This window comes from Strix uralensis, chromosome 7 (genome assembly GCF_047716275.1).
Source record: "Strix uralensis isolate ZFMK-TIS-50842 chromosome 7, bStrUra1, whole genome shotgun sequence".
In the NCBI taxonomy this organism is placed as follows: Eukaryota; Metazoa; Chordata; class Aves; order Strigiformes; family Strigidae; genus Strix; species Strix uralensis.
This window is the reverse complement of record NC_133978.1, coordinates 23,218,755-23,361,156: the sequence shown is the minus strand read 5'-3', so window position 1 is coordinate 23,361,156 and position 142,402 is coordinate 23,218,755. Positions and strand designations below refer to the sequence as shown.

Below are 142,402 nucleotides of genomic sequence, written 5' to 3'. Positions count from 1 at the left end.
AGGAGGTGGGTCCCATCTCTGGATGGCATATGGGTTAGTCCAGTCACAATACAAGGAAGGACAATGACATGAGGGAATAAAATAAGGCAGTTATTTCCTCCTTTCCTGTGCTGGAGACCAGTTCACCAGAGCAATGACATGAGCACACTTGAGGCAGTCCCAAGGGTGATTCCCCTTACCTGCCATTTCTGAGTGGCTAGTACATAGGGAGGGATGGATTCTCTCCCTGCAGCTGGGGGATCCAGTTTCATTTAACCTTCTGAGTCTGAACCTGATTTCACAGTTGGAAATTTTTTACTGATCAGTAGACCCGGAGTGTATAATTTTTGCTTAATGATGATGAAGTAGTCCTATTTAGTGCAAAGCACATAACAAATATTGAATTTTGATCGGATCAGATTTTTGATAGGGTTCAGTTCCCATGCAGAACAATGCACAGAAATACAAAGCTACAAAATTAAAAATGTAAATGAGAAGCAGCTCACAATGGTAAAGGCTAACATTAAAGTATAAAAAAATCAAAGTACATGTTTAGACATATTTAGACATGTTTAACGCTGATACCTGAATGATTCATACAAAGGTTGTAGGTAAAGCCATTTGCTATAGAGATTGGCAAATTCTCAAGTAGAGACTCTAACCTTTATCAGCTCAGCAACCACAAGGATCAATGAAACTTTGCATTACCTGTTTTTATTATAAGTTAAATGGGAGAAATTACAGAGCCAAATTATCAGTATAATTTTTTTTCAGTTTGACTTTAGGGTGAGCTTGACTATAAAGTACTCTGTCTGGTTTGTTTCCTCTGATGACAGTGTAGCTTCTTTTACAGTGAAAGGAGAAAATACCTTTTAAAGGAAAATATGAGCATAAACCCATGAAACCTGTTGTGGGAACTTTGGCAGGTATAGCACATAAAACATCTAAGCCGTTTCTTCTCTTTTGGTTTTACCCTGACTAGAGTACTTACTGACTGTGCTGCTTTTATGTTACATTTCCTGCTATGGTTTTCAGTGTACAAGCTGTAGGAGGTTTTTTCACAAAAATTTCCCAGTAGTAAATTTGTGTCAAAAAATTCTTCTGACTTACCCTTGTGGATTCTAGAGTATGTGGTACGAAACAGCAAGAAATGGCTATTTCATGAGTGGGATTTCACAGCCTGGTGCCCCTCTGTGGTAAGCACAGCTCTGTGTTTTTTGTGTTTGCGTTTTGGCATCAGAGCACCTTGGGCAGCATAGTGTATGAAATGAGCTGCCTTGGCAATGTAAATGTTCTCTGCTTCCTTGTCCTGCATTGTGAAAGGTATGTTTTGTAACCAAGTTCATTTTTTTCCCCTTTATTTTAGTGTTATTTTTTAGTGTTAATAGGTTCTGGGTTTATTGTTTAACGTTAGTACAGTGTTAATAGGTTCTGGGAGGGGAGGTCAGAATTGTCTTTGCCATGAGGACAGTGCTGTGGTGAGATCTGTGACCATTTTTAGTGTGGAGTGAACTTTCCAATCTGAGGCAAGCAGCCAAAAAAGGCCTTAGCTCCTATGTACACAGTAATGTAGACAGCTCTTGCAGAGTTCCTGGTAGCTCAGGGAACCTGAGATCACGAGATCAGTGCAGTTCTTCAGAACGTGAGTTTGAATGTATCACCCGCAAAGGGCCTGAACTTTAACCTGGATTTATGTATACTTTAATCCTGATGTGTATACTGTTAAGTATCCTTTTTGCCTTTCATTGTCCAAAATTGCCATCCACTTGTCTCAAAGTAAAGGCTTCGCTTATGGAAGACAGGACTATATCTTGGAGAAGTGACCAGTACTTGGTATACCTCAATGCCTTTCTGGTCTTAGGCCACTGGCATGCAGTGGATCATTAATAAGATGAGTCAAGTAGAGCATTACATATAGGTAGTTATCCCTAGGGATTACAAGTCAAAACTGTCCTCTGTTCCTCCCTTGTCCCAGTTTGCTCCAGCTCACCCTATGCTTGCTTGATCCAGGCAACATCCCCTTCCTTTTGCAGGACCACTGGCCATAGGCTATATGCAGTTTATTGCAGGTTATCTGCATTGGTCATGATGGGGGAGCACCCAGCCCCTTCCCAGCTTCCCCTCACTGATGGCAACAGAGGGGCAAGGGGCCATGAACAGGGGGCCCTTGGCAGTCCAAAAATTGAAAATGCCAGACCCCACTTCTCATATCAAAAGCTGATTCTTTCAAGGGAAGGTGATTTAACATCGCAGGGGTGAGCTTTGAAGTTAACAAAGGCATTTGAATGCTGTCAGAAAGCTCAGTATATAGTCTTTTAGCTTGATTAATGTATTTTGTATGCTTTTATTATATGAAAATCCTGTGTCAGTGAAGAATCTAATAAAAATTGTTGGTCTGCAGTCTGTAGTTTTTAACAGCATTCACAGCCAAAAACTAGGTCAAACTGGCAGGAAAAGTGACCTGCACAGGCATAGCTACAGACTTCCTTGACTGAATGAAGCATTCCATGGTAACAAGTTTATTCTGACTTTCCCTTTCATTTAATCAAACTTCTTCCTGCTATTATTTGTACCCTTTCATGCATGCAAATAGGGATAGGTGGAGGATGCTTGTGTTTCTGTTTGTATGAAAATAAAGTGTATACTTCAGTTACCCATTGATAGCGAGATGCCCAGGGTGAAGTCAGACCCAAGCAGGCCAAAAGAGAAAGGACGCAGGAAGCCAAGCCCTGCTAGAAGAGGGAAGTGCAGGATTTTGCATTAGTGTAAGCAGTGAGAAAAGCCTGAGGAGAATCTCAGAGGGGACACCACAGAGTCATAAGAAGGGAGCTTTAAAAGTCATCTAGTCCAACCCCCCTGTAAGGAGCAGGGACATCTTCAACTAGATCAGGTTGGTCAGAGCCCCATCCAACCTGGCCTTGAATGTTTCCAAGGATGGGGCATCTACAACCTCTCTGGCCAACCTGTTCCAGTTCCAGTGTTTCACCCCCCTCATTGTAAAAAATTTCTTCCTTATATCTAGTCTGAATATACCCTCTTTCAGTTTAAAACCATTGGCCCTTGTCCTGTTATTACAGGCCCTACTAAAAAGTTTGTCCCCATCTTTCTTATAAGTCCCATTTGAGTATTGAAAGGCTGCAATAAGATCTCCCTGGAGCCTTCCTTTCTCCAGGCTGAACAATCCCAGCTCTCTCAGCCTGTCCTCATAGGGGAGGTGCTCCAGACCCTGATCATCTTGTGGCTTCCTCTGGACTCGCTCCAACAGGTCCATGTCCTTCTTATGTTGGGGGCCCCAGAGCTGGACACAGTACTCCAGGTGGGGTCTCACAAGAGCAGAGCAGAGGGGGAGAATCACCTCCCTCGACCTGCTGGCCACACTTGATGCAGCCCAGGATATGGTTGGCTTTCTGGGCTGTGAGTGCACATTGCTGGCTCCTGTCCAGCTTTTCATCCACCACTTAATTACCACTGGGCAATTAGGTCTGAGAAGAGCAGCTTGGGAAATGGAAGTGAAGCCTGAGGGGAGGAAATTTGGAAGAATTCCTGTGGCAAACAGTGCTTATGTATCTCATGGCTGCGACCCTAATCTATCTCCTAAGGTTTATAACCTTCTATCTTGTAGGAGAACGCCACAGGCAAACTGTTGCACCCAGAAGCAGATGTGACTGGCGAAATTGAACCAGTTTCCAACCCCAAAGGGGTGTCACCAATTCCAGAGAATTTCCTTGTTTTTCAGTCTTTGTTACATATAGCATATGAAAATGTAACCAAAGCTGCCTTTTCCCCTTTCCATTCTGTTTTTCCTGTTTTGACCTGATGCATATCAGATGATTCTAGCTTTTGGAAACACATTTATTTAAAAAAAGAAATTCACATTTTTCTTTCAAGAATACAAATAGTTCTGCTTAGTAATCCTTTTTTCCCAAATTAAGCATTCATTTCCAAAATCTACAGGGGGCAAAAAGCAAGCTTTATTTGCTATTTGGTGCAATATTTAGCTACTATAGAATCCAAATTCATGATACAGTAAATAATTCTATTTTTTTGTCAGGTATGTTTTTTCTACTTTATTATGTTGTCTTCCTTCAGTCTTGCATTAGTATTTAAGATATACCATAACGCTTCTTAATACTAAAATTTTTGCAAGTGTGCCTTTCATATACACTCATTTCCTATCTTGAAATTATTGTTTTGGAAAACTTCCCCTTAGTGTATGAACTAAGATCTTCATTATCTCTCATATCTTCAGAGCTTTTGGGAAAAATAATATTATTGCAGAAATAACCCTTTCAGACTAAAGATTTTAAAATTTCCAGAACAGATTAGCAATAATGTAGTTGCCAAAACCACAATGTCTCACAAGTAAGGTCACAGCTAAAAAATGTAAACCAAACAAGTCCTACTCCCCAAAGACTGTTTGCATTTAAGAGAAAATTCTCCTCACTTGCATATCAGATTTCAGATATGTATAAAATAAAGGATAGTACACTCTACAACTAAGATAGAGCTCCTGAGTGTAGGGCAGTAATAATCACCAAGAGGGAGTATGGTTATTGTATGACAATTCTTTTCAAGATTCTGTAAGTATCACAACAAGGGAAGGTTTTTAAGCAGGTACTAGAAAGAGAATAGTAATTATCATTTAGCAAATATCAACAGAGAGATCCTCCAAGTTTCGAGTGTGAGGTGGATATAAGCACAAAGGCAGAAGTTTAAAAATGTGAAATGTAATGGTTAGGCAACAAGCATCACTGGCAGTGAAAGTTTAAATCTGACCTTGATATTATATGAGAGATGGTGAATACAAATGGATTGTGTAATGAAAAATCTTGAAGGTGAAGACAAAGTCTATGTTTGATGTCCTACAGCAAAGGAAAGATGCAAAGAGGACTGAGAAGTTCAAACAGAGGAAAGAAATTAACTTTGAAATAGCATATAAGCTATGTATGAAAAGGTCAAGAATGTTCTTCTTAAGGAGAAAGACATTACAGTGACTACCTGAAGAGCAAGTCTTAGATATGTAAAAGGTTAAGGGAGAATATATCTTGGCGATGTTGTACGAAAAGAATTGGCAAGACTTAGGCATAGTCTCAATATAAGGACTTACGGACAAGCCAATGTCAGAAATAGTGTCATGAATGTTTTAGTGATGGCAAAGCATCTTATCCATTGTGCCTGAGAAAAAGGATGACAGATACTTGAAAGGGAATTATGAGCCCTTTTTAGATCCTGCTGGGCTTGAGATGTCATCTTAACAACTATAAGATGCTTGACACATGGAAGAAAGTTTTTTGTTGGGATAAAAGTACCTGGTGTTCAGTGGTAGATCTGTAAACTGTCAGGCTAGAGATGGGAGCTGAGTTTGTAAATATTACAATTTACTAGACATAAGGTATAAATAGAGAAGTGGGAAGGATTGTATATTTATGAGCTTGCAAAACGGCTGACACTCAAGAGGGTAAGGATTAAATATCGGTTCTCGGGTTGCTTACAGCCTGGGAGGAGCTTCTTTTGAGTGCCAGGATTGGAGAAGCGGTAGGATGGTGGGGGAAGAAGCTGCTTCCAGGTGGTGGTTGCATAGAATGCGCTCGATGAATTTGGAGGTGAAAGGCATCAATGGATTTGGAGGTGAAAGGTAGAAGGAAGCCAGGGATGTTCTTGGACATTGTTGATACTGTAGAAGTGAAGGCTTGTTGGAGTCTTTAGATGAAATATCTAGAAATAATTAGGAGGAAATGGAAGTGACATGACTACACATTAAACAGATCAGTGGACATGCTTAGAAGGGAATGATGGGGAACAAGTGAAGTAAGTAGAGGGAGAGATCAAATGAGAGACTTTGGTGGCTCTTTCTTTTGCATGTAAATTAGATGGCTTTATGTCCTAAGATATTAATTTCATTTTTTATTTTAAACTTTGTATTTGTGAATGTAAGTACATGTAACTAGGCTTCGTGTGGGTTAATTCACCGGGGTTCAGCAGCTAAAACTTCCTGCCTGCAATTGTTTTGATGCAACATGGACATCTTAAATCTGTTTCTGGATCTGAAAAAAAGTCTTGCCTGTTACTTTCACAGAAATATGGCTGTAAGGAGTTAGTTGCAAAGACCAGTTTCTACACATTGGAGTTTGGTTCCCAACCCTCCTGTTATAGGCAAGGAGATACTTCAGATTACCTGCAAGGCTCCTGCTCTGAATGAACCTCTTTAGAGGAAACTATGAAGGCAACCTTGTGAGGTTGCTCATCAGACTTCAAAAATACTTTCCAAAATTCCCTCTTGTATACTCAGGAAAAAAAAATACACTCCATGATTTAAACTGTGTCTGAATATAGCAGCACCAACACATAGTTTGCTGAGAGAGGTTTGTGTTATATTTGAAACTTCTTGAACAGTGACCCAATCCTGAACTCAAACAGAATGAAAAAATAGTCTTAAAAGAAAAATGAAAGAGAAGAATTAAAATCCAAACTTGCTTTCACTGTTGGGTTCAGGAAGGATGGAGGTGACAGACTGAGGCATGAACAACTAATTTTAGCAAGAAGGGAAGGAAGCCAAGCAGACTACAAATTAATGTTACTTATAAAAATGAGTAACAGAGTTTTTAGGAAGTTGTATTATCTTTTGCTATGTTGTTGGAAAATAACACACCTACAATCTTTTTTTTCAGCAATATTGAGTTGCCTAATATAATACCTGACATAATGGCTTTTTCAATCTCATAGCATGTTCAAAACCCAAATATGTAATGTGGTGTTGAGATGAAATAAAGCTTTTTTCCTTCAAGCATAGAAATAAACATTGCTTCAGAGTAACTTTTTAATAGCTTTGGGACTCTTAACAGCTTTTTTTGACCTCCAAAAAGCATTCTTGCTGATTGTCTACTTTGGTTGAAACTATTCGTGTTTTTAGTTAAATTGACTGCTGGTTTCAGTTGTCACAAAAATGCTCTTTGGGGGGGCTTTATTTTTAGGTCTGGAACTATAGAGAAGAGTTAATATTCCAAAATATAAGAAACAAAGGCACCTTTGTGACATTCCTAGATCAGGCATAGGATGGATTTCATAGTCAGATTTAATATTTAAATTAAAATTATTTATAATTTTTACTATATTATTTTAAATAAAATCAAATTTATATAGTATATAAATTAATAATTATTATAGTAATTATACTAATACAAACATAGTTATGTTATAGTAATATTATAGATTAATATTGTACTTTATAATATTAACTTCATATTTAAATTTATTTTAATGTAATTGTTAACATACTGAGAATTAACTTACTGGCAGCTAAACTTAGTGAGAGCAGAAAACATCAAAGGGATGTTTTACAGCTTAACTCCTGAAAAACATCAGGAGAGATTTATAAAATTCTTGTTGCTGCCCCAGCTATGACAGGTAAAGAAACAAAAAGTAGTGCAAATACCCTTAAAAAAAAAAAAGATTCTCAGAAATTACCTTTTTTTTTTTTTTCATTAATGACTTGACAGGAAGTTTCCTAGCATGCATATTCTTTCATTCAATCATTTTCTTTCAAGTGCAGTACAAAAGCTTGGCTCAGCAAAAATAATGGGAAAACGTAATCAGCAATGTGAACCTTAATGAGGAAGTGGAATTATAGTCACACAATTTCTGAATAGTATTTCTTTCTCCATCTTTCCATGAACAGAAGGACACTGTGCTTATATCATTTGACTAACGTTAACATTGACATCATCATATGAGCTAGCCCCTTTCCTGTCCCATCTCTTATCTCTCAAAGTGCACCCTTGAAAGTTGGATCTGCTGCCGTTACATATATGTTCCTAGAAGACCCTGCCCAATTCATACTGGTGTAGCTTTCTCCCCTTCTAGTCTGTCTTGCTTGCATGAGGAGGAAGCCTGTACTGCCTGTAAAGAAAAGCTTTGTACCTTGAACCAGTGATAAAGAATGGTTTCTGCTAAATTCAATGGCCAGCTGGGATACCTATGTGTCGTGGCTCTACCCCAGCCAAAACCAGCACACTGTGTTAGAACTAGAGGTGGTGTGTTGTTTGGAATTAGGCTTAGTGTTTGAGGCAGCTGGAGATGGTGAGGAAGGTTTACTGGTGGAAACTATAGAAACAAAGAGCTGACTAACTGCTTCAGAAAGTAGTTTATTTAGGTCTGGTAATGACTGAAGTGCTTAACCTCTGGTTATGGAAATAGTCAAATTAGGTTTGTGGTTAGAGAGAGGGTTAAAGAAACCCAGACCCAGAGAGGATGGGTTTGCTAGATATACTGCTAGATATTGTCAGGTAGAGTGGGATCCTAAGCACCTGGGAACAAATACTTTATGCTTGTTTCTTGGACATGTTGAAATATCTGCAGTGTATATATAAAGCTGAGTTCAGGCACAATATTTGAGAAAGTAGAGTTGGGAGAGAAAAGTTTGTTATTGGATCCTGTAACATCTAAGATAAAAGGAAAACTGGGATCTCTGAAAGCAAATGGCTCTCATTGCTCTCTCAAACACTAAGTCCGGTCCCAAAACTCAAGGTAGCATTAGCACCATATGGTACCTCAATCAGCTGCAGAAAACAAAGTCTAGAAAGGGGGCTTGTTGTTTCATCGTGAAATATTTATGGTAATGCAGCAAGAGAGAGCTTCTATGGCCAGTAAAGATTATGTTCAATTCAGGGTCTGTTGAGGAAGCGTTAGGGTGGGGTTTTATCTTAGAAATAGGCTTCAAGCAAGCAGAACCTAGAAAATGATATTAACTGTTAGAAACTGTAGTGTCTATGGAGATTAAATGAGAGCCAGTGTTCTCTGCCTTATTTGAGGTACTGTGGAGATTGCTGTAGCAGGCATAAGGGTAGGGTTTTGGAGGGATCTGTTAACCTGGTGGATTTGGTTGGGATGATAGATGGTCATTCTTTTTTAATTACATGCACCCGATGTGACTCTTTTCATGTGAGCTTTCAATGTCCTTAGATCTCCAGGAGTTTCTGGAGGATCCAGATAACATGTGAGAGAACCATGACATGTTTAAATGCAGATCAGACCATTCTGCTTCATACATGAAGGTCAACCTTACTGCCTTAGTTAATTCTGGAGTATTGAGTTGCCTTACCTTATACAGCTGAACTGAGTTTTCTTGGTGTCTATAACTCACTTCTGTGGATTTTTAAAGTGCAGCTTTTTTTTCCACAAGGACATTTTAAGCTCTAGCTTCTTCTTACTATGAAGTTTGTTTTTTATCAGCCTTGGACTTCACAATTTCACCAACACAAAGAGTGTCCATATATTTGTGTGATATGGGTAGTAGGAATATTTTTTCACTTGTAGGAGTATGCAGGTGGCACTCATCCAATGAGTATATGCCTATGTGGGAGAGAAGGAAGAGATGGTCAGTGTATGGGAACTGACCTAATTCCTTCATCACAAGGGTAGTTTCCTAATTTGTGCAAGTCATCAGGGATGACATTTATCATTGTAATCTCTATAACCAAGACTCTTTGATGAACATCTAATAGATGTTTTTACTTCCACATTGGAGGAAGAGCATTTCTGATGTTGAAGTGGGGCTCCAAGGGATTTTTCAGTACTTTTGAGGATTTTCACAAATAATTTGAAATAATTTGAATAAAGATCAGAACCAGCCTGGCTAGATATAATATGGTAGAATCTATCTCTAATTCCAAATTCATTCTCGCCATATGTAATTTGTTACTTTGATAAATAAATATATATGAGAAGGCATGAGTTAGGTTACAAACGTATTTGCAAAATACATTTTTTCCAGTTCATACAATAAAGCACAGATTCATTTCTGCACAGTTTAGAGGATCCTCCTTCTGTCAATAGATTTCCTTCTGTTGGAGAGTTTGTACTAGCTTTGCCTGTGGTCAGGTTCAGTCTTTGCTGATGTGAACAGGGAATAGGCTGAGCAGCAATGTCTCTTCTTCCTGCATTCCAGAAAATGCTAATTTTCAATATAAAACTGACTTGATATTACTATGTAAAAATTATTTTCATGCCATATTCCCATTAAAAGAATTGATGCTTGCAATTTTCAGAAAGCATAAGCATCTTGCTTAAAACTGCAGTTTTAGTCCTACCAAGTGAATGCTCCAACAAACAATTTTATTATTCTGATTATACCCTCTCTGCATGAGGCTTAGCTATAGTTATGGGAAATTAGGTAATGCTTCTACTGTGGAAGCATAATAATAATTCTGTTAGTATTTTTAGATCTGTTTTGAAAATGTAGGTATGAATGATACTTGACTTTCAGATCTCTCATTAAGCAGGTCTTTATATGCTGAGAAACTCCTGGTTGACAGAGGCAGCCAAAATCTATTTAGTCAAGTAGGCCAATTTGAATGTTCCTACACAGAGAAAGCTGGAGCCTTCCAAATTTATTTTTTTAGTGGTAGCAAAAAGAGGGTCAGCAGAAGAGGAAAAATGGAAGAAAGGCTGGGAGCAGGGAAGTGGTGTTTGGGGTGAAATAAAAGGAAGCTCAGAGGGAAATGACATTGCAAGGGGTCTCTGAGAATGAGATAAAGAATTAATAGTAGAGTCAATTTTGGATGAAGACAATGTTATCTTCTATTTTTTCTCTCTTACTTTTCCCTCCTTTTATGCAGTTTCCCCTGTGCCTTAAGATCCCCCTGCTGCTACCAGCAGCTGCAAACCTGTCTAGTCCCTGTTGTTCTCTGCACCTATTTAAGGGTTGTCTTAGAGGGCTGACATTCTTGGTCAGCACCAATCTGAGCGAAATGTATGAACTGTAATATATAGGAGGTCAGATTATGTGGCCTAATGATCTCAATGGCTCTAATGAGAACAAACATCTCAAGTGGTCAGGGATCAAAATGATTGAATGTTGGATGCAAGTCCTGGATCCCTTCCCTTACAGAGAAGGGCAGAGGATGACATGAATATGAATCATCTTCTTTCTTGAGATTCATAAGTAAAAAGTTCATGACCTTTTGTTTGTCTAGGACAAAAGAAAACAAGCAGAGGAAAGCTTTTAGCTTTGAAGGAAACAGGATAGCTCCAACTCTGACTCAGGCTTCAGATCTTGTCTACTGACAAGTTTCTGATAAAGCTGACCTTCCACATTGCTGGTCATACTGAAACCAACTCTAATTCAGAGAAACCCAGGTTATATATCCCTTTCTGTACAGATACTTTAAATCCCTTATTTAACATAGTGTCTTTGAATTACATGGGCCTCTTCCCTAAGCAGAGACAGAGTTATCACAAAAGTGTGTTCAGGTGAGTGCAGTGACAGCAGAGCTGGAAAAAAACTTCACAAAAGGTGAAGAGGGTGTGTTTTGAGAATACATCCTCACAGCAGTCTTCACCCAAATGATGAGCACACAGTTAACTGGATGCGTCAGCTGGGCTGCTTGATACATGCTCTATGTAAAGTACTTCTTTTCTCTCTTGTTAAAGATCTCAGTCTCTACATCCATCTAAGCCATTCTCTGACAGTTTAGAAGGCTAGCAAGAAACTGAAGAGGAACAAGTTTCTTTCAATCTATTAGAGACTAAATATGTGCCTTTTGGAAGAAGGATGAGAACTTTACTGTGTGTTGCCTGAAACCTGACCTGTTCATGCCTTCAGCAGAGGTCTGTACAACTTATGTCTGAGCATGTCCTTGCTAGGAAGGTGACCATCTCACTATGCATCTGTCTGACTTGTTTTCCAGAGAGAATTGGAAATTATTTCATTGTGTCAAAACTTGTGCCACTAGTAGTAGGTGAACACTTCCTTCATGGAAGACAGTATTTCTTGAACTAAACAGATTTTTGTGGAGAGGTCTACTTCCAAGGAATCCATGAACAGCACGGAATGTGTGTATCTTGGAAACATTTCAGTTGCCTGCACGGAGAACTCAGGGCTTTCTTCAGAAAATACAGAAGCACCCAGCCTCCAAACTCCTTCTGAGGGTGAAATGAGTGAATTACGTTGCTGGCTCTTGTAGCAGGGCCACAGCTAGCCCAAGCAAATAATTTCAAGCATTTCTTGAGACGTCTGAAATTTAGTTAATCATTAGTTATGCCACACAAATGGCCCTTAAAATAGTGTTGATAAGGACACTTTCAAAAAGCTCTTTGGGCAATGCTCTGTTCCAGCTGGACTCATGTGGTAAAATTCTCATTGACTTTAATGGGAGCTTGTTTTTCAGCTTCACCTCTCTGTAGAATATGCAGCAACTATTCCACAGAAAATAATTGGGTAAGTCAAGTGTTGGGACTTTTTTTTCTTGATTGTTTTTGTTGGGGTTTTTTTTTAACCATTACAGAGACTCATCAGGCCAGAGTGTCTGAGCTGCATTGTGGATCATTCAAGCAGTTAATCTTTCTGGTCCATCTCTTGGAACCTCCTTTGGCCTCATGTTTCCACTCTGGAAGCCAACTAGGAGCAACATGTGAGAGGACAAGTACTGGTTCAGGGTATGTTAAGCCCCTTCCAACACAGGCAATGGAAACTACAGCAATTAACATCCAGTACAGCAATCTGACTGTTTAAGTGCTCTTCTCTGTTCCCATGCAGGAGCAAGCACATTTGTTCAAACCAGGCATGGATTAAGTTTCCCAGTGTCACTTATCCCTAAGATAATGGAGAAGAACTGCTTCAGCTGGGTACCAGTTTTACCTTGGCCTCTTGGTGGATGTGGTGTCTGCTGCCTTTCAACTAGGACTCACAGGCTGACTCTCTCCTCATTTGGACATAACAGTAATGGACCAAACAGCTTTGGGACCTCACCATGGCCTTTAGCTTGTGTCAAATGTGCAGTGGAAACTGGGTGGTTTGGAACATGAAAGTTACTTGTGCTTCTGGGGGGAAAAATCATGAGTTCAATTACATGGTAGACCTTTCTGTTTTCCATGAACATTGAAGTAACCCACATGAGCTTGATTTAGAGGTATGTTAGGCTGGGGATAAAAGACAGGACAATACTATTGATTTATATTATGACTACATTTGGCACTATGTCATACAGATTAGTTCCTGCATGTTTAGTGTTTTTATTCTTGGCTTTGAGAGAAATGTAACAGGTGTTCTCAACACCCTACTGCCATAAAAGTTTTCTACCTTGGGAGCTATTCAAAAGGCTATTCAAATTGTGTGTTTTTATGAAATGAAGTGTGAACATTGTTTTGTTAATATGTTCCTTTGAAAGGAAAGGCAAGGTGTAGTGAGGGCAGCAAGCTTTTCCCCATCTTGTTTCTGGAGTAGGAATTTACTTCAAAATAATCATCTGTGCAGAGAACAGTTTATTAGAAAATCATCCTGGATGGTAAACTGTTCTGTAGTTTTGCGATTTCCTAGTGATGAATGTGTCACTACTATTGCTATCACTATTTTATTAGCAATCACTTTCTGAAGACATTGTATTCATATGCTTAATCTCAGTTAAAATATTATTGATGTGTATTTGCTTCCTATAGAATCTCCTCTACCCTTAAACAAAATTGTCTCATGGACATAAGGAGTCTGCAGACTGCATCAGCAGCCATCAGAGGGAACAAGAATAAGTCTTGAGGAAACTAAAAGCATAAGTACTGATAGCACACATTTATTCTTAAATTTTTAGCATGTCCCATTTTGTAAAAGCTTTTGGCATTGATAGTATTCCATTTAAGAGTCCCACAGTTGCAGATAACACAGCTGATGTATTTATCTGACCTCCAGGTGACATTCTAGATATGATCACACAAGCATGCTTTGTCAGAATTCTATTTCCCTATTCTGTTTCTTAAAAAAATGCCAGGGCTGCAGACATTTAGGTTATATACAAGACCTATAGTTTTGGATCCAGGCTCATGGTCTCAGGTGTGTTTTAGTAGCATCCTTTCTTCTATTTGTTTTCCTCTTGACAAAACATTGAGGCATCATGCATCTTTTTCAGGAATGTGTACTGCCAGTCTATAATGTTGTCTGATTAACAAAGTCACCTACAATGTTACTTAATTTTATTTGATGATGCAAAATCTTGTATTCATTTTCTTGTGGTCCTTGCAGACCCATTTTGGAAGCTCATTTTCTTTATGTTAACTCCCTGGCAATAATGTTGTTGCAAGAATGATGAGTATATTCAAGACTAATACATGATTTCTAAGTAGGAGAAGATTTATGCTATTAGTGGTTTCAGGCAAGCCAATAACAGCAATAAGTCTCAGTGGACAGACTGTTATGTAAATACAGGAAAAGCTAAACTTTACTGCATTTTCCTATAAAGGCAATGTTTACTGACAAATTAGATGCCTTTATTTAAATTATAAAGTATATAGATTGTAAACGAACATAATATTTAAGCAAGTCCCACGTGAAACAGTGGCCTATATTGTAACTAAACATTTTAACTTATTAAATACCATATAAGTTTCTAATTCTATGATGAATCTTTCCCCATAGCACAGCAAGTGCTTGGGAAAGTTGTAGCCAACTCCACGTATGAACTTCAACTGTGCATTTCAAAGTTATTTTTTCAGACATGTTGTTCTTTTACTATACAATCCAATAACCCAGAGTTTCCAACTCATTAGAACAGTTGCTTCATTTCCAAACTTTCTCCTACTCATTTGAATGTATGCCTCTCAACTGTACACAGTAGAGATGACCGGTTTCAAGTCTAAAATGGTGTTTTGAGTGGTGATGCTCCCTCTCAAAGGAATTTACAGGGTAAAGTCAGAGGTGAGAATGGAGAGCCAGAGAGGAATTTTAAGAGTCTACATTGGTCTAATGGTCTACACTGGTATCAGCTTGGAGGAACATCTGAGAATTGTCAGGTGTTCATTAGAGTGTGCTGAAATGGTGCCATTTATGAAGCAAGTTGAAAGTAAGAATAAAGGGTTTTTTTCATATGGTGATACTCATCGATATGACCAGAAAGATAGTGCGTGTGCTCTCCTGATGTGTCAGCCATTTCCACGCTGACAGCAGTGGACATCTCCTGGTGCTCCATGTCAGCAGGGACAACGAAAGTATCAGGGTTCTTCTGTGAGAAAGAGCAAAATAAGCGGGATCTAATCACAGAAAATACTTGCAGAGTGGTCAGCCTAGTATAAACAACATTTGGGGACAGCTGTAAGTCAGGGCTGAATTAAATTTCTTTTGAGAAGTGAACACTATGAAGTCAGTGAAATTTGTGTACATTTCCTTCATTTGTAGTCTTCAAAGATTCAGCATGCTCTCAGCTGTTTTTTCCACCACTTATTAAATGTTACCAGGTCTGAGCTGAGACAGAGCAATTTGGCAAGCAAGTCTTGAGATTTAGAAAATTAAATTAATTTTGTTTCAGTTTTCACTATACAAAACCCAATACCCTTTGCTTTTAAGATTAAGTAATTCTGATAATGAAGAAAAATAAAGACATTTCCCTGGCATATGCTTATCTCTGACAGATTCTCTGTATCACTCACATATTTTAATATGTATATTTATTTTCTTCATCAAATATAACTAAGCCAATACTTCTTGGGAAAATTAGTCTTCCACTAAGAAGGCTTTTGTCTACTTACGGGAAGAAGCTAGGCTTGAAGCTAGGTTTTCCAGAACCAAACAAGGTAAAAAGCCCTTGATCTGTCCAGATGTTTCCTCTAGGAACATGCCCTTCTCTTTGGGATCTCAACATGTTTGGTGAGTCATTAAGTTGTCTTTTTCAGTGTTCATGCCTTTGTTAAACTATTAGTGGTTTCCTTCTTGGTGAGAGCTGTGACTGGAATGTACGGAGGAGAGTTATCTTTCGTAGTCAGGATAAGTGCTTATTCTCATAAGGTTATTAATGAGGTGTTTCCTCATGTGAAGTATTAGCAATCTAGCATTTCCTTAGTTGGAGTAGTCACTATCTGTGCATCTGAAACCTACTTTCATGAACTCAAACCACTTCCCAGATGTCAGATTTTGTGTCTAGCATTAAGCCTTTAGGTCTTTATTCCTCTTCTCTCAACTTCTACCGTAAAATGCATATAATCCTTGCAAGTTTTATCCAAGAACCTAGTACTACATTTTTTTTCCCCTAATCTGTTTTAACTCCTCATCTACCCTTTCCTTCAGAGCAGTTTCCCGGAGAAACAGGATTTTTTCATTCCTTAGGTGGTCCCTACAGACATCTTCCTTCAACTGGGTAGGTCCAAATGGTCGAAGACTTTCTGCCCATGTCTGTGTTCTACTGAGCTGGCCAGGCCCAGAGCAGCCAAAAACTTTTTGTGGTCTTGAGACTGATGCTTCATTTCCATATTGCTCCTTTAGGTAGCTTGCACTAAGCCTATTATTCGTGTTGCAAAACATGTATCTGTATGGCAGGCAATGCTGGGGCATTTCTAGGAAATTTGTAGGAATGATCCTGAACTCTCTTCTTTGATGTCAGTCACATAACATCACTTTAATAGTAGATGAGATAAACGGGGGCCAAACAAGACCACCTGATGTAATTATACAAAATCTTTCTGGGAAAATTGAATTGCTCTAGAGATAGCCTCAAGTCATATAACATAAGCATAACTGTCACCTTGAGCTAGTCTTTGGTAGTTCTTGTATCTGTGTATGATTGCCTGCAGCATTCACTGTGAATCAGTGTCTGGCAAAAAAATGTGAGTTCATTATGCGATAATTTTGGGGATGGAATGTCCACCTACCATCTCAAAATAACACTTTGATATTACAGAAAATGCTAGTGTTTCTGTTTCAGGAAGGTAATCTTTGGTATGTGATGGCAGTGAAAACGTGGCACTAGGACAGTACCACTCTCCCACTGAGCTTTAATGGCAATCCCTTCTAAATGGAAAGCAATCCTCTCATATTCTTCCCCATGTTCTATGGTATGGAGGGAGCCATATGGCTGAAAGCCTCCATAGAGCCTGTCTCTGCAAGTACAAACTGAGGAGTAATATGATTGCAACACTGGTAAGGATTACGCTATGAATGTGGAAAGGAGGGATATTTTGTCAGCAAGAAAGCACTGGCAAAAAGGGAGATAACTGAGTTCAAGGGTTCCAGCATATGTCCATCTAACTGGGCTTCTGGGAATAGCGAGAGCAAAAAGCAAACATGGACAGCTGGAAGAAGGATCAGTGGGTTCATTTTACTCTTTAGAGGAAGCTAGGCCATGGTAAGCCTATCTGGCTGCTTCATTGCATTGCATAGATATATTTTTGGTTTCAGTAACAGCAGGGATGTTCAGTGGTAAGAACATATGATTTTTGGATACAAAAAGAAAAATTAGCATGGCTGCAAGTGGGGATTGCACTAGCTGAACCAGGCTGTAACTCTTCTTTTTCTCCCAGGAAACACTTTCATCAGGTTATTTACTTTGTGGTATATCACATGTTTTATTTTCAGCGTGTTTGTTTTTAAACATGTAAAGTGGTAACAGAATCAAACGGGGATGAAATATTTTAAGAATAAGATTGTTTCTCAAAGAAGTCTAAATTAATGAATGTTGAAATTAGTTCTGCAATTTTCTTTTTTTTTTTTGTTTTAAATTTTATTTGAAGGCACTCTTTTTTGTGATAAATCTGTGGTGAATAAAACAAGTTAGCTGAAAATAGAGGTAAGATTAGATGAAGTGTGTTTCAATTCGTAATTTTTTTTTTAAGAAACATGTACCTAAAAGCTATAAGTTTTCCTCATGTGTCAGGTTCTCCCTCCTGCACAGGGATCAACAGAGAAGAGATAATTTAAATAAACTAAATCCAAGAGCTCTGAGCCTTAAGCCAACCTGCATGCCCTAACACACAGGAAAGAATGTGGGAGAATTCCTCTTGATTTATAAGGGATTCCCATTTCTTGAAGCTGAATAGGTGAATGGAAATTTTGCTACTGAGAGTAGTTATCTACCCACACTTCCCTCCAGCGATACCATGACCGGAAGACCCATCTGTATTAGACTTGTTTCTACTAGCTGACGTCAGGTGGTGGAAACTGAAGTAGGCCTGTGAACTTTCACTACATGAAATATATTTGGTTTTCACTCCTACGTGTACTTTTGTCAACATTCAGAGGCATTCATACTTTCCATTCCACCAGTGAGGTGTTCCAGAACATATCCATGCCCCCCGGGGGCACTTTGCATAACTCCATGCAGCATCATTATTTGTTAGACAAATTCTCCTTTCTCATTATGAAAAATTGTGAAGCTTTTCAAATAGCTTGCTGATACCAAACCCTGCCTTCCTTGTTCTATATTAGTCCCCAAAAGGTTTCTTTCTTCACTGAAGAAATATGTGTGGAAGCTGTAGTTCTAATACCATTTGGAAGGTTTTTATAGGTGATTCTGTAAACACAAAGATATTATGTGAAAAGAAACTCCTCATATTAATTGGTTGGTACTTAACCGTTTCGGTTCATGTTATATATGCTGGCAGCACTTTTAGGAGTGCCTATTTGAATAAAATATAAAAAGTATGTGGTAAATAGAGTGCTGATCCTGCAGTCATTGACTTTGGCTGCATCTAGTGTGAGAGGACCAAGGCTGTACCACATGCAGTATGCATGTTAAAGCCAACTGACATGGCAAATTGCAACAGCATTCCTCAAGAAAGGCTTTCATGGTGGATAACTAATGGAATAATAATATTAACCAGAGATTTTCAGAACTTGACTGGACAAGGCCCTGAGCAACTTGATCTGACTTCAAAGCTGGCCCTTCCCTGAGCAGGGGGTTGGAGTAGATGACCTCCAGAGGTCCCCTCCAACCTCACTGATTCTATCCATACATTAACTGATCTTTTAACTGATTCACTTCTTCAATGATTTAATGAAATCTAATGGATGAAAATGGAAATATTCCATTATCATAATGGTAGGAAGCTACAGTAGATTTGTTGGTGTGAAAAAACACCCTGTCATCAGCATACATAACTGTAATGACTGAAACATTTTATAGGTAGCTGAAAGAACTCCTATTGAACCCATTAAAATAACTTTTCAGAACAGGCATAATTAGCCAGCAAATTTATTGTTTAAGAAGGCACTTGCTCCTTTTTGTTTTTAGAGTATCCACTCAGAATTTTCAGGTCTGCAATTGTTAAACTCACTTCTAGACTTCAGTTTAGAAACATTTTTCACATTGTCCTAACAATTTTCATACATTTTGATGATGCTTTCTACTATTTCCTTTGGAACACTAGCTATTTACTACTTACCTGTGAAGTCTCTGAGCTTCCAGTAGGTCTTGCTTTGCTGCAGTAAACTGATCATAGTGCTATGTTTAATTCTTTTTTTTCCCCGGTATCTTCTTGTATACTGCTGACTTCAGTGACTTCATCTGCAAAATTCTTCTGAGCTGAGCTGAATACACACTTGTATCCACTGCTCAGACTCTCTTTTTGTATTTTCTCCACATCAGTGAGAAGAAAAGTAGGAAAGAAGAACTGAAGATTCAGGCTCATCAGCTTAGTTTTAATTCAGGTCATAATAAACTATGAAACTATTTCTAAGCAGATTGGTCTATTTCTCTACTAAGACTTCGTGTAACTGGCCTTGTGAGCATAGAGAAAGGAGTAGGTTTCAGATGTTTGTGATTTTACTGAGGCATTTGATGTTGTTCAGATAAGCAAATCAGCAAGACATGATGTAAGTTAATTTAGTGTAGATTGGATAGGATGGAAGAAGCAGATGCTTCATGAACATGTCTTGTGTTCGATAATATTTTCAGTAAATTGAAGGACAGTAGAATTCAAATGATCTTGACAAATTGAAGAAATGGTCTGATTAAAATAGGATGTGATTTTAAAACAAATCAAGCAGTCTGTTGCAGTGAACAAGTGGTTAAGTGGCAGAAAAAGGATTGAGTGGGTGAAAACATGAAAATGCGTCAACAGTGTCACTACTCTGTAAATGACAAATCCTGGATCATATAAACAAAGAGCTTAGCTTGCAGGATATGTCGAGGTTTTCCACTTGACACTAGTGTAATGTTAGCTGCAGCACTAAGTCTAGTTGAAGCAGTATGGCTTTAGAAGGATGTAGACAGATTGGAGATAATTCAGTGATGAGTAACAACGGATACATGATCTCTGAGGAAAGATGGGAAAAAACTGGCACTCTAGAGTTGCTTAATCAAAAAGGAATACTAAGGGGAGACATACTGGTCTTCAAATGCTTAAAGGGCTTCTTCAAAGGTAGAAACAATAGCTTTTTCCTTCTCTATACCTACTGTAAGTAGGATAGAAATAGTGAGTTTCAACTGCAATAAAGGAAGATTTGGTTAGATATTAGGAAAATATAATGTATTAGGAAAATATATGAGGTTACAGATCATGAAAGGCTGAAAGATGTTACTCAGAAGGGTTTTCAGTCAAGATCATCAGAAAGAGCATTTCAGAGACATCCATTAGGTTCCATATGGATTTGTGATTCTGCCCTAAAACAGGGAGTGTTAACAGATATATGTTAACAGGGTTCTCCTGTTGCTCAATTCTGTGCACTCCTGGGAAAAACCAGAAGCTTGTGGCTGGTTGGGGCAACAGCACAGATCTGTTATATGTTGTATGGAGCATCTTTCTGCCCTGTTAGCAGCTCACTGTTAACCTCCACTGTTATCCTGTGCTTGAACTCCCACTCCACATGTTTAACGCCCTCCTTTTATCCTCTGAGCACTTTCAGTTCAGTTCAGCTCCTGGTTAACTGTTCATTCTATGCCTCTGTGTAAAAGGAAAACACATGTAAACTATAAATAGAATTACAAGTAAACCAGGAAATTTAGTAGTTCCATTTCAGGTAAGGAAAGCCCAAGTGGGCTGGAAGAGAGCCCAACTGTGTTACATGAGTGCTAATGTGATCTAGGCAAACAGATTTGATACAACGTGGAAACACTGAAACAATGGTCTCTTGTGAATTTAAGTTACCTTCTCTAGTGGCTGGATTTTGCAGATTTCTTGTGCTATTTCTCTGCATTTATAATCTCTTACTCAGTTGCTAGAAATGTGCTGCTGGCTAATGCTATATATCATAACTCTCTCCCTCCTGTTACATAATGTGTATTTGCTTTTAAGTATCAACAGAGACACAGATGGACAACGAGTCCTAAAATCTTGGGAAATTCCCTGTTCTCTTTTGTGACTGTTTCTGAAACCTCATTTTATTACCAATGTAGTAAAGAAATGGGAATCTTTCAGCTGCTTTTTTAAGCGACCTTTTTTGTTTTTTCTCAAAAACATCTGTCAGTTCCCAGCAGTGTCAAGTGTCATCTGTCTGACCTTCCTCTTATTTAAATACTGTAAGCTGTCTCTGCTGAAAGCTGGAAATGTCTTCAGAGTTCTTTTGAGAAAATTATTAGGGGTTCTACACTTTGATGTCAAAAAGGACTGTGTAGTTGACCATTTACTGTTATAGTTGCTGTGTGACATGAAGCTTTTACAGCTTGCACTGAGGCCAAACTTTGACAGTTCATATCTGCAGACCACACACCAAAAGCAATTCTACTCCAGCAAGAATATATACATAGAATATACACATATTTGTGCAAACATTCATGACATACTATTAACTAAGGACATCAAGAGCCTGGTCAGAAATGACATCCAAAATCCTGTACGCTTTGCACACAGCTTTACATGGGATACATGATCTCTTGCTGAACTATGCAATATTGCAAAAAAGACAGCTTTGCTTTTAGTATAAACCTTAAAAAGTAAAAATCTTGAGCCAGTCCCTCATGAAAGTCATTGTACAAAATCTGCTCCAAATACTTTAATGTCAATTGTTCCTTAAGATTAGGAGGATAAAAGTGAGAATAGTTAAAGACAGTGGCTTAAGTCCCATAATAAGCAAACAAAAGGGATAATTTACATTAGGGATTGAGAATGAGTTTGTTTGCAATGCTAAAACTATTCCGATTACACCTTCTTTCAGGTGGTCTCTTGCCCTTGTGCATCAGACCAGGGCCGCAAATATCAGCAGAGGGTAACCTCTGAATCTGTAACAAGCATGTTACTTTTCTAATGAAAAATATCTCACATTTGGGCCACTGACAAGTAACTCAGCACTGGCTTCTTAAAATTGAAGATCAAAATTTTCTGAAGGTCTCTCACGGCTGAGCATGCTCTGTCCTTTCTGACTCATAAGGGTAAGGGACTGTGAGCTGGTTCCCCGTGCTTGATTTGAATGCTGAGGAGTCAAGATCCAGACCAGATTGTGGGGAGGAAAAAGACACAGGAGTGAGATGAAGAGAGTTTAAGGCAGTGGTTGGTGGGAAGAGAAAACATGCCTTTCTTTTTCACTTTTTTAACCCTCTCTGGCACTGAAATCTGCCTCAGTCTGTCCTGAGAGAGTCTGGGTGTTTTCCACCAGTCTGTGAAATGTACAGTGTGGAACTTACGTCATGAAACACACTCAGAGTATGGTACAGCATGTTTTAAAGATTGTGGGGAACAGGGACCCCAAACCAACAATTATCCTGAACTGGCTGGTCGCATCTGGTCTTGGTCAAGGGCAATATACTTTAATCACATTTAAAACCCAAGTAATTTGGATATTAGAACAAGAATTTTCTGATTCCCTCAGTAATTGCTGTAAAATCTACAGATTTCTGTCTTGTGTGTGACAAACAAATGCTCTTTTATCTGCATCTTATCTTTAGTCTGACCTGAGTTCAGTATTAGTTTAAAGTGACTTGGGGTTTAAGGTTTATCCACCAGTGAGACTTTCCTCATCTATCTGTTTAGGGAACTGATGAGCTGGGACATGGCCTTGTCACAACTACCTGCTTTCTCTAATGCATTCTCCAGCCTACTCAAAGGGTAAGTGGTGCACCCTTGTTAACCTTGTGGATAACTAGTGGCCTGAGATATCCTGGAAATTCCCCCTCATGCAGTTCAGTGCTGGTGTGTGTGCCTGAACAGCAAGGACTGCAGAGCCCTTTCCACTGTCCACATGCAGATGGACCAGATCGACAATTTCTGAAATTTTAAGTTCTTGACTTAACAATCCCAATATTTCTTTTAGATCTATGTGTCATGTTCTAAGTCATCTTTCTTTGATAAGAATAGTTAGTTATAAGTTTTTACCCTCTTTCTGCTCTCATTGTCTTTCCTTCTTGTTCTCCCCTGTCATATAATTTTATAGCCTTATTCTTCTACTTTTGGTAAAATACTAAGTTTGGTGTGTCTCAAAAAGCTTAACTGAGACACACAGAGGAACTTAGGCACGTGGACCTTTACTGAAATCACTTAGATGTTTGATAGCTAAATAGTAATTTGATGTTTATTTAAATGTCTTTGTGGACTTTGTACTTGAATGCCAAAGTGAAGCATAATAGGTGGAATAAATTTTCATTATCTCTGCTCCCTACCTAGATCCTCTCATTGCCCCAAAATTATATAAGAATATAAAAGATTAATTTTGGGACAACTACCACAAGTCACGATTCTCTGTATCACAAAATAGGGCTATGGCAGAGCATTGATGAAGATGCTGTGGTAATGCTCCAGTAACAACCCTAGGAGATATATTGACCAATTAGTTAATTAAATACCATGTGTTTGGTCATCGATCTGCTTTTTTGTGTTGTATCAGAGAATTGAAACAGTACAAATACCTTTTCAAAACTGTCTGTGGTAGAAGAACAAGTGCTGCTTCTTGACCAAGAGAGGACATCAATCAGGAACATCCTGTTTGTGAGACTTCATGGCTTTGAGAGGTACGTGTGAAGGGCAGAAATGTGATAGTAGAAGGACAGTGGCTGTTCTGATGCCTGTGGCAGCATTCCTGGCAAACCCAGGCATTCCCTTTTGGAATTCCTGCCTGTTAATGCAGGTTGAATCAGCATAAAATACCTAAGATCTAAACTGCAACTCAATTCCTGGAGGGATAAACAGCACACTCAGTGAATGGTTGATTGGCTTGCCAAAGTTGAGAAAGGGTAGATGGAAGAAGATGTGTCAGGATCTGCAAACCATGTGGAACTCCAGAGATCAGTGAAGTTGTGCTCTTACGAGCACTTATAATATGTGTGCATGGCAGATCTCACAGTTGAGAAGTTTTGAGACAGTTTAAGGTGTGGTTGTAGTTGGATCTGACCCCCTTTGGCCCAGTAAGTAAGATCATATGACAGTGATGATTTTGTGCTGACATGAGTCAGGGCTGTGTTGTATCACATATTTCATGGTGTATAGTCTGTTCCCTTGTGAGGATTTTGGGCAGTTTTATTGGTGGTTCAGCCTCCTGTTTTTCAGATCAGTTACTGTCTCAGGAAGTAGCTTTTTAAGCAATGTCAGAGCTAGTCATTATTTGCATCTTGTCATTGTGAAAGTAGTGTTCCCCTTTAGCCTCCTACCAAGAACTACCAAGGAATGCTGCAGGAACCGTTGCAGCATGGATCTTGGCTTGGCTAAGCTTCTGCCAGCCTCTGTGCAGAGCGAAATATGTTGCTGGCCATTGGCTTCCTTCAGTGTTAGGCTGCATGCAATATAGAGAGATTGCAGAGATACAGCACTGAATTAAATCACAGGTGGAGTCTTGCTGATGCTCAGACACAAGGTATATCTTGCAGCCTGCTGCAGATACCACCAGATCATGGATCCTGTTGTGTTAGAGTGTGTGCTGGAGGGGTTGGGCCAATGGAGCAGAGATAAGTACAGATCTTGAGACGTGAAGAGGTGACTGCTCCAGGGGTCATCTTATCACTGCACTACATCTCACATAGCCTTCAACATTGCCTTGCCTCATGCTGATCCCACTCATGCTTGTGTGAAAGACCTCAGGGCACTTGTCATTTGATTCTGATTCATGGCAGCTGTCATAGTTCAAGCCCAGAGGGCAACTGAGCACCACGAAGCTGCTCTGGTGCACCTCCCTCACTTCCTCCTCTTTTCTTCCATTGACTTCAGTGTTTGCATAGGTGTCTCCCTCACAGCTCTTACTCCTCATCTCTAGTCCCCCTTTTAAAATATATTATCATAGAGGTGCAGCCACTGTTGCTAATTGGCTTAGCCTTGGCCAGAGGCGGGTCTGACTTGGAGCCAGGGGACCTTCTAGAAGCTTCTCACAGGAGCCACCTCTGTAGCCCCCTGCCACACTAGCAAAAACCCCACCACACACAAACCCAACACAGCAACACAGAATGATTCAATCCATATCATGGTCTGAGAGGGTGGTTTCCAGCCTGTGAGTCTTCTCCGTGCCTGGGCTCTGTGGCTGTAGATTAGCCACTAGTGGTCATCTAGCTTTGCCTGAGGATGTCAGTACTCCTGAAGTGAGAAAATAAAACTTGTCATTTTCTTCCCATCAGCTCTTCATTCTACTAATTTGCTCAAAGTGCTGTAGTTCTCTGCTTGGGCCATCTTTTCAGGTGGTTGGCACTTACTGAACAGTTGTGAGCAGTGCTGATCCTGTGCAGAGTATGTCTGGGGGAAAGTGAATGCTGCTTTTCTGGAACATGCATGGTTTCATTGTAGCTTTAGCAGTGCTGTCATCCTTGGCCTGGACCTCTTGTGTGAGCACGGTGGACTGATAAGATGGGATCCAAGGAGTAGGGGAATCAGATGCAATGAAGAAAGAAGGTTCTGTAAGTATCTTTTTGCAGGCTAGCTTAAGACAGCACCCATCCATGTAAGGACTTGGCCAAGACAAGAGCAGATGGGCCTAGGCCATGTGATCAGGGAAAAGTGTCCCCAGAGGGTTAACGAGGAAGCCTGCTGTCCTGGTATATACTGCACCCTTGTCATAAACTACTGCTCAGTAAGCTATTGATGGGGTTGTGCCTGTGTTGTGTCTGCATCTCTTCCCAAAAAAGGTAAAGGTAATCCAACTGGCAGTGGAAGCCAATATCATGCAACTGGAGGAGTATGTGCGGCAGGGAGGAAGGATGCTGGGAAGGCATGGTGAGAGGTATAACTCTGGGACCTGCTCCAGAGGTGGGGCAGAAATGAAATCTGGGACCAGAGAGTGTTGTGAGGTCATTCTGGGAGTTGTCACGAGGATGTGGCACTGCTCCAGAGGCTGAGCAGGCACAGAGGCAAAGGGGTTCAGGCCAAAGCAGGCTAGGAGAGGGGAGTAGCAGCACTCTCTGCGTGAGCTGTTTCTAGCTGTAAAGCTGGAAAGTAATGAGAAACATAAACAGGTGGGAAGAATGAGCTTTTTACTAGCCAGGTAGCAGCTTATATTGTCCTTCAGCTATCTTCTGTAGTTACTGGGGAACTGAGGTTATTCTGACTCCCAAAATCCCTGTCTTTATGAGGGATTTCTCCCTCCCAGTTCTCCCCCATAAATCCTTCCCCCTCCTCCTAAGTAGACAAACTAACTATAGCTGTGTGCAGAAAAGCCCTAGGATTCTCCCATGAAGTTCAGGACATACGGTCCCACTCAGGATGTGCATAAGCTCCCAGAAGTACAGGCAAGACATCTTCCCCCATGTGCAGCCATCCCTGGCATCCCACATTGTCCTGCACACCAACCTGACCTTGGGCTCTGCTCTCTGCCAGCCCCTTTGGAGCATACGCTGAGCCACCTGTGTGACTCTGGATCTTTCTGAGGCCCCAGAAACCCAGAAGTGTCCTGCCACAGTTCTAACAGCTCTGTCAGCTCCACTGGGTTCCCATGTGGGTCTCACGGTGTGGGATGTGATCCAGCAGAAGGATAAGTCTCTGCAGTGCGGAGGGAGAGGTTCTGGCTTCATGCGGATATTATGCAGTCACGCAGCATGCTGGACATAAAACCAGGGGCTGGAGAGGGACTGAAGCAAGTAACTCATAAGGTCACAGTCGAAGAAGAAATCTGATGTCAAGTATTGAGTGTAAATGACTAGAAATGGGGTGAAAAATGGAAATGGACAACACAGGGCATAAACCTGTGTTTAAAGAAGAGCAGAAGGCACCAGAGGGAAAGAATGGGTTGGTGGAAATACATGCAGGGTAGCCCCTGGTCACACGGGAAGCACCTGCTACCATAAATCCTGGTGGCACAGCTGCAAACCAGCAAAACTTTTTGGAGATGTTGGGATGTTTCTAGAAAGTATCAATGCTTTTGTTGGATCTGCCGGTGGCATGCCTGATCTGGCCATAGAAGGCCACAGCTGGCTTTTGCATAGAGTTGAGCTGGAGCTGAGGCTGTGGTTTTACATCAGGAAGTCCTGAATGTTGTGTCAGCAAAGATGTTCTTGCTCCAGCTCCAGACCCCAGGCACCTGCGGGGTTGCTGCTCTTTCAGGAGCACTGGTCCAAGTGTTTGCCCAGTTATCCTGCGAGATGCCTCAGGAAGTTGATCTGCCCTGGAAAAACAAGTCTGGGTAAAAAGAAAAACAGTCATCTTATTTTTTCTAAAGTCAAATCTGTTCCTTGATATGGTCTGGCATGGTGGTGGGGACCAGTGTGCCGGGAGTAAGAGGCTGACAGACCTGAGCAGGACTACTTGAAGGCATTATTGCTACCAAAGCCTTGTGTTACAAAACCATTATATGAATTTTCCTACAGATGCTGGAACGATCATGATGTGGTGGATAATCATACTGCTGCTCTGTTTTCACTAAATCATTATAATCTTTCCCCTTCACATAGACTTCCTTATAGGCACAAAAGAGCTGATTATATGTTTGATTAGTTACTGAATGGAAGAGCAGAAAATGTAGCCTGATAAACAGAAAGAAGTTTTCTACAGAGTGCAATCCAAGATTTCTCATACAATGTATGACTTTTCCCTAATGCTGTCATGTTTAAAACAGAGAACTCTTGAACAATCTTCCGCTTGTATAAGAAGCTTGTACTGCCCTGAAAATGTTATGATCTTTATTATATTCAACTTCTGAGAAAACTGTGTTTACAGAAGCTGCTTCATAAGTAAATACTTCTAGAAGTAGCTTCACTTTTTACCAGTTACTTTTGTTATATTTTGGTAATCTTTGTCCAAACAGAATTATGTTAGTGACTAATACAGCTGTCTGCTATCTACTCGCTCCCTCAGCTTCCTACACAGCCTTTGGCCACTTTCAAGCAAATCTGATGGTGGCATAAAAATCTTAAAGACAGTAAGTTTCTCTAGGTTAAAACCTGTGCCCTTGATAACTGATTTTGACTTCCTGTACTGATGATGTACCCACTTTCCCCAGATAAATAACCAAAGGACTGAAAGCTCCTGCGGACATGACTGTCAAAGTGTTGCACAAGCAGCAGAGTTAATGGCATGCCAGTCTTGCAGAGTCATGGCTTGTGCCTGGATTCCCCAGTGTCTCATGTAAGTGGCATCCACACTGTAGATCCTTTATTATAAAATCTCCTTTCTCCTTGTCTATTTTTCTGCAACCTGGAGGATGTCTTGTCTTTTCATATTGTATCATTGGTATCATATTGTCAGATTTGCTTGAAATTGGTCAGAGAGTGTAAAGTCACTGGGAAAAGGAGGCAACAGCATGAAAGACAGACAAACTGCCATACGTCAGCACAGTGATCATATAAACCTTTGTGTTGAAGGTGACAGTTTTACTGCCCCATGATGGGAGGAAAGGGAGGCAGAGCAGAGGAAGTGATGCAGGGGAATTCTTTAGTCTGTGCAAAGCCTGCTTTGGATAGCTTTCTCCACTGAAGGAGACAGTGGCATTTGTGAGCTGCCTACCTGTGACTTGCCATAAACTTCTTGGGTATGTTGCAGCTATGGACTTCAGGAGCAGCTGCCCTGGCCATGCAAGTGACACAGGATATTCTGCCTTTCTGCTTCTGGGGAGGCCTCCAAGTACTGAGGAACTCTCATCTGCAGGAAAGCAGGAACCCTTAAATCTTTGTTGCTATAAAGAGGAGGGAACGTTAGTGTCGGAAGTCTGCTGACTTTTCCCTCTATCTCTCTTTCCAGGAATTAAGAAGCTAAAGGTCACTCCATGGAATTTTGACACCCCCAGAAGCTCTTGCTTTGGGAATGCAGCCACAGGATCAATCTCTTCGTGAGTAGTGTAAGCACAGTCATTCTGAATGTCTGTTCTCTCTTATCTCTTGATGTTTCCCTTCGAGATTAAAGAGCCTGTTGCTGGTGTTTGGCTGGATTTAATTTGGGTAGAATGGAAGAAGCCAGACTTTGTCCTTTTATATAACTCTAGCCTAGCCCTGGGGACAACTCTGAATCCACAGGGACTCTGCTGGCTTCTCTTCATAATTGGTTTCAATCCTCTCTGTTGCTTATTGTGCATGTGTGAGATTTAAAATTTTTCTGATGGCAGTAACTGAAAAGGCAATGTGATATGTAGAAATTATTTCCTATTCCACAAATTTTTTTGAGTAATTTTTCTTAGTATCTGTTTGCTTCTCTGCCATATGATCTATAGCTTTTTGTCTTATAAATGTGCATTTATATGCACAGCAGATCCATGGAGATCTCCATGGACCAGGAACAGCACACAGAACACCTGCCAAGGCCACAGACACATTCCCTTTGGAAAGGCTGAATAGAAATTGAGGAGAAGTTTCACCATTTGGTGTCAGAACAATAGCTAATGCCTAATTAACTTTCTGTTTGCAAATAGGCAGCTGTATCACCATTACATAAGATTATTGATATCGTTGCCAGCTAAGTTAGACAGCATTAAGGGCACCTTTGAAGAAAAATACTTGTGGCTTTTTTTATAATTTGAATGGTGTGTTCAGAGTGACTTGCTGAGACAAAATTTTGAAAAGAAAAGTACACAAGATCAAAAATCAAGGGTCCTGCCAACTATGGGCACCCTGTTACCTGCACTAGCATTTGCATACTCTTAAATTATCCTGGCTGCACAATAGCTTCAGGAAGGTCTAAAGGTAAAGTTCTGGGCTGTGCCTCTCAGGTATATAATACAAAGCTTTAGGCTCAATGAGCTGTGGGCTGTGTAAACCCCATTCATGTTCTTCTGGGAGATAGAGGAGACTTGGGTTTAATTTAGTAGAATTGGGTGTTTATGTAAGCGGTGACTGATTTATGGTTAAGAGTAAAACCTGGGCATGTCATTGTATTGTCTGCTGTGCAAATGGACTTCCCTACCCTATGGCTATGCTCCAAGGAGCCAGCACTGAGGGATGGGATTTTTATTTGCCTTTTGGCAAGGTAGGGGAGATGAAAATTTCTTCTCCACAGGCTTTGGAATGTTTTGTGAAAATGAGTAAGATTTAAGGCATTCTATTAAAACAATGATTCTTCACTAAAAAGGTTTTATTATTGTTTATAATTAGTAAGGGTAGATTTGATCTATTTCTACTTCCAGGGGACCTACTGGAATTAATCCCATTGAATTCAGTGTATACAAGATCAGACTTGCCTGGTTGTTTGTTTCAGAGTGTAGAATACTTTTGTTTCTGATGAGACTTCCTGGTCAAGTGATTTTATTTGAGATAAAAAACGTATTTTCCAGTCACATTTCTATTTGAATCTCTTAATTTGCTATGGCGAGGTTCCTAAGTAGACCTTCTTGCTTCCTGACCTTTGACCAAATGTTCTAATAGTTTCCTTATTAACAGTAAGCAGACGCAGAATTTCGGATGGTACTAACTTTGCAACAAGGATTATGTTTGGGTTTTTTGTTCTTTAGTTGGTTTATATTTTTCCCTTCAGGGACTGTTCTCACTCTATATAAGTTTCATATGAGAGAAAAAATATTACAGAAGATGAATTACTACATTAATCAACAAAGAAAATTCATGATGATTATGTGCCACTAAAAATTGTTCTTAAGAGAATCTCTGAGATAGGAAAACATCTTTACAACATGAAGGCCCAAGGCCCCATGACTGCTCATTGCAGATTTTGTTGGGATCACTGGGTTCATTGTGGTGTTAAGAACTAGAATGTTCTCAGTGGTGACTGGACAGAAAATTTACATTTAGATTCTGATGATTTAGATAGGTGCCAGCCCACAGGTTTAAGCAATATGGGCAGCAAGTTTTCTCGTATGCCAGTGTGGATACATTGAATTCAGCAGACCTTCTCCCATTTAACCAGCTGGGAATTTAGATTCTTTTAAATTCTGAAAACTTTGAATTGGTTTTGGGCTTCTTGATGGCTGGGAAAGTCTTAGTGATTTCACTGTGAGCTCAAACTACAAATGAGAGTAAAATTTGCATAAAAGTAATTACTTTTATAATCGCAAAGTTGTTTTTTTTTTTTTTTTTCAGTGATGTCTACATAGTTTTGTTCTTCCACATCCTATACATACAGATGCAGGTCCACCTCCCCATTGGCAGCCACAGGCCCTTTGGATCAGTGAGGGGGAAAGCTGTGCTTTGAGGCACGTAGTGGCTGTCTGTGATCCTTGTGGAGGTGTTGGTACCCCTGTCCTGGTGGGAGGACAACTCCAGCCTGAAGTGCAAGGAAAGCTAGAGGGACTTGGTGGAAATGGGGTCTATGACGTGGGGTTTTGTTGGCAGGTCCTTGCCAAGTCACTAACCAGAGCTGTGTGGGTGCAGCAGTTCCAGGCCACTGCCCAGCACCTTCACAATGAGCAGCCTTGTGCAGGGCTTGCCATGACAGGGGATCCGGCAGCATCTCTGGGTGCATGGCATCCAGGGGCAGGGAACTGGCACACCCTGCAAGAAGATGAAAGAAGAAATCTTACTTAGCATATGGTGGGAGGAAATAAAGCAACTGTTCCCTGATTTTGAATGGCCTTATGCAAGGTCAGTTTAAAAAAAAACCCAAACAAAACAAAAAAAACTTCCTGTAGATGATACTCTGCTGCAGGGTGTTAATGTTCATATTTGCATTTGGCTTTAAGAGACCTCAGACTAGGGAGGAAAGGGATGCAGCCTGTGCATGGTTTCATAGTGGTCAGAAAAAGATCTGCACACCACTGCAATAAAATTTTTGCTTAGGATGAGAATTTAGAGTGGAGAAAACAGACAAACAGAGCAAGCAAATGACAAGCAAGCAGCCAGACAAAACCAAACCACTTCCATGTAAACACTCCCGGAAACTGCGGCCAAGTACGTCATGCCAAGTTCAGAGGAAAAGGCAGCACATGAGACACACTGATTCCATGCGCGACATCTTACTTCTCTTTCCTTTTGGCCACATCAAGTGGAATATCTGGGGGAGGAAGAGCCTGTACCACCAGCGCTGTGGAACACAGAGACAATTATAAAACCCTGCTCCAGAGGGGAAGTGAGAAGTGGTGGAGTGGGAAGATGGGGGGACTTAGCTATCTCTGGTTAGAGTGACCAGATGTTTGGTTTTTAAGGGGCAGAAGGGGAAAATGCTTCTTGCATCTTTTTAAGGAAGAGGAAGATGTGCTGCTGGGTCAGATGAGCAGCAGAGGAGCTTGGGCTGAGATCCATATCTTCCCCTGTCATGAAATAATGATGGAAGCAGGATAAACATGCCTGGTGCTGCTGCTTAATGTGTGAACACTCTGCATCTTGTTGACAACATGGGAACACACAGCATCCTGGAGCTTTTTGTCAGGACGACAGAGTAGTCTATATACTCTAGAACTGCCCCAGTCAAGGGATATAGCTGATCCTCCTTTTTGCAGTGGCCTATCCACTTCTACAGCATCTCTGTTAGCTAATGCCACAGAAATGTGACACAATCAGTTTTCTTTTGCTGTTTACTCAACTCATTTTCTCCCTATCTCTGTTTCCAGCATGGTTGCTCTGTCCCTATTTCTCTGTTTCCAGCATGGTTGCTCTGTCCCTATTTCAGCTGATGCCATCAACTTCAGCTGTTTCGCAGACATATCTTGTCTTTTATTTCATCTCACTGGCATTAGCCTTGTTGCTCCCACTTAGTGCAGACCTCTTAAGACTGCTTTACTGAGAAGGAAGGAAACAAAGTAGTTATGACACTGTGGAAACAGCCTATTTTTTCTTTTCCAGCAAACTCCCTCTGGACAACAGTGCTGGGAATGAGCTGTTTTTGTGGAATGTTTTTTGGGACATGCATTGGTGGTGTATGTCATGGTAAATTTGCCAGGCATAGAGAGTCACTGTCTTTCCCTGAGGGGAGAGAGCAAAGAGGCACACTAGGCTGTCACAGTGGAAAAGCAAACATCTATAAATGCTCCACAAATGTGCTTCAAATCTGGGCTATTTCCCTCGGTAAGGGTGGATGCTATGGGAGGAACGAAACACTGGAAGCAATGTGTCCTGAAAGGCAGGACTTCTGATCCCTTCTGCTAAGTAGGACAGAAAAGCTGTGGCTTGTTAGAAATTACACTTCTACCAAGCCCTCCTAGTTACTGTCCTAGAATATTCCTATGATAGAGGAGAGAAAATGAAGAACCTCAAGGAAGGACTGATAAAATTCCTCTTCTTCCAGGGGCAGTCTTGCAGGATCAGTGGAAAGTTTCTGTGCAGAGCAGGATTCTTGGCAAGAATGCACCACTGCCGAGTGAGAAGTAGATGCCCTCAAGACCAGGCAAAGCATCCAACATTCTTCTTCCTGTTTGCCCCAGGTATATATTAGCAGGTTGTGGGAACAAAGCTGGGAACTGTCTCCTTGTCTGTCATCCTGAACTGCATATGGTGGTTTCCAAGATAGAAAAAGATGGGCCTATATTGGATAGGAAGGGCTGAGGAGCTCAAGGTGGCCAGGTTCAAGCTATTTGTTACCAGAAAAATTCTTTGGCGCAGTCCCTGTGTGTTCTCAGGTTACTCCCGAGGAAGAAGGTGACAGGCAGTAGCTTGCACCAATTATTCTGGCAGTGACAGCCTGTTCCTTGCTGGTGTCCTCCCTGAGCACACATACGCTTCAATGGGTGGCTGCACCATGCCTGAACAGTAGCTCAACTCCTTTCAAAGAGCATCATGTTGACTATGTGTGCATTGCACACGCAGTTTGTGTGTGTGTGTGTGTGTGTGTGTGTGTGTGTACAACAAATTCAGTTTTCTGCAACAGCAGCAGACCTGCTGTTCTTGCAGAAATAGGCTGTGTTGTTCCAAGTGCAGCTGATGCAGTAGTGTGACAAAGGAGAGCTGCGTACGTGGCTTACCAGAGGAACTGGCTGGGCGATCCTGTGCTACGCAGTGTGTCGGGGTCACCATTAGCCGGGGTCCTTATTTCTCCATGCGGGAAAAGAAACGACGCAACACCGATGTGATGATCAGGTCGTCCATCTTTTTTATTATATATTATTGTTCTTCTCCTCTATTCCTTTTCTGGTTACATTTATACTCTACTAAGTTCCGTACACGCACTCATCTATCTTCTAATAGGCTACAGGTCATCTACACGTGCTGTTCACGCGCCTCTACAAGCATTTGCATTGGTTAATTGCAATTAGCATGTAAAGCCCAAAACTTGCTAAAACTCCCTTATCTCATACCCTGTTTTGCTCAGACTTGTGTGCTTTTGCTGACCACAGGTGTTTCTCACTTATCTGCTGTCTTATGTGTTTTTGCCAGCCTTATTTTGCTGGCCTTGTCTCCATCCTTGCATTCTTCTGTCTGCACTAACTTTCTCCCAGCGCGGCCCAGACTCCTACAGCAGTGATGTACAAGGCCATTGATCCCACTCCCGCAAGACATGTGTGGCAAAGAAACTGATGACTAGACAGCTGCATCTTAGGGAAAAGGCACAAGGCTAGCATGGGACTTTGTGGGCTTTAAAGTACAACTGAATTGATAACCCCTAAGTAACATTGACCAAAAAGCTTAGATGTTCTGCTGTATTTCTGTCCTCAACACTGGGGATGCTAGAGGCCATGACAGACATTTAAGTACAACCCAAGAAAAGAGATAGCTTGAGGTTTAAGAATAGGTAGGTGAAGGATAAAGAGAAAGATATGTGGCCATATATATGCAGTTTGGCTATTACTTTTTGACACCTTTAGTGAAGGTGAAAAACCAAATTTTTGCAGCTGTAGCCTATGTGAAACCACTATCACACTGTTTGTCATGAAAAATTTTATCTTCTGCTTGAAGTGGTACAGCTGCAGCTGTTTCAACAGTAGCTTTCTGAAAGACAGTTAAATCTTTATGCTGTTTAATTTTTTTTAGAACTTAAAAATGGGAAAACAGGATTGACATCCAATTAATAAAAGCAAACCCCAAATATACCTTTCTATTTAAACTTAGCCCCTGGAATTATTTCAGGTCAACATCTCATTAAGTATCAAACTTGTATGTATTGTATTTCCTTTTCCTTTCTCCTTCTATATTGAGTAATAGGAAGTTCTTTTACTGTGATTTACCATGATGCAACACATTGTAGCCCTTGCTTTGGGCTTTTCCCTATTCATCTCAAAACCAGAGTCTTCTTCAGTTCTCTATTTTTAGTCTTTCCACACACAGATGGAACTGAAAGTTTCTGCAGCCATTGCATAATGCTGAGGGCAGCCATTAGGTGCAATCAGCTGTCTGGAAGAACAGACAGAGTCCTGTAGTAAGGAGACATCATCCTATTACAATTCCACTCTAACTTACACTGGTAGAAATTAAAAGTAATTCTATTGAAATGAATGAGTTATGCCAGCCATCTAAATGTGAGGAAAATTCAATCTATTAATTTCCAAGGGACTCTTCCTTTTAATAAGTTTAGGTTTGATTTAGTGCCTATTGTAAACAAGAAAGCATTTTCTTTGACTGTCCAAATAGTCAAAGAATATCAAGAATCCACAAGTAGCTGCATTTAGCTGCATTGCCTAAAGCAATGGCATGGGAAACACCTTATACTGACACTGGTCATGCCAAGGCAGAAAAAATGTCAAACAAACATACAGGCATCCATAAGACCTGTTTTGTTTTGTGCTTCAGTATCATTCCTTACTTTCTTCCTTTAATTTACAGTTATTTTTTATTTTTTGTTATAATTTACCTACTTACCTATGCTTTTCTTCTCACACAGCCTCCATATTCCCATGGATCAGATATCAGCACATGGAGCCTCCAGTAATATCTGCAATTTTCTGCCACATCTCAAAGCTGCCAGGCTCTGATCCCGGACCTGCTTCACTATCCAGATGACCCGCTTGTCTCTAACACCTCCTGAAAGGGTAACTGCTTCTCTTCACCCCCTTGGCACTCTACATGGAGCCTCCCTAGGACATACTAAAGTGTAATGAGGCTGGTGTGTGTAGTGCTGCCATGACTAGGATACTGAAAGGTCCACCTTATTGCAGAGTAAGCCTGGTGGTGTCTGCAGTTACAGTAGCACTCTGGGTATTTGTCCAGTGCATTGATGAACAAGGCCTTGAGATCCTGAAATCTGTCACTTAGCTGTAAGGAAGCAAACAACATGATGCTCAAGGCAATCCTTATACTTGCCTTGGGGAAGGTAGTAGTGTAGATATACAGGAGACTTTCCCAGAGGAGGTCAAATTGCTGTTGTCTGGCTCTGATGTTAAGGTAAAGTTGGGTAATGTCCATCAGTGAATTTGCAGTGCTGGACTGGAGTGGGGTTGTAGTGTGATGCCTGCACAAACTCCTGGTTCCATTTAGTCAGCACTTCCAATCTGCAAGTGATAGCAGTTTGTGTTCCCATGAAAATACAGGCCTGTTTTGGGAATCTCTTGGGACTCCCCTCTCTTGTATCTGTCTCCTTCTCAGCCTGGTTTCTGGCCAGGTCCTTTACTGCTTCATCTTATGTTCCTGCTTGCATCCCATATGTAATCAGCTGTGATTTCTAGCTGGATCCCTACCATGTGTTTACAGTTCTTCCTAATTATTAGGACTGTCTCCCCACAGTCTATCCTATATCTGCTCTATGATAATACAATCTTGAACACCAAGAGAGAAACCTGCTGTTCTGTCTGCCTGGCTGTCACCAGTGCAGCTAATCCCAGGGGGACACAGGAAGGCATTTAGGTTGGTGGTGTGGTACCAGTGGAGGTGTCTGCATCTGTGATGTACCATCATCTTTGTTGCTTCCATTCTGGAGGTGCCCCTAGCTTTTTGTTATCTGGCACAACTAAAAGTAACAGATGTGCAGATAGAAAAAGAAAAACAGATCTCTAGAAGCAGAAAGTGAATCTTGACATGTGTTTCTTATGTTCTGGACATCTGTACCACTGTGGCCACATAAAACGATTGCATGTAAAGGATAAAATATGACATATCTATGTTTGCAGTTACAGTGCATTTATAGTAGTGGTCCACGTATTTTAACATGGATGTTTAAATGCTGCTACAAATGTAGAGCTTTGGCAGGTTAGTGAGTGTGCAGAGAGGCTGCTGAGATGAACTTCTGTCAAATGCTACCATATCTAAAACTGCAACACACCTGTAAGTACTCAGAATGACTTTTTAGGTGTTGGTCATGTTCAGTGCTCGACTGTTTTGCTGAATCGGGCTGTGTTTTGGCTTATGATAAACATTGTGACTGAGGTGCCAGATCCTGGAAATGTTTTAGCTATGTGACCACTGGCAGCCCTTTAGTGCTGTGTTTTTCCAAACATTTTTCTGTTGCTGTGGCACATGCTGTTTGCTTTATTTACATTCAAATGGGCTTTCTGTTAAACATTTTCCAGATTTCTTTTTCTTTTCCTCCTCACTTCATCAGAATACAACAAGACTGTCTGCTGGTGTCGGGAAAGGTGCCAAAGGAGCCAGTGCCCAGCTTGTATCACAGAGCTTCCCTCCAAGCTGGTGAGTTATGTAGATTCTCTAGGGATGTAGATTCAAATGGCAGATTAGAACCCTGCCTAGGTTCGAGCTCCAAAAATTGTTTGGAATCCAAAGTTATACTGGAAACAAACTGGTTCACCAGTGTCATCTGACAACTGGTCTTCTTCAGAGCAGAGATAGACCACAGAATTCTTACATCTGTAGGGTCTTTTAGTTGTGTGATCAATACACCAACAATGTTGACAAACCCCTAACATGAAAGGAATCCCATAATGGATGACATGCAGGATGCATGGATGTGTGAGATTTACATGATGCCTGTTTCCCAGTAGCTGCCGCCTTTAGTTTGTTCATCAAGATTATCGCATGTGCTCTTACAACCCGTTTAGATATAATTATATATAAAGTAATGTCTTTGGGTTAGGAATAGAAGTACTTATTTACCTTGTTTAGTTTAATGTGTTTAGTATTATTGATTATCCAATTATTCAATTTAGATTAAGGTTTTTATTTTAGCAATAAGGTATTTTAAAAAAAGTTTCCTCTGGCACTGAGCAGTATTCTCACTGGAGTTCCTATCTATACACCTCCTGAAACCTGCTTTGAATTTGGGTGTTTAGGGAAGGGTTTGTTTCCTAGGAGGTTGACCAATTGCTACTGATATTCAAGAGAAAACTTTAATTTTGAATCTAAAGATATTATTTCATTTGTTCTTCTGCCTCATTTATTATTATTGTCTAGAATTACTGCCTCTGTGCTGTTGCCAGCAGAGTAATGATATATGGTGGAGCATGGTGTGTTGGCTACCCTGTGCAGACAGCAGCTAAGGTAAGGCACGCCAGGAGTTTTGTCTTAAAAGAACGAGTTGGCAACTTTTTTGACTGCCTGCAATGTCCCAACAGCGGAGAAGGAGTTGATGAATTATAATGATTCAGAAAGTCATTACAATGATTCAGAAAGAGCTGCAGTCACAAAGAACATAAGAGTTATGCTGAAATTAAATTTTAAAGACTAATTCCAGGAAAGAACTGATTTTAGGCAAGTCACAATTACATTACTTTTTCTGGTAATGGTCTGGCTGTATCTTGTAATTAAATACTGAGAAAATGGGTAAAGCACCAAAGCTGTCACAGCAAAGGGCAGGGGTTAAACAACTTTGGTTAGCACATATCTTAATATCTTGTTCTTGTAATCATCATAACTCCTAACATTTCCAGGGATTTAATGATCCCATAAAAGTAAGAAATGCATTTAGGACCTGACACAATAACAGAAAAGGCACCCATTTAAATAAATAAACTGCATATTTGTGGCCTTGCTACAATAAGGACAAGGCAGGAAAGAGAGAATTCCTCAGCAGACCCTTAGCATAACAGCAGAATAAAGGAAACAGATGCACAGAGCTCTTTTAGATCATATATCTACACTAGGTGAATACAGACTTCGTCATGATGAAAGCAACATTTCCCCTGGAAATGAAATCCAAAGCATAGTAATACCCAACAATTTTGTACAGAGCCTAACTCCATGGGGCTTCTCACAGAGCAACATTTAGAGGATATGTGAAAAAGAGCCAGAATAGGCCAAGGTCTGATTAGACAGAAAACTTGGTCATGTGTAAAATACCTTCACACTTGCAAAAGGTGCCTGGTTAGTGGCCAAGGAAATTCATTTTAGCCATTATATTTTTGCCAACTATTTGTGGAACTAAAGCACTAACTGTATAAGTTCTGCTTCCTTTGCTGAGGGGGTAATGAGTACAGGAGATTTAGCAGAATTAGACTGACATTTTCTGAGCATAAAATTTTCAAAAAGAGTCTGGGATTAGACATTATATACCCCTAAACATACATACTGCCACGTGAGGGAGAGTCAGAAGTCCCTACTTGTTTAATTCTGGATTGCAATGTACACAGAAATATATGCGTCTAAAAATACGCTCCTACTTTGGGGACTAATTAGCAAGTTTCAAAGACAGATAACCAAAGGGAAATTCAAGGGTAACTGCATTAGCTTAATCATGTTAATGTGATCCTGCAGAAAAGCAGAAAAATATGTCTTTTTCATTTTTGTGTGCTTGTCATTGTGCAGATGTGCCCTTCAACGAAAGACTGACCGAACTGGTGCTGTGTAGCCTAAAGGAGCAAAAAAGATGAGGTGGGAAGCATTATAATGATGCTCAAATATGTAAAAGGCTGTTGTAAAAAGGAAGGGAATAATCTCTTCTCCATGTCATAGTGTGTATGACAAGATGTAGAGGACCAAAAATACACCAAGGGTTCATTTTGATATTTAGACAAACTTTTTCAGAGTAGAGATTGTGAAATATCAGTATGAATTACCTAGAGAGTTTTGGAGTCTCCATCTCTGAGATAGGTCAAAAACATTTCAGTTAATCCTGCCTCAGGGCAAAGGACTGGAGTAAATGACCTTTCAAAGTCCCTTCTAGTCTTATGAGTCTCAGAAAGTAACAAGTAGCTTTTAAAGCAGAAGGACTGTGCACATCTATTTTAAGGTGGCTGGAATTTCCAGCTCTTTTTTTTTTAAATAGGAACTCTTTCTGGACTCCATTGTTAAACAGGAAAAATTCTTGGGTTTCACCTGATCTAGAAGACTTAATTTCCTGTTTAATCATAAACGGTACAGTATTCTCAAAGAATAAAGTCCCAGATACCTTATTAGGAAAAAAGAACAAAAGCAAAAAAAATACCAAAGGACAATGTAGTGTGACAAAGTAAAATTTATAGTGTAACGCTGCCTTCACAGCATGTTATTTGCTCCTGCTACCTCCTGCAGTCTAACCCAGATAAGTCCCACAGAAGAATTTAGGTACCTAATATCTCAGTAGATGCCAGTGTCTACAAGTGAGTTCTCAGTGCTGAGCTGCTGAGCCCCTGTGAATCCTAGTTGGGTTCACAAACTGGACAATTCCTTGACTGCCTTTCCTGTGGCATGCAGTCCACTAGATAACTAAGGTGAATAACCTAATAATTTTGGCATCCCCTGGAACAGAGAGAATCAATTTCAAACTTACATTGCAATGAATATTTAATTACACATAGTGGAACAGCTTCAACAAGCGTGATCAGGAAACAGTTTTCCTCAAATAGCCCAGATTCATGCTTTTGGGAAGTGGGATACTTGTATGCAATTTTCTGCTCCAGAGCAGAGAAGGGGATTCCAGCCAGGTTCTGACACATCTCATGTGAATGTTAACATCTATTGTGCCAATTAGTGTGGGGTTAGAGTGGAAGGAAGAAGAACATGTGACTTGCATTTCTGTGTTTGATAGTGTGGGAAGACACCAAACAGATAGGCATCATCCCATTTTAAGTCAGTCATGCCTTTAGCTCCAAGAAGGCAGTTCTAGTATTTTTAGATTTAAAAAGTCTGCTTTGCTATTTGGCTCTGTCATGGACTTCCCTATAGACTTATCTATGCTAAGGTTTTCTGTAAGTATGTCCAGATTTGTTAAGTAGTGAGTATAAGCTGATGACTGATTAGATCCTCAGGTGAAATGCTGCCTAGAAAAGAAAAATTATTGCTTTCTAGTGATAATAGTTTGCCTCTTTGATCCCAATTGCTAACTTGATTTCAAGTAGGGCAGGATTTCACTCGAAGTCCTATTTTGAACTACTTACAAATTCTAACACTTTCTTTCCTGAAATTTTCTGGACATGGTTGCTGTCCAAACATAATGTATTGATTTATTTTGACCAACAATATTTTCAGTCACATTTGGAAGAACCATTTCCTCCATTTAAGTAAAAAATGAATACATGACTATCTTTCTTTGGAATTGATCCATAGCTGAGAGAAGAAAGTAAGAAAACAGTATTTCTTTCTGAGAAATGCTTTTGCATGTTCTGTTGGTAGTTGCTTTGGACTTGGATGAGTATGGGGATGTTGAAAACTGCATTTCCTGAAGGATCTGTGTATTTTTATTGTTATGCATGTAGAAATGCCTTTGGAGAAGGGAGGAGGAACATGGTCTCTGAAAGACTGTTTGACTCCAGCCCTTGCACAGAAACAAGACTTTTTTCTTGTGTACAGCCTCCAAATTCCAGCTTATGAATTTACTCATCTGTTTTCATTTACAAATAAAAAGAGAGCCTAAGAAGTTTCACTGACAGCAGGTTAATAGTCTTACAGTTGTAAAGGCAAGCAATAATGAGAGGACAAATAACCCCACCAATTTTCTATGCATCTACTTGGCTCTCCCATACAGTGTATATTCCCTGGGTCACCAGGTAAACGTAACTGTCCTGCAGTCCATAGGCATTGAGCCTCAAGTACCTTGCAGTGAGGCCACAGCTCAGGAATCCTTGGAGGCAGCTGTTCAACAAACCACTTAATCCAGGCTCCCTAAAGGGTGCCTAAAGAGTACCTGCCCATGTATCCTATTATTATTTAAATTGCACTGAGTAACATTGCTTATTACTTTCCTTATAGCATCTTTATGGGGTGTTCTTTGAAGTTCCTTACATCAGCATACCTGACATCATGGAAAGGCTTTTGAGTGCTGTTAGGGAGATCTGACTAAAGCTCCTACAATAAGATGCTTTCTCAGGAAAGACATCTCAGTAAAGGAGCTGTGTACGCTGCACACCTAATTGTTGATCTGCTGTTTGTTAAAGATATATAAATACAGTTAACAAAAAGTATAATACATGGAGTACTTTGCAAGCTCTGATGTCCATGGTACAGGATTATATGTTTTCAAGCCCTCACAGTCATTCCAGTTCTTCTGATGGAAGCAACAGCCATAGAATTTGTAAGATTAAAAAAAAATCTTGGCAGCAAGCTTCCTGAGGTGGTTATTCCCAACATTTCTATAGCTAGAACAGAAGTCTAAACTGCATTTAATGTATAGTTATTTAAAATGATAGGCTAATTTACAAGCCTGGAAAAGAAAGAAGACAAGACCATTCACAATAGCATGTTGTAGCAATTAAGGGTACTATTCATAAGCCAGTTCCTCCAGAAAGCCTCTAAGCTGTCACCACCCACCCTTTCTCCTCCCCCATCTTCACCCGTTGCTTTTTCACTTGATTGTGGTGACACAAAGACTACCCTTCAGAGGGCCAAATTTCAGGACAAACATCCTGTCTTTCCTAGACTTTCTCAGCCATTGCTAATGCCTACCTTTGATTAGTATCTTGGCAGTTCCATAAGTAACGATCAAGTGAATGTCTGACTCTCATTTTGTATGTGAACATTTATTAAGACTTTACTGCAATGCACATTCATGTTGGCACAGGTAATGTTACACGTACTTCAGTAACAGTGCCAATTCCAGATTTCAGAGCATTTACTTTGTAGCCTGAACATTTTGTTATGACACAGTTTTTTCCATGTGGTAGTAAACTTAAAACTGGTGATGCCAAGTCATCGGCTGTGCTGCAGCAGTTTGGCGTTGCAGCGTGGGACTTTCTTGAGCTGCTTAATCCTAGGACTAGTTGAAGGGAGTCAGGCTGTGATCATCCTCAAACTGAGGAGCATTACAAAAGCTGTCACGCAACATTTTATTACATTGTAGGTGTCATTTTCAGTCTTGTGGAACATGACTTGAGGGATTGCAGGTAAAATTGGGAGTTGGAACTGGCTCAGCAGCTGGCTGAGATGCTCGCAGATGGCAGGCTCAGCTCTACCAGGGCAAGGCTTCGTGCCCTTGTCACAGCCAGTCTGCTGCTTGCTTCGTGTGCGAGCTCATTTATAAAATGTCCTTTCCCCATGAGACTAATTCATCCCCCAGAGAGCGAGCCGGCTGGAGAGCCTGGGAAGGAGCAGGAGGAGCCAGCGGGGAGGGAGCTCTTGCAGGCTGTCCATCCTTGCCAAGCCAGCCCGGGGGTGTGCACGGGGACCGGGAGGAGGGGACACGCGTGGGACTGCGCGGACACAGGCTGCCACCTGCTGAGCAGGGGCAGGGAAAGACAGTCTGCAGTGCTTGGTGCGTGCTTTCTGTGAACAGTGAGGCAGGCTCTGGCTGTTACCTCCCTTCTCCCAAAACAACCCTCAGCACCACCCAGGGTGGTTGTTTAAAGCTTAAACAAGTTTAAAGGAGTTTAAATCTGAAGAGATTTGATTGAGAGGTTCAAAAACACTCAATTATTTAGTGACCACTATCCATTCTTGGAAAAATGAGGGGACACTGTCTGGTATAAACTTAATTGCTGCCCTGTCCCCCAAAGTACAGGAATAGGTGTTGTCCTCATGTTTTAGAGAGAGAACGTGAACCTCAAGACCCTTTGAGATCAGCCCAGATCACGCCGTCTTTCCCCACGAACTGCAGTGACACCTGTGGTCCCCACCCAGAAGAGTGGAGGTGCCAGGGCACAGCCAGCCCCAGCAGGAATGGAGACTGTCTTGCCCGAGGCCTGACTACGCATTAGAGCAATTTGAGGAGTGTTGTAAAATGTTCCCTCCAGGTTCAGCAATCCCAGAGATATGTCTGGAGAAGGATCTTCATATAATATGAAGGAAGGACCAGGAAAAGAGAATGTAAATCTTCAGATATTGATAATCTGGAAAATGTATCAATCCTATTAATGACTGTAGGATAAATAAGCAGGAAATGAAACTGGGTACTTCTGCCTCATAATTTCTTGTTCATATCCCAATGACACACATACAGGTACATTTATCCTCTCCTGTGGACAGCCAGTCGTATGGACACCACTGCAGGAAGATGTATGGGAGGCAGGGTCAGTGACCTCTGAGTGCTGCAGGAGGCTGAGTGCTGCCTCTCCAAGGACTGCACCTTTGGCTCTCTCCTGCCATTGCTTTCCATCACTAACTCCTCCCCTGAGTTTGTTCAGGACCCTGTTTTCAGCATCCCTGTGATCACAGACATTTTTTGCTGATTCCCTGCTAGGTTGCCTGCTATGAAAATAGCACTTTGTCACAGTTGCTGGTTTATTGGGGGAGCAAGAGACCCCTGTGTAAAGCTATGGGAAAGTGGTCTCTAGCACCCTGTCTGCCTTAAAAGTCTTGCTTGCAGTTTCAAAAGGAACTTGAACTAAAACCACCAAAAAACTATCCAGAAAACACTGACTGTACATTAAGTTTTGTGATTGTTCCCACATCCCTTGTAATTCTCAGCCGCAGCTCTGTACTAGAGGCTAGATACACATGGTGGGCGTTTTTCTTCTTGCTAGCAGTGGGATAGCAGGAATGCAAGCTTCCCTTTCAAGTCCAAAATCAAAGTATTGACAGTAAGAGAGGAATGTGTTTTGAGGTTGTATCTTCCCTCAAAACAAGAAAACTGTCTAACTCCAAGGCTTTTCCCAATACCGTTTTATTCTTGTCATGAATTTATTTGTACTGTTTTCCTTTTCTCCATACAGGAAATAAGCCTACGCCTCTCTCACACTTTAATATGCTTGTCACACTATCTGTGCAGAAACATTTCAGACTCTTTGTACTCAGCACTTCATTTCTCAGCCATGTCTTTTCAAGAACTGGCAGCCTGCATGATAACTTTAAAAATAATTTATTTCATATTGCAACAATCCTGTATACTTGAGCTGTCTTGAACCTCTCCTTGCTTCTTCTGGTGTCACACTGTAATAGTGATCTTGTTTCTGTCTTCTCGCAGGTATTTGTTTACTTGCAGGGCAGCAGGTACTATTCTATAGTTTGCAGTGTGGGTGAGCAGATGGGGTGGGTGTGCACAGATCGTGGAATTTCTGAACAGACCCCTCACTCGTGTGGTCACTTTCGATTTGCAGGGGACTGAAGATCACACTTTTGGCTTTTTATTTCTATGTTCTTGTTCTTCTATGGTTGTTATTTTTAAATAACAATTGTTCTGGTTTTACTATTTAAATAACAAATGCAAGTGTTCTGCAAAGTTTTGGCTTCCTGGAGAGGGAGCTTCCCCTTTGTAATATGCTTTTCAAAATGTGCCAACTCATTCCCTGGGCAAGCTTGTTTCACTTTCCATTTGCTTTTCTGATGCTGGGTTTTCATAAAACGGGAGTTTCAGTTTTCCAAGTAATTTCTATCGCTTTCATTTTTAATTTTTTTTTCCCTACCTAAAGCTGAGAAAGAGTTATTTTACGCTGCTCATGACACAGCCTTGTTGTTTGGGAGAAAGAGGCTGGACATGGCAAGTGCACAAAGTGCGCAGCATAAAGATACCAGAACCATATTTCAGCGAGCAGCTAAGGTGGTGACAGTCACGTTGCTTATCAGCATGAGACTCTGTATGGACTTTCCTTCTGAGAATAAAAGGTGAGAGTAAAAGGTGAAACAGTGCTAATATAACCTGCTTAGCATGATTTTCCTGTGCAGCCCTAGTTTGAAAATGGGGCCAGAAGCAGGAGGCAATGGAAAGCTGGGTGTGTTACCGTGGGTCAGCAAAAATCACTTTCAGTCCCTGGTCCAGGTACTTTTATCTTGCTCAGATAGTTCTATGCAGCACTGCTGACTGCAATGTAGACATATATGCACTCTTTTGAAAAACCAACTGCACAGTATAATTAATCCTCTTATTTGATGCACAATGTTACAGTTAAGAAGAAAAATTATGATGTATGCTAACCACTAGAGTTAATGGCAGTCTGGGTTTAGCCTTGCAGACATCTCCAAAGGAGAGTATGACTCATTGCTCAGGGACTTTTTTTTTTTTTTTAACCATCCTCGTTATACTGAGGTTGGGGAATTCCAGTGTGATGAGAGAAAAATTTCTATTTCACTGCCACAAATTTATGAGGTTTGATGCCTCCATTTTAAGATCTGCCTAGTTCAGATCAGTTATACTAGCTGACCCACTGAAGCCCTGGGAGGTGGACAACCTCTATTTCTGGTGGCCAGATGCCTCACTTTGAGAGATAAGGCCAGAAGGCAAGAAAAGCCAAAGTTCAAGCCAAGCACCTGCCAACGTACCTTTAAGCTATATTTATGCCTTCCTGGGTGGGACATGGTACAGGGAGCAGCCTGTCTACCAGGGCTTGTGAGAGCATGGAGTTTTCCTTCCTTCTGGTCTTGGCTGTGCTTCTGCATAACTGCAACCTAGGAAAGATGGCACAGCCCACACCCCTGTCGTGCTGCTTTTCTGAAAGGCAGGCATTTAATTCTTTTATATATGTGGAGCCTGGCCAAAACATGGCAATGAGCAACACACTGTTGCAGCATGTCAGATCTGTACACAGATAGCACAGACACAAGTCATTTATACAATGTTATGCCTTAATCAGTCCATAGGTGTACAAATTTGGTGCATGGCTACTAAAGCAGCCTGAAGGTTTGCCTTTGAAAACCAGCACAGCGAGGGGATTTTGGCAGTATAGTAGTGGCAAGCTTATTGATTAGACACTTAGAAAGTGCTGAAAAGTTATGAGGCAAGAGGCTCCAAAGTGGGGTGGAAGGTTGTTACAAGTACTTAGCATCTATGTGGTGCTTGAGACCTGGGGAAGAGCTGTACACCCTAAACTCGGTCTGGGCTTGGCAACAAAACATGCTCTGTCCTTCAGATCTCTGACAGGTCAAGTCTATGAAAGGCTTTAAGTTTTTGAAGCTAATCTAAGTCCTGCCTTTCCTTTCAGGGTCCTGCTTTCTAGCTGTTTTCAAGGGTCACGTGTTGCCCTCCCAGGCACCTTGCTTCCAGCAACATGACCTTTTGGAGCAACCCTACACAGCTGTGTGCACCCAGCCTTGACCAAGTGTTGATTGCCAGTGCCTGACACCCTGCTGCCAGATCTGCCCTGCCCTTTCTACACCCCTGGGGCCAGGTGGCAGCAATTGGACCCTACCCCACACACCAGCACACCCTGGCTGGCTGGTGGGAGTGAGCCTAGGCAGGCCTCCTCTGTTCTGGCAAACTCTTAACACTGGCTGGAGATTCCCTGTAGGGAACTGATTGCGGATCGAAAGAAGAAAGTCATTCTGCTTATTGCGTGACCTGGAAAAATCAAACCTTTCCAGCGAGGACTCCTTGTCTGTTGAAAGATTTTGTGAAACTGCATAAATGGATGTGTGGGTGGGAAAAGCCTCACTGCAAAGCAGCCAGCACTACTAGTTCTTTGAATGTATGAGCCAAGCCCTCTGTGCTCTGTGATCGAAGAAAGGTAAGGTGTCTTTTTTCAGGAGTGTGCTCTCCCTTTTAGTGATTTATTAACCTGAGTAAAAGAAAACCTAAAAAGGTTGCGCAATAAGAAGGAAAAAGTCGTACGCTATGTGGGGTTTTTATGTTTTTTAATGACAATGATGTTTTCATTGTATCAATTCCTGCATTAGAAAAGCTAGCATTGCACACTTGCTTATGGAGACTTCACAGCTTCTGCAGGTTGCCTTCCAAAAATCATGGTTCTGCTGTGCTGCTTCAGCTCCTGCTTATTTGAAGGTTTTTAACATTAGAAAAGGCTTGCAATCATTGCAGGGAACAAGGGAAATAATAATTTTTACTTAGCACTGAGAGCTTTTTCGTAGAAAACTGGCACATATATACACACACATGGGTACTTTTATACAAGGGAGAAATCCCATTTACAACAGAGTAGAATTTAATTCCACAGCAACACCTATATTCCAAACTAATCAGGTGTATATTATATAATAATTTGTTCAAGTATTCTTCCTAGTACACTTCATAGACTCTTAACACCAGAGTTTTGACTTTGACAAATGCAACATCCCACAATTTTAATGTAAGCAAAACATGACATCAATTAAGTAATACAGGACCATACATTTAGACTAAACCCTTTCTTCAAATAATGACTACTTTTTTCTTCTGGTAGTGAATCTTATAGCTGGACTCTTATATTGTAGCTTTTAGTTAAATAAGCCATAAAACTGCTCCCAGTTCTTAACAACCAAAAAAATGCTAAAACTTTTTTTAAAGGAAAGATATTGCTACAAAAATCATAATTATTTCTTGTTCATATTATAACTTCCTTGAATCAATCAGAACTGCCAATGAAAATGGCATTTAAAAGCTTTGTTATTTATATTGTTAGAAAAATACTAATTCAGTCAGAAATAATTGTCAAATGATTCTGTCCTATGTCTCTTCCAAACTACCAGAATAGGTTTTACTTCGCTCAGCACTATCATTGTAACAGTTTCCACCCTCCTGAGTGCAGGTTTGGCTTTGCTCAGTGTCATCATTATAAGACTGTCCCCCATCCTGACACCTGGAAACAGCTGCCTTCAGTTTTTCCTCAATTTTATCAGCTGCAGTGCACATTTTAAACTCTCTCAGGCTGCTTATTAGGGTTCCATAGGCTCCTTTTATCCCATGTCTTTGATACCAGACTTGAAACAGCTTAATCTTCTGTTCAGATGTATCACTAAAATAATCCCGAAGAGTTTGATCTATGACAGGTTCTGGTACTTTGTGATTACGAACAAATGTCTTGACTTCTTGGAGTGTCATCTCCTCCACAATACCAGCAACATGGCTGCTCAGGTCAACATCTAGAAGCATAAAATGAAATTAATGCTCTTGGCACTTACATCTTACTGCTTTTTATCACATGTGGTCAGAGTTGATACTTTTCCTATCCAAAACAGATTAAGTTTCAGGTATTCATGACTATCTTTTACATGTGATTTTTTACAATATATAGAGAGTCTGCTTTTACATATTCCTACCAAATGCTAGGTAATTCAGATATTTAGGGTTGCATCCATATTGCTTTCTACCACTTGAAATAGAATCTCAGTTCCCAACGTAACCTATTCTGTCCTCCTCTATCAGTAAAGGCTGGTCATCCCTCATGTACCTGTTTTGCTGAAAATAGCTTTGGGAAAGGTCCTGGAACAGGACAGGTCTTTTGTTGTCATACAGCCTTGGAGCTTATGTTCTTTTCCTATTGTGTGTTACTACTGTGGATTTGCCCTTGAACATAAGGTAGGTTTCTGTGATCCCATTGCTGTATGTGGGACTACGCCACTATTGTAATTATCCATGATCATAGAAATCCAGTTTGCTGCCTCCTAGTGTCTGTACCACATGCAGAATAGAAATTCACCTATTGTCAATTAGTAATTGTTTTCTATACAACAGAAGTTCCTCCTAAGGCAAAACTTTCATAATACCATTAAATGCCTTAATAAGCATAATATGAACTGTCATTTCTTTAATAAGTGTTGTGCTAGAATGACAGCTCTAGGCAGTGGCAAAGTCTACATAAAAAATACCCTTTTTTAGTGTAGGATTTACATGTCTGTATTTTTTTTTTCTTCTATAGAATTTTGAGAAATTATTTGTCTCCTACCTGTGTATATGAGAGGTACATTCTCCTGAAAAGAGAAGCAAGAAAGAAATGAGTAGAAACAAGTTTTGTAAAACACCAACCTTGTAGAAGAGGATAAACACATTTTATGACACTTGACTTCCGTAATTTTCTTTTAGTTTTCTCCACGATTCCCCTGTTTTATAAGCGAGGGAATCAGATCAGACAGACAGGTCTCTTTTGACTTGGGTAAGCTTGGGGAATTGCCTCACAACTGCTATTGCCTAAAAGTACTCATGGGGATAGGTACCCTGGGTCAGCGGATGCCTGATGATATATGGAATTTTGATCTTGGTCATGTAACGTAGGAAGCATGTCAACAAATCCTGAAGAAATAATACAGGGTTTCTCTTACTTCTCCCAAAAGAGTCCTTGTGGTGAAACTTACTTCATTAATGTCATAGAAGAGAGGCATGCTTGGGGAGTCCAGTATAATTTAAATGGAACAAAGTTCCTTGCATGAAGGTGAGGTTTTTGTGATCTAAGCAACAATACTTACATAAGAAACCTCTGTTTTGGGGATTACTTCACCTAGGTTCTCCTTGATAGTAAGACCCCTCTGTTTTCTCTTGTCTGAAACAAAAAAGCATTTTTAAAATCCAGGACAGAGTAGATCAAGAATATAAAATTATATCTGAAAAAGCAACTGAGTATCTTATTCAGAGTATGATAGGAATAAGGAATAGGGAATCACTTACAGCAGATTATTGCTCCAGCTATTAGTGGTAGTAGTACTACTAACACAATTATCACAGCAATGGCCTGCCCTGTCACTCCTGTTTCTGTTGGAACATTAGAAACATTACATGGAAGTTAAGTCAAGAAATGCAACACAGCAACACACTAAATTTTAAACAAGATTGCGTCAGATTATAAAAACCATTCCGTTGTCTCCTAATAGCAGAAGCTACCTCTTTGTTAAAGTCTTACCTATCATGAGTCACCCCTAAAAAGGAGCAATAGCTCCTACATCTACACAGTCAGTACAGGGCTGAGTAAATATGATGCTCTGAACTGTCAGGAATCACTATGGGCCATTGTGTAGAACAGTACAATTGCAATAGCCTCTCAAAATACAGCAGATGCTAGACCATGCTAGGTTTTAAAATGGTACCTTTCATTCCACACACAGTGTCTGAAGTTGAAGTACATTGTTTTTCAACTACGCCGCTTTCACATCTGCAGAAAACATGAACAAAAATTATGGAGTTTGTTTCTCTCTTTTTAACTCTGTCAAGAGAGAAAATAAAAGTCTTCTAACACTTTTTATCAGCTAAATATTTCATATATCAAGATGCTGAAGTTTGGAATTTAACAGGTATGAAAATGGCACGGAAAGGTATGGGAGTGGAAAAAAGTGTGGAAATTATTTTCTAGATGTAACAATAGATCACACAAAGACAACAGGAAAGCTCAGATACTTCACTACATTTTTTTGAAAAGTATATACAGACTTGGTGGATGTATACAAGTTTTTCTACGTGCCTTTGGAAAGCCTGCATGGATGGAAGTTAAGTTGACTGAGCTAAGTCACCTCAACAAGCTAAGTGCAAAGGAAAACTAGTATGTTTTCCCTCAGGTTGTACATTACCTTAGCCTCTGTCTTGAAACTGGCTGGAAAAAAGGTGTGATAATATAAGATATTAATAATTTCCTATTTAACAATGAAGGCATAAACTTACATGGTACATGGATTGCAATGGCTACACGGTACAGAAGAATTGCAGAAATGGTTCTTTGCACAGGTGCATTCTGTGTTCTGTGCTGGGGTACAGTTCTTTGCAACCTCCAAACCTAAAATAAATTTCTTAAAGGTTGTTAGTTTGAAAAAAGTAGGCTATAAAAGCAGACCTCTGCTCACAAGCTCTTGTCCTCAGACTTACGGGCTTTTAGCTCTACCACTGCTGGCGTTGGTGAGGCTTAATTCTAAAAACATAGCCTTTATAAGGAGTGCTGCTGCCAGAGTACTGGAAATAAGGAGCTGGCAATGAGACCTCTGCTGGCCAAGAGCTCAAAAACCTGACCACACAGCAAAGTACTTGCTCGAACCAGACTCATGTGGCTTCTCCAAATGTCAGCTTCCTTCTCATATTCGGAAGTATAAAGCCAGAAGGAAACTCAGATCACATAGCCCATCTCCCTGCTTGATGTCAGAGCCAGGTTCTTTACCCTCCCTGACAGACAAGAAGTTTTATCTCTTCTTAAGGCCCTCCAATGGAGAGGAATTCCACTCCACCTTTTAGCTAACACATTCCCTGCTTAAGTATCAACACAAGTGAATTAATTTTCTCCTGTCCTCAGTGTATATGATGAAGCTATCTTCATCTATGAAAAATTATTTCTGCATTAAAAATTACTATGAAAGCTATTTTCATAGGCATATAGGAGTAGAAGCAAACTTTTGAGTGATCACATTCAGTGCCCTGCTGTAATGGGAAACCATGATAACTTTCAAAATTTGATGAAGCTCTACTGTGAAACCAGTGCTGAAGCCATTCATGGAAATCTCAAACATGAATGATCCTAAGAATGGTTCTCATGGAACTTCAGTGGTAATTTTCCTCCCGCCTAATTTCTTCTACTGACTTCTCTTCAACTACATTATAGTCTGTGTGACAATGTGGCTAGTCATCCCATTACCCATTTTTACCACTTCAGTTTAACTAACAGTTTGCTTTGTGGCCCTGTACAAAATACTGAATTGTTTTGCTGTACTTAACTTCATTACCCATCCAAAAATGTTTATTATAGTAGCTAATGAGAGGAAAATATTCTATACATGTGGAGGTGTTACAGGAAGGGGAAAGCACTAAAGACTGATATTTCAGCAGGTGATCAGAGTACAACCATACTGGAGTTAAGAGCTGTCTCTCTGCCCACTAAACTCGATTTTTGGATATGAGGAATGCAGAACTATCATTCCCTAAATCCAACTATACTAGAACTACAGGACACCTCTTGGAACTGGTAGGATATCAGTTTAATGGATTTAAAAAAAAAAAAAAATCTGTGATGGGTATTTATGCAAAAGGTAGTGAATTTCTGGAACCTGGTGTCCCCCAGCAGGTTCATGCACAAAGGGCTCCCAAATAGATACTTAAATTACTAGGTAGGGATGGACCTTCTTATGTCCTCTCCTACAGCTATGGATGCTGGTAGACTTTGCAGGGAACAGACCACAGAAAGTAAAGAGGTTTGTTTGTGTTTTCTCTAAATAGCATCTCTTGCCTCCACTGCTGAATGCAGAATACTGGGGTAGGTGGACCATTGGTCTGACCCCATCGGGCATGCCCCACAGTCTCATAATTGACCCTATATCCCACACACCATCTTGAATGCATGAAAGATATCACTCTATCTGCTCCATCAATTTTAAATAATATTATTAATTACATGAAAGACTACAGAAGAAACCATCGGGAATTCTCCCATTCCTGCTTCTTACAACACCCCTCTTTTAAATAGAGGGCAAAGAAGAGACAGCACTTTTCTTCCTTGACTCTAACCAGTTTGTATAGGGTCTGCTTTGCAAGGACTGCTTTGGTTGAGCAACAGCAGATATAGGGAGAAATAATGGACCAACATAGCTTGTTCTTCTTCCTACTTTGTGCTTGATGAAAGGGAACTGGATGATAAACTGTCATAAATTCCTTCACGTACTACCACTGAAACATTTTAATCTGCATGCTACCCACTATTCAGGGACTGTGAAGATTTTTCAGTCAAATCCTGTATCAAAAAAGAGTCACTGCTAGAGTTGCTATTTCTATAGACGCACCGAATACGCTGTCACATGAATGGCATCTCAAACACTTGTTCAAATCGTTGACATGATCTGTGTACTCCTTTCCATTTTCACATGCAACACAATGTTTGTTAGTATTTGTTGGGCAGGTGATATTTTTAACAAAACCTGTAGAGACAGAAAGACAAGAATTAAGATTCGCAATACATCTGAACAGAAGCCATCAGCTCTAAGACCTATGTCTGACTTTCTTTGTAATCCCTAATACTTTTTGATTTACAAATATGGACAGAATCTATACTGTTTATGCATACATATATGTTCTTCAGGAATGTAGTATATGTAAGATCTGATTTCCCTCCTCTTCCTCCAATTTAGGACTGAAGAACACACCAAACAAAACTGTATGTGCAAAATTGGAAAACCCACGAATATATGGAGTCTGGTAGGCAAAAAAGCCTGTGCTTGCACTTTTTTAACCTCTCTCAAAGATGCGTGTGTGATTCTTGGTTCTTTTGTGACAAGCATGTTATGTGAGAACTACTATCTGTAGTGAAAAGTTCTTGGTGCACTGAGCTCAATAAATACTTTTCAAGTGTCTGATGTCCTGTAATAGAGAAAGATACAGCTACAATGAAGCACTGCATCCAGGAAACTGCAGCATGCTGCTTAGCTATCCCAGCAGAAAGCAATTGTGCATGTTGTGGTTTCCATTCTTAATGACTTTTCAACACTGTCTTAATGATACTCACCACGTTCACATTTCTTGCAACACTGATCACCTAAATTGTATTCATCCAGCTTACACTTAATTTCCCTCTTAGCAATGATCCTTCTTGTAATTAATTTATTGTATGCTATGTGTACTAGAGCTTCAGTATCATTTTTGCACTGAGTTTCAATAATTAAGACAACCACCTAGGAGAGAAGAACAGCGAGTTATACAAAAAACCTGTCAAGGACTGTAGGTGTGTTTTACTGCTAGCACAGAGCTACATCAGTACTGTTACTTCATTGCTAAACATTGATAATCACCCCCTTATTAAAGTTGTTGATTACTTCAGAAGAGTTAATGGACATTGAGGACACAGATTTAATGCTATCAACCCTACCACAACATTTGAACATTAATGCTTGAGAACAGGCCGATATATCTGAGTTGTAGCAGATGACCTCATATGCCTAATTATAGTGCAAAGGAGCTCCCATTATTTTCTTAAAGAGCTTTCTCTGCCTCAGATCACTGTGCCTAAATCTGCCCTTTCTTAGCCAGTAATAATAATCTTCCACACAGAACTTCCTTAATTCAAATGATACCTTTCTTAATTTCTTGCCACCCTACTGTTGCTTGCAAACTGAACAGTATTAATGCATCTTTGAAGAAAAAAAAAAAAAAAAAAAAAAGAAATGTTTTAATCTCGGCCAGAAATACCCTATTTCTAAAATTATCTTGTTCTCACTTTGGTTTCCAACTCAATTATTTTTCTCCTTAGTAGATGATGCCTACGTATTCCTGAAACTATCACTCTCCTTTCAAATTCATTTATACCCTGACCTATTTCTTTGAACGCACCGTCAAGTTGAATTGCGTAGTGCTTGTTTTTTAAATTTTTTTCCTGTTACTAGTCAGTAGTAACTTTTACTAGCCATCACTGTCCTGCCTATTTTCATGATAATAAGAAAGCACTGTGGATCAAAAGCCAAACCATTCTTTTTTTCTCTTTTGGAATAAGGTGGGAAAATGAGAAGGATAGATACTTTGCCTCCTTCTTGGCAATGCCTTGTGGGGAATTCTGTATATACTTTGCATGCACTAAGTCTGATGAGACTGTCTGTATAGTGGAGCTATGTAATGCTTGTTGGCAGGAGAACCAGATTCCCTCCTAAAAATATTATCATGTAGGACACTGTGAAGACAGCCAGCCTCTGTTTACTTAATCCAGTTTCTGCTGATAGTTTGGACTGATTTTAACATTTTCACGATTTATTTTACTTGTGTATTACTAACTATCTGTGTGGACCTGTAACAGAAAAATTAAGACAGTCCTTGTCTTGAAGAGTTTGAAGTCTTAACATCTAAACTGAGCTCTACAGTCACTGTTCTTGCTCCTCTTTAATTAAAAAAATATTGTTTCGTATGTTACAAAAGACTCAGATACACACTGTGAGGGATACTGAGGAAGGGGGGGAAAATTATGCCTGTGAAGAAATGGAACAATCCTATTATCCTTGGCAAAAATGAAAGAATAGGCCAAGTTGTGAAGGAGAGGGGGAGCAGGGTACCTTTTTTGGAAAGGAGATTAGTGGGGAATGAGGTGCAGTACAAAGGAACTGCCAAATCCTCATACCAGTGGTGCACTGCATGGACTAAAAGTCCTACAGATCACAGATTCGCTCAAATTTTACATCAACATGCAAAACACCTTGACTAGAATCACTTACTTTTAATTTCATCTTGGGTATTTGAAGGAGGTTAATTCTGAATGGTTGATTATCTTTGAACACTTTTGAATTGCAGATTAATAGAAATTTGACTGTATTAATGCTAACAACAAGGGACATATATATTTAAGGAATTCTCTAAAAATTTGAGGACTGGTTATTTTTATTGTTACACTTCTTTTTTTTTTTTTTTTTTCCTGCCAGAGGGTGATATTTAATGGCTGATTAATTCAATCTTTGTGATTTTGTGTGAAACTGCTTGGATGCTGACTGTAACTTTGGTTACATGCAGAAAACTCTTTGATTATCTTGAATATTAACTTACTGAAAAATGGGTTTGGATTTCAAACTAGGCTCTCAAGTAAAGAAAGTGTTATCTGTGGCTAATTAAAGTAACCAATGACCACTGACTTCTAAAAGCAGCCACTTCTTTTGATCCTCTAGTCTATTCGGAGGTGGGAAGGTGAAAAGCATTTTCTTTCCTTAGCAGCCCTGTTTTAAAATTCATATAATATTAGTTACTAGACCTGAAGGAGAAGCTTCAGCTGCTAAAAAAGCAGTTTAGTACTTGAGAAACTGTGGGTACAGATGCTTGGCCGGTCACTTCCCCCATTGAGCGCGCTCTCTTCCTTTGCTGCCAAAGCCTTGAGGGTGCTCTTCTCTGAATCCCAGTATAATGTTGTCAAAAGGCTAGAAGTTAATATAAGGCCTTAACAGAAGCCGTCAAATGGATGTGCCAAATTAGCGTGATTTGTTTTTATTTTGCCCGGGAGAACCATCTTACTAAAAACTGAGATAGAAAGTCCAATTAAAAAGTAGCTACTAAAACATAGTCAGGGACATATGTCCAGTCTGATTTGGGTTTCCCTGAAGCAGGGTGAAGCCCTGCACCTCCATCGCTCCTCTGCCACGTGTCAGATTAGGTTGAGGGAGGGGATGGTCACAGGAAAACACCGGGGGGACATGCGTTGCCCTGGCTCTCAGAGCTGGATGATCGTGACACCCTGACCAGCCTGCCTGCCACAAGGCCTCAGCCAACAGAAGAGTCTGGAAGAGAGGTGGCTGCTGGGGCAGGGAGGCCCTAAGGCAGCATGATGGATCTTTGGCTACTCCGGGAAAGCCGATGGTGCCAGAAGGCTTCCAGCCCTGAACGCAGGTGGCATGGCCGGGGCACGTGGCAGGCCAATGCAAACACCGCTTGTGGCGTGAGGAAGTTGGTGGGGAAATGACTTCTCCATCTCCCCATGCTGACGGAGGAACTGTGACTCAGCAGGGTGAGTCAGGAGTGTGGCACCGGCCCCGCCGCCTGCTCCCTGCTGCGCTCGAACGCCACAGCCAATGCTCTGATGAACCTGCCCTGGCTCAGCGGCGCTTGCCCTGCTGCGAGGGCCCAGCTCCCTCCTCCTCACCTGCCCTCACAGCCACACCTGCGAAGCTCTGCACCCACAGGGACACCCTGCATCCTGCTTTCAGCACTTTAATCTCCCCCTTTTTTAGAATAGAGAAGTCAAGCCATTTTGGGGGGGAAAGGAGGAACGACCCTGGGCAACAGCAAAGAAAAGAGGGAGAATGAAGATTACCACAGCCCTAACACGCCTACAAACAGTACCTGGGCACAGCAGAGAAACTGAATGGCACCAGCGAAGCACAGAGCATGCACAAAGAAAGAAAATGTCCAGAGTTGTGCAGAAAATGGAATATAATGAAAGAAGAAAACATTTTTCCGAATTACTACTATCAGTAAAACTGCTGACTTTTTTTTTGTGTGTGTTTACTGAACGTCTGCAACCACCATGCGTGCACAGACACAGCCTTTCCTCATGCAAACTCTCTGCCTCTTGCTTATGCTTTTATACAAACGAGCTATGCTGAAACAGTGAAGGGGGACAGAAATATAACACTTTTTTGATGGAAGCCCTCTGCTGCCACTCATGGAGATGAACTTCCTGGTACACTTACAAGAAGTGGGGATCACTTCTCAGAATTTGACATTTAAGCAGCACCAAACACCTACATCAGTTCTGCTTGCAGGGATGTCTTACACTGCCTTCCTGTACAAGAAATAATGAGAAAACTGTGGAGATTTTTCAAAGCAACACTCTAATTTTTTCAAACTTTTCTCCTCCTGCTTAAAAGCAGTCCATTTCCTATATAAAAATTTTGGTGTGGCTTATAGGAAAAAAAGTCAATAGTTATTTAGTTTCCTGTGCATACCTTAATTACTTTCCTTATTGTCACTGAGCAGTGAGTGCTAATAGCAGAAAGGAAGCACTTTAGGGGCTTTTACATAAGCAGGGGTGATAGGTGCTTTTTTCATGAGGTGTACATTCAAACGGCAGCTGTATGTTTTCAGCCTAAAATGACTCACAGAGGCTCTCTTCTACCTTTCTCATCTTAACCTAAAAAACAGTTGTCATATCTAAACTGAAGACTTAGACTGAATTAAGCAGTCAATGGGAATAAAATCAATCAATCAAGGGTATCTGACCTTAGCAGAATCCATAAAAATTATCACATGAGCTCAAATTTTTTGGTTTCTCTCCTTTTGCATTGCCCAGGCATTTAAGAGAGCTTTCTACCTCCTCCCCCTTCTTCACTCCTACAGAGTCCTCCAAAAGGCTTTCACCAACAGGCATCTGCTAAGGAGACTTATAAAACCTGTTTTCATTGTGTTTCCAGGGCAGAGTGACAAGAACTTTAGTTTCTTTGAAAACTCGTTTCATTTTGGGATTCTCAGGCCTCCAATTCTTCCTGTATCAGAGTATTCTTCATAGTGGGTCAACTTCCTTCAACTGAGAAGTTTCAGCAGACCTACCTTACGGGGATGTAATCTCAGCTTTGGAAGCGGGTGAACATGTTATTTGCATACAGGACTTTTTAAAGAAACTTCAAACCCTGAGAAAAAAAATGTTTCTGCTTTCTCCTGTTACCTTTATAATACATTTTATTTTTAGCAAACCAGTTCTCCCATTTCTAATCCATAGATGCCTATGGATGTGAAGGCTGATGCCTTCAGAACCTGGTGGGCCTTTTTTTTTCCACTCCACATTTATTACATGGGGCAACGTGCATGAGCTCATCAGGGGCTTTCTAAGTGTTAAAAAAAGGGGGAGGGAGGGATTTTTCTTCGTTTTTTGGCTAGTGGGAGCTGAGAAAAACTTTAACTCATTTTCTGAGTTTTGATTTGCTTCTGGTACTTTTGACACATGGTTGCTAGAATTAGCTCCATTTTAATAGTTTTCTATGTAATTAATCTCTCTTGTGTTAACCCTGTCAGGATGGCTATTTCAAAGAGTAAGTAATTTCATACTGTTTGTTAAGAGACTTCTCTGTTGCAGTTCTTTTACTATGGTAAGCGATTTCTGCTTCAAATATCTCCAGTATCTTTTTTCCCATCTTTTTGTCCCATCAAGGCAGAAGTTGATAGTTCGCACCAAAATAACCACTAAAAATAGTATTTCGTGTTCTAAATTCTTTTATGAGAGGGACAAAAAGAATCCATTTCCATCTTCTGAAACCCAGCAATGGGACTTGGGATTTCCCCGCAATTAGAAGCATCCTGAGCTTCTTAAGTTTCAGGTGAGATGCATGTGTTTGGTGCCTGTGAGAGTAAAAAGTCTCAGTTACTGTCCAGTGTCTTAAAATAGTCACTGTCCAAATTCAGTCCATTACTATTTCACATCTCAGTTGACTCACATGCAAATTATGGCAATATATTGGGGGATGGGGCTTGTATGGTTGGTCATTTTGTTTGTGTTTTTAATTTCCGTTTTTAGGAGTACTGTACTAGTGAACATCTAATTAATACTATACAATTTGAGAGAGTTGGAGCAATATTAACAGCTCCCACCTCACTTTGATGATGTTGTGGCTAAGGATGAATAATTGCTGGACAGCGCAGAAATTCAACAACTCTTTTCCCTTTTCCTTTTGTAACACAATACAGTTTTCTTGTTGGCACTTCCTCTTTGTTCAGTGAGTTGCCTCAAAGTAAAGGCAGTTAACTGTGGAAAAGTGAGCAGACAAATGTTTCCAGAATTGGGGCCCTTATACTTTTCGCTTGAGTTTTGGGTCATCCCATGACTTTATGACTATTTATATGTATACATTTAAATGTGTGCATTAGTTGTCTGGGAAATGAGAAAGAAGGGTCAGTGCAGTAATGCAGTAGTCCTGTTTTCAAAGGTATGTCTTCTAGAGTTCCAGAAAGCTGCCTGCTCTGTAGTCATATCAGGTAATTACAAAATATTTAGGTAACACTTCACTCTCTTAAGACGGCCTATTCCTTTAAAGTGTGTCTCTGAGTGGTATGTGGTTTTGAGGCTTGTTTTACAGGATAAAGTTAGGTGTTTTCTAACTACGTAGGCCATTGCTATTTTGCATGACTATTCCTGCAACTGCTTATACTTTAGTGCAACATGGAATTCCTTGTAAAATTGAGGTCTCAATTCAACAAACTGCATTCATGTTCTGGTTTAATCAAATTAGTATGTCAAATGCTGCCCATGTTTACTGATTTATAAGTAGTGTAACAACATGTTAATAAAAATAAAACCATAATTTCTTAAAAACAGAAAGTATGTGGGAGTGCTACAGTCTTTCTGAGGGGTACTGAAATTTGAAAACAAGTGGAAAATAAGAAATTATATTTGTTCTCTGGGAGCAGTGTAATAAAATTAAGTATTTTTTGATCTTATTTTATATTCTGAATAGTTCCAGGATACTGACCTAGACTGACATTTCTGCCAGTTTTTTGCTGCTCCTGTACAGGAATAGATAATACACACTTCTGTCAGCAGATGAAAATCCTTCTTTATATTTAACTATGCTCTGGTGCTTTGTGGAGGGGCATGGATATAACCCTCTCAAACACTTTAAGTAGTTTACTACCTGTTATATGGTAAATCAGGTCAGAATTTGAGTAGTTTTTACCTAAACACCTGATTTTAACCTGCCAAACCCCAAAGCAAACTGCATTCATTAGCAATGTAACCCCACCATGAAGAGATTTTTGAATGTGAGCTCCAGGCAGTTCTCTCTGAAATAGGTGAGAATTGGGGTTGGGGAAGCATTGTATATCGCGTCTACACTTCCAGGCAGGTCACAGCTCTGCTGTGCAGCAGGGCTCACTGCGACCTGCCTGATCCCCACTACCCTATGTCTGGGTTCTCGGGGCAGGGCTGCCAGAGCATAGGCAGAACCAGGGCATCTGCACTGGCAGGGTCTGGGTCTCCTGCCCAGGAGCCTGCTGCCACTACAGCTCTTAGGCCTAATGCACCTGTACCAGTGGAGATCCCGGTGCTGCAGACACTGAAACACTTCCTTACCTTTCTTGTTGACAGTAGCTCTTCAAAATGAGTGTTTGCGAAGGTAACTTTACTGATGGTGGTTAGGTACGTGACCTCAGCTCTGAAGCTGCAGAGACTCATACTGTGCGCCGGGATGATTAAGGCAAGAAAGGAAGGCCCTGCCCCACTACTGGACTTGGGCTATTTCTCTAGTTTTTCCGAGGTCACTGTCGGTAGTGATTCAAAACTCCTCCACCACGGGTATTCGCTGTTATGTTGCTTTACCAGATCACTTTGTCACAGATCCCTGAGGCGTAGGGCAAGTCAGCTTTCGCTAACGCAGTCTTTGCCCGGGCAGATACCCAGCCACAGACTGAACCGTGCTGGCTGCGCTGGGATGTGGAACCCACCCTGCCAGCGTCTCCGGCCGGGTCCCCGTGGCTGCGGACGCAGCGGTCCCTGGGTGCCCAGCAGCGATGGCACATGACCCGCTGTCCCTGGCAGCCACCTGCATCCATCCCTCTTTTCTTTCCCTCCGCTTTTCTGCAACACCCACTTCCCCTCATCTGGCACCCTAAGAAGTGACTATAGAGTCATAAAGTGCCTGAACTTGAAGTTGGGTTTTTTAAAGGGGGGGAAAAAAACCCCTCCTAAATGAACTGGCCGAAATCGCGGAAAACAGTTTGTTGCGGCCAGTGGCGATCAGAGACCTGGCAGCACCCCGTATCCCCCCACCGGCTACTGCTGGCCTCGCCGCCCTGCTGCGAGGCGCCGGCCCGCTCGCTCGCCCGGCCGGCCGGCCCGCTCGCCCGCCCGGCCCGCTCGGCCGCCCGCGCAGACACTTACGAGGAGCGGGGGAAGGAGTCTCCGGGCCATACCGCCGCTGCCCAGCGCTCTCTCACAACCTCGGCAAAACGAAAGTGGCCCCTCCCCACACGGAGCCGGCTCCTCCCATGTTGGTAAACACGAGGCGGGCCCGCCCCCGGCCCGGCGCAGCGCTGGGGGGCGCGGAGGTGCCGGCTGCGGGCAGGCGGCAGCGCTGCCCTGTGCCCGCCCTGGCCCTTGCCCGCCCTGCCCGCAGGTGTCGTCGTCGGCGCCCCCGGGTGACCCCGCAGGCATGGGACGGGCAGTTCTGCCCGCGGGCAGCCCCCGGCTCTCTGCGAAAGGGAGACAAGGGCAGGCCGGTCGGTCCCTTTGGGTGCCGCGGGCACCGCGCCTTCCACGGGGATCTTAAGTGTTTGGGCTGTATGGGGTCGAGTGCACCCACTTGTGAATGCCAGGCACGGCCCTGAGGTCACAAAGCGAAATGCCAGCAGACTTCGGGCTGGGCATGAGGCATTTGCTTCATGTGCTTCAACTGGTGAGTTGAGCAATTGTCTCCCCACCGAGGGCAAAAACTCCAGTTTTGGACTGTTGGTAAGGTCGGGCTTGGGGCAGGGAGTCCTGAATCCATAGGAGTGGAGCAGTCATCCAGAATAGGCTAAACTCACCGCAGCAGAAGCTACTGCATTTTGCTGTTCTATTGAAAGGATTGCTCAAACCTGTGGTTCTATTTTCTAGCTATTTCCAGTCACTCCTTGTGTATTTCCTGCAAGCTTTCAGTGGTTGAAATGCTGGTAGTCTGGCCTCCTTCATAGTGTTAGAAATAACATGATGGTGTTGGTTATTGATATGTGTTTTAATCTTTCAGGTTTTGACATGATGCCTTGGGAAGACCATGGTTGCAACTGAGCTGGCATTTTCATTTTAAACACCATTTTTCAGTGTTTATGACTCAGATTTTCAGAAACCCTTTAGATTTTCTGCTGGTATTGCTCTTGGCTGCCATACAGCTAAGCTGGGTTCGTAACATCAAAAAATAGCTGCTGTTTTAAATATTTCAGGCTTTTTAACCACTTCCGGATAAAGCGAAATGTACTGCTGACGCATTTGTAGAGATGCTGCCTTTGGAGTATCCTTTAACAATCAACTTTTTGCCTTCCCAATGGCAGTATGGAGTATGGTGAACAAGAAGCACTGAACTTGGGTGCAGTGTCTGTGTTACATGTCTGTAGTTCCTACTGGGCAAACCCAAATCAGTGTGTACCCCGAGGCTCTTAATTTTAGCGGAAATTTGTGTGTGAGTAGGGGTGGAGTAGGGACTGCGAGTAACGTCCGGATCTGGATGGCTGCTATTGTTTCCAAAGCTGAGTTGTTTCCAAATTTATCACTTGGGGGATTGTTGTTTGTCCTAAAAACGGAACCTGATGCGACTGGGCCCTCGGCAGGCATCGCTTAGCATTCAGTAACTCCTCAGTGTACTTCTTGCCCTACTTGTCCGACATCTTCCGCTAATGTAGCTAACCTCTGTTACGCGCATGTGGTTTACTCTCTTCTCCCCCCCCCCCCCCCCCCCCCCGAGGGTGTGATGACTGCATGCATATGTCTGTTTTGCGGTGGAGTGTTTTTGTCTTAGTAGGGAGCTTTGAGAGACATTTGAGAGGTCATCAGATTCTTGTCAAAACAATAGTGTCTGCATAAGACATGGAGTGACACCTCATGTAGTTAATAACTGCAGCTGTTTGGGGTTTTTAAAAATATATATAATGGATACAAACCAAGAGACAGCAATGTGTTTGGAGGAATTTTTGTCTGTTGTTTGAGTATCCTGAGTTGGTATCGGTGAGCACTGTAAGGCCAGTGTTTTCATCTTTGCACGGTTCCTTGGGTTGCAGCAGCTTTTTTTAGCTGGTAAAAGTGGCAGCCTTGACTATTTTCTTTACTGACCTTTCATCTAAAGCTTAATTCAGGTGTCAGCTGAGGAGTGCTAAACAGAAATACAAGACGCTACACTATTTTTCTTATCAGCAGATGGCCTTGCACCTTTCTTAACATGCGAAGAGGGATCAGGCTCTGGCGGGATCAAACTCCAGAACAGTTAACACACTGGAGACTGACTTTTTAGTTCCTTTGCAACTCCACCCTTAAAAATGTAAGGTTTTGGAATTAAAGTGAAATTTTTGATTTATTTACTATGCTGGTTTGATTTTTGTGTTTGTTTTTTTCTTGTTATTTTTGTTGTAAGTCCACGTATGTGCACTGGTCATAGGAAATTCTGTTCAAGATCGCTGCAAAAACACCCAACACAGTGTTCTTCTGGCTTTGAGAGTCGCTGAGTTGGAATCTGTATTCATGCCTTAACTGGCATCAAACCTTTTCTTTCCTCTTCAGAAGCCTACTTGCACCTAGAGAAACTGACTCCATCAGGGTATTATGACCTTACGAATTGCTGAGTTTCTGTCTCTCCAGGTGAAGAAAAATATGTCAAGGTGAAATAGAACATGATTGAGGGCCCAGAGGCCTGTGCACTGTATTCGTCTTATCTTAGAATGTTGAATCCATATTTATATTCCAGAGGGACAATAACGGGGTGAAAAAGCATGAGATCCAACTTGCTTTCTACTACTTCTTTCTTTGTTAAATCATTACAGATTTTAAAAATTTAAATATACTGTGGGTTTTTTTAAATACTTGATTTAGATTTGTTTTGGCATACTGGTAATTATTTAGCAGTTCTTTTGTACTAAGATTAGGCAATTAGATTAATGTAGTGTAACTTAACCAAAGTAGTTCGATCAAGCTTAATTCTCCTTTGACCTACAATATGCATTAGAAGATTATTGTTGCGCAGAAGACTTACACTGGTATACCTTAATATAATAAATGTAAGAGCTGTTGAATTTGAGAAGAATTATGAACTCCTCACTATAATTGTCTTCCTGTTAGCGTTGCATTTCCTTGTCTTGTATATGTCAACTTATTCCTCTGACTTTTAGGAGATAGTAAATTTGCCTTAAAATGTGGATTAGGGGACACAGCCGTTGTATTTGGACAACTTGATTTGGCTTAAAAGGGAGGAAAATAGGAGATAATCAGAATATATGTTTTGGAGGTACTTAAAATGAAACATTTTGTTATGTAGTTCATGTTTTGTAATAACCTGAAGTTTAAAGGGAAGGGAGATAAAGCTCAAACACTTAATAATCAGGCCCAAAATAAAGTCACTTTTTTTCACTTTCTGTCTGCATTTTGTTTTGTTTTGCTTTTCTGTTTTGCCTTTTCCCTTCCTCATGTATGTTCCAAACAACCTAATTTTGACTTTTGGTTCAAGTACTAGACTGACAAATCCATTACTCACGCAGCCCTATCGCATCTCCTTCATCCTTGGTTCAAACCTGTTTCGTTCTGTGGCTCTTGTCACAAGCATCACATAACCCTAACTGGTAAATGATTGGAGTGGCATCAGTCTTTAAAACATCAGATCTTAGACAGTACAGTTTTATGGTGGAATGCTTTACCTTTTGTTTTCCAAATCTTCTGTGAAACATTAAAATGGTGACCTTGCTCCACCCACCAGCTGCACCCTTTGTTCTATGGTCTTGTGGACCAGAAATGATCTCTAACCACTGTAACTATTGGCTATTTTGTTGCAGTGTGAAAGGGCCAGATTCTGACAATTTGAGGTTACCCTTCTCCCTTTCTAAGATAATACTTCTAATCACCTGGGTTAGTGGTATAGTGAAAGGTCAAATGACATGGTAGCAAAGCACTGTATTGGCCCAAACACCTCATTCTGTGGGTGGAGATGCTGATATGAGAGCACAGAAGTGAGAAAGCCATGTGTGATCGGAGAAGTTGATCTGGTTTTGTTTGTTTGGTTTTGTTTGTAAGAGAGATGCATAATGTTACATCAAATCCCATCAGGGAGTTCTGGCATACAGCACTTTCCTATTAGAAGTGATAGTGATCTGATACACAGGCCTATGGAGCCATAGGTGCTAGTGTTTACCTAAAAAACCCCCACACTAACAACAAAACAGAGTGGAACAAAACAGAGTGGAAAATGAATCTTGTAGCAAGTCACTTGTCCCCACTAGCAGTTCTCCTCTGGAGAAGGTGATAAAGGAGAATTGGGAATAGTCCGTGTCACTCTAAAAGAAAGCTGAAACAGATGTGTGTCCTTTCTCTTGTAATTCAACTTCTTGACACAGCCCTGGATCCATGCTTTTGTTCAGCAGGCCCAGTTTGATGACGTCAATGCATTCTTCACAGCAGGAAAAAAACCTCATTTTTCAAACAAACTGAGCATTTCCTTAGACTGGAAAAGCAAATTGGCTGGATGCCTGATGGCTCCTACAGCCAATCACTATAACCTTACCATAAATGTAGATGTGTTTCTATCTTAGGGTTGATTATTGACTTTATTTTAGCCATGGGACCATCCTGTCCCAGTCCTCTGTGTGTGCACTCTACCAGTGAGTGCTGAGATCCTGAATGTTGCATTATTTAGCAAATATTTTGCACATGACACAGGCTTACTTAAAATTTAACTTTGTGACTTGATATGTTGTAAATGCATCTCTTTTAAATGTTTTGCAAAGCTCTGTCTCCATCCAGAACTTGTAGCAGGCATCTTTGCTTCAGAGATTGGCTGGCGCTCTTTTCTCTTTTTTTCAGGCTAATTGCTCTTAGGGTTTTTTCTGAGGATGGTATTACTAATACTAAGATTATGCTTTATACTTGCAAAGCTTGGTGTACAGCAAATGCTAACTGTCAAATGCGTAACAGATGAGCTGTAAAAGCTCTTGAGATAATGTGCTAGGGAGGCTAGATATTCTCCAGAGCTGAGTGAGGAACTGTTCAAACCTTTTCCCTTCAGGCATTGCCTGGACAGAATGTGGCTGGTAATACTACTGACAGTCTGTGAGTAGTATTAGATTCCTGCATTTGTGAGTTAAATCCATGTACTGAGGATGAGAGTGGAAAGATCTGTAGAGAAACGTCTGTGGTTAAAAGGTAAATGTGAGTAAAAGGAGGTCTTTAGTTCTGCTTTTAACCTTTGATTTGAAGATGGCAGTAACAGGCACACCAGATGGCTTTATTTCCCATGTTAAGTAATTGACACCCAAACAGCCACTCTTCAAGGAAAAAAGTTTCCATAATAATTTTAAAGTTAACTAAGACAAATTTTATTCAAGGTAGTGGTGGGGATGAGAAGCTAAAGGAGCATACTGTAGTTGATCAGAATTTTTTTAAAGTGTAAGAAATACTATGTCTTTTGTGATTTAGTTCCACTGATTCACTTTGCTCTGTCATGCTCCTCTTTCTGGGATATCATCTAACAAGTGAGACTAGCACACTTAGATAAAGCAATGCCTTGTGGCTGAGACTCCAAACTCTCTCAGGTTTTTTTGGATATCCTTAAACCCTTTTTGGATATCCTTAACCTTTGAAATTCTTGAGGGGGTGTGGGGACAGTGATGTGAAAAGTTTTATCCCTCCCGCTAACGTTTCAGATGCAGTTTGGCATCCTCTGTGACATCAAAGGTTTTTCAGAGCGAGAACAGGATGCAGTGATCTTGCTCTGAATGTTTGTCTCCTGGGCACTGCTGTGTGCTTTTAACCAGGGCTTGTGCTTCAGGTAGACAATCAAGAGCTAAATTCTGGTAGAGAGGGGCTGTTGTGGTAGAAGCAAGGTTTGGAGGTGGTGGGGCTGGCACTGTTCGCTGCCTTCACCTACTCACCCACTTCTACCACACATCTGCACAAACAGACAAGAGGCCTGGGTAGCTCATTCAGCTACAGGAGTGAGTCATATCTTCTCTGTTTGGCTGCACAGCCTGCTGCATAGTCAGGCTTTTATGAGCATGAAGCAAATGACATGAGTATGTAGTACAGAGTAATTTATATTTCTGTCAAAATGCAGCTGATTGTTTTCTGTCGTTAGTTCTAATCAACAATTAAATGATGGGCTTAGAAGCTGTGCATCTCCCAGGGTGGTCATAACAAGAAGGGATACACTGATGTTTGCTGTCTGAAGCAGTCTGTTAAGTTCCCAGATAAGATGTTAGTGACATTTTTCAGCTGAATCATTTCCCAAATACTTCTTGGAAGACAAGTATTTCGGAAGAGGCATCCTTTCTGCACTGCATAGTAGCTGCCTCTCCTTCTATCAGCCAGCTCGCATGCAGGAACGGAAGATGGGATGGAGGACCACCGAGGGAGGAACAGCAGAACATCCATTTCTGGGGGTTCCTGGGATGGGCAGAAGAGTCTGGTGCCAGCACAGGCCACAGCTTTAACAGCCACAGGTTTCTGATGTGTTTCTCCCAGCTTGGGGGTGCTCAGAAACTGCTCTGTCTGAAGGTAGCCTGCAGTTCCTCAATTTTGTGTGAGAAATGAAGAGGGACTTTCATCTCTTTTCTGTAATAGTGTAAGGAATTGTCTTACCTTCTTGAAGTAGAGGTTTTGGACTGGATTCTCAGCTCTCATCGAATCACTTCAGTGAGCCATGATTTTACTTGGGATCAACGGTGATTTTGATGTGGTCTTGGGTGAAGCTAAGATTTCATTACATGTGCATAAAGCGGATGTAAAGATATATCAGTAGCTGGGAACTTCCCTCCCTCTGGGAGGCAGGGGTGGGCGCCAGCCCCTTCTCCATCAGCCTTCCAGAGGGGCAGCCTGGTCTGTCCTGTTCTTGCCGCATAGCAGAGCCTGGAGCATCTCAGCGTGATGCGGTGATGGGCTGTTACTATGTGGAACTTGTTCCTTGCCCTCACAGCTACTGTTCCACTATTCCTGAGTGACCTGGTACAAAACCTACATGTTTTCTTTTCAGGGGCCCTACCTGAAAAACAGGATCTGACAAAAAGTAGTCTACAGAAGAATAACTATGAATTATTAAAATCAAGGTAACAGGGAAGGTTTAACCCTCATGAAAACAGTAGCTTGTATTGTGTAAGCAGAAAAAAAGAAAACAGATGTTAGCCCTTTTTCCCAAGTGTGGTTGTCCCCTGTTCCCCCCAGCACATTCTTCCGAGAAGGCCTGGCCATTTGCAGTGCAAGTGGTGCTGAGTTTTTTATGCTATAAAATACTATAGCAACACTGTTTTATTTAAATACGATTCAGAAAGGGGGACATATTTATGCTGAAGACCTGCTAATTGCATAATTTTCTCCTTTTATTAAACAATGTGTTCATGCTGTATAATGCAGACTAATCAGAGTGCAGAAGAATGATTTATATTATGTTGAAGAGGTCTGAGCATTTGACCTTGTAAATGAATTCCCAGAGACAGCTAAATACAATGCCGTAAGTAACAGGCTCTAATTAGGGAGCTGAAAGAGTTGTATGTAGTTCTGGTATCCTGATGTGGAAACTATCCAGGCGTTTTCAAGATCCTCGGGCAACAGTGTTTTACAGCAGTGAAAGGTGTTACTACATCTATTCAAGAAGTTACTAGCAAATAATTGAAAGAGAAACCTGGGAAGTTATTTACATGCCTGACAACATGGTAGCAACCGTAGTTCTGAGACAGAGATATACAAAACCTTGTCTTTTATTTAGTGCTGTTACTGACTTGCAAGAAGAACAGAACATGAATCAGAAGGCTTTAGTATTTTTGGCCTGTAGGTGTTTGGGATATTTTTGAAGTCCTGAAAACCACAGTGAAACCAGGCAGATGTTAGTCTTCTGTCTATGAAATGAAGAGCTGTGTCCAGTGAGTGCTGTATCTGTACTGGTTCCTATGGGCACATTATATGTGTTTGTGCAATACAGAACAGTATCTGTGGTCTTATCAGCGTTAGGAAATGAATCAAAAAGCAGTTGAGGTTGGAGAAATCTCCAGATGGGCTATAGGTGGATTAGACCTGAGTCCTGACGGTTTTCATCCTCTGTGAGGCCAGTGGTACAACAGTTGATCTTGAAATGGGCTGCAATGAGCAAAAGCTTTGCACAATTCTGTGTTTTTCCTTATTTCTGAAGAATGGTCATGTTCGTTTCAGAAATGTGTGTCTAAGTCTCTCTTACTGTCATAAAAGGAAAAGAACAAAACATTGTTCTTTGATCTGATAGAGAATTTGAGCAAACAGTTAAAGGTGGGCATGTAAAACACATTTAGTGGAAGAGGAAAAAAACCCCTATATTTGGCTGGAAAATGTTGGCATGCTTTCAGAAAACCAACCAAATTATTAAGCAAAAATAGCATGTTATCTGTACTTTTCCATAGTTCTTATGACTGTAAGAAAGAGGAAGAAGGAACTACCTAACGTAACTAAGATGCATCTGCAAAGCAAAGGCGAAAAACCTGCTTGCTTCAGTCATGTGAGACTTGAGCATTGTTGGGGAGAGGTTTATAAACTGAATGTGCTGGAGCATGAGTAATAGCTGTGTGCTAAGTTCCTCTTGGCTCGGTGATCAACCATCATCAGCTGTCAGTCTCCTGGAGCACCACAGTAGGTATCAGGAGGGTCTTCCAGGCCCAAGCAGCAGCCAGGATGTGTGCAGGAAGATGTGACAGGGGCAGGTTGACACTGCACACAGGGCAGAGGAGAGCACCAGTGAAGTCCTGTCCTTCCTGCAACCTGTGGTGAGCTAGGCACGACTTTGCCAAGTGTGTTTGTCTGCACCTTGTTTTCATCAACCAAAATGACAGTCAGCAAAAATGTGATGGATGGGGGTAGGGATACTTTTGCACAGGTCAGAGATGCAAAGAGTTTTCTTAAGGCTTCATATTATAAACAGGATTCTGCTGGGGAGGACTCTGTTTTATCCTAGATCTATAATGTAGATTGTAGCAAGTTATAACCCCCACACACACTCACACTCACACACACTCTCTCTCTCTCTCACTATCTCTCTCTGTGACATTTACCTGTAACTTATTGTTCAGATCGCTGATAAAGGCATTAAGGTGCATAGCCAATGATGGGTAGGGAAGGCCCCACAGAATCACACCCACTCAGCAGTGATTTCCGTGCACTGCTGTGTTGTGAGACTTCAGCTAGACAGTTCTCATGCTACTCCACATAGGTCAATTCTGCATTTGCCTTATTTTTAATTATTTCATGGTTTAGAAATTAAAAGGCCTTAGAGGACTTTTTACAGCTATGTTTGTAATATTTCTCAGAAAAGTTTGACAATAAGTCATTTTTATAAAGCCTTATTCATCAGCATTTATTATATTATATCCATTTATTTTTTATTATTTGGATTCTGTATTGTCAGCTGTGATAGTTTGACTTAGAGTGGTATGTTCATCTGGCAAGTTTATAATTAGCTACTTGCCATTATGTGCTTGAAATTTTTGTTAAGCCGCCTTTCTTCCTGTTTTGGGAAAACCCCTTAAGCTTTTTTAAGGACTAATGAGAATAAGTGTTAATTGTTGTGGAGGCACTTTGGCCTGTTCTCTGGAACACCTGTACGGGTGCAGGCTATCCAGACCTGCTGCACTGTCCATGCCCAACTTTAGTGCTGGTTCTTGTAGTACCCTCCTGCAATGGAGTTGAAACAGAAAACCCCAAAGGATTGTTTTGCAGTCCTTTGAATTGACATCTGACTTTTTCCTGGTTCAGAAAATGCACATGTATTAAATATGTTTGCATTTGCCAGATTATTTTTGACAATTCCGTATAACAGCATATATTTCCATATAACAGCATGCCAATTCCAAAAGTACGTTTCCTTTTTATCCTAAGTTATTTTTACATGTGTTCACTTTAGTCACACAGGTTGTAGATTTCCCCTTGTATTTGTTCGTATGTTCTTCAGTTTATTGCCACATAATGCTCATTCCTTCACTGTGATACAGTTGTTCTTATGTAGGTTTAAAGAAAAGAGTTCAACTGTGCTCTCAGGAGTTGTTTGTTTATAGGTTGTGCTGAGTGACTCATACAGAAGACGAGAAAGTCTCAGCAGGGCCGTGTCTCCTCGTCCTGCCCAGCAGTGACACCTAACTGCTCCGAGAGCCCAGGTGCCAGTAGGAAGGGGCTGGAGACCAGGGCTGGGCCATCTGGAGAGGCAGGTACCTGCTTGCTGACATTTGTGGTGAGAGGGACTCCACAGTTTGTCATCATCCAGAGCCCATGGGCAAACAAACTGTGCGGTCACAAAAAGTGAAACTCTGGCACTACAGAAAATTGCTAAAGAAATTCCCCCATAGAGGTCCTTTTCCTCACTGTTTGCTGGAGGGTCAGCCAAACTGACTGATACAGGCACCTGAGCTTGTGAAGCTGTGTGATATAACTAGGCATGAAGAGTCCACAGGTTTAATCTGTAAGTAATAGCCTTATGAAACCTGCTTTCAGCAAATTTCTCCAATGGAAATGGTCTAATTTCTCATAATGTGCAAGCTCACCTTGAAACCTTTCTTTTAGTGAGATAATAACAGGGCAACCACTTCCAAAAATGGAGTGGGAATTTGCTGTCCTTGTTGCTGTCAGTCTGGGAATACATTGGTTGGGGAGCTCAGAAGTTATTACGGAGGAAGGACCCCTGTGCTCTGCCTGCCCCACACACATGCTGCATAGGTCTCACTTCCTTAGGAGTACAGGGCTTGTTTTTCATGGTGATGTGGTGGGAAGATTTCATTTACATTTTGACAAATTTAGATAGCATGTCACTGGAGAGGTTCTGATTATAGTCTGAGGGAATCTGTTCTCTTTTAGCTCTTAGGAGATGTGCCAATGTAACATTATCATGAAGCTTTGTCTACAATGTCATTTAGGACAGATGTGTCTGCATGAACTGTGAACAAGCCACTGAGGTGCTGCTAAGAGTTTACACACAGCCGGGCAGAGCTCAGCTTTGGCCAGTGGCCTGAGGGCTTATCCAGGATCTCTGGTGGATTTGCAGGTCTTGGTATAAAGACAGTGTTCCGTTGACTATGCTTCTGATATATTTGATGTTTTCTTTCTAACATTAGGCATGTCTACACCAGCTGGAGTGTGAACTATAAATGTTGCCTTGCAGATAAAACGTACAGTTTATTTCCACAAAAGATCATGGAAGGCACTCTCCAAAAATCTCCAAAAATCTCCAAAAATCTCCAAAACTATGTGTTTAAATTAGGCAAATTTATGGAGGAAAAATCTGTCCATGCCTATTATGCATGAAGATATAGGTACAAACTCCTGTCTCAAGAAATCCTTATGCTTCATAATCCTTATGAAGCAGAAAGAATATAGGAAGAAAATTATCACTGTAGGCGTCCCATTCCTTTCCTAAGCATCTGCTATCACGAAGTCTCAGAGACAGGATACTGACCTAGATGGATATATCAGCCTAGCCCAGCAGGGCTCATTCTTATGTTCTATTTATTTATCTAAGAAGGATGGGGAGGGAGCCATTAGCTCATTTTTACTTTGAATAAGTTTCTTTGATTTTGAATGGGGGATAACTTTACCACATTACTGTGGAGGAAGATACCTTGTCAAGAAGATGAAGGAAGGTTGTGAATTAACATGCTTCACCACCCTGCTCCAGAGGTCCAGGAGGCAAACACTGCATCCTCTAGCTCTTTAACAGCACCAGCAAAACTATTTTCCAAACTTTGTAGGTTGAAAACTGTTGTATTTGAGAATGATTAGAGCCATTTTTTCTTAGTTGTTGGAGAGAGACCAGTGCAAGAATCTGACAATCATAGAGAAAGCTAGTCTATCAGTCTGACAGCTTATGGTTGATCCGACACTTTACAGATGCATACTGTGTGACAGCTGCAATGAATTGGGTTATGAGAGGGACTTTCTGCTCCCTAAAGCTTATTTATTCCTGTCTTTCTCAAAACAGGGGGTGGGGAAGTGTAAAGCCTATCAATGAGATAGAGGAGAGGGCCTGAAGCCAGACAAACCAAAACATTTAGAGATTCTGCTAATGCTATGAAGATGAAAGGAATCCCCAAATAAAAGGGAGCCAGAGACATATTTAGCAGAGCCTCATTCCTAAGCAGCCAATTGGATGTAGGCAGGAAGGTCTCCACACACGTCTCAGAAGTTGTTTTCCCTTATAAAGTAATGGCTTTTAATGTTATGAGCAAAGGAGTTACTTTATTCCCAGTTTTCTGTAGCAGTTGGGATAAGACTGCAGCTTCTGCCCTCTTTACCAAAAAAGTATGGCATCTGCAAACTGGTGTGTGGCCTCTGAGCTGGCATTTTTCAGGCCAGCTGAAACCCATTTCCTAGGCATGGTGTCTATACAGCTCCTGCTGCTGTGGAGTCCCAAGCATGTTTTGTGTCCATATGACAATCTGCACAAGGTACTGAAAAGCGAAAAACTTAAGGAACATGTAGCTAAGAGTTTCCACTGATGTCTTGAAAGATGCTTGAAGTCAAGAGGGAAGTTCCGAACGTGCATGGGAGTTTTGCTAGTATCACTATAAAGAGATCAGGGAAAAGGATATGAAAGAAAGGGGCAAAATTAATTTTTCCACTTATTTTCCTTTCCCTGATCATACTCCGGACATGCTCTTGTGATGGAGACTGCAAAAGGGTTTAGCATGGACAAACAGAGAAGTTCTCAGGGAAAGCCAAATAAAAAACATAGATTTGGGCTATGGATACAATGAAAGAACTAGAACCTTGGGGTATAGATGCACCAGGCAAATTGCACTGTGACAGTTTCTATACAAATGAGTGGGATAAATACTGAAAGATAGGCAGCAGAAAGTGGTGATGCAAGTGGCCTCCAGAGAGGAAGCTAAATGACTTTCAGGAATGGTGATGTGTTCTTTTTCTTGCAAAAAGTAATATATACATTTGGGCTGAGCTGGTATGTGTCTGTAGCTACAGAGAAAGATTCAGAGAAAGATTCCGCAGCATTTAGGCCTGGTTTTCAGATGACATGTTCCGTTCAGTTCTCCTTAGGTTCTTATTCCTGTCTCATGCCAAGCACATTCTCCCCTCCCCCCCTACCCCTCTGTCAATGACCTATGTTTCTGAGAAGGGTGTAAACTACTAATGTAATTTTTTTTCCCATGTCTTTTTATCTGTAGTAATATCTGTGTGATCATAACTTCAGCATGGAATCACTAAAAATAAAAGAAATACCTATATTCTGTAGTGTCCCTTGAGCTAGACTGACCTAATTTCCTTGTATAGTTCACCTGTTTGCCTTCCTTCCTTCCTGCTCCAGGACCTTCCATAACGTAACACCCCAGAGACGATCTGCCTGCTGAGCACTGGCTCTCCATTGTGTGCTGGAGGCACCGTTGTGCAGCATCTCTACATTTTTCCCATGCTGTTCCTGTGTATCCATCACTACTGCTCAGTCAGCCTCTGGGCTTGCTTCTCCCTTCTACTCTACATAGCCCTGTCTCTAACAAATATCCTTCATATGGTAGGTCCCTCCAAACAACTGGTGTTTCCTCTTTATTGCTGTATCAACAACTGCCTGCTCTGAATGAGACTCTGTGTCAGCCGTATCTTTTTCATGAGCACCCTGAAAGCTAGGATTCCCACATCTTTGGTGCCCATGACAGGCAAGGTGATATGTGATCCCCACCCAAATAACCATTCCTCGTAGCAGCCAAGGGGCTGCTGCTGCCATCATGGCCACCACTGGTAATTGTGGTATGCGCCAGGCTAAATTTACAGGAATTGTGATGAAGCTTAACAGAGATACAAAGGTGGCTGTGGTATCTGCATGGTCACTACCTCCTATAATATCCACAGAGGCCTCTTGTAGAAAGCTGTTGCCTTGTATTTCTAGCTATGCTGAGGTGCAGTGTGAATGGTGTACCAGTTATACTGAAGGGCTGTTTACTTCACTCTGCAATCTCGTGTGCTGTATGCACTATAGCATCATCACCAGTAAGTTTTTTGAGAGTGTGAACCTCTTCTCAATAAGGTGAAGAGTTCTTTTGGATCTTTATTTCCAAGGAGTACTAATAGATGATGTTCCTGAAAACCTTGGATTATGTTTCCTCCAATCTCGGAGGTAATCGATGTTTGGATCAAAATCCAACATGATACAGCAGTGAAGGATTCTGCTGTGTGAAATTCTCCTTCTCCTTGATCTGAGTTCCATGATCTAATACCATACATTCTATATGAGGTATGTAATTTTTCTCAGCTGTTTTTAAATGTTGTTTGAAAACAAAAAATTTGGTTTTGGCTGTCCTTTGAGTGTCAGTTAGGGATATGCAAAAAAAGATCTGTTTATATCCTCTGTTTTAGGTTGCTTACCTTGGTGGTGTTTTTTCCCTTTTTTTTTTTTTTTTTTTTTTTTTTTTAAAAATCTCTTATCTTCTGTGCTGATGCTGGAAGTGAATTATAAATAGCTTTTGCATGGCTCATGTTCCAACAGTTGTTAGCTTCTGTTTCTGACCCTCAAAGGCAGTTACATTCCTTAAAATTTCCTTTCCTTAAAAGTTAAATTCCTTTTGGGCTTCAATACATAATTTTGCCTGTCTGCCATCTCTACTAGCAGCCTAATCCTTAAATCTCCACATCAGTGGTTTTATGGGAGATTTTCTTGCATTAAGACTACTCAGTTAGGCAGCAAACACATGATGCCCCTCCCCATTGCAACAAGACTGACAAAGCAAGGATCTCACTTGGATTCTCACATCTTTCTTGAGTTGTGTGCGTAGAGCAGTTCTGAATTTGTAATGGTTTAGTATTGGAGTTTAGAGATGCTGGTATCTGGTCTTTAGTACAAACTCAATGACAAAATAATGTTGACTATGAAAGGGCTGCTTTGCTAGAATCAGCCTGTCCAGAGAACAGCTGGCTACAGCTGTAAAAAATCCAGTCCTGTGCTGAAAATAAGTGTACAGTGAGAACCCTTGCTTTATTTGCTAAAAATATGTTCAAAGAAAAAGCTAGCTGGAGGTTATAAAATTCAACAGCTTTTATTATGAACAATTTGAGATGTCAGTTTACGACAGTCCAGACTTGCAGTCATCGGTGGAGTAGCACTAGGTGAAGTTGGCCTGCAGGTCCTAGGGTCTTGAAAATAAATTGACAGAGAAACAGAATGGATTCTAGCCCATTGCAGTCCAGAAGGGATCATAGCAATCTTTCAACAGAACATTTTCACAACTTTCAAAGACTTCACTGTGAACCCTATACAACAGCAGGTACTTTTTTCGCTATCATTAAGCCTGCAGTATTTAACATACAAGCAAAGTGCCAAGCTTTTAAATAGACTTTGTAGCAAAACTCAGCAGCTGCTTAGGTTGCCAGAAATATTTTCACTGTTTTTGTCAAAATCTTTAATGAAAGCAAAGTGTTTCTTTAAAAACACCTTCCCTATTATAAATCACTGCTCTTCCAATTTCTCATTCTGCCTCTTGGATGTTACTGTGGAGGCCTGGACCTCTCTTGTTTGAACACATGCCCCTCCTGCCAGAAGGTGTCTATTGTGGGCACATTCTGTCTCTCTGCATTTTAGCAACTCTCCCGAAGTTTTAAAGTGTTTATCTTACACAGCTGAAAGTCTCCTCCTGTTTCATGAGCTCTACACTGGAATGCAGTGGAAGAGACCCAGGGCCTGTGGCCACCCAGATTAGAGGTTTTTGTAGTAAGGTCCCTATATGGTTTTGTTAGAGACTTCAGCTCTGTCTGTGTCTGTCTCTGCTCCTTGTTTGGGAGGCTAGTGGGAGGAGAAGAGCTGAGGGGGCTATATAACCTCAGAGCTTTCAGATACAGAGTGCACCATCCCAGAGCAGCTATCCTCAGCCAAGCACTGTCAGGGTAAGTGGAACTGAACCAATCACATGATTTACAGATTGCTGGAGGACTTCAATTAAATAATGTCAAATGGAAGCTATTCAGAAGGATGTACTGCTGTGCTGTAGTTTGCTTAAGCAAACTTACTTGTTAGAATTGAATTGATAAAATGCTTGTGATATCTATACTGAGTTGTCTTTATTTTATAGCACTTCTGAAAGGGGAAAAACAGTTCTACCTGATGATTTTGCTCCTTCCACTAGCACTCCAGCAATTGTATAAAGACATGGTCTGTGTAATGCCACAGCTGGCATGTACGGGTTTAAATGAACCCGTGTGACCTTGGGGTGTTAGTTTGGGACAGAACAGAGTTACTGAAGGGATATATAGTAGCGTTTCTCAGCAGGTTTGCATCAGTGCGGTTAACTCAGTGTAAAGTGACCTGAGTGTTTTGGGGAATGTGCCTGTAAGAAGAGCTGGAAGTCTGCAAATTAGTGGTGTCTGAAAGGATACAATGAGGATGCATGTGTATTCATCCTTGTCTCTATGCATATGATATGAAACTACTGTTCTGTAAAATGCCAAACATTTCATTATGGAACAGGCTACACGCAGTATTTCTTGTGGGGCTGGAGTTCTCTTAATAGCTTGTTGTGGTGATTGGTGAGATGATTGGTTATCTTTACATGTAAAGCAGATAGAAGAAAGAAGCTAAATACTGTATTAACTACTTGGGAGAAAAAATTCTTTTCTTCCACAGTACCAAGTAACATTTGCTGCTGTAAGATGTTGCTACTGCATGCCATGTCAGTCCTGAGCTGTAACTCACTGGCTGGCAGCAGAGCGCCCTGTCTGAAATCATTCAGCTTGGATTTTTCAACTTTTTGTGCTTTATTACTAAATATGGTTTTCATTTAGAGTCCACTAAGCTCAGAAATGTAGCCTTTCCTGCCCCCTTCTTTCCCCTCCCCCAAGTGATTTTTGGCATTGCATTAGCTGCATGGGTTTGAGCAAACCCCCTGACCTCGAACTCTGTTCCAAAAACAGATGGTTGAAAAGCCTGTTTCCTAATTAGGAAATGGTTTGTCCAAACCAGTTTGTTCATTCATGTTAGATAACAATTGTACTCCATTCAATAAATGTTTGAATATAAAGAGCCTGTTTTCCCAGGAGTTTAATGAATGCAAAAATTGCAACCTACTTTCCTTTCCCAATAATAATGATAAAATATCTGGAGTACATCAGGTTAGGATTTCCCCATCCTTGTCTTCTCCTGGGAGCTATGCCCACATAGCCTGCAGGAGCAGGGCTGCAGCCATGTCTCGTGGCCACCTGGCTGGGAAGAGACAAATGAGGGTCTCAAATGAAGGATTTGGGAGAACTGTCCGTGCTTGTTCCATTCGTTGTAGAGGCTAAACAGATAGTGGGCTCCCTTGCTCATCAGCCATGGCTCTCACTGACCCCATTCCCACTTCATCCTGCGCTTCCAGTGTTCCCATGGCAGCAGGTTTTGGAGGCTGAATGTGGAGCCAGCTGGTCTGTGGATGACAGCTGTCTCCTTTAGCTGTTAACACATTGCAATTTGTTGAACTCTGCATGGAAGCCCGGGCTCAGAGCTAGCCAAGTGATTCCCTACCACGCTATAAATTGCAAGCAAATAGTTCTTCTTGAGTCCTGGTATTCAGTGCTTGTTTCTGTAATTTACTTTAATACAAAGCCTTCAAAGCATTTTTATTACCCATATTATCTTCCTGTTGCCAGAGGAGGAAAACAGTTTCTTTTTACTGAGACAAGGAGCCAACATAAATTACTCTGCCACTCTACAAATACAGTTTATTAGCTGCTTTGAAACGATGATAGAACATATGCTATGGCCTGTTTTTAAAACACATACTGTCCCTGACTTAATTTTAAAGGCGGGTTATTTTTTCTGAGTGAGTAGGGGAGGGTTGGAAAGGCTTTTTTTTTTTTTCCTTTTTAATTGGGAACATTTCTTCTCTTTTAAAAGGTTAAATGTAAACTTAATTGGCTTTCACCCAGTGGGTTAATATCTGCATCAGGAAAACACCCCTGGTACATGCATAGCATTTAATTAGTTTTTGGGAAGCCCAAGACTGAATGGGGAAGACTGAAGTGCTCTTACCTTTGACAGCTTTCCACATGTGTCAGGATTTTGTCAGGGTGATAGAAAAGCAGGGGGAAGTTGTGCTGAATCTGATGCAAAGGAATCTTTGTTTTTGCAGCTGTCAGTCCAGCATTCTCTTTTATCTCCCACCCACCTACAGCCGTGGATTTCTGTGACCAAATTTAGATAAACATTTGCTGCTCCCTGATCTGTCTGCCCATGCAGCAGGACTGGAAGTCTCCTCTGGAATCCCCTAGATAATCTCTAGTGCATACAGCCCTCTGGCAGATGTGGTTGAAACCTCCCACACTTTCAAAAGGATGCCTGTTCCCTCGTATGGCCCTGCAGATCTTGTGATTGCCAAACCGGTGCCATACCTCTCTTTGCTGGGGTTGGTTGCTTTCATACAGCCATCTCTGTCTTCAAGGGTGGGTCTGCTACCTGAGTATGTTTTTTGTTTTTTTTAAATTCTTTCCTGCTGTTTTCGTAGGGCTGGTTTCTGTCTGGAGGGCCTGAGGACGTTGACCTAGAAGATGTGCGAGGAAGAGGACAGCACTGCCCTTGTTTGTGACAATGGGTCAGGGCTCTGTAAAGCTGGCTTCGCTGGGGACGATGCTCCAAGAGCAGTTTTCCCTTCCATTGTGGGTCGTCCCAGGCACCAGGTGATGAACTGCTTTGGTTATTCCCCACTGGGCTTATAGAAGGCTTTGCTGCCCTGTCCCTAGCTCTCCAACCCAGGGCCACCTTTTTCTGTGTCTGGGACTAGCCCAGTCCTGGGTGACCTATGTAACACAGTATTTCCAGGCAAAATGAGTCCAGCAGTGCACTCTCACCTGAGTCAAAGCAGGTCTCTTGCCTTGTGAGAGGAATCCTTCTGAAATTTTTCACTCTCTTCTATGTCCTCTTTTCCCTGACTCTTACTTTCGGATCACCCAGAGAACTTGGTAAGTAAAGCTAGTTTAAAAAAACAGAGCAAAAAAGCCCAGCACAGAAGTATCTGGAAATTCTGACAGCCCTAAAAGCCCATGATGGTGATGTGTGGAAAACTAAAGGAGGAAGAAGTTTCCACTCAGCTTCCTATTAACCTTCCTGACTTTATTCATTTAGCTGTATCACAAATAGGCACCTGTCTAGGATTGAGTTTCTTTAGCTTCAGGGTTTACATTTGAGTCTATGATGCATTCCCCTCAATTTTAATAGCTTGCAAATCACATTTATTATCTGAGCTGCTTAATATAGAGAGTTTCTCAGCCAGATCATCATTAGCATGAACTAGAGCAGCTTAGCTAGGCCACAACAAACTAATCCACCTAACTAGCAGATTCATCTAATTGCTTCTATGCCATCTGAGGCCCTGGTGAAGTGGAAAGAGGTAAACTGATTGTAAGATGTGGCACTTTATGTACCCAGCAAATGCATTTTAAGTTCTTCAGGGATGGAGAAATGTCTGCCTTTTAGTGTAGCAGCTAGGGCTGGAGGTCTAATTGAGGTCTCTGGGCATTACCATAATTTAAAAAATATATTCAAATGCCAGCTTCTGTACATAGTGTCAACAGTATTAATTGCTCAAAAACAAGCCATACAGTCACAGTGGAAACAAATATTGATTTCTAGATCCTTTCTTTCCTGTTCACATATCATAGATAATATTAGCCCCCTGAAGGAAAGGATCATCCCATCAAAAATTGCAAATTCCAGTTGCCTGTTTTTAAGACAGAGAGTTAGAGATGCCAAGGTTTGGAGTCTGTAATGACTAAATTCAGATAAGCGTATTATGCACTCAAAGCATGCTACTATATACTGTTTTTTTCCAGTATTTCTGACTTTTAACATAGAGACTAGTGTATATCCAGCATAGTTTCCAGCTTCTGGTCCATGAACCATTTCTACAGGATCCATGAAGCCTGTACCAGTAGATTTAAATTATCTGCCTCTAATGACAATATTATAGTGTTTAAAAAGAAGATTAAAAAATGTTGAAATTTAAGCTTTGGGAAATGTAAAGTGTGTATTGCTCTGTCTTGACCCTTAGATGGCACAACATCACTTTCTGCTTTTACTCCACTTTATTATAGTTTAGCAGATAGTTCATCCATAAATAATAACAAACATTAAAGCAACCGTATCGACTTTATCTTGATGCATTGTACTTGCTCTGTTAACTTAAACTGTAGTGGAAACATGAACTCCAGAAATTTAAGTGAACTAAACATTTGATTTTGGCAATTAAAGAGCAACAGGTAATTCTCTATTCATTAGTATTCATAAAGTATTTTGTAACTAGTATAACTGGCAACTGGATGCATTTCACAGCTAATGTTCTATCTACTTTGTGACATCTCTCTCTGAAAGACTATCTGTTTGTGTCATTTCATAGGGTGTGATGGTTGGTATGGGTCAAAAAGACAGCTACGTAGGTGACGAGGCTCAAAGCAAGAGAGGAATCCTGACCTTGAAATACCCCATAGAACATGGCATCATTACAAACTGGGATGACATGGAGAAGGTATTTGAGCTTTGAAAAGTTGATGTGTATTACTGGTAAACAGAGCTACTTGAACCAAATGTTTACAGAATACCCATTAAATTTTAGATGAAATCATCATGCTATCAAGTATGGTTTAATGAGGAGCTTGCTAGCAGCAAAGATTAACTTGCATCTAAAGATGAAGTATTACTAGGAATACATAAAAATAATTATTGGGAGTTCTTTTTCTCCAGTCTGATCTCTAAATCTTTGCTAATTACTGCAGTGAAAAAAAAAAAAAAAAAAAAAAGGAAAGAAAAAGAATATCCTCAATTTGCTAGTAAGGAAATGGAATTTAAGAAGGTATCTGTTTCTGCAAAAATGCAAAGCATGTACGTAATTCTGATGTGAAGGGCACTATTTACACACATCCTTTTTAACGCTTAAAAGATTAGCAATATTGCAGTGCAATGAGTCCGTTTCAGATCCAGTATTTGGATGAAAGTCTTCCAGAACCATGTTGTACAATGTACAATGTCTGTACATTGATATAATTTTCAAGATTGTATCTCTATTTAATGTTGTGCTGTCACCATAGGGCTATTTGGAACAGTCGAGACATCACAACACACTGCAAGTGTGCGGAGTCACACAGGACTTACTGACTCTTATAACATTGTGTGTTTTACTTGGAAGCAGAACCTTTCAGATGCCTAACATATCAATCAGTCCCCAATCAGTGAGGATAGTGCTTTTCTTTCTACAGTTACTTTGGTAATCTCTATGAAGGCAATAAGAACAACTGCATGAGAAACATTATTAGCCTGTCTCTAGTGCTGTAAGCAGAGTGCTGGAGCACAATACCCGTCTGGAAGTGATTCTGATCTGCTGGCTGATGGTGTTTCTTTCCTTTGGCTTCTCCCATTGTCCTCAGATCTGGCATCACTCTTTCTATAATGAGCTCCGTGTTGCACCTGAAGAACACCCAACTCTGCTGACTGAAGCACCACTGAATCCCAAAGCCAACCGAGAGAAAATGACCCAGGTGAGCTCACACTAAAGCTATGTAATAATTCCAACTTTGTGAATTCAACAGGATGTGAACTTCATTATCTGTTAGTCATGCTGTCCAGTAGTCTCTCTCTCTCTTAGTTATGGAAGATGGAAGATGCATAGTGACTACCTGTCATATTTGTATATCATTACATTTACTTTAGAAAATCAGTGTATCCGCTTTGAATGTGAAAGTCCAAGCTTTATGTCATCTCAATCTGTTTTTATGCCCCTGCCTATTACAAAATTATCTTTAATATGTGCACATGTGCATGTGTCTATATTCATACATTAAAGATATAGACTAGATAGAGGAAGATGTCTTACAGGGCAAATATTTTTGGATGTAGATTTTGCATTTTCCTTCCTTGTTATTACCAACCACCAAGAAATATGAAAATCTTGTCTTCTCCCTCTCTTTCAGTAAATTGCTTCAACTAAGCTAAAACTTCTAGTATTAAGGCAATTATTTTAATTGCATTTCAGATTATGTTCGAGACTTTCAATGTGCCAGCCATGTATGTAGCTATTCAGGCTGTTCTGTCCCTCTATGCTTCTGGACGTACCACAGGTAGGCCTCTGGGGAACATGACATAAATGTTTGAAACAGTTAAGTGTGTTCATGTGCACCTGGGATTGAATCATGTGTTATCTTCTCAAAGGAATTGTGCTTGACTCTGGGGATGGTGTCACCCACAATGTGCCAATTTATGAAGGCTACGCCCTGCCGCACGCCATCATGCGTCTGGACCTGGCTGGCCGTGACCTGACAGACTACCTCATGAAAATACTGACGGAACGTGGCTACTCCTTTGTGACCACTGGTAAGGACACATTGCTGACTGATTAGGAGAGTTGTTTAATGTGCAATATTTCTAGTGGCCTTAGAAGAACTAGCAGTGGTTCTGCAGCTGAATAAACACAAGAAGGAATCCAACAGGAAAGCCCCCTGCAAGACTAGCAGAGGATTTGTTTAAAAAATGGGGAGAGTGTTGGGGGATGGGAGGGAATATCCTATTAACATGTCTGGGTCCTTCCTGAATGCCGTTCTAAAGATTGAATCCTCTTAACAGCGGAGCGTGAAATTGTCCGTGACATCAAGGAAAAGCTGTGTTACGTGGCCCTGGACTTTGAAAATGAGATGGCCACTGCTGCCTCTTCCTCCTCTCTGGAAAAAAGCTATGAGCTTCCTGATGGTCAGGTGATCACCATTGGAAACGAACGTTTCCGCTGCCCAGAGACCCTCTTTCAGCCATCTTTCATTGGTAGGTTGAAAGATTGTTCTGCCTTGGTAAACTGCACATAAATATCAAGTCCCTATTTTCTTTTGATTGTGTCCCATTGCTAACTCACTCAGACCTATACATAAGTATGTCCTAGCATCCATTATAAAATAATCTTTTAGAACAGCACTATTAATATGGTGAGAGGAACTTCATGTCAAACAATAGGCATAATGCTTTCCCAAAATAATTCCTGAATGTTTATTCCAGGCTTCTGGCATTGAGCCTATGCCATTTTGTATGCTATGCAGTTGGCTACTATGAGAGGTGTGGCCACAAACTCACTTTTCTAAATAGTATGAGGATTTTAGTTTGAATGTGCTTGCAGAGAGGTGGCGGGGGGAGGGCAGGAAACACTACTTTTATTGTTCAAAAAGAGTGCTCCGAATCCTGAATTCATGGTTCATCACATTTGCAGAGTAAAGCCAAGACAATGCCATGCTCATCAAGAGCCATGAAGGCAGGCTTGCAATGAGGTCACACAGAAATCCAGTGTTGGTTCTACCAATCGGCAAAATTTCAGCTCAGAAATAGATAAAGTAGTTGCATACTTAGAAGTATTAGGACATATTTTGACTGTTCTTTCTCTGAGCTAGCTTAGTTAAAAAAAAAAAAAAAAGAAAAGAAGAAAACAGATGATTCCAAGACCATATAAGGAATTCTTAGGACATTTGAGATGGCCTGCAAAAGCCTAGTGGAAACTTTACTATTCCACACCCCCAGCTTTCTTTTTAAGTAGGAGTTGTGTGCGTAAAGGGGAGAGGAGGGCTGTACACCAAGGAACTCCTAAACAAATAGTGTAGGCAGCTGCAGAATGACTTTCCAGATTTCCACAGCTCTGAAGACTGATGTCTTCCAAAGAGACACTAAAGTTCATGTTGTCAGTTCTGTGTTAAACTGTTAAATTAGTCTCTGTATGGAGTTGCTTCCTCAGTGTTCTGTACCTTCCCCAGGCATGGAGTCTGCTGGCATTCATGAGACCACTTACAACAGCATCATGAAGTGCGACATAGACATCAGAAAGGATCTTTATGCCAACAACGTGCTGTCTGGAGGCACTACAATGTACCCGGGTATTGCAGACAGGATGCAGAAGGAAATAACTGCTCTGGCTCCCAGCACTATGAAGATCAAGGTATGGTGCAATCATTTGTAGACTATTTGAGTTGGCATGTACAAAGTCCTCAAAAATCTAGTGAAACATAGCAACACTTTACAAGTAAGTGCTGTGTACATATTTTGAATCATGTCTGTACCTTCTAGCAAATAATCACCACCTGGTAACTTTGTTGCTGGAAGAAAAGAGCCTTCTCTCCTCTCAGTTCCTTGTTCATGGTGAATTCTGCAAACTGCCCTGACATGGCCAAAGAAGAATAGTGTGGACCCAGCAGCATAAATTTTCCTCTGAGGCTATATGTGAGCTTCTTCAGCCCTTTTGGGCTGATGGAGATGGGAGAGAGGAAATGCTGGTTTTGTCCTTGGCCTACAAGTTCAGAAAAGAAAGAGCTTCTGATAAGCCAGTCTTCCTTCCACTGCTTCAAATCTTCCATTCTTTGCTTTAAAAACATTTTATCAGCTATACCAATAAGAGTGCTCCATAGGTCACTTGTTTTTTCAAGCCCTCCTGGGCTATCATTATATGTTTCCAGAGCAATTATCTCCCCTTTTCTCGTATGCAGCCATAAATACACAAATGCACTACTCATACTGGGCAGACTGATTCAGGCAACAGAAACTGAGGATTTAGACTCAGACCTAATAACTTTTTAACTTTACTGCTTGCAGCATTGGCTAACTGTAATGTCAGGGATGACACTAGCACATAGATACAGTAGTTTTGTTAATATAAAATGTCACTGCTTTAATATTTTTGTATAAAAAAATGTATTTTATTCACAGTGGACAGTTGTACTTAATGCTTTTATTTCTTAAACAGATCATTGCTCCTCCTGAACGTAAGTACTCCGTCTGGATTGGAGGCTCTATTCTTGCCTCTCTGTCTACTTTCCAGCAGATGTGGATCAGCAAACAGGAATATGATGAAGCTGGTCCATCCATTGTTCACCGCAAATGCTTTTAAATTGCTCTATCTTTATATATCTCCTTAGTGTATTACTGTGAATGTATTCAGGAAAATACATTCTTATAATTTCATTCCATAAATCTTTCATCATAATTACACTAATTAATTGGATACTGTGTATTTTTTTTGAATCAATTTTAAATATGCTATGAAATTGCTGCTCCTATTTAAAAAAAAAAAAAAACCCATGCATTTGTGGATGTACTGGTTTGAAGCTCCATCTTGTGACATGGATTTGTTACTACACTATACTGGGTTTAATAGAAAAAGTGGTACCTTTTGCTCAATGATACCAATGCTAGAAAATGCTCAGCTATCAGGCTGCACCTTGTCAAAGTTCAGCCTCAGAAAACATTTTAGTCTGCAAACAGAACCAGTCTCGATTTTTCCAAGGTTCTGAGAAGTTCCAAAGGAGCATAGCATCTGTTTGATATTAGGATGAGCACGTGCACTTTGCTTTGCATCTGCTCTATCCAGAAATGTTATCTATGCACATCACTTCTTAACTCACAGCTATCATGCTGGAAAAGCTAATTTCTTACAGTGTGTGGCCCAGAGGTGTACAATGTATATTACAACAATTCTGTGTCTTTTCTTTAAAGAAACAAAACCTGTTCCTTTGGGAGCATATCTAAACACTAATATTAAATTGAACACATGACTTTTCTATCATATGGCCTCAGAATGAGTGCAGCTTATTATTTTTATGTTGTGATTTCTGGCAAGGTCTAAAGGGTAATTAAGCTGGCTTAATACACTTTCTTTTCAGAACTGTTGTTTTTTTTTGGGGGGGGGGGTAACGTAATCAAAGCAGATAAAATAATTTAAACAATTTTCTGATTCCATTTATAGTCTTAAATATATCAAAACTGATATTCAATTAGAGGTATATGCATAGAAGTGGAAGCCAGTAATACTGTCTTAAAAGTATATATATGGATAAAGAATTCACTGAAACAGACCTGGGAAAGGTCAGTTCTAAGGAACTTGCTGCAATCTGTATTCATTAGAGTTCAGGATAAAGGATGCTATTTATTTTTGTTACCTGTTTTCCTGTCTAAACTCAATAGTTTACCTCACTTGCCTGTTACTTGTTATCTTTCAAACTGTAAGCTCTTTGCAACAGCACCTATTATTTACCATGTTTGCCTAACCCCTGGGTTCCAGATCTTGTCCAGCTTCTGACTGTTAGCACATGTTCCAAACTTTTTTGTACTAACCTTATTATTTAAAGTATAGGTCATCTAGGTTCTTGGAACAGATACTAAATAAAATCTTGTAAGAGCAAATAACTTTGTATGGTTCTTCCTTCTAACTCTATCTAGATCTTTTTATCTAACTCTAGATAGATCCAGGGAATCTCTTTCAGGATAAGAATTTAATTTCAAATAAAAGTTTCTACTGGAGGGTTGCTGGAGAAGACACATTTCTCCAAGGGACTCTGACGCATCTCTGCTATTCCAAGATGTGATAAGGGTAAACTCTCAGGTAAAGGACTTACGTTTTTCTAAGTGTTTTCTGCTTAATACTTAGCCAAAACTTGAGCTATACAAGGATGGAATGCAGAAAAAGATTAAGAAAAAAAATCACCCAAACTGATGTATTTGCTTCTACTACATATAATGTACATCTCTTCACTGCTTCAGTGAATTTACATAGCTGGAAGTCCCAAAAATCCAACCACTGTTAAAAATCTCTAATTCTCAGAAAGCAATGAATGACAACAAGTGACAAAAGAAACATTACTTATTTCAACACAGTTAGTGTTGTTTGAAAGTTCATTTTATTGTTGTGTTTTGTAGGTGTGATTTGTTTACAGTTTCAGGGGTAATGCCACTGAACTCCATCTTGACAGAGCAACAAAATAACTCCAAAACAGGCTAGAGCAATAAATATCAAACCATTCAATCTAAAATGTATAAATATAAAAGTAATTTCTGAAAATGTAGGAAAAACAGGAATCCATTTTTCTGTTTTGGCCATTTGTAGAGTAACACCTCTATCGTCCATCCATATCACCTCAGATCCAGCACAATTATCTTTATGTCTTTTCCGACCACGTGGGTACATGGCTGCAGAAGAAGTCAACCCATTACTCACAGAAATCGGTTTCAGTAAAACAGCATATGAGGGCTATTGGTTCCTTTTAATTTTCTGAGCCTGCTTAATACTATGCCTATCTATCTATCTATTTATCTATCTGTCTAACATTGGTTGTACCTGTTGACAGGCAAACCTGACTGTCACAGGTATAGACTGCTGAATAAAGCAAAGACTACAACATCCAATCAGAAATAAATTTGTAAAGATGATATTATTTAGTGCTTAGCCTGTGAAATAGGTTATAGTTCTGTGCTATCCTTTACGTATCACAGCATGGGATACCTGAAATGGAGAAGGAAGGTGTGTGCTGCATTAGAACAGGTTGCATGGGGGACAGCAGCAAGGAAAGCATGAACTCTGTTCTCTTCCTACAGTGGCTTCAGATGTGTCTGCCCACATGATAGATTGTTTTTTAGGCATTTAGGACTAGATCGTGTCTTTAGACACTGTCATGACTAAGTAACAGCTTGTACTGGGTCTGTGGAGGAGTTTTTACCAGAAACCAGATGCAGATTAGGATTGTTTTAGTCAAGTTTCATGAAGCTTTCATATTCTCACCCCTGATATTTTTCCTTCAGGAAATGAGGCTGTGACCTTACTGTTTTTGTTGGAAGAGCAATATGTTTTGGGGATTGTACTTGAAAGGATATTTGTATTTGATATGCAATACCAGCAGTGTGTCTAATGATTACAAATGAGCTCAAGTGGCCAGTAACTTCATTAATGAACTAAGTCTGTAAAGGACCACTGAAAAGAGACTATCTGGAGCAAGTCTTAAAATTTTTTGGAGTTGGACTAAATTCTCATTACCCCTACAATCAATGATAAAAGAACAGAACAAAACAAAGAACCCCAACCTTTTCTTCTTTTGAGAAGTAATACTGACATTCTGAGCATCCTACAAAGTAATTTCCAATGTCTTTCAGCATTACGTTTCTGCATCTGATAATTTTATTTTGAGCTATATGAGTTGATCTGTATTTGAAGTGAGCCCCATTTTAAAAAAATAATCTTAATTATTCAAAGGTAGAGAGTGTTGTCTTTCAGATAACAGTGACATTTCTGATAATTCTGACTATACTGTTCAGCCATACATATAGTGTGTACTATGCTATTAAAACATCAAAGAATATGGTAGTTACTGAGAAAGGCTTATGAGAAACCTGTGGAAAATTCTGGGCAATGAAGGAAGTGGGGCTTAATCTACTCATAGCTGCACTTTTTAGAAGCTGGGATGTTCTGTTGGGCCACTACAGTTGGGGAGATGAATTGAATTCTTTGCTTAAAGACTGGAGAGTTTAGGAATAACTCCCATTTGAAACTGTGGCTTTTGCTTGTTCTGAAAGCAGGTAAAAGTGGTGACTAATGGTAAATGCCTCTGGTTAGCCACCATTTGAATGGCAGTGTGTAACACTCATCTCATGGCTGCTATTGACTGCTTAAGACTCCTGATGTCTATTCTTGGTCAGTGAAGTAAAGGTAACGAATCATTAAAATGGGAGAAAAATTAGAAAGCAATCTAATCTGAAGCACATATAATTTCTGCTTGCAGCAGAACCATGGGCAAGAATTTGAATAGTCAAAACCATGTTGGGATTATATACTTACATTAAATAACCTAGGGTCCTTTGTATGTGGATGGAATCCCTTCTTTTTACATGCAGAAACTTCTAGCATGCCAGCATTAGTAAGTCTGAAGATGCCAGTGCTGGAAAGCAAAAGATGAAACGCCTGTTATATACTGCTCTCATACTACATGTCCAAGGTTTCACACACAAATTTCTTAGCTTAACAGAAGGACAACAGAATGGTACTCAGTAACCTTTGATACACAGGAGCCAAGGCTGAGTAACCTTTGATACACAGGAGCCAAGGCTGAGTTGGGTTCTTAAAGGTATTTGATATCAAGGGCAGTTGTATTCCTGTAAAGGAAGAGATCATGAGGGGAAGGGAAAAAAAACAAACACAGTACTGGTGCTATTCCCATTAGGCAGGTTAGCCTACTAAGGGCCAAGGCTAGTTCATACAGGAACAGATACAAACCAGAAACTTAGGTGTTCTGGATTGCATTTCACTCACTGAACTCTAGAGGGTCAACTTAAAGGCTGTTCTCTTTTAAGCTAGCTGTGTAAATGACCAGTAAAAGTACATGTCTTTCCCACTCTTTTAGGTCATCAAGTAATAGAAAGCACTAGAAAATGCACTGCTGATCTAACACTTTGAATATTGAATAAAATGTTAGAAAACCCACCCTTCCGTAAAGAACATTAATACCTGATAACTACGGGATAGCACCTGATTAATAAATGTTACAGATAGGAGTAACGGGTTAGAGTTGGTTATATGGTATAGGCATAAACTATGAAAGAAGTTTGGAAGGCCAGAGATTTGAGAAGGTATGCAGACGTGCTCTGGGTTACAAAGCCTAGTGCTTGTGTACTTGCTGCTCATTCTGTATTTATAGCTCTGCCACCCGAATGGCCCATACAGGAAATTAGGCAAGCAGAACGGGATTCATAGAAGTCATCTACAGCGGCAGAAGGCCAGAAAGAAAAGCTGAAGAAATGCACAGTCTAAAGAATGGAGTTAGTTAGCCCTGGGGCCTTGAAATGCCAGGCACACCAAAGCAGAATCACAAAATTGTTGAGGTTGGATGGAACCTCTGACAATTGCCTAGTCCAACCCCACTGCTCCAGCAGAATCACACTGAGCAGGTTGCCCAGGACCATGTCCATTCAGGTTTGGAATAACTCCAAGGATGTAGACTTCACACCCTCTCTGGGCAACCTGTTCCATTATAAACCTTCACATTAATACTTACACAGTTCCAGGTTTTTCCAGATACTTATTGTTTATATTTTATGAAATACAAAAATAGGATCTTATTATCAAAAAAGTGATCTTTTATCTCTCTATTACCCAAACTGCAATTTTCATATCATCCTACGTCTAACTCCTCTACTTCCTTCATCAGACAGAATTAAGATAAGTCTGTGGTAGGGCACTGGCAGTGAGGTCTCCAGAAGAGCAACTCCTGTCATTACTACTTGGTTGAGCAGAGTATAAAAATAAATACAATTTAAAACCTGAGGCTGGGAAGGGAGGAGGAGAGAGAAGCCAGAAACAACACTGTGTGTAGAGACTGACTGGAATGCAAGTCTAAACAACTTAAAGAAAACAAACTCACAATAAAATATTCCTGCCCTTCATCCCAGTTGACATGTGTTGTTTGCATTTGATCAAATTTTATGATAAGGAGAAGGGGAAAATATCTAAATATTACTTAGAAAAATCAGAACTCACTCATTATGCTTTGGTGAACAAACAATTGCAATGGCCTCTGGCAACATTAGCTGATAAGAACAATGAGTATGAAGATCAACACTGGATAAGAATGCAGTTTGTGTTGGATGTGTCTACAAAAAGAAAGGGAAAACTCAACATCATGAAATATTTCTTACAAATCAAGGTCGACATACATTCAAGAAGGAACGATAATTTGTAACAAGTGAAAGCATCAGTACTTCCCCAGGTTGGTTTCTTAAGTTTCTGTTAACCCAGATTCTACATTGTTAGGGTGGCTTTTCAGCACGAGGTTTATGGAGGCACATTCACAACCAGATGTACAAGCAATTTTCTGATCATGGGGGAGAAAAAGGTGGAATGAAGAAGCACAAGACAAAGGAAAATGACTTGATTGTCCAAAATCCCTAAGAATTAAATTAATATAAAGTTTAAACAATACCATACCCTCCCTCCCAAATTTTGAATACAGTAGAAAAATAAATGGCATTACAAAGTAATAAAATACCCCTAAATCGACATAAACAAATCTGCACTGGCAAAAGCAGGCCCATTGTTTCAACAGGATGACTCAACTGCCTTAAGAAAAACTCATCTGTGGAGAACATTAGTGCTCATTTACATCACTACAATTAGAGCAAATTAATTTGGATTATTCCAATTACTTCTTTCATTTGTTATTTCTGAGTTTTTTTCACACAGTATGCAGATATAGACATAGAAAAGCCAGAATCTATGAGTCATACGTACATGGATCCAACCCAAAGTGAGGAGATCATACTGATCCTGAATACCAAATAATTCTTCCACGTTCTCCATGTCGCAGTAGTCTGGTCCTGCAGATTGCTTTGGCACTATTACATGGGTAATGGTAAATTCATTATGTGTCTGTAAAGCAAACGTTGACTTAGAGTGGACAAATGAGCTAATGAATAAATGCTGAATCAGAATCTGAAAGATGTCAGACTATCTGCTAAAACAAAGCAGTATAGCTTCACTGATTCCAGTGCAGCCATACTGACTTACTGCACCTGGAAATATGCCTTAGCATTTTATCATGAAAATATACAGGGAAATATTAGTAAGAACATGAGATTATTGCATTGAAATGTTCTCAGAGACCAGTGTGAAAAGGTTGTCCTTTAAAACAAATAAAAACATAAAAAAGAGGTTTGAGAATACTATAATTATTTTCTGTGAAAATTGGAACATCACTACTCTTGCTATTCTTTCTCTTTATACAATTCAAATACACTTGGACATCATCTTTAAAATTCTTTGTATGCCAGCATCAGCCATGACATTTTTCCCTACTCTGAAAGGATGTTAAATGTCTTCTAGGTCAAAGGAAAAAAACAGCCTGAAAATCAGATGTTTTATGGCTTGATGGGGGGGATTTTCTTCTTTTTTGTTGCACCATTATGAATTTGATGACTCCAGTAGATTCTAACAGTCTTTATATTTCATTGTCCTGTAACTAAACCTCACTTACCTTAGATGAATGCCAGAGAAAGTACTCGAAAAAGCCTGTATTGTATAGCATGCTGCAAAACTTGCTACATTTTATAACAGCAGCAGTGTACTTTGATCAGATGTTTCAGTATGCAAGCCCATACTGCTGAAGTAACCACTCAGGTTATGATACGAAGTTAATTACATTAAAGACTAATCATTTAGATCAGCTTTTGCTCTGAAATCAATATATTACAGGAAAATACAGCACCATCAAATACATCTTCCCCATACAAATGTGAGGGTTAAACTGTACCAGTTTTCCACAGAGAATTCCACATGTCTCTATTCCTCTTACTGTATTTGCCTCTGCTAGCAGCAGAAACTTGTGACAGAGATCCCTGGGCAAAATGACGCCTCTAAGTGCTTCGGCCAATTGAGCTAACAAAAAAAAAAAAAAAAAAAGAGGAAAAAAAGAGATAAAAAGGCATTTGCAGCTTACACAGTGAAGTTCCCTAAAATAAGGAAATACACAGTTACAGGAAATTCTTAAAAGTGAAAGAATTATACTTACCACATCACAGATTTCTAATGAGAATAAATCTACAGCATAAGCAATTCACCCTAAATTGAGGTCATCAGCCCATAAGATACGCTTACTAGCCTGCCCCTGAGGTGACAGTGAACTGACACCATTTTCCAGACCAGGGCTTTCCAGGGTGAATCACTGCAGGTTCTGCTTCTGTTCGCTTGAAATCCACAGCAAGATTCAGACTTCATTCCACAGGAACGCTAAGGCTCAACGTCTAGATTCATCTATTGATACTCAACTGGAAACATGAAACTGCAACTGATCTCCTCTCTTAAACTGAAGAAATTATATGGAACTGTTGTGTGTACATCAACCTGTTCATGCTTACTTCACTATGGACATCCTCACGGTGAGTAAATACATATGCATATCCAATATGTGGACTGCTATAAGCAGCAAAGAGACAGATAAAATAAAAAATGAAAAAAAAAAAAAATCTCTGCACTTACTTTGAACAGCACCTAAAGTAGCCGCTGGCTTTAAGACCCGATTTACTGGAGGCGAATGTCCAGCGCAGCCAGATGTACCGCTCCTCTCTTTTTTCTCAAGCAGTGCAGTAGATAAGGAAGTGTTCTCCGGTACGGAAATACAAGATAGCATACTTCCATCTATCTGTTCAGACATAACCACACTCTCTTTGATTTTCTGATCTCGAGCTAGTTCTTGCTTCTTAAGTTGATCCTCAAAGAATTGAAACTGTTCTGATTCAAGCTGCTGTTGCCGCATATGTGCGATTCGTTTCTTCTCTGCCTCTATCAGCTTTTGATGCTCTAGTTTCTTCAGCAATTCAGTTTTATATTTGTTCTGAAACATACGCAAAATAGTGACATTCTCAGAACACTAAAAAGAAGCTACAAAAAATGAAGCAATTTGATTGTTTAATAAAACCACCAAATCCTGCCATTAAAAATTAAGGCTTTTGGAACCTGTTTGCTGAACTGGCAAATACAACTACAACCCAAAAATAGTATGATATGGAAAGAAATACAGTAAGGAAGGAATTCCTAACACAAAGCTTCCAATCTGCTTATCTGTGATGCTTCGTATTTTTACTTCAGCAGTGATAGCACTGGCCTCATTTGCCCATTGTAATAAAGTCATTAGAAAATGACTTTTCAGAACAGTGATGGTAAAGAGACCAGACAAAAGTGTAAGCCCTTACAATTTTCAGGGCAACTAGAGATCCATGAGCACATGGATTTTCTGGGTAGATTTCATAATGCATTTTGTTATTTGGTTTTGTTACTGCTGTTTGGATAGATTTGTCGACTCTCTCCTGCTACTTTCTTTCCTCAACTTTCCCTGGATTGCTTAACCTGGCTTTGGAGCACAGCCTCCCCAGCCTCAGACACATTAGGTGCCTTCTGCACTCTGGTCTATGTACGCCCCCTGGCCCCAAAGTCACCTGCTGAACCATGCACTGCAAGGGAAGCTGCAGGTTTCAACAGCCCTTCCTGCTCCTGGTAGAACAGCATCAAGCACCTCCAGAAGCAAATGAAAAAAACCACAGCAAAGTAATTTCTTAAACATCATGAACAAAATCGAGCAGGAAAGAAAGCCTCAAACCAATCAGTGACAGGTGTGGGGGTTGACTTGGATTGGGTTTTTTTTCTTCTTAATTCTCTAGGTCCATTTCAAGGGAAGGAAAGAAAATGTGTTTTTTCTCAGATGCTCCTTTCAAGACAAGTTTTTAAAACTAGAGGTCCTGTTTTCAGTGACTTCAATACACAAGATGCAAGTATTTACTGAAGTATTTACTCAAAGTATTTACTTTAAGTATTTACTTAAAGACTCAAAGAGGATCAATTCAAACTTGAGCACATTCAGAGCCAAAAGACTTTTTTCCACATACTTTTGTGTCTGAACAATATCCTCTTTATAAAACAAAATTCAGATTTTCATAGACTATTCAGATATTCACAGACTGTTATTATGTAAACATCACAGCACGTTTATTTCCAAGCACACAATTGCATTACTTGTTTTCAAATGACCAACTGATTAGATTCTGAGAAGTGAAAAGTCATTCTAAGCAGCCCGTGAAATGATTACGTTCTTGTAGAACTGGCATTTTACTGCCTATTTTTTAAGAAGATTATATGACAGAAAAAATATTCATACCAAAGATTTAATAACCATATAAAACTTACTTTGTTTTGCATGTATTCTTGATATTCTAAAGAATATTTTTTTAAAAGATCTCTCTTCAATTCATCTGTCCGTGGAAATGCAACCTCCTTCAATTTCTTTGGGGTGGGGGAGAAAGACAGATAATTTTATTTTTCATTTTTTAAATGAACCACTTGGAAAATACATTCAGCTGTAATAGAGATTACAAAAAATACAAAATAAAAAAATATTGCTTTTCTACCAGGAAAGAAAGGAAGAAATACACACTAAATCATCAGCTTATGAAAGTTCTATAGTACACTGATTTCAGTAAAGCTATATTAATTTATGTCAGTGAAAGGTGTGACATGAGTACTTCTTATCTCAAGGAAAGATTAGTCCTTTTTCTAGCAATCTATTATCTCTGTTTTGTTTAATAGGTGTGTGACGACTAACATTTTTGTTGTAGGTGTAATTTATAAAAAAAAGTCAAGTCCAACTTTCAATGTTTCAAGTAGGATCATCACATTTTTCTCTGGGACCTCCTGGACAGAAATATGACTGAATTATGTCCATTTCCCAGGGGTGGGGGGTGAGGGGGGAAGTTTATTTGCAGAGATAGCTACACATATAGCTTCCTGTGACAGCCCCGGCAGACAAACCAATTTTGTTTTGTAAAACAAAAACAACGCCCAATGTTTTCTACTGATGCAGAGGCTACTACAAAATAACTTAGAAGCTGTAGGCAAGGGAGCGAAAGAGAGCACATGCTTAATCCTACTGAGTGCCAGAGGAGGGAGCATATGCTAGATGCTTTTTCTAAACAGGGATGTTTTCCCAGATTGTGAGCCACAGTCAAAATTTGGCATGAAGCATTTTGGCTTTGAATATAACATTATTCAGCTTTAACAGTACAGAAACCATGCAAATATGGCAGCATGAAGCAAGAGACACTTATGCTTATTATAATAATTCTCATCTGGCAATTCCAGCTGTTTTAAGCTCAGTATAAGGCTGTATTTGAAACTTCTCTTTCGGGGGGGGGGGGGGGGGGGGCGGGGGGAGAAAGTAAAACTATTTTGTATACAAGTGGAGGAAAAAAAATCTGGTAAAAACTAAGTAAATACATATTCGGTAATAAAGAAAGAAAAAAATATACTTTTATTATTTAGCAGGTTAAGCAAATAATGCACAGACACCAGTAATGCCATATAAGCCTCTTTCCCTCTGTTTGCAACAGTCAGTTTGGACCATCAGCCACTCACATAATTGGGACCAGAATCAAACTCTAGGTATTGTTAAATTAGTGTATTTTTAATATGTAAACTTTCAGGAGTAATGTACCTAGGTTTCCAGCAGTCTACCAACTTATTCAGAGACTGTTCTTGTTCACCTTTTAGAACAATTTCCAGTAATGATCAAGTGATTAAACCAAAATAAAACATGAACGACTAGTGCAGAAAGGTATCAGAAATTCAAGCTGTGGTGGCTGTTGTGGGTTATGTGTCTACTGGAGGAAGAGAACTGCTAGGAAAGAACAGACAGATTCTGGGGGAAACATTTCTTAAAGGCCAGGAAACCATAACCCTACCTTAATAATATCTTGTTTTTCTGGTACTGCACATTGGTGATAGTCTCGGTGACTGGGCAGCTTTTCTACAAACAATCTAGAAAATTAAACATGCATGTGTTTGCCTTAGTAACCAGAGGAATATCCACAATAGCTTTTATGTTGGCAGAAAAATCAGTTTCACCTAACTATTAAACACTGAATTCCAGATGAGTTGGAGCAGGTTTCTACACATTTGTTTAAACTAACACTTTAATTCTTGTATAGACTTGTATGGGACAGATAGGGTAATGACAAGAGATTATTTTCTACATCTGAGTATCTTTTGGTTTTCATTAGTAGTGGGTTGGGTTAAAAAAAGGGGTAACTAGCAGCCAGCACCTAAAAACAGCACTCAAAAGCACCCTCCACCCTAGTCAGTGTTAATAAATCCTATTTCTGCTGTCTTTATGTGTCCTTCGCTGAAATGCTGCATCTTAAAATGGGAAGTCCAGAATGAAGCACTGGCTACCATTAAAGCAGCTATTTTTACCAGACCAAAGCTGCACAGCTAACTGCAGTATTATTAACCTATCCAGACGTCTAAATTATGGCAAACACTCAGCTGCAAAGAGTCTGGAATTCACAGCTGCTATCATTTTTTCAGCAATTTGCACAATGTTCACCTCGAAACCCTCTTTTTATGGAGATACATACATTTAAAATTAAGTGGAATAACAAAGATTTGGTCATTTTCAGAGTATGATGAAATTAAGTGGGGGAGGATGGAGGTCTGCTATTATAAAAATTTTAGAATATGCAAATAAAAAACCCCTTTCAGAAGTAAGAAAATAAACCAATCAATCCTACAGCAAAACTAGCTAGTTAAAAAGTTTAAATCTGCCCCTGATACATTTTTCAGGTGGTTATTTTGATAGTTGTAATGAAAGCTGTCCAGATTTGGGTTTTTTGGGTGGGGAAAATAATCTTACAATGAACATATATTGTGGAATTTGCATTTACTCCTGTAAGAAGCAATAAATTATACTCAATCCTTTTGGAAAAGAAAAGTAAAAAAAAAGGCAAAAAGCTATGTTTTCATGTTTTTTTAAGTGCTGTGCAATACTACCATCTTTAAGATTGGCAGAAGCTCACAGGGCATAACTATTAAAGGCTCAGAAATCTTATCTAAATGTTGCTTTTTAAACCATGCACTATATTTAACCAACATGCTGATAGATATAGAATAATCTGTGGGAAACATTGCTCACAGTATGGCCTGGTACAGTAAACTTAAACCTCTGTATATTAAGTTAGTTCATGCCTGGCAGTTAATAGATGGATAGGACTACCATACTAACAGTTGAGACAAAATTATAACAAAGCCTGTGGTTAGGCTAAAGATCTCCAGAGAACACAGCTATTCTGCAAGAGCACACTAAAAATTTTGCTCCGAATCTAAAAGGGTGCCCTGTTTTCACTGCAACTCTTCATTTCAGTTTACTCAGAATTATAAACTGTAATGACTACAAGTGGTTTCTTACGTTATGAACTTATTATAAAAAACAAAAGCATTCTCCAGGTTTCCCTCCTCCATGTATACTGATGCCATTCTCTCCATCTCTACTCCAGATCTAAAGTAACGACGTGGAGTGATATCTTCATTGATTGTGATATTGCTGCCAAGTTTGCTTAAGGCACGTACTCTCTCTTCTGGGGTCACAGAGATGTCTGTATGGTCAGGAATAGCTACTAGCTTTTTCTGTAAAAGAACAGATATTAGCAAGGAGAACCAGATATTACGTTTCACTTTCAGTAAGTGATCTCATTCAAGAAACTCAAGGGAAATCTTTTTTCTCAAAATAGGCCCTGGTTTCCCCACTGCTAGCCACAGTTGAAACATTCCAACACGTTTCTCAATTGCAAATAAATAGTGATTGCAATTACAGATGAAAAGTGATCTTATCCCCCTCCCCAAATCTTCAAACTACAAAAAAGTCCCAGAAAAAAAAAAAAAGATAAAATTAAATAAACCCCCATAGAAATGATCAAAGGCAACACAAAGTGTGTTCTCTTTAGAATCCCACACACATGAAATTCTACAAGGTTCTGCCTTAAGTTACTGAAATAATATGATGGAGGGCCTGAACACTCAGTCTCCTATTACATGATGTGCAGGGTATGACTGCTGGGTATAGTTCAGCTAACAAAGAACAATAAATTCCCCTGGTCAGTCAACAGTTCACTTCAATTGTTTATTTACAATTTCAAACGAGGCAGTTAGAACCTAAGAAGATAGAACTAACTCTACTGAAGAAGCAGCATAGCTGCTTATTAGAATCACTACCTTCCTGTTAAGTGGCTAAATAATTGGCTACTGCAAGCTGTTTCCTCTTACTTTGATGAAAATTTTTCTATTCAAAATGTTCACTTCAACTTCTTAAAAAAGTTACCGAAAAAAGCTAAAACCTCATAAACACATATATAGAAATAATATAAATTCCAACAAAGCCATCAGGCAGAACATGGGAAGAACTGGCAGCATGCAGGAAGAGACACTTGTAGCTGACAGCCAATACTGCTAAACCGCTCTCTTGAATTGTTTCCTATTTGAAAGAGAGGGTGCTCAGCCATTAAAGCATTTCTTTGTAATAACATACCAACGAGCTGACAGTGAATGGTTGTTCCATGTTGTTGTCTGTCTGCAAACCAAGGAGATCACTCTTTTCCTCTAAAGTCTCCATCTGACTGCAAAGGGCAGTATCAATCCAGTGCTCAGTATTTGCAGCCAGCTGTCTCAGGGTTTATTAGCCCAAGGGAAAGTTGAACACAGATACGTTGATTGTGGTTGTGTGCTGGAAAAAATAAGACAAGCCATTCAGATTAGAAATACATTCAAATGTCACGTAAGTTTGCATGCCTGCACCCACTCATTCCTTCAGTATCACAGTACTTACATATTTAGTAATAATCTAAGTTTTACTAGGCATCTAGAATTTATAATGGGAATGCATGGGGGCTTACAGGACAGTTATGGACTGGATGGCCTCTTCTAATGATATTACAGTGGATTTGAACACAATATAAGAAATTATTTTTACAGCGACTTAAAAACCCCCAAACTTTCAAACATTAAGTGAAAACCTCAAAAGTTCAAAGACTAATCACAGAATCTATGCTTCTTTGAGCATATGTTTTGACAAACATATTTATAAACAGTGTGAATCTGGCATCTTTTTTCCTGCTAAGCATATAATTAAAAATAAAACTTAGCACACAAACTCATACCAGTAATATAAAACAAAAAAAATACTTCAAGCACCATGTGTTCCACCTGCACAGCTTGCTGACTTCAACAACACTCAAAATACAGTGAACTCTGATGAGTCAACTGATAGTAATGGCTCCTTGTACAGCTCTGAACAAGTAATGACAAATATTTAGATATGTTGTGGTAATCAGAAAAACCCAAACACCCCCCCTCTCCAAACGTCAAAAAACAACTCTAAAAGGGAAATATGAAAATTAAGCTCCTAATGTGGTTTTTCACTTCTGTGCACTCAATCTAAACAGATTTGATCCTGAATGTTGAAGGCACTTTATATATTGCAATAAATATGCTTTATGCTTTTGTATAAAGAGTGGGTTCAGCAAAGATATTTTCTCAGCACACCTCTCTCTGGAGACCAGATGTCTAATGTGGTTTTAGATAGTTGCATTTCTCAAGTATTGATTTCTGTATTTGGGTCTTCCTAATTTTTTTCAAAAACTAACAGTATCTATTAGATCAGACTTTAATTGTAACCATTAGTGCAAGTATTACAGGAGACATCAAACTCATTTAAATAATACACTTTCTTTAAAATAATCAGAATCATCCTGTTTTACTTGTAAAAGCCATTACTGCTATATTCATTACACCTTATTAAACCAATCTTACTCTGCTTTTATGGATGACCTCCCAGTCTCAATGAATATATTCTTGCTTGACTCTATACCTAAGTTCTCCATTTTCAAGATTTTTAATCTCATCATCAGGTACGTCACAAGTGTCTGAATTCAACTTCAAGACCTGCTTTTTTGAAATTAAGGTATTCAAAGTGCTTGCATAATTTGTGACAAAAAAAAAATAGAGCATGGCTTATACACTCAAGACATCAGCATATGTTGTGGTTGCAGTACTAATTGTTCTCTAAATAATTTAATTTGATATACATGGAGTTCTGATGTAAATGATCAGCTTGGCAGGAGAGCCTATTCATTGCCTGGTCACAAACTGTAGAAAGGCCCCATGGCACCACAGTAATGAAATATTTTTGCTTTAGATTACACCAAGAAACATAATACCTTATGGCAAGTTCCACCTGAAACCCTTCTTCAGCTGAATCACTGTAGATGTGGTAGACTGTGAAAGAAGAGGGCTAAAAACTTGGCCAGTGCAGGGCTCATGTTAGTCTTCTGCCCATGCAGCTCAGATCCTAAGCAGAAATAAAGTCATAGAATCATAGAATGGTTTAGGTTGGAAGTGACCTTAAAGACCATCTATTTCCAACCCCCCTGCCCTGGGCAGGGACACCTTCCACTAGACTAGGTTGCTCAAAGCCCCGTCCAACCTGGCCTTGAACACTGCCAGGGAGGGGACATCCACAACCTCTCTGGGCAACCTGTTCCTGTGCCTCACCACCCTCACAGTGAAGAATTTCTTCCTTATATCTAAATCTAAATCTGCCTTCTTTCAGTTTAAAACCACTACCCCTTGTCCTATCCCTACACTCCCTGACAAAGAGTCCCTCCCCATCTTTCCTGTAGGCCCCCTTTAAGTACTGGAAGGCTGCAATAAGGTCTCCCCAGACCCTTCTCTTCTCCAGCCTGAACAACCCCAACTCTCTCAGTCTGTCCTCATAAGGGACGTCCTCCAGCCCCCTGATCATCTTTGTGGCCTCCTCTGGACTTGCTCCAACAGGTCCATGTCCTTCTTATGTTGGGGGCCCCAGAGCTGGACACAGCACTGCAGGTGGGGTCTCATGAGATTGGAGTAGAGGGGAACAATCACCTCCCTCGACCTGCTGGCCACACTTCTCTTGATGCAGTCCAGGATACTGTTGGCTTTCTGGGCTGCAAGTGCACATTGCCGGCTCATAGTCAGTTTTTCATCCACCAACACCCCCAAGTCCTTCTCCACGGGGCTGCTGTCAATCCACTCATCACCCAGCATTTGTGCTCGGTATTGCCTCAACTCACATGCAGGACCTTGCACTTGACCTTGTCGAACTTCATGAGGTTTGCATGGGCCCACTTCTCAAGCCTGTCAAGGTTCCTCTGGGTGGCATCTCTTTACTCCAGTGAAGTCCCAAAGAGAATGAGAGACTCTGCATTCATATGCTCCATATGGCTCAGAAATAACAATTTAAAAAAAAAAAAAAAAAAAAAAAGAGAGAGACCTAAAAAGCATATATTTTAAACCATTTATTCACTCATTTATCCATCACTTGTGGATTTTTTTTTTTGACTTCCCCTAAAAGCAACTGGGAGATCTATGATAGCTAAATGGAACACTGGTTTTGGTCTAAAGTATGCATGCAAGTATGACAAACTGCAACATATTCTAGTCATTCAATTTATCAAAAAAATATTGTTCAAAAGCACAGGCTGCAGAATTGTATTTCTAGTCAATTCCCTATTTCAGTTAGCAGCTTTTGAGCAAGAAAACTGCTTTTCAAGAACTTTATCCCTTGGACTTTCTGCAAAACCTAGTGAGGAAATGGATGTTTAAGAGAATGTTCTTGAGATGCTTCCCTATGGAGGACATTGGACATGGCTCACATGCTTCTTTCAACTATTACCACACCTTGAAGACCTTTCAACCTAGCTGGTTGGCAAGTGGAAAAATGTTAGTGCAACAAGTGGGAAACACAAAAGCCACTAAGTGGTGTTTTGGTTTTTTGGAGCCAGTATTCCCAAAGAGGTCTTTGTTAAAGAAGCCTATGGTATCCTCCAGCAAAAATCTCTTTGGAACTGCCACAGTGAGACATTGTGGAACCCTTTACTTGCAAACATTTCTCATCTTGGTTGCCTCTAAGAATATTAAAGTTATAAACATTAAGTTATTTCAGTGATTTTTTTTAACCTAAAGAAGCATTAATAATAATTTTAAAAGTGTGATACCAGGTATTTTAAAGAGGAGACATCTGGTAACAGCAGAAACTCACACTTCCTCAAAATTGCATCAGAGTTTGAAAAGATGAAGAAGGTCTGCAGAAAGCACAAGTCAAGCCACAGTGCGAGAGCTTAGCAGAAGAATTGCTGCAAATAAAAGAGGAAACTGACTTCTTAAATTTGGCTTCAGGAACACATTAAAAAACAGACACCGTAAATAGAGAAGCAATACTAGGATGAATTTGTATCACTTTTACAAAAATCTCAAATAAGTCTCAAATATATTAGCTATTATAAGTGGCAGCATAGTTTAAAAAAGAAGTCATCCTAAAAAGAATATGGGCTGTCTTATGACCGCAGTCCAATAAATTATCCTTAAGACGTGGACACAGTAGCCAGAATTATAAATGAGTAAAATGCAGAAAGTTAAGCTTTACTAAAAAACCACAGGCATGCCTGCCAGTTCCCTGAAATGTCTCTGTGCATAATGTTCCTCATGGTGCAGCTTCACAACCACCTTCAGCTGGTCGAAGGCCATGAAACTGCCAAGGGGCTCACCTCACCCCCACCATACTTTATACTTCCACTTTGTTGACACCAGTGACTTCAAGGCAAGTTGTAGCTGATCCAAATTAAAATCAAATGGACTTTTAAAATTCCTTCTCAAACTCAGGATGCAATGGAGAAGGCAGAAACATGAAGCCAGCAAAACAGAGGCTTGCCCCTTTCTGAGGCAGTGCTGTCCTAGATTGATATGAGCTGGCTTTGAAAATGCACCTTAAGAGCTTGTACAGGGCCTACAAGAATTGCCTAGTCTTGATGAGTGACTCTGTCTTCTGGAAATACATTAATATTTCACTCTACAAGAGCAAAGAAAATTCAAATATAAAACCTCTCTGTGTAACTGAAACTAATTATATTCAAATATACAAAATAGTTATGCTAATACAGTGAACTACATTTCAACCCCAACCACAGGGGATAAGTAGCAATGCTAGCTTGGATCAGTCTTAGTCTAATAGAGTGTAAAGTGCTCTAAATTTTAAGAGTAAAGATACATTTTTCTGCTTTATAATTTCAGGCACTCCAACTAACTTAGATGGACTTAGGTAATGTTTGATTGAGAAGAAATGTCTGTACATGCAAATCAAGCCTTTTCTAATGATGAATTTTTTGAGAGTCATTGTCAGAATATAAAAATTTAACAACCACTCAAGGGTTAAGAAACTTTTATTGATTTCATTGGTAATGGCACTCCCCACCAAATCCCATTTCCTCCTCAGAAAACACTTGTTTTCCTGTGTGATTATGCTTGATTTTCTATGTGCTTATTATACTCTGCATTAACCCTCTGTAAAATTCAGCTTTATTAAATCAAAGGCATTCAGCCACAGAAAACAGAACAAAGTGAGAAAAACAGCATTTTAAATGGCACTGAAAGTCATTCTTTCTGTTCAGGCTAACAAGCATGGTACCAAGTACCAGAGAACTGAAAATCAGACAGAGCAATTTTAACCTAAAAGTATATGTAAATAGTAATACATGATGATAGAATAAGTATATCAAGACATATCAAGTACTTCAAGACTAGGCTAATAAGACAAAGGTGGTATGAGAAGAATGCACACACAAACTCTCGTGGCTTTCTGAGAGGTACAATACCATCATTCATCACAAACTCTCCAATGCCCTCACAGTTTGCTGCATGCTAGCATGCTTCAAACAGCTGCCAGGAGGGATGGATGTGGACAAACAAGAGCTCCTCTGCCTGCACTCAGAGACAGAAGCATGACCCAGCTAAGTTTGCAAGCTACATGACTGTGCTCTGATAGCGAAAGGTGGTACACATGGCTGCACAGCAAGGCTTATTAGCCCAAATGAAGTATGAACTATTTAAGTTACACAGTTTGTGTTTGCAATGCTTTGTGTGGAGCCAGCTCATAGGCTGGGCAGAAAGAGCTTGTCTCAGTCTTCATGCATTCCTATGATGGACTGAGAAATGTCTATTTAGTGTATGTCCTTCACTGATACAACCTGACTATGTGAGATGACTGTACCAGCAAAGACAATGAAGCGAAACAGGGCCATGTTCTGCCAAAGGATGCACGTGGCGACTGGCAGTACCCCAGCCGGAGCTGCACTGCTCAAACTTTCTAGGGAAGGCACAGTCACAAAGAAGAGCTCAGAGTACCAATACCTCCCAGAAACTAGCTGACTGCAGAGCATGAGGACTGAATTTCAACTCCTTATCATCATCTTGAGGCTGCTTTTCTTTCTTCAGTTCTTCAGAAGAGTTTTTTAAATGTTGCATGAGTTTTTCATATTTACAAACAAGTAACTGCCTAAATTCAGTATTAGGTTTATCACTAGTTTCCACTTTGTAACATTACTTTGAAACATTGTTACTAGTTACTTATCAACATTAGTTTCCCCTATGTAACATATTTTTAAATTCCAAGGGAATTAGTCATAACACAATGACTTCACTGTGTTCAGAACACTTGTCAATATTTTGACTATCGGTCTTCACTAAAAAGCTGCATTAAAGAGATCACTGGTAAAATTTTCCAAAACACTTTTTTCATTCAAAGCTTAGGTTCTGTTAAGAATAACAGGGACTTGGGGCATTAGTGATGATTTATTCTTTCATATTTTTTAATAGTGGATTATTTAAAAAATACTCATTCTTTTGTTTTGATATTTTGGTGGAATGTAAAGCCCAGATGTGGTTCCCATCAAAATCATTCAGTTCAGTTCACTGGGATCAGGTTCTTTACAGTATATCTAGAAATATTTGTTAATATAGGAGCTAAAATGTGGAATAGTTCTGCTTTTTACAAACTACTAGAGAGCACTGTTTTGCATTCATCTCATGGTAAGAAAAAGCTTACTTTAATATTGCCATGAGAAGTTAAAACAGTAATACTCCGTTTTATTATACTAGGAAGTGCAATGATTATAGAATCCTAGACTAAAAATGTGTCTCAAACAGTAAAGGGGTCAGTTCTCATTAAAATAGCCAAATTAGCAAGTGTAAAAAACACCTTTTAATTACCCATAATGGAACTAAATTGTCTCAGCAAACTTGAAATAGGGCACATCCAGTGATTGCCAGATGAAGATAAAGGACTGTTTCATGCCAATAAGTCACCCATGAGGCAGATACTTGTACTTCTGTACTTTGAAGTGAATGTTCAAGTGAATTTGGTGAAAACCAGGTTAGAAATACAGGCACCTAACTCATTCAGCTCTTCTGAAATGCCAGGCCATGTATTGGCACAGCACATAATCATTTATACACACACTTGGGTTTGATATAAAATATGCTAAAAACCAGTCTAAATAGCAAACTGCCTTCTGTTGGTTCTCTCCAAAAAGAAATAGCATGTTCATCTGTCAACATGTTTTTTGAAACAACCGTTCACTGTAACAGCGAGTGATTCAGCTAGTATAGTTAGCAGTCTCTTCTGGAAAAAATCAACAAAGCACTGAATGTTGTGGCACGATCATTCTCTTGTGCAGAGAAAAAAACTGAATCAACCAAAACCAACAGAATGGCCTTTCAATGAAAAGAAGCACTGCAAAGAGCTGCTTGCCAAGAACCCTGCATCTTTCAATGGAGGAGTTGCTCTTCACAGTAGGAGCTACTAAGCTTGGCTCTAGAAAAGCTTGTCTCAGTAATGGTTCATAATTTAACACTGCCCCTTAGCTCCATGGCTCCATTTAATCAGCATTGCCAAGATCTCCTCCCAGGCTCCACTAGCTCCCAGAGGCAGCTGCTGAGCTGTACAATCATCTCTCCTAGAAGTGGGTCAAGGTTATATCCTGTTTTTCACCTACTGTGAAGGACCAGTCCTACCCACCTCCCAACACACTGCCTAGAGGTCTCTCTGCAGACTGTGTCAGTGGCGTACAGACAGTAGCACCTCCACCTGCTTGGGTACTGAGAGGGAGAAATCACGTGCAGAGGAGATCCTCCATGCCCAGATCTGCCAAACACAAGTCTTGCTTATATGGTTACACTACTCAGTGATGTATCTTACATCCAAAACTGAGCTTTATTTTCATCTAAAGAAAATGTGGGTGGCACAATGGCCTGTTTCCCCACAGGTAAAATAGAACAATTATTTGAGGACTCTAAAAGTTGTTCTGCAAATATTTGGATGATTGCATTTAGTTAACATAGCTACTTCAATATCAACTGGCTGTTTTCTAGGGACAGTTATCCTTTTGGAACAGATACAAACATTACTTCATTAAGCAGCTATATCAATAAAATTAGATTGCTACTGGGTCTGCTAAGACTCTGATAAACCACTACACTACAATATGCAGACAACATCCAACATGACACATGCAAGAACCTGACTTTTAGTCCCTACAGAGAATATGAATGTAGAACCTACAGTCTTTTCCCATTGCTTCAGAGCACAGGAGACCTCTGACCTAAATTTACCTATGTTCTCATTCATTTTTATGCAGACTATTTTGAAGTCAAAATCTAGTATGTTTGTGCAACTACAACATAACACTATGTTTTTGAGCTGTACATATAGGTGGTGGCTTGCTAACAGATTCATTAATATGCTCTGTCAACAAAGATATTAGTCACTTTTAAGAGAATGTGCTGAAAAACAGACTGGGAATATTGAACATTGAAACATGCACCTGTGAACCGACAGTTCTTTCTCTTGTGGTTTCTTGTGTCAAAACAAAACACAATCCCTCCCTCTCCCTTTTTTTGGTAACACCGTTCTGTTTCAGCAGAAAAGCATTTTTAACATCATGGATAAAGTATCACCAATGTTGGAATGTCTTGGATTACAAGCAATAGCCTTCTTAGGCAATCACTTATGCAACACAGAACAGCATCTTTCCAGTCACCTACTAAAAGGATGTTTTAGACATGATGTAGAAAAGCAGTGCCATTTCCTTCCTTTAGGAAATCTACAGCAATCCCCCATCAAAATTAGTGTACCAGGGCACATTAAGCCAGAAGAAGGCAGAAATAAGAGAAATAGCTGCTGTTATATAATTTGTTCTTTGATGATTCAGCTGAAATACTGAAAAAAAGAGATACCTGCATAACATCACTGGTAAAACTAACTTCCACCATGAAGACAAGAAGCTGTGTTGCTACGGGAAACAAATGAGAGGCTAAAATCAGCACAGAGGTCTACAACACTTCATAGACTTCCAAGAAACAAAGAAAGCATGATTCCTAGCAAAACCTCAGGTTTCACAGATTTTTCTGCCATAGCCCTATTTCTCTCAAAGTCCCACTAGAATAGAAGGGTTAAGAACCTTTCTGTTCTTCCTATAAAAGGTAACAATTTTTCTGGCAATATTTGCTACTTAATTTTATAACACTTTCAGACTCCATAGCCTCTAATAAGGAGGTTAATTGGATGAGGTTAATCACTTGTTAATTGGGCAAGTAACTGGTTGCAACAATCAACTTGTGTTTCTATCTGATGACAAATTCCCATTCTGTCTTGCTTCTTATGGTTCATAATGTAGGTGACAAAAAAAAAAGGAGAATTAAATTTAATTGACATTTCTGACGTACAAATTCACAGTTCATCTGAAGTCTGTTAAGTTGCCTATAAAGAATGAAGCTTGTCTTGTTGCCTCAAATCTAGAAAAAAGTAATTTGGGGCATTAGTTCTATAGATTCTGACTATTTTGTACACTAATGGTTAAGTAAGCAAAGTGCCGGTAAAAAACTGATAGCGATATTACCTACAGGATGGAGTGTGGTCAACCAGTACAAATAACTACCAGTTAATCTGTCATGTTTCTGCAGTACAGTGCTTATAGTAAGATAATACAGTTAGTTGATTTCATAATGAAGTCTTTGACCTCCTGCCCTATCCTAGATGATTCAGGATGTCTCATGTTATGAGCAGATGGGGAAAAAAAACCAGGAATGTCTGGTTCTACAAGAAGAATTTGGTGTGCTTTAGACCATTTTTTCTACTTGGATAGTTACAATATTTATTTCTCTTCTTTAAGTTTGCCAAGATTGACAATGGTAAGCACATGTTTTATAGCAGCACTGACTGTAACACAGTCAGCTCACAGGGCTTCTCAAAAGTCAGCTGAATTATCCAGAATATCAAAGCTGAGCATGATGATTTGTGGCTAACATTTATACACTTGCAGGCCGAGAGGCTATTCATCTCAGTGAAGCTACGCACAGAGTATCTTTGAGTCTATTTCTAGATTATTTGCTTTTCCCTTCAGGATGAGTCCAATGATCTTTGCAGCCTATCCAAGCTCCTTTCCATATCAATGGAGAGAGCTAGACATCTCTGAAGGCCTTTTCACAGTGGTTCAGAGATGCTAAAAGAGGAAGATACTTTCTAGTTGATTATGTATCCAGCCCACAGCTTGCCTAGTATGTTGTGCTCAACTGTGAGTCATCTAGAGCTGCCAGTAGGAAGTGGTAGGCAATGGGTTGTGTCTGAGCAGGTGTCTGACTCACAGCATTATCATGAGGTATCATCATCCATGTAAGACTGAAAATGCTGGATTTTTATAAAAGGGATGCCTATGTAACAATAGCACTAAGCCACTACACACAGATCATTCAGGAACTGTACAAGCAAGATAATTTGCTTTCATGGACTGATACTCTATTTATAATGGAAACTATGACCAGAAAATATGTTTTCTGGCATGACAATCTAAATGTTAAATATTTATTAAAATGATATAGACAAAGACTTTCATTACATGGCACCAAACTAAGTTTCAGAACACAAACTGGAAATGTAACCTTTGATACAGAAGTAAAATCTCAGGAGTCAGATAAGAACAAGTCCAGCAAACAGAGACCAAATATTTATTTTTATACAGCATTTGTTCAGTGTCTTCATGCATAAGTCACCTTGCCACTCCCTCAGCATTTGGAGATTTCATGACATCCCTCACCTTGAATTATATACTTCCTCAGCTTGCTGATTAACTTCCAGGAAACGCCTTAAGGCCTGACCTTGAGAATGCTTCACACACAAAAAGAAAACCACATCAGAAGTGCCTTCATAGTATCCCCATAGCAATATCAGTAATACACATGATTGCAGGATTGATCAAGACACTGAACCCTATTTTTAAATATAATACTACAAACCCCCCCCCCTGCACTTACACACATTTAAAATACTATTAAAAAACCATAACTATTAAGTTTGCACCCACAGAATTATACAGGATTTGGGAGGAATGCTTCCTACACTGTCCTGTGATCTGTGAAACTCTGGACTTGTCAACACTGGCCTTTGGGTTAGCTATTCATATCTTTAGATACGAATATCTTTTATATTAATATCTTTCTAGACATGCAATATATCAGGGAAAAATGCATTTAGCACGTCAGAAAATCCAGCTGTTACAGAGTAACACAATATATTGCCTCAGCAACACCTGCAACAACAAGCCTGGCCTCCATTCTCCCAGGAAGTTCTGAGTCTGTGTCCTGTTTTCTAGGACCTGATGGTCCAAGGCAATTTATCAAATATATGCTAACTACAGCTTTAGATGGTCAACCACTTTAGCCTGCAATGAGGAGAAAACCTATGTCTGTGAAGACAGAACTGTCTCAAAGTCAGTCTTTACCTGAGGAATGAACTCCCTGGGAACTACAGTCCATCCAAGAACCTCACTCATAATCTCACCACTTTCCATTCTCAGTAAAAGGTGGGGGTTTTCCTGCCCATAACTTCTCAGACAAGCATTCCAAATCATGTGCATATTAAATAAATAAAGAATTCCAAACCAAGAGGAATTCCCCCTGAAGAGACTTTCTGCCAACCTTTTGAAACGGGACAGCGCATGCACGTGTGAGAGAAGTGAATTATCCTCGGTGCACTTCAGAGCGACACCTTAGATGCTACAGAGGCCGGAATTAGGTAGGTACAAAATGAGGTACATAAGCAGAAGTAGTTTATGAAAGAGCTACCGATTCCTAGCAAACACAATTTCTTCTTTATATATATATATATATTCTTTTACTTTCTGTTCCGACGATAATCTTTTGCATGTATATGGAAATTATTTTAAAATAGAGTACCGTTATAAGTTTGGTCTCTCTCTGAAACACGACAACGTTCTGAACTCTGCTCCCCACCACCCTATAATCACCTATTTTTGTAGATGCAGTGAACTCAGCAGCTTCACCCAGCCCCGGCTGGCTGCTCCCGCGCCTCCCCGCACGCCCAGCAGTTGCCCGTGACACCGCGATGCCCACGCTGCATCCACGCACCCAGCGCCGCTCCCTCGCTCCTCCTCGCCCCCCGGCGCGCCCGCCCGGGGCTGTTCCCACGCCAGGCCCGCCCTGCCTACAGGAGGGCGGTTTCCGACGGGCCGCTCGGGGCCGCCGCACCTGATACCCGGGGCGGGGACGGGCCGGACCGACCGCGCACCGGGGACGTTCGCCAGGGCAGCGGAGCCGACGGAGCTCGTACCGGTCACGGCTCCCACCGCTCCCCGGCCCCGGAAAGGCAGCGCACGGCGCGCCGCCGCCCCCTTCTCCCTCTGCCCGCAGGGACCGTTGGCGCAAAGCGGCGGGATGGAGGCGGGGAGGCGGCGCCTCGCCAGCTCCCTGCCCGGCGCTCCCCACGCCGGGGAAGGCGGCGGCTGCCGCTGCTTACCGGATCTCACATCCGTGCGAGCGGCCCCGGCGGCCGGTGCTGGAGACAAAGCGAGGGGCGCCCGCCCCGCCGCCGGGGTGGGGGGTGGGAGGGGGGGAGGCAGGAGCGGCGGGGCGGCCTGGGCCTCCGCCGCCCGGCCTCTCCCGGCCCCGCCCCGCCGGGACTCGGTGCCCTGGGCGCCCTGGCGCAGGAGCTCGGCGGGCGGGGCGGCAGGTGCCGGCGGCGAGGAGCGGAGCCGAGCGCAGCGCCTCGCGCCGCCGCAGCCGGGCCAGGTTACGGTGCGGGGCGAAGGGCGGAGCCTGCGCGGCGCCGGGGCGAGCGGCGCGTCCCGCTCTGCGCCGCGGGGGCAGCCGCTGCAGCCCAACGGCCGCGGGCGCCGCCGCGCTCACGGGGCCGCCGCTGCAGCCCAGCGGCTGCGGGGGGGGGGCGGCGGGAGGCGCCTTGCGTGAGGGGAGGCGGGCCAGGGCAGAGCGGGCCGGGGGGATCGGCAGCACGGCCCCGGCTCTCCCCTCCACGGTTCCCAGGTCCTGGTGTCAGTCCGCCATCGTTTAAGTCAGTCCATGCCGCCTGGGTACCGGTGGGCAAACACCCCTCGCCTGGGCTGACCTAAACCTCGGGCGCGGCTGGCTGAGCGGGAACACGATTAGCGCTGTGGCTGGGGGAGGTGTCGGTGGGTGAGGAGGAGGAGGAAGGTTTAAATGAAGGTGTGGTGGTCACTATAGGGCTGTGGTATCTGGGTAGAGGAATGGCTGGAGAGGAGGAGACGTTCTCCCCTAAGGTAGAGGAGGTAGGAGGTTGCAGTAGAAGAGAGGCTGTCGGCCTGGGTTCTGAGGAGGCAGGGCAGTGCTGTGGGCTGGCCTAGGTCCCTGCCGGGAATGTCTAGCCACTACAGTCACTCCATGAGAAGTTTGAATGACCTTCTTGGTGGTCTTCTGCTGAACTTGTTCAGCAGATGTTGATCATATTGATGTCTTTCTTGGGGCCCCAAGCTGGACACAGAAGTCTAAATGAGGTCTGAGATACTTGTGTTTAGCTCATCCTGCACTCCCAGGCATGGTAAGAACATTTCCCTTCCTTTCATTGTGCGTGTGGCTGTTCTGGCTGCTTGGCATCCCAGCCTTGAAGTACCACTCCTAGTGCTGGTGGCTATTGTGTGGGGCAACAAGTCTTGGTCCTGTCGTTAAGAACAGGAGGGACTGATTTGGGCAAGCACAAAAATTCTGTTTGTTCAGACACTTACCTTGTTATCTTAGATTTTTCATGCAACACCTGTTGTTCACTGAGTTTGGCTTAAAGTGTTATAGGCTCTGGTCTGTGCCATGGAGGGGTTTCTCTGTGCTCAGTGGTGCTGTTGAGTTAATCCCATCCTGAAGCAGATGTGCAAGAGACCTTTACAGTGCTACAAGGATATTGTCTGGGTACCTAACAGTCTTCTGAGGAGAAGTATAATGGGTGGGTGTTCCTGTTGTCCAGACACTGGCCATTCCAGGCTGCATTCCTGATGGATGGCAATAAGAAGATAACATTTTATTGCAGGAAACTCTGTCAAATGGAAAGCCTATCTGATGAGCATTTGGAAATTGTTGTCTTCTATTAGAGAATTTGGCAATCCTTTGTAAAACTCAGTTAGGTCAGAGGTGATGTTAGGTTGAACATCAGATTGATTTAGCTGTTCAGTATGGAAGACAATGCACATTGTGCCTTTCCCAAGCAGTGTTGGTCACTGACCTGAATGCTTCCCTGTAACCTCTTGCAGGGGGTGTCTGTGGCTGGTTCTTCTTGTACAGCACAGGAAGGCCCTCTAGAGAAGTTTGAACATGAATGTTGTTGGTGGCTGCTTCCAAGATGAGTGAGCTTAATCTCATACCTGTGTCCATGTAACCAGGTTTTGAGGAACTGCTATTCCCCCTTCATTTATCTCACAGAAAGGGCAGTCCCCAGTGTCTGCCCATTGCTTTCTTCAGTCAGGCAGAGCCATGTTCATGGAGAATCTGAGTTAGTTCATAGTTTGCCCTGATGCTGCGGCAGGGAAAAGGCACCACTGGTGAGGGTAGAAGGAGTTTGGTGTTGTGATTCTCTGTTTTCCCTCTGTTCCATCATATGTTTTGTGCAGCATCACACTGTCAGGTTCATCGTGTGCCTCTTGTCTGAATGTTAGGTGGTGCTGTAAAAGAGTGAGTGAGAGCAGAGGTGAAGGGCTTTGCTGCCAGGCAGTTCAAAGAGGCGCTTGCTTCCTCTTTACCTAAGCTGGAAGTTTTGGTCCTGCTCTCCCTCCCTTCAGGCCTAGAGCCTGTGTTTGTATTGGGTGTAGTGTTTGATGTGCCCGTGCCAGGTCTGTCCTGCTACGTTGTGGAGATGGGCTAGGTCTGTTCTGAGTTCTCTGAGGTGGTCAGGACACTGGGGTTTATAAATAATATGGTGCAAGTGAGAGTAGCATCTTCACAATCTCTTTGTCTTGGACTGTGAACCTCTCCAGAAGCTGTGAGCTTAATTCCCAGTAGTACCACAGACTGCTAGAGAAGGTGTGTCATCTCCTTAGCATGTGTTTTCTACATTGCATGAGACAAACATGTTTTGCTTATATATTGATCTGTATCTCCCAGATTATTATCAAATGAGTTTCATTTGCTACAAGTCTTGATTGAGGAATCTGGGTTTAAGCCCCCACCCAGGAACACCCACAGTGCCTGAGCTACTGTGTCTTGGCCTGTAATGATGAACCCTTTATTGTGATCTTTCACCTCCTAAAATAATTTTGTAGGTGAGCAAGTGCAACACACTAACACGGTGAATTGAGAAGCTAGAAGAGCTGGAAACAACTTCTTTACTGACAATGCCAGGAATATTTCTTGAGATGGATGCTGTTCTTCTTTGTGTGCAGGCTGCTGCTATGTCTGCATCTCTTCAGTCCTCAGTTGCCAGGTTATGAGCATGAAAGCAGTTGTGCTTTTTGCAGTAAGGGCATTCACAAACCATTAGTTAGTGTGAGGGTAAATGGGTATCTGCATCTGTCCAACAATAAAGTGACTTCTCTGACAGAGGTTTTCTGAGTTTAGATTCCTTGGCATTTGGGCCATTAAAGCCAACTACTGTCTGCTTAGATGCCAGTGTAGTCTTACAAGTGAAGGTCTTTTGGGTCTGGCTTGCTGCTGTTGGTAATGTGAGGAAAGGAAAACAGGTGAAACACTCTATGAAGAGGATAGATAATTTAATTTAAAACAGATCAGTAATACTTCAACAGAGAAATTAGTATCTACTATTTTTGGGTTTTCATGGGATAACACCTCAGTCTTGGGTGGAATATGTGGTATTGAGCTACAAGGGAAACAAAAATGAAATCTTAGTTGTAGCAAAATCAGTCTTATAAAAGCTAAAATCTTTCAAAATAAGTGATCCCTGAAGTGTTCCTTCTAATATGTTTGTATTTTCAGCAGTCATCCCTGTGTACCTTGACTTCCTCAGAGAGACTGCAGTCATCAAAATAATGTAACGCCATTGAAAACAAAGTAGAAAAATTGCAAACCAGTTGATAGTGGTTTGTAAACACCCATACCAATCCCTATACCCATATTCTACTGCTAAATAGAAGTCTTTAAGGTTTTTACTAGATGAATGAATTCCCTGTGTGAAGCCTTAAGGGTGTTTTGTCATTAGTTCAATGATTTTCCTATACATTTTCTCAGTTGCATCAAGGCCCCAGATGAAACTAAGATGTCCCCAAGCAGGAAAATGCTCATGGTAAATGAGATTAGGAATCCGAGGAAGTAGCTTTGCCATGTCTTTTGGATCTGCAAATTTGTCCTGTCCGCCGCTCCAAACAGCAATTGGTGTGCCTATCTTCTCTATCTTGTACGCAGGAGGAGTAGACTGTAAGAAAAGGAGGAGACCTGAGTGAATGCTGTTGCATCAGAAGTTGTGTTTAGAGAAAGGATTCTGTGCAAGCATCTCTCTTTCCCTTCTGCACTCACTACAGTAACACAGTAAGGATGAAGGCCACCCTCTCACTGTGTATTTCCCCAACCCCATTCCCTGTTGACCATGAAAAGGAACGATCCATCCTATTCCTGTGTCTGTCCTTAATGCATGGCTATGAGTGGTCCTGGAGTTTGTCACCTTCTTTTGCCCTTTGGAGGTGGGGATATGGAGAGAGCTGTGTCTGTATTTATCAGTCAAGGACTGCAGAGCTGTTGTTCACGTGTGTCCCGGTTTTGGCTTATATAGGGTCCTTTTCATGCATTTATAGGGCATGGAGTGAAAGACACTTAGTTGTACTGTTCCAGACTTCACTTGACACTCTCTCTAGGTCCCAGTGTAGCCCTTGAGCATACTTGTGTTATCTATCATCACAGAGGAAATCAAAGAAACACGGAAGGGTAGAATGGAGATCTTCTGAGACCTGAGCCAAATGACTTAATGCAGGATGGGTTTTTTTGTCTACAGGGTGGTAAGGGACCATGCACAAGATGCTTTTAAATTGACCCCTGTTATCTAAGGGTGGTTCTGTTATTTTTCTCGTTGACTGCTTTTTTGAGCAGTTTCCTAATGACCCAAAGTATTGGGAATAGAACATTGCCCATTCCAAAATTTAAACTTCAGTATTTAAAGACCATATGTGTGGATGGAAGGTGTCAGAGAAATCTTTGGAGTCTTTCTCCACCTGTAAAATAATGTGCCATGCATAAAATAACCTGCCTTGACTCAGAAAAGACCACAAGAAGTCAACTGATCTGACCAAATCTCAAAAAATTGCCAGGAAAGTTATCAGTGTTGCAGGAAGAGCGCAGCATCTCTGACTGTTGACTAGGCAGTACCAAGCTCCTAGTGACCAAGTTTTGTCTGTTTCCTTTTTTCCGTACAGGATACATAAGTTCACTACAGAAGTAGTCTCCACTGTACTGCACTCAATCATCCCCTCTGTTTTATTTTTACGGTAAGTAGCTTCCCAACACCAAGGTACACATTTCCACTTCTCCCCCCCCGCCCCCCCCCCCCCCCCCCCCAGTCTAGTGTTTAACTGAAAGGCAAAACTTGAGGATTTTTGGGAAGTGAAGAGCTGCATACTCATCCAGTCCTAGGAATAGGGTGTGGCTCTTAGCCTTTTGGGAATGGCAGGTAAATTGACATGTTGTTGGACACATCCCTGCATCAGTAGGGGAGGCAAAACAGACTTCTGTTAGCTGTCTGCAAGGATCTGTCTATGCCTTGTCTGTGAATAGACTTACACATATGAGTATTAGATTCAGGTGAAACATTACCTCAGACCACTCTCCCCCTCTTTATCACTCAAGGTGCTAAAATCTGATTTTTTCTGTTCTTAGTTTTGCCAGGACCCAAGGATGAGTTCTCAGGAAACCGCATTGCCTTACCTGGTTGTATTTCTTCATGTTTTCCTTAGAGCCGTAGTCATAAGCTTGGAATTGGTCTGCACATGTTACCTATTAATATTGTAACAAGACAGACAAAAATAAAGTGTTAAGAGCAAAAGCAGAGTGTGGGAGGTGTTTTCTTGCCTGTGATTGAAGCCAAGGCTCAGACAGTGGACTGTGAATTACTCCCACCCCTTCCTCTGGTTTTGGGCTTCCAGGGGTGCTCAGAATGGATTGTAGGGTGAGTGGTTTCATTGCCTTTCTTCTTGCTGACTTTCTCTCCTGATCCTCAGCTGCCATCCTTGGTATGTTTTGTTATTAAAATTGTGCTTGACTACCTTAGTTAGCTAAAGTTGGGGTCCCTGTTTGTGACACAGAGATGAGCAGAACAGGCAGTTCCCCACTTGCTGCTTGTGCCCGCAGAAGCGTTTGTGTGGTTAACTTGCTCTGGGAGGTGATCCAGGCTGCAATTAACTCTCTGGGAGAAAAGCTTTAACCTACATTACTTCTTTGTCTGGCTCATCCCTGGGCTGCTCAAGTTTCCACTATCCTCCTACTGCCTGCCAAGTGCCTGGACCAGGCTTGGTTCACTTCTGCAGCTTTCAAGGCAAATGTCTTCATTAATAAAGATGAAGGCTGGAAGCCGTTAGAGCCCAACATGCAGAGAGGTCTGATGTGCCCTGGGGAAATCTCAGTGCCTGATACCAAAGGGGCAATTCAGGTAATGGCCTGGTGAGCCATGGGAAACAGTGCTCCCTCTGCGGCAGGTGCTCATGGCAGCACGTGAGAAGGTGTGATGGGCACTTTCCCAGATCCACCGCATGTAGACTTCCCTGTAGGCTGTTGGTTGCGTAAAAGCAGTAGTAAGAGTCTGTTTATATGTCAGTACGTGGTTATACCTGATGCCAATGAATAGCATTCTGTACCGATGTTCCAGCAGGAAAATGTCCTACGTACATATCTGTTCGACTCTGGAGAGAAAGCAGAAGTGTTATAAAGGCAGCGATCCAGTGCTGTGACAGAATAAAGCTGTGAAGGACCTGAGCAACATACTGCTGCTGTGTTAAAACCCCATTTTAATAGGATATTCTGCAAATATCAAAAATAAAGTTGAGGAGAGACTCACAAATATAAGAGTTTACAGTAGGAATGAGTATGTATAATTTTATCCCTTTGGGAGAATCCCACATTAGTGCTTAGTCATATGGAAAACATTATTCAGGGATTGTGTATGGCCTTTGTTTTTTCCAGTTTCTACAGTTTGTCTGACTCTTTTAAATAATGTTGTGCTTAATCACTAGAGGAGGTCTGCAAGAAAAAAAGACAGCTGCCAGAGTAAAGGAATGAGATCTTGCTGTTGAGAGAAGTGTGAAGAAACAGCTCTAAGTTTTGACTCGAAATGTTTTAATGTTTAGCAACCAAAAAGAAACAATCTCTTATGTTCAGATGATCTGGATGTCTTTCTATTTAGGAAGGAAAATATGAATTGTGCAAAAGAAAAAAGATCTTTCTCCATCCATTTGTCCATTTTGAAAAACTTCAGTATCTGTCCAACTTTTCTTTGGCTTAGCCCCAAAAGAGGAGACACTCAGCGACATCATTGCAAGACGGCACTGTTCTGAATTCAGCCTTTCTTCCTTGTTTGATTTGAATGTGTCAGGTGACACACCTCATCATTAGCTGAGGTTCTAGTTGGCATTACTTAAAAACTCCAACACATTTATCTATGTCTCTGCAACTGTATGTAAACATAAGGCAGAAAAATTGTTTTCCTTCAAAATTACTTTAGCTTTACTTGTATTAAGGTGTTCTTGGACATGCTTACCATGTTCAAATTTTGTATCCTGTCCCCAGCTATGTAGGAGAAGATACTGCCACAAACTTTTGCCAGCGATCTGCAGATCCGTGTTAGAGGCCTCTTCAGCAGTTCATTCTGGTGAAGAATTCCTTTGCAGCCAAGTAGTAACTGAGGGGAGGAAAAGTGCAAAACTTTTTTTCCTTGTTGCAGAATTATTTCATGCAGAAAACTGTCACTCCCTCTTCTCTAAGAGCCTTGCCTCTTAAACTAAGATTGCTGAAACTGCTTGCTATCCCAGTATCCTTTAAAATGTGTTCTTCCCAAGAGCACACCACATGTTTTTCCTGCTGCTTCTTATTAGGCGTGAGTCCTGGAGGTCACTACCCATCTGGTTTTAGTGCACTGACCTCGGTGAGAAAGGGCAGTTGGCTGCACTCATGACTGTAGAGTATAGGAAGTCCCTTTTTGCCCTAATATTTCTTCCAGGAAGGTGCAGAAACTGTACTGTGAGTATTGCTACTAAGTAAAGAGGGAGCAGACAAATGAGAAGGGTGTAGAGCTGGATGCTCTATAGTCACGTAATGGGAACAGCTTGGGTAGAAAGAGGATGTACTCCTACAGTTTGACATAAAGTACAGCATGCAGAATTTCCACCATTCACAGCAAATTCTATAAAATTGACAAATTCTGGTGTGAAAGAGGTATTTCTTTTTAAGTTTCCTTTATAATTTTACAAGTAAATATCTCACAAGCATAAATGAACTGCATGTTTAATAAAATTAAGATGTGAAATATCTTATTTGTAGTTTTCTACTAGTGCTTAAGGCTAGATTTAGTAGACTGTTAGACTCCTTTTATTCTGATATTTGTGACCTCCTTTCAAAAATATTTGATTTAAACAAATAATGGTGGAAGTATACCTGTTATGTTAAAGAAGGTGCAAAAGAGATACCATATCAAGCCTTGCAGTTTAGCTCTGTGGAAAGTCTGAAGTCTACCACCACCGTCAGCAGTCTGATACACTGAATTCATTCTTAAATCATCACTACAAAGCAGACAATTATGTCTTTTAGAAAGAGGAATGACATACCCTGATCAGTGATTGGGGAAGACGTGTCAGTGTTACCAGAGGACTGGTAGCATATGTGATTGTGGCTGCTGGTCCCAAAGCAAAGAACACTTTAACCCTTTGGGCCAACTCAGGATAAGTAGAAAATGCTATGAAGCCTGCAAACACAGAAAACACAAGTCAAGTTATTGAAGAGATCTCCACAGACCAAATAAATAAAAAAACAGTAGGCAACAAGGAAGTGAGACTAGATTAGCAGCCTATTGGCTGTTGTCCATTTCTGTGCTGCAGTCCTGAGGAAAGTGTTTGATTCTTGAAACTTTTGTTTGAGAGACAGAGTTCATTCTAAGGATACAGGTTCATTAGATCATAGCCAGATACTGATTTTCTCAGAACTGAAAATTTTGTTTTAAGGCCATATTTTGGGGAGAAAATGCATTAGTCAGATTTTCGTAATTCAAATTCCCTCTTAAGTTCCCCAAATCCTAATAAAATAACGAGTTTTTCAGCTTACAGTCTCTAAAAGACTGTGCATGTTTATGCTGGCATGCAGTAATACAATAATTATCTGAAGATTAAGAGCAGAATTTTTACTTGTAACTAAGTGCAAACTTGGGTGAGAGTGAACGCACACTTAAAGGAAGAGTATGGGGAAGGAAGGAAGGAAAACCTAAAAGGGTGCATCCCATCCTGTTTTCTGAACATGTCTAAATTTCTCCACTGATGGATTTGGTGAGAACTTTAACTGGTTGCCTGAAACATAGGTATCTAAAGACAAAGAAGGAGACGTCTTGGCCTGAATGATTTGTTCTGCAAAAGGACCCTTAGAATGCACATGTGAGAAGAAAGGAAAATAATTGTCTAAAAATGTGGCTACATGCCACTTCCCCCCGTTTTCTCCTCTGTTTCTGAGTTTATTTTTGTAAAAGGGCAATGGCACATCATGGCATAAACCCCAGTATCTACTCATGGATATTATATATAAATCATAAACTCTAACATTACCTGCAGTTGAAGCCTCTGAGTGACCAACATAGTATACATCCTTCTGTCCAGTTTTATTCATGATGAAGTACAGCTCTGCTGGAATATCGTATTTCCCTATTTCATCAAAGCTACATGGGAGAAACACAAAAAGCTAGCAGACAATTTGGCTATCACAGTGTGAGTTACTGAATGTCAGTTATGTTCATTGCAACAAGCTGGACCCATTGAAAGATGAGGTTGCACACTTTGTCTGCATTCTTGCTTGAGTTTGGGAAGGGGGTAGAGGGATGCAGCTGTACTGCCAGGCTGCCTGATGCCTTGGGCTCTTTGCAAAGGAGGTGCCAGTTTTGTCTATTAGTTGAGGCTCTTGTAGAAGTGAATTTGATCATTGCTCTCACCAGCACGGGTTACAAAAAATATTTTTCCCTCAGTTAACATCAGTTGTGATAGATCAGATTTCTAGACTGAGCTGAGCAGTCTCCTCTCCTGTCTGCACTTGGGACATGGTATCTGGTGGGAGACTTCAAGGTTACAGATGTCTCACTGTTTTGAAAGTCTTTTCCCCAGAGAAACCAGCACTGTATATGGACAAAGGTGACCTGTGTACTTCCAGCTTTGATTCTGTATGTGCTGATTCCAGAAGGGTCTGTCCAGATCATGTAGCCAAGCCCTTCTTATGACCCCCCTGACATGCCCAGGGTGGCTGCACGTGGGGAAAAGAGTTGGTCTAGTCTCCTTAGATGTTGCATGTCCCACTTGAAATCTGACTATATGAAAACCCGTTGGGTTTTCATATAATCCAGAAGGTGATTTTTTCATACACCCAGAAGGAAAAAGGTTCTACATCCCAATATTAACTGCTCAATCTTGCTAGTCCCCTGAAAGTTGCTTTCTTCAGTAATTCTTTCTCCACAGAGTACCTGAACTGCCAGAACTCCTTCTGGCAGGGCTTAAGAGTCTTGTGTTTTAAAGACCAGGTATCTCCACGGCTGTTTCCCAACCAGACGTCATAGCCAGCATCTGCGAGGATGAAGCCTAGGCTGTTGTTGGGCAGGTTAGAAATCCAGTGAATAGAGTCTCCTAAAGTACCATGGTGTAGCAACACTGCAGGCTTTTTCCCTGAAAAAGAAGAGGATTTTCTTATGCCATAGTAGTAAGTAATGTGTAGTTAAAACTGGGGTGCAGAATCTGGTTTTGCAGGAGTTTTTTAACCTATATTCAGAGTTCAGGCCACATTCCTGACTAGGCGCTGTTGCTGAGATACCATTGCATGTGCAAAGGGGAAAGATGGGGGACCCATGTAAGTGTTGGCTCTCAGACTTTCCTTATGTCCTGTAACTGTGTCACACCTGTATTTTGGCTGTTCCTCCCAGCAGGAATTCTGAAAACACCAAGAATGTATCCATCTTCTGTGGTAACTTGATATTCCTCACTGGGGTATCCATGATATCTGATGATTTCACTCTGTGGGAAGCCAAAGGAGAGTTTGTTAACATGCATTTACAGTGTAGAGATGGGTGGGTAAAGTGTTTAAAGGCTGTTTCTGTCCAGTAATGTGAAGCTAGCCAAGAACATGCCAGGAAGATGAATGTGATAACATATCGCTGGCTTTTTCTCTACTGCTCTGTGTTGTACTGGTCAGAAGGGACCCAAAAGAGATTCCTGCAGGACAGCACAACCCATGCCTCTCTCTTTTGAGAATGATCAGATAATATGCTATAACATAGCCATGGAGGCTGGAGGATGCGAACAGCAGTGAGAGCAGTTGATCTGTGTTTGCGTGATGTGGTTTGTGTATGCTCTTTAATGCTGTATCTGTCAAATTGAAATGCCAAGAGCTGCATTTGCTCAGGTAGAAACACCTAGTTATTCTTGGAGATTTCCTGACATACCCCATATTGCTTAGGTTTTGGATAGGTAGTAATTGCTGTAGCAGTGGTATCCAAGCACTACACAGGCTTATAAGGGTGGCAGGATGACAGAGTTCACCTGTGCAGTAAATTATACTCTTCCTGGGCCCTGCAGCTTGATTCCATGTGCTGTTATGTGTTAGGACTGTCTTGGGAGCAGCTTTTCCCCAAGTATCCTAGTGCTGTCCACCACTTTTCATGGATGCCTCTTCGTTCTTTTAGACTTCAGGGATGATGTTATTAAACAGCTCAGATAAAGTCATCCTCCTCTGGAGGGTAACCAAGTTGAGCAGTGTGGATGTGGCTGCTCTGTGATGGCAGTGTGAGACCCCTGGCCACAGGGACCCTGGATGAGAATAAATATTACAGGTCTTGTAAAAAGATACATCAAAGTCTTTTTCAGACCTGCTTAGGTCATAGTTGTCTGGTGCTGGACCCCATATTATGGGTCAAGGCAGAACTGTATTGAGCCACTAACCCTTTGGGTGATAGTCTGTCATGTTTTGCAAGGCTGATACACGTCATACCTTTCTACAGATTAAATATGTAACAGTATCTGTAGAGGCAGTGCCAAAAGCTGTGTGTTTTGGTCCATAATGAATCCTTTCTTGCCAAAGTGTGGTTAGGCAAGCCAGGTAGGGTGGGTCTCCTATTACAGACTCACTCACAGCACCACCTATTACAGTCTTTCACTATTGTGAGGAAGTCTTTGATGATTCAGAGCAAGGGGTCTTGGATTACTTTGTGTTGTGAGAATCTCCTGTCTGGGGAAGGGGTTCAACCTCCCTTGCCACTGTACTGAGCAAATGGATTGTTACAGAAGGGGAAGACTTTGCTTCCCTTGAGACTAGAAACCAGCCTTTGCCTCCACTGCAAAGGAATTCTCTCTGGCAGCTCAGACTGTTTGGATAGGAGCATCAAGGTTTCTTCTAGGCAGGTGTTCCCTATCATAGTGATGGAGGCACCACTTCGAAGGGGCCTTACTTTTAGCCTCCTGACAGGGACTGTAGTGATGAGGTGGTGGTAGTGGTACTGGGAGAGATGCTTTAGAAAGAAAGCGAGAGAAGGTGACCCAACTTACAACGTTCATAAAGGTTTCAGGGTTGTAAGTCTTCCTGTACTGGCTTGTGTCTGAGTTCAGAGTGGAGGTTGTTGTGAATCCTGTTGAAAAGACAATTCCTTGGGAGCAGAGCAGCACGAGGAGGCACCACATCTTGGGGCTGTGTGAAAGAGCACATGCAGGGGTGTTCACCTTAGGAAGAGTGTGCTATAGAATTCCACAGGAAGACCCAACTGGGGAGTCCCCTGAAGGTTGCCCAAAGTCTGTTCCCCAAGGGGCTGCCAGGTACTTGTGTGAGGAGGGACTGTCCATAGCTCACCCCATTTGACAGGGGCCAGGAATGAGTCAAAGGCTCCAGAAGGGTGTGGAACCAACCTAGAGGAATGTGCTTGTATGATATGGGTTTGTGCCATGAGTTCCTTCCTTTCTTTCTCACATATGGTCCTTCCTATTGTAAATATGTGTCTTGGTCACCTGGAGGAAAGACTGCATTTTCATGGTTTTTAGGGGTCACAGGGAAGCTTTTCTGAATAGAAATTGTAGAGTGCAGTCTGTCTACTTAGTGCCCTGCTTTTTGGCTGTAGCCACCTTTGTAATCAGCACAGAGGAAACAGACAGGTCATAAAACCAGAGTGTATTATCTGACATATCATGGGGAAGATTTTAAAGATTTGGAGAGCCTGGAAATGGTAGCCAAAAGATTTGTTTTCTCTGAACTTCTTCATGAGGGAGAGTGTTCTCAGTTATTTTCTTTTTTGATTAAATCTATCATGCCCCTTGAGTCATTAGAACGTTTAGATTAAACCAAAACTCGGATATACCCATGATTTTAATACTGGCATCCAAACTCACTCTAGTCTATCCACTTTGTAGGAGAATACTTCCATTCTTCTGTCAATAGAACAGAAATCCCGTGTGCTCTGGAAGCACAGTTTTATACTAGATACTCCACTGCTTTCTGATGTTTTATTCAGTTCAAACAGAAGTAAAACATGTTCCTCTATTTTTGCATGTGGAATATTGTTTGGGAACAAAACCGGAAAGTTCAGCTTAAGTCACGTTTGCTTTTGTACTAAAGGTGAGGCAATGGTGTAGGTAAATTGTTGCCCTTTTTGGGTATACTTTTTTCTATATTGTCACCTGGCTTAGCTGGCATGTTTTAAGGCACTTCCAGATGAACGCTTGTAAATCAGATTGCACCAATTAACTCCAAGGCTTGGCACACACTCTCATTAATTTCAGTGGCAAAGTTGTGACTGTAGGAGCCCTGAACAGTAATCTAGCCTTTTTATGTAATGAAACAATGCCAAAGAGTGGCATTTACCATGGCAAACTGGAATTAACTGACATATTTAATGAAAAAAAAAAAAAAGGTAGAGAAAGGGACCTGAAAGATACATTCAGAAGGCCATTTCTGGAGACATTTGATATTTAATGAAAATAAGCTTTAAACCTTCTAGAAATTCGTCAGTGTACTCTCTCAAGAGTCATAATATTTTTTTCACATACACTGTGAATAGGACAGAAAGGCGCCAGGGTAGTTAATAGGGCTAGCAGTTGTCAGAATCTCCTGGTTAACTTACAATGAAAGATTAAATGCATTTGGAACTATGAGAGCAAAATGTCCAGTTTATGCACACACTTTCAATACCAAGATTTTCATGCATCCACAGTGACATCCTTAGATAAAAACCCCAGAAGTAGAACAAAATGAAACCATCAGTTACTCTATTTTTGCATTTGTACAGGTCAGAGACTTCTCCCTCTCCTCAACTTTAGCAAACATGCACTTTGATGCATAGCATCAGACTTGCAGATCAGAAAGGATGCAGGCTGTCTACTCTGACAAGCAACTGCACAAAAGCAAAACTGCACATCTTTATGAAGATGGGCACTGGAGAAAGAGACCATGAACACATATGTACAAGCAACTTACCTCTGCTTTGACTGCCTTGCTTGTGTCTTCTGCTGCAGTTCCTGGTCTGTCTCCGCTAGCAGACTGATTCACTGGGAGAAACCTGCGCCGATAAAAGGAGCAGCAGTAGAGTGCTGTGTGATGTCTGCGTGTATAGGAGTGCTGATTTGGCAGTATTTAAGGAGTGGAGTTATTTTATGATAAACAGCACCATTGCATGACATTCTGAAAGACTAAATTGCACCATGGAACAGGAGAGGTAAAGAGGCGTCTAACTTGTGGTTAGGATATTTAGTAGGGACCTGGGGGATTCTTGTCCCCTGAGACTGTGACAGATCTTGATCTGTACTGCTGTCTGTCTTGGGGAGTGCTGTGACCACATTATTTTGGGATGAAGAGGAGGAAGGGTCCAGCTTTTCTCAACCCTTTTTACCTATGAACGTGGTCTCTGCAGCTGTGGTTTGTACAGAAGCTAACATGATCACTGGTTCCACACCTGTCACTTATTTTCTGAACTGCTGTTTACAGATTGCTCGGTGAGCAGTTCTTCTTTGTTAGGTAATCTTGGAATAAAAATACAACTGATTTGAAAGATGTGTATTTAGCATCACACACGTATTCCTAAATCTGTTGTTTAGTGAACACCATAACAGCAAAGACCAGTTTTCTCTGAATTAGCCTGCTTCTGTAGGGATTCTCAGGTGTTGAATTAAGGTTGAAAACATTGTGTAAACTTTGACTTGGAGAGGATGCTAACAAGATTTCTTGCCTCTTCCAAGCCATTTCCATGAACTCTGTGAAAACACAGTATGTTTAGAGACCTCTGTCTAACTGCTGAATTAATTGTAGTCAGCCCAGGGGCTCAGTCCTCACTGAAACTGGCCTGGTGCCCTGGTGCAGCAAATTCTCTGCAATGTGGGTGCTAATCATCTGTTGTCTTGTGTGAGCAAATGGAGTGAAGTAAGTCTTTGTTAGTAAACAGAACCTGAGAGTCACCACAGAAACTATTCTACTTTATAAAGTAGAGTGCAGTCTGTGGAAAAGACAAAAAAGTGATTCCTCAGTGAAAAACATTACAGCTCAGCAAGTCTGATGCTCCTGCTTAGTGAGAAGTACAGAAGAATTTTCTCTGCTGTATTCCCAGCTAACATCATACTACATTTTTTTGTTTTATAGAATTGTCAGCTTGGAATGATCTGCAGCATTTTACCTAGTTTCACCTCATGCCAGCATACAGAATGTATGATATTGTTTCTGATATTGTTGGTAGGAATCGAGTGAAGAGCAAAAGATAGGTAAACCCACCTGAATAGGGAAGAGACAATGAAAGTAATGCATATAAAAAGAGCATAGGAAACACAAAATCTAAAAGGTATACAGAAACTTCCCAGCATGTGCTGTCCTTACTTAGAGAACCATGCCAGCTGAGATAGTAAGTATTCTGTTTTGAAAATGCTGGAGCAAAACTTTGATGCCCAGGTGGTCTGGCCTACAGACGTACATAGCATGAAGTGCCCAAGTATGTCTTAACCCCCAGTGTCTGCTAACTCTCTCTTAGGTACCCCCCAAGGTATTCTGTGCCTCTAAACACATCTCTGATGATTTGCGGGGGGGGGGGGGGGGGGGGGAAGACAAAGGGGAATATGTGTGTTCCTTTCTCCTTTGCAAACCCTGCAAAATACAAAAACAGTGTAAGGAAATGGTCTATATATGCTCTTCCTTTTGTCTTGGAACCCTATCCTCTTCCCAAGTACTTTTGTGGTTCTTATCAGTTTTCTCCCTGCATTTGCCAGATGTTTACCTGTTGTTTGAGCAGGCATGTGTGGGAAGGAAGCCATCTATTTATCAAATGCTTCAGTCCGCTGAGGCATCACCCAGTCACTATGCTACTTGGCCAGTTTTAAATTAAGGGTTACCATATAGGATAACACTGATCATGAAAATGCATACATGTGTCAGCAGATTTGTGCAGATGTACATCCTCACTAACTTTTACAGGACTGTTGTGTTCCACATTGTGCAGTACTGCCTGGGAACTGGTTATGGGGAACAGCATTTTAGGCAGGCCAGGATCAGTGTGTATGAATGATGAGCTGCTGGAGCTTAGCCACAGGATGGGCTGTAACAGAAGTAACCCAGTAGTGACCACATGAGCATCAGGAGGCAAGGAGTCCTGCGTTTTTCATGTGACACCAGGGGTTCACTGAGTTTGACTTGAAATGTTATAAAATACAGGCTCCATCCATGCTATGGAGGGGTTTCTTTGTGCTCATTGGGGTTGATGAGTTAATTCTGTCCTGAAGCAGAGGTGTGAGGGACCCTTGTAGTGCTACAAGGATGTTGTCTGAGTAGCTAACAGTCTTCCAAGGGGAAGTGTAAGGGGTGGGTGTTCCTCTTGTGCAGACACTGGGCATTCCAGGACTGCATTTCTTGGAAATACACATTTCTGAGGACTGTTCTGCACACACAACTCCAGCAGGCCACAGATTTCTTTCCTGAGAGTAGTGTAACTCATGCCATTTAGAGAAGTATCATCTATAGTGCTTGGAAATGAAAGAGGCAAATGATATTCCATGTCTTTTATTGAATGTGCTGTTCAGAAGTTTAATTGACATCTAGTTTAAAAAAATGAGTTGCCCTTATTCTTTCTCTTGTGAAGGCCTTTCTGACAAACTCTTACTTCACTTCTGGCTCACATGAAACTTTTGAAGTGTTGTTAAATTCTTTCAGGAAGTAAGAATCGCATTTCCTACACAGACTGAGTAGGTGATGGTTTGCCCATGCATTGTGACTTGACACCTTTTGGAGAAAAAAAGACTTATTCAACAAAAAAGATTAATATTTTCAGGATTCAAATCCTCATTTATAAGCATGATAAAGAACACTAAAGCAATATGTGAAGCAGAAATGAACCTGTGACTATATAAATTTGCATGAGTCTCATACCTCATCGTGGTTGGGCTGCTTATCTATTCTCCAGCTGAATCTCTGACCAAAGTAGTCACTTAAGTGATTTTCAAGAGGGCCTGAGATGTGATGCTGGATTAAATGGTAATTTACACTGTCTTGGGAAAGGTGTTGCCTGAAGCTATTGTTGTGCTTTGTGGAGGAGGGTTTTGGGTTTTTTTTAAATACTTTTCCATGTTACCATGCATTTATATATTTCTGTTAGGAGAGGATTAAGTAAACTACTAAGTTGTTATATTTAACAGCTGAGCAATTTGAGGTTTCTTTCACCAAGTTGTAGTTTATAAATTCCAACAACCTGGCCAGTTAATGTAGGAGGATGTCCATTCCTTAGGATCTTGATGTGAAGAAATACTGGCAAGGAATACCTTTTCACCTTTGAGGTATTACTCACTCCCCCGTGTCTTTAGGCCAATGGAATATTCACCGCATACTGAAAGATCTGTCTGTTGGGAGAATCCAATATCCACCAATACTGGTACGTGTAGTGTACGTTTCTGTTACAAGCCAACCTAATTTTCTTCAGGTAAACAGCCATTGAAAGGGTTAGAGCTGGTGCCAGCAAACTAACACTACAGTCAGTGGTGCTATACTACTTTAACCAGAGAAGGATAGAGACAGTATAAGTAATTTTACATGGTCCTTCACCTCGCTGGAGAATAAATATGCAAATTATATGGAAATAAAAGTTCTCAAGTGTAAGGTAGAGGGCTTGGATTTAAGAGAGACGGTTACATGCATATAATTTAAAACTTGTTTTAAAATATGCTTGAAATACAGGAAATGTGAATTTAAACTATAAAGGGAAAAGATATTTTGGGGATCTGCAGACACTTGAAATACGCATGCCTTACATGGAGAGACTGTCTGAGTGTAGTACAGAAATACTATCAGCATCCTCAGAGCCACGAACACACAAAGAGGGTGGAAACATCAACAGTAATTCTCTTCCCAAGAAAGCTCTAATGCAATTAGCATAAAATTAGCAGGTTAATCATGAATCATATTCATTGTTTGGGCTGGGCTAGGAAGAGAAGACTGAGCAAAAGGTGATGAAAGCATGTGGCCTATTTAATAAGTGAAGGTAATTATACAGGGAACTCTTGTTAAAGGTGTGGGATCTAGTTGCTTCCCTTTTCCCAGTAGGAGTCTGGAGGTGTTCTTGAAGAGGGGATGGAATATGTTTTAGTCAGAAGTAGCTTGGGTGGCAAATTAGCTAGCATTCATAGTTACTTGTTTTAAGCTTTAGGTTTCATGCTTTTTTTTTTTTTTTTCCCCCCTCCCTTTCTTCACTTGTGAAACTTTCTTTCTCTCTCTCTCTCTCCTCCCCTCCTCAGCCTGTTTTGTTACTTTCCTTTTTAGGCAACTGGAGGCTGTTATTGCAAAAATGACAAAGGAAAATGCTTCTGTGTTGTAACTTGTTCTGTCAGTCTCCCATAAGCTGCTGTTCTCACATTTACCTCCTTGGGTTTCGTTTCTGAAGACAATTGTTTCATGCTACCAAGTAGAAAGCACTTAAAGGAAGTGTAGCTTAAGAAAGAGTGATAGTTTTAAGTTAAATATTAACCAGATTCAAACAAGCTCAAGAGCATTTCGAGTGAGGTTAATTTGTTGGGCTGGTGAACAAGAACGAACTCAAGCAGCGAAGAATAGGCATGGGGATACTCTATTCAGAGGTATGTGACCATTTTTTGCACAGTAACCAAAGCTATTGAAGATATGGATATTCACTGGGTTTGGTTTGTTCCCTTCACAGCCCCCTGTACACAGGCTTATACAGATCTGGAAGTTCTTTTCCTTTGGAAATGCTGTACGTCAACTATTACAAATTGACAGAAGTACTGTTTGTAGGAGTAAAGAAAATGCAATAACCAGTGTAATTATTGTGACTTCAGAGAGAAAGTATGTGTTCAACATTTTTTGTTGTGCTGTGTTGAGATCAGAATGATTCTGAGCATGGTGCAAATAACAAACAACTTTTCAAAATGCAAATAACTTGTTGGTTTATGTTGAATGTAGATAATAAAGCTGATGCCTAAGGAAACATTCCCCCCCTACCCCATGATTGTTTTAGGAATGTGATTTTTTTTTAGCCGTTATCTTTATGGTTTTGTCCCCAGACCACGGTCCATTTAGCATAACTCTGGATTTTAGCATACCTGCTACCTAAACATATTCATTATTTTATAAACTTTCTGTTTGTACACTTGGGAACAAATGAGGATTTTGGTCCTTTTTGACTATGAATATAGTGGCTTGCATGGCTGCTTCTTTTCCTGGAGATAGCATTACAGAGCTGTTTCTTTCAAAGCTTACATTTCTATGCTGAAAGCCGCTGTTTTATTTTTTAAAAGGCTATTCAATGAAATCAGGTATCTTCTCCTCTTTCAGTATTATAGGGAGCTTGAATCTGTGCATTCATAAAGTGATGGGCTGGGTAGACCGTACCTTATTGTGAAAGGATTTGTTGCCTCTCTCCAGATCTACTAGTCTGAGGTAGTATTGTACAAGAAACTAGTGTCATCTAGCTTAATTAAAGTAGTGTTTAGATAAGATTCAAATGCTGTCCATATCTTCCATGCTTATTAGTTAATATTTTCATATACATTAGTTCTCTTCCTTTAAAAATTTTGAGTGAGATACAGTTTTCTGGGTAAAGCATGGTTCATTTATACAGGATAGAAATCTAGAGAAGTGAAAATAAGAAAGTGCAAGGTGCCTTTTCTGAGGAGTATGGATTGGATGCTAGTGCATTACTCAGCATCACAAACATGATTTAGACTTTCCTGTTTAGTTCGTAGCATGTCTTTGGATGAATTTTAGTGCACATGAAGAGACTATGGATTGGTTCATAATGTCTCGACATTATGAAATGACTCCTTTTTATCTAAACAACTGCAAAGCATTGATGTAATTTAGGCAATCCCCTGGAGTTCTCAAAGAAGGAAGCAGTTATAATCTGAAATTGCTCTCCCAAGTTGCAAGACCGGCTTTACCTTAGCCTTCTCTCTATTGACTGAATGCTTTGTCCTTATTGCTGTGCCTTTAACCTTTATTTCATATGTGGTAGAACTTGCCAAATAGCTTGTGGTTTATCACTACCTCAGCAAAACTAAGCAGAAGATTCAAGAAGCTCTGAAAACAAGTAGACAAATTCAGATGTAGCAGTTCATCTGGACCTGAGTAAAATACCAGGCCTGGATTTCAATCACATGGCCCACAATTGATTAAAAATAATTTAAAAAAAAATCAATTGTATAGAGGCATTGTACTTCTTCCTGACAGTGAGTTTTTTTACTTTTCTTGCACCCCTTGCCTGTCCTATGTGAGAGTGATCTCAGCCATGAAAACCCTTGCCTGTCCTATGACTACTTCTCACCTTTCCCAAAGCCTCAGATACTGAACAATGAAATCCTCTTCTGAAGGACTTGTAGAAGAAGTATTGCTGAAACAGACATTCTAATCTAACTATAGAGGTTTTGCTTTAGAACTGCATATTCAGTTTTCCTTTGAACACCTGACTTGTGTGAGCATTACTCAGTGATTGGCATATCTAATCTTCAAACTCTAGTTTCCAGTCCCCAGTGTCTGCCCTTTGCTTTCTTCAGTCAGGCAGAGCCATGTGCTCTCGTTCATAGTCAGTCCTGATGCTGCGGCAGGGAAAAGGCACCACTGGTGAGGGTAGAAGGAGTTTGGTGTTGTGATTCTCTGTTTTCCCTCTGTTCCATCATATGTTTTGTGCAGCATCACACTGTCAGGTTCATCGTGTGCCTCTTGTCTCAATGTTAGGTGGTGCTGCAAAAGAGTGAGTGAGAGCAGAGGTGAAGGGCTTTGCTGCCAGGCAGTTCAAAGAGGCGCTTGCTTCCTCTTTACCTAAGCTGGAAGTTTTGGTCCTGCTCTCCCTCCCTTCAGGCCTAGAGCCTGTGTTTGTATTGGGTGTAATGTTTGATGTGCCCGTGCCAGGTCTGTCCTGCTACGTTGTGGAGGTGGGCTAGGTCTGTTCTGAGTTCTCTGAGGTGGTCAGGACACTGGGGTTTATAAATAATGTGGTGTAGGTGAGAGTAGTCACTCTGTGTCTTGGACTGCCAGCACCCCCAGAACATGTGAGCTTGGTTCCCATTGATGATTTCTTCAGGATTTTTTGCGTGGGAGCACTGGCCTTTGTTTCTCACATGTGCCTAAAGGAGATGCCATAGACTTTATGTCTGTGCTCCAGTTACCAGTGCATCTCTAACAAGGAAAGCTGCAGGGGTTCTCCTGGCTGTGCTACACTGCCATGAGAGTTCTGCACTCGTAGTCCTGCTCCTCTCCACAGCTGAGCCTGAGTCTGAGATGTGAACTTTGGATTCTTCTGATACTGCTTCTGTCTTGCATGTGAAGCCCAGTTATTCTGAGTACGTATCTCAGGTTTATTTCCCTCTTGTGTATGATGGGTGGATAACAATAATGTAATAATGATAACATGAATCAGAAACTGGTTGTTAAGCTACATCATTGCTGAGGCAGTCTTCTAACACTGTAGAAAACTGAGTGAGGGTTTCCAGCCATTTAGCCTCCATGCTTTTCTGTAGATATAAAGGAAATATGTTTTCTTGGGTTTTGGATGGAATCCACTGCTTGTACATAACGTTGTTCTAACTCTATAATTGGCCTCACTGCTGATATTCCAGACAGGTTGTGTCTAACTGTGTGTATGTAAGAAAATCTATTTGTCTTCTGAGCAAAGTTTGGAGAATTGTTTAAAACAATCTTAAGCGCAATTAGACCTAATTTATATAGAGCTGCCAGAGTGACAAGCCAAAAAACTGAAAGATGGAAGAGGGGTTTATGGCAGAGGCTTCACTACCACAGAAATCCTTGCACACTTACCGAGCTCCAGCCTGAAGCCAGTCGAGTTTTGTGTCTATTATGCTGCTACTGGAAGACTGTTTTGGAACTTTACTCTGCACATGACTAGAAATCTCTTTCTAATTTTCATGCTAAACTTTTTGGCCAGATATATCACCTTTTTTACCTTGTTCCTTGAAATTAATTGGCTCTTCTTCTCTAATACTTACCCTTTAATTTATTTTGGAATATTTACAGCCCTGTCTCTTTTCTCCCTAGCCAATCTAAGCAAATCAGTCTTTCTTCAGGCTCTTCATATTCCTCAGTTGTGTAGAGGTTTTACACTTCTGCCATATTCTGATCTCAGTTTTGGACTCACATGACAAGAACTGTATCCACTATCCCAGTTAAGTGCCTTCTGTAACAGCTGTCTCCTCTTTCTGTGAGAAAGACTGCTATTATAACGTTTGGCACTGGTTGCTGTTTCTGATGTCGTTCTTACACAAGTGACTGATTGCCACCTATTTGTAATTTTTCTTATCTTTATTCTTTCCTAACACATTTTTTCTGAATTCCTGTTGTTATTGATATCCAAATAATGAGCTTATAGTTGTTTGGATTGCTTTGTTCCCTTACTTAAATATTCCACTATGTTTGCTTCTCCAGTCATGGAGTCGTGTTTGTCAATTTGGGAGTTATAATACAAGTCTGATCTATGGGACTTCTCACCGTTCTTTGACTAAAGGAGGTATTTTCTACAATGCAAACCAGCAGAGTGGGCCTCAAGAAAATCCCATAAAACCAGGAAAAAGGTTCAGTTTTTGGTTTTTTGTTTTAATGTGAATGGAACATATTAATGTGTGAAAGAATCGATTCTACAAAGAACTCCCACTGCAGTGGCATAATAATAATAATTTAAAAAAATACTTTAAGTACATCAATTACCCATATATTAGCTGTTGGAATGGATGAGAATTGCTTCCTTACATTCTCTGTGCCCTGTTTTCTGAGAACAGCCAGTTTCAGGAGGTAAAAGAGCAACATGTCTCTTGTGTGCCAGTCTCCGTGCATGACTTCAATTCCAAATAATGTCTCTTAGGGAGTGGTAAGTGCTCTATCATTATTCGTGGCTCTAGAACTGGGTTCAACAGTAGTGTAAGGTTTGGAAAAAGATCCCATGGGTCAATGAGAGTATCAGTGAAAAATGTGTTAGGCTTAATGGCCTAGCAAGTAAAACTCTTTGAGGCAGTACAGAAAGAAAAGCACAAAAGCCTATCATTTGGTGACACAAGCTGCTGAACTAGCAAGAATCAAACTAGAAGGGAATAAAGTAGTATGGTAAATGTCTGGGATTTGAGCAGGTCAGCAGATTTCCTGCATCTTTAAATACACAAAGCAATACTTAAAAGCAAGAATAGTAGGGAAATTAGAGGTGCAGACAGACTCCACTCCTGGACATGAAGATACAGTACTAGACACCAACATGACAGAGTGAGGTTCTAGAGTAAACTGATCATTTAGATGGCACAGGTGTGCAGGTCACTTACACCAAGAGGGATTTAAAAGAGGGTTTTCTCCTCAAAATCATTAAAAAGGTTCTGGTTCTGGAGGAGTGTATAATAACAAATGGCATATGTAGACTTTTATAAGAATACAGACATGTGCAAATTTACAGTATTGGAGTACTCTTTGTAGAGTTTTGTCTGATATAATAAAAGCAAAACAAGAAGTGGTGCAAGGTCTGGTAAGCATGTAAATACTTTCTTTCAAAAGGAAAATCACTTCTTTTATGCAGCTGTCCAGAAGAATAAGCAGCAATGATGCTGGAGGTAAACTTGTGTTGTAGATCAAATTTTGTCTGAAGTGAAAGTGTAAATAAGATGAATCTTTTTAATGTGGGGGAAAAATGAGGGGGGAGGGTGAGGAAAGGGCTCAGAGTTCAGGGCTAGATCTTGTTCATATAGTGTATTTAGGATGTGATAAAAGGAGGATGGGAAGGAAAAACTGCAGATAATTTTTAAAGAAAATGCCTATCTTTGAAAATGGTGAATAAAAACCTCAGTACTGAAGACAGAAAAAAGAAAGAAACATTCTCTTTTTGACTGGAGAACTTCTTGCTGTTATTTTCTGCCTGCATTAGGCCATTAGAAACTCGTAGTACTCCTGTCATTCTCAGGCTCTGCTTAATCTGAGTTCTTGCTGCTGGAGAGGGAAAGAATTGCAGGTTAGGTCAAGGGTGTGTAGAAATACTGAGCAAAGACTTGAGCAGCAAGCAGTTCTCAAAAGTCAAGCAGGATCTGAGCTGTGGGCATAGGTATTTTTTAGGTATGAAGTTTAACTTCAAGCCCTAGAAAAGAAACAGTGTTGGGGTTTGGTTTTTCAACTTTCACCTGAGGTGTGGTTTTGTTCTGGGAACTGATGAGTCAGAAGTGGTACCCCTTGTTCAGCAGTGCTCATGCAAAGGCAAAGCCTGTTGTAGACTTAGAGAGGCGTGGGCTTGTCAGTGCTGCTGCTGCAGTGACCAACTCCTATGAGATTGGCAGTCGCTTTTTTTAATGGCTGCAAATGAACTGGATTTATTTCTTGGATGCCAGACACCGTCCAAAATGAACAGAAAGTTCATTCCACTGTGAAGGGGCTGCGATTTCTCAGGCTGCGGGCTGCTGTGTCGCAGCTGCAGAAGTATCTTTTACCACCATCTTCTGGAAGTCACTTAGAACTACAACCTCTGTCAGAAGTGCTTGTCAGTGTCTCAGGATGTGCAAGTAGTAAGTCAGAATGGGAAATATGGATGTCTTAGTGAAACGTATGCTGATGTATATTATCTTCTCTCTTCAGCCCATTTGTCAGGCAGCTTATAATAACGATTTCAATGAAGTTCAGCTCCTTTTGGAGCGCAACAGCAACTATCTGAACATCCAGGACAGCTTCGGTGGAGACACCCCCCTAATTTGTGCATGTAAACAGGGAAGCAACAGGATAGTTAGCTATCTTCTAAAAAGAAATGCTGATGTCAACCTCAGAAACAAGGTAAGTGACCACTGACTTATTTGCAGCGACTGTTTTTACAGATTCTTGGAGTGTATGTATGGGGACACTGGCAAGCACAGCCAAACCTGAGGTTTCTTTCCAACTGAGGCATAAGTATAACCCCCAGATTATAATTCTATACGAAGAGTAGCTGCATGGATTCTTCCTGCTGATTTAACATGCTGGACAGTGGTAGTAGCCACATGAGATGTCCACTGCCCTCTTTCTCTCTGAAGCCTTGTCCAAGTTTGCAGACATACACATGGAATCCTTTGGATCCCACATTCTTCTTGCACATGTAGCCCAATTTCCATGAGCCTGTATGTGTTAAATGTGCTTCTACTTGAGGGAAACAAAATGCATGTGTCTGTTTCTGCTTGAAATTTAGAGAAGTATTTCTAGTAGATAACCTAAAAGAAAGCTTGTGAAATATAAACTGGTCTACTATTTTCAATATTAAACAGATATAATCACATCACTGAATCTGGTACTAATCAGAGTTATTTTGTGTTTAGAAGGACCGCACTTGCCTGCATTATGCTGTGAGAAAACGATTTACCTTCCTTGACTATGTGCTCATCATAATCCTCATGCCAGTTATGCTTATTGGATATCTTCTCATGGTGAGTCTGGATGAAAGCAGGAAAGACCCTGTACGTTTCCCCTTACCACCTTTCTCATGACAGTATTTCAGGCCAGGAACCTGTAGAGAATATGGACTGCTTTTTTAAAGCAAGGACTGATGGAAAGCAACAAAAGAAGCAGGGATTTTGCTGTGAATATAGCTGGTGAAGGAACAGAATTGTATCACTACATCAGTCTGGCATTTGCAGAAGCCAGACACTCTTCTTTTTGAAAAAAACACAGTATTTAGTCAAAATCTACTTAGTACTATATGCAGATGAACTGCCTCAGTGTGTTACTCTTTCCCTTGCACCAAACAGATCTCAAAGACTAAACAGAATGAAAACCTGGTCAAGATGTTGCTTAGAGCTGGAGCCGATGTTAATGCTACAGACTTTGTAAGTGGGTTTATACAAATGCAAATGTGGCTTGTATGCATACAACAATACTAAAACCAGACTTCAGAATCTTCTAGCAACATAGTCCTGCTTTCAGAGTAGGATCAGGGACTGAACTGACTGTGATGTACCAGGAGGATTCAATGTTTCCCCTTGACACTTAGGCAATAGGTTTGTAAAAAATAATTCTCCACTGATCAACTAATTCTCCCTTTCTGACCAATGCCCTCTTAAGAGAATCCAGGTAAGTGTTGAGATACTTACGTATTGAATACCTGATCCTATAAAGATTCTAGTGAAATAAGGGTCTGACTTTATCACCATTTATGAGTTCTTGGACTGGAACAGATTTATGGGCAAAGGTTGTGCCACAGTGCTAGACCCTGTGTCTTCTCTTGGTCTTCAGAGTGTGCTGACCTGCCATATGTAGAGTTCTCTATCCACTAGCCTACTTCGGTGTGGTAAAGAGCTCCTCTACTCTAAGACAGAGAAGGAGTACTCCCAATTTTATTAGCAACCAAATTCTAAAACACTGAAGTGTGAGCAAACAGTATTGCTTAAGACATAGTTGATGAAATCAAGATCGTGGAATCCTCTGAAATCAGTAAAGAACTATTGGCTTCCTGCTGAAGGTATCAGACCTGTTCTAGCAGCTGCATCCCAGGGAAGAAATGATTTTTTTGTTCTTGTTGCTCTTATGAGAATTTACTTGTTTTGTTGTGTAGTGTATTGTCACAGGAAATGGTATGTGTCTTTTGCATCCAGCTGTTACAGGCAAACTAATAAGGCTACAGGTAGTTACAGTTGCCTAAGGTCTACTGAAGAAGTAACAGAACTAAAATTCATCTGCTTCTGTTTCCCTTCAGTCTGGTAGCACAGCCCTTCATTATGCTTGTGAAATGAAAAACCAGGCAGTCATTCCTTTACTGCTTGATGCTCACGCAGACACTTCTGTAAAGAATCAGGTAAGAAGGTGAAGTTCATGACTGTATTTCCTTATCGTGGTGGTGAACCAGTATGTTGTAGGCCTTAGCTGGTGCAAGGCATTTTAAAAAAAGGGTGCACAGCTTTCTGGCAGCAGACTTGTTTGCTGTAGGGTATAAAGCAATGTTTGCTCCATTGCCTTTGTTGACAAAAGGAATTTTAAAGTCCAAATCCTTTGCTGCTAAATTTCTACCAGTGAACACTGCCTGCATGTCCACTGGATTGGCAGATCTCTTTGCTATTTTTACGGTACCTCTTCTTAACTCAGAGCTGCTATACAGTTTTTCCTAAGATGCAGGCTGCAGGAGAGTGGTAAGAGCTTTTCTAGGTGCTTTTTGTGCCACTGGACACTGTTTTTCTGAGAGGGGCTAAGTCAAGCTGCTTCTGTCATCGGAAAAGCTCAAATGTTGCCCAGATAAATATTGACCTGGGAGTATCTGCATTACTGAGTTGAGGTGATCAATGTATTGTCCATATTGCTCTTGAAATCAGCTTAGCTTAGCTCTGCACTGACTTTGGACATTAGCTGCAGGAAACAGTGGAATGGCTGTCACTACTGGAGGGGAGGACTCTGCCCCTGGCTTCAGTGAGATTAGTATTAGACCCAGCACATTCTGAAGCTTTTGGTTTAGAGCAAGGATGAGACAGTGAAACTTGTGCAGGAGAGCACTGCATCTAGGTGGCAAATTCGGGAAAGCTCTTTGTACTTGACCTGTATCTATCATATTGCAATATGTTTCATCTGTTTCTTTCAGAATGGGGAGACTCCCCTAGATATAGCAAGAAGATTGCAGTTCCACAACATTGAAAGCATGCTAATGAAAACTTCCTAGTCATCAAGGACTTTTGAACATGCAGAAAATTACCTCATCCAATAATCCATCTTGCATAGCAGCCAGCGTCCTGCAGAAGGTTGAGGGCTATTACTTGATAAAGACTTGGTCCAAATCCACCCATTCTTTGCTGCAGACTTTGACTATTTTGTGTGAGACTTCTCAGTACTCCCAAGGCCACATGGACTGAAAGGAGTTCATTTGATTTTGCTAAAGCATGAATGATTACAATAGTGTTCAAAATATTGCCCTTCCCATCTGCTTCCCCAGTTTTATACTTAACTTCTGTAGACTGTGGATTTTGAAAGCTAGCTGTAATACTTCTGGAAGCCTAAACATTATGCAAGACGGTTGGCAGCCAATGCAAAAAAAAAAAAAAAAAAACCTTTAGAATGTGTGTTACTTGTTCCATAGGGGATACACTTGACAACTGAACAACATCCCACAGCAATTTGTACAAAGTCTGGTACCCTTCCTCTTAGTATTTCTCTTCCTAAAATGGGAGTGACTGGGAAAATAGATCTCTCAGCTTAGCACTTCCTCCTTTCATCCCTACTACAAGTTTCACACACCTTAATTATCACTATGTTGCTACCAGGGAAGGATTATGTTCTCTATCTTTTCATATAAGAAACAGCAAAAAGAGATTCAATGAGTTGCTGGAGACCACAAAGCAAATTCCCAGGTTGCTTAACGCATTAAGAGATAATAATGAAAACATGTTTGGTGCAGTAGAGAAACAAGTCTCTCAACTATCTTTCCAATATAAAGAGTTTCCAATACTAAAGAAAAAAAATCAATGCATGAAATGCTGTTGATGGGAACCGGAGGTATCTTTCCCACAGGACTGGACAAGAGACATGCTTTTCAGAGTGATGCATGCAACAGGGGATGCATATACCAAAATAATAATAAATTAATGAGTCTTCTCTTGCATAGGTGAAGGCAGAAGAAAACCTGCAGTGGTAAGCAATGTATTAATGTGCTCTGGCGCTTTGTAATTTAATAATGCAGCAATAAAGGGGCATTTCCTTTCAAATGCTGCTGTATCTTGCTTTCTTGGTCTAATGGATCTTTATTTTGATGACAGTTTTGGCCATTTCCTGTAAGCTGTCATAAGTTCAGAAGATATATGCCATGATCAGCACCGCTCATGGCTGCTAGACTAGGTGCATGAACAAGCTGGTGTATTTTTCCTGTGTTGCAGAACACAGATATATTTTTCATTGTAACTATTCAATTGGATGCTGACAACTATGAAGTGTCTTGGTTGGGCAATATGAGCTTGAGACCCCACCCACAAGCACTCTGTGAAACAAAGCTACCCAGTTTGAGCTTGTAATAATGAACACTTTGGGTATAACCTGGGGACAGACACTCTTACCTACCAAATCAACTTGTGAGGCACTTTCATGGATAATGAAGATGCTACCTCTTTGGGTTAATGGCTGGAAAGGGAAAGCAGTTGATTGCTTTCCCATGCTGTAGAAATCACTTGAGCAAAGAATGGTCAATACACAGAGTTATGTAAAAGTCAAAGGTGATAGCTCAGAATGCTTGCAACAACTTCATTGCCAGTGTCAATGTGGAAGCTGTATCGCTTGGAGTGCAGCTTGCCTAACAGGTCTACATCTCCTTGTTCCTCAGCTGCCATCCATCGTCTTTGAAGCTGGGGTGTTTAGATTTCATGAACAAACCTTCGGGTGATGTGTAGGCTTGGAGGGCAGGAGAATACTTCTATGAGTTTTTCTGAGGTTGGATGCCTTGATGTTTGGAAGTTATCTATTGCCTGATCGCTTTCTTGTGTCTGAAGATCTCTTGGTTGTGTTGACACTGCAGGTAAATGTGAGGAGGGAAAAAGGAAAAAATCCCAAGTTCTCTGTCAAGTGGATAAATGATTTAATTTAAACAAAGGTCAATTGTACGTCAACAGAAAATGAGCAAATCCCACTTCTGGCTCTTCATGGGAAGACACAAATTGGGCACGAGAATGCCTCTGTAGGGTACATAAGATATACACGAGAACACCAGAGTTTAGACTTAGAAAAATTAGTCTTGTAGAAATAAAATCTGTCCACATTAAGTGATCCC

At 40.8% G+C, this 142,402-nt stretch overlaps 5 protein-coding genes and 1 long non-coding RNA gene across 16 annotated transcripts; 3 read left to right on the top strand and 3 right to left on the bottom strand.

The window, feature by feature from the left end:
• Positions 1–45,364: 45,364 nt before the first annotated feature.
• Positions 45,365–87,917, top strand: ACTA2 (actin alpha 2, smooth muscle). Of its 4 annotated transcripts, XM_074874884.1 has the most exons (11): positions 45,366–45,641; positions 46,955–47,476; positions 53,772–53,838; positions 80,230–80,401; positions 82,117–82,245; positions 83,141–83,251; positions 83,746–83,830; positions 83,922–84,083; positions 84,333–84,524; positions 85,496–85,677; positions 86,479–87,917. In XM_074874884.1, the coding sequence occupies exons 4-11, from the start codon at positions 80,273–80,275 to the stop codon at positions 86,620–86,622; spliced, it is 1,134 nt and encodes a 377-aa protein (XP_074730985.1). In that variant the 5' UTR covers positions 45,366–45,641; positions 46,955–47,476; positions 53,772–53,838; positions 80,230–80,272; the 3' UTR covers positions 86,623–87,917. The 4 variants fall into 4 exon arrangements, with proteins under 4 accessions (XP_074730987.1, XP_074730985.1, XP_074730986.1 ...); XM_074874886.1 differs by lacking the exon at positions 53,772–53,838 and having other exon boundaries at positions 45,365–45,641; XM_074874885.1 differs by lacking the exons at positions 45,366–45,641; positions 46,955–47,476; positions 53,772–53,838 and adding an exon at positions 75,260–75,278.
• FAS (Fas cell surface death receptor) lies at positions 47,587–62,038 on the bottom strand. 2 transcript variants are annotated; one of them, XM_074874888.1, is made up of 9 exons: positions 61,970–62,038; positions 54,146–54,311; positions 53,427–53,561; positions 51,331–51,442; positions 50,763–50,827; positions 50,347–50,430; positions 50,148–50,221; positions 49,631–49,655; positions 47,587–48,827 (listed from the first exon to the last, which is right to left on the bottom strand). In XM_074874888.1, exons 1-9 carry the CDS (start codon positions 61,997–61,999, stop codon positions 48,412–48,414), a joined length of 1,107 nt encoding a protein of 368 aa, XP_074730989.1. In that variant the 5' UTR covers positions 62,000–62,038; the 3' UTR covers positions 47,587–48,411. The 2 variants fall into 2 exon arrangements, with proteins under 2 accessions (XP_074730989.1, XP_074730990.1); XM_074874889.1 differs by lacking the exon at positions 50,347–50,430.
• Positions 87,918–88,389: 472 nt separating the features above from the next.
• Positions 88,390–112,785, bottom strand: STAMBPL1 (STAM binding protein like 1). Of its 4 annotated transcripts, none has more exons than XM_074874878.1 (12): positions 102,975–103,398; positions 102,081–102,211; positions 100,394–100,588; positions 99,278–99,495; positions 97,776–97,851; positions 96,226–96,321; positions 94,525–94,879; positions 93,842–93,924; positions 92,782–92,919; positions 92,032–92,144; positions 90,337–90,436; positions 88,390–88,697 (listed from the first exon to the last, which is right to left on the bottom strand). In XM_074874878.1, the coding sequence occupies exons 3-12, from the start codon at positions 100,475–100,477 to the stop codon at positions 88,641–88,643; spliced, it is 1,320 nt and encodes a 439-aa protein (XP_074730979.1). In that variant the 5' UTR covers positions 100,478–100,588; positions 102,081–102,211; positions 102,975–103,398; the 3' UTR covers positions 88,390–88,640. The 4 variants fall into 4 exon arrangements, with proteins under 4 accessions (XP_074730979.1, XP_074730976.1, XP_074730975.1 ...); XM_074874875.1 differs by having other exon boundaries at positions 93,800–93,924; positions 102,787–103,395; XM_074874874.1 differs by having other exon boundaries at positions 93,800–93,924; positions 102,975–103,395.
• Positions 112,786–113,095: 310 nt separating this feature from the next.
• Positions 113,096–118,027, top strand: LOC141945945 (uncharacterized). 2 transcript variants are annotated; one of them, XR_012629686.1, is made up of 4 exons: positions 113,096–113,599; positions 116,401–116,523; positions 117,402–117,473; positions 117,862–118,027. It is a non-coding gene; the product is annotated as an uncharacterized LOC141945945 (long non-coding RNA). The 2 variants fall into 2 exon arrangements; XR_012629685.1 differs by having other exon boundaries at positions 113,096–115,065.
• Positions 115,479–124,778, bottom strand: LOC141945943 (lysosomal acid lipase/cholesteryl ester hydrolase-like). The gene is made up of 9 exons (XM_074874879.1): positions 124,755–124,778; positions 123,113–123,227; positions 122,684–122,882; positions 121,782–121,891; positions 120,798–120,934; positions 119,735–119,875; positions 118,809–118,880; positions 117,910–117,978; positions 115,479–116,410 (listed from the first exon to the last, which is right to left on the bottom strand). Exons 1-9 carry the CDS (start codon positions 124,761–124,763, stop codon positions 116,177–116,179), a joined length of 1,086 nt encoding a protein of 361 aa, XP_074730980.1. The 5' UTR covers positions 124,764–124,778; the 3' UTR covers positions 115,479–116,176.
• A 6,296-nt stretch (positions 124,779–131,074) lies between these two features.
• Positions 131,075–141,350, top strand: ANKRD22 (ankyrin repeat domain 22). Of its 3 annotated transcripts, XM_074874881.1 has the most exons (6): positions 131,075–131,291; positions 137,281–137,472; positions 137,988–138,095; positions 138,417–138,494; positions 139,361–139,459; positions 140,234–141,350. In XM_074874881.1, exons 1-6 carry the CDS (start codon positions 131,271–131,273, stop codon positions 140,309–140,311), a joined length of 576 nt encoding a protein of 191 aa, XP_074730982.1. In that variant the 5' UTR covers positions 131,075–131,270; the 3' UTR covers positions 140,312–141,350. The 3 variants fall into 3 exon arrangements, with proteins under 3 accessions (XP_074730982.1, XP_074730984.1, XP_074730981.1); XM_074874880.1 differs by lacking the exon at positions 131,075–131,291 and having other exon boundaries at positions 135,393–137,472; XM_074874883.1 differs by lacking the exons at positions 131,075–131,291; positions 138,417–138,494 and having other exon boundaries at positions 135,390–137,472.
• Positions 141,351–142,402: the final 1,052 nt, after the last annotated feature.

Coding starts and splice junctions, on each gene's coding strand:
- FAS (XM_074874888.1), bottom strand. CDS start 61,999: ATGGCCCGGAGACTCCTTCCCCCGCTCCTC. Junction 54,312..61,969: donor GACTCCTTCCCCCGCTCCTC/GTAAGTGTCTGC, acceptor CTTCTCTCCTAG/GTGGTTGTCTTAATTATTGA. Junction 50,431..50,762: donor CACTGTGTGTGGAATGAAAG/GTACCATTTTAA, acceptor ATGTTCCAACAG/AAACAGGAGTGACAGGGCAG.
- ACTA2 (XM_074874886.1), top strand. CDS start 80,273: ATGTGCGAGGAAGAGGACAGCACTGCCCTTGTTTGTGACAATGGGTCA. Junction 83,831..83,921: donor TGCTTCTGGACGTACCACAG/GTAGGCCTCTGG, acceptor ATCTTCTCAAAG/GAATTGTGCTTGACTCTGGG. Junction 84,084..84,332: donor CTACTCCTTTGTGACCACTG/GTAAGGACACAT, acceptor TCCTCTTAACAG/CGGAGCGTGAAATTGTCCGT.
- STAMBPL1 (XM_074874876.1), bottom strand. CDS start 100,477: ATGGAGACTTTAGAGGAAAAGAGTGATCTCCTTGGTTTGCAGACAGAC. Junction 93,925..94,524: donor TACTTTAGGTGCTGTTCAAA/GTAAGTGCAGAG, acceptor TTTTTTTGTTAG/CTCAATTGGCCGAAGCACTT. Junction 88,698..90,336: donor AGGACCCTAGGTTATTTAAT/GTAAGTATATAA, acceptor CTTCTTCTGCAG/CCATGTACCCACGTGGTCGG.
- LOC141945943 (XM_074874879.1), bottom strand. Junction 122,883..123,112: donor GAGGAACAGCCAAAATACAG/GTGTGACACAGT, acceptor CTTCTTTTTCAG/GGAAAAAGCCTGCAGTGTTG. Junction 116,411..117,909: donor ACATGAAGAAATACAACCAG/GTAAGGCAATGC, acceptor CTTTTCTTACAG/TCTACTCCTCCTGCGTACAA.
- ANKRD22 (XM_074874880.1), top strand. CDS start 137,221: ATGGGAAATATGGATGTCTTAGTGAAACGTATGCTGATGTATATTATC. Junction 137,473..137,987: donor ATGTCAACCTCAGAAACAAG/GTAAGTGACCAC, acceptor TTTTGTGTTTAG/AAGGACCGCACTTGCCTGCA. Junction 139,460..140,233: donor ACACTTCTGTAAAGAATCAG/GTAAGAAGGTGA, acceptor TGTTTCTTTCAG/AATGGGGAGACTCCCCTAGA.